General features: G+C 33.6%; 1 protein-coding gene across 1 annotated transcript; it reads right to left on the minus strand.

Annotated features, from left to right (window-relative positions):
* Positions 1 to 10,626: 10,626 nt before the first annotated feature.
* Positions 10,627 to 118,680, minus strand: LOC148955977 (protein eva-1 homolog C-like). The gene is made up of 3 exons (XM_089088713.1): positions 118,490 to 118,680; positions 67,886 to 68,100; positions 10,627 to 10,791 (listed from the first exon to the last, which is right to left on the minus strand). The coding sequence occupies exons 1-3, from the start codon at positions 118,593 to 118,595 to the stop codon at positions 10,627 to 10,629; spliced, it is 486 nt and encodes a 161-aa protein (XP_088944839.1). The 5' UTR covers positions 118,596 to 118,680.
* Positions 118,681 to 144,179: the final 25,499 nt, after the last annotated feature.

The following is a 144,179-nucleotide window of genomic DNA, read 5'->3' on the forward strand; positions in this document are numbered from 1 at the left end:
TATAAATCGATGTAGCCAAAGTTTCCAACTCATCAATATTCAATGCTCTATCTATGGTGGCTTGAGACTATATGATAATTTAACCTCAACGCTTATAAACAAAATCTCAAGGGTGAATTGTGATGTAAAGAAACCTTACGTAGCTTTCCTGATTGGCTTAGAAAGAAACACGTGATCTTGTCCCGTTAGAATCGATAATTACCCGCCAATTATGTAAATCAATTTCTCAGAAATCTAGTTCCCCTCTAGTGAATCAATACATTGCCCTGTTAGAATTCAATGCGCATGTGCAAACTTCGTCCTGGAGTCAATACACTTAGAAACAACAAATAAATTGACCTTGAAAAAGGTGTCATTGACCCGTTAGTTGATCAATAATCCCTGAATAAATTATGTACGTCCAGCGTTAGACTTGATTATAGATGGCAGCACATGTGTTTGTCTCGGATTCAAAAGGGCCTCCCTACTGTGGTCCATTCATTAAGACCACAGTTTTCACTTGCACATTAAGGTGAACCAGAGTTTGTAATTTAGAAGTATGAAAGAAAGTCTACACCCAGCGATGGTGAAAGTGATGATGACTCAGTAAACAGATGGTTGTATATTAAAATTAAGCACATTTTCAGGCTCAGCCTAGTCGATTTAGCCATGAAAGATACCTTAAGCGCATCTACTACCTCAGTATACAGAAAATAATACGACCCGCAATGATGAAAATGACGATAACTCGGAAACTACCGATCTGATTTCAAAAGTGGGCACATCAGCAGACTAGAATCAACCAGAAACGAACCTTCAAACGTCCAAAATCTTCAATATCAAAAATACATGATTTTCCGCGCAGAAAAACATGGTAAAACGCGGAAAACGCGCTCAGAAAATTTGGTTCTGCCCCCTGTCAGATTCTCTGTATTTTTCTACATATGTGTGCCAATTTTCGTGCTTTTACCATAAAATGCACAAACTTTATGGAAATTGGCGCTTATATACCTAAGATTTTCCACCACAGGTTCGGAAAAACACAGATTCTTCCTTAAAGTTGTTATCTATTTAGTTAATTTTTGTGGCCAGAAATGCCAATATGCCGGTTAAAAAAAAAAAAAAAAAAAAAAAAAAAAAAAAAAAAACTATGTAGCTAATTTCAAAGCAGCACCCGGACATAGCTGTTCGGCAGGCGTGTATATATTGATTCTCGATATCAGTTGTCTTCTAACCGCAGAGGCAATGTGAGTCTTTTCTTGATGTCTTGGAATCACCGAAGGGTCGACATAACCACCCTGGTAAAAATATGAACACTTCCTTAAAGTTGACCTTTTCAGATCGTTTTTGTAGCCAGAAATATCAATATACCAGTTAAAAAAAAAAAAAAAAAAAAAAAAAAAAAAAAAAAAAAAAAAAAACTATATAACCAATTTCGGGGCCGGGTCCCGGTACTCGGGCTGCGGCAGTGTTTTACATAGTGAGTCTTGTTGTAAGTAACAACCTCAAAATAAATCAACTTAGTTTGATACTCTTTCCTCGGGAAAATGGAGGGTCCACAGGGAATACATATAACTTTGAAGGGTATGTATATATACTATCTTTATATGTGAGTAATAATGTGTATGCATATATTTAATCTATTTCTCGAAGATGGCTCAATATTTTTTCGGGAAAAGTGGTATCTAGGGATATGTAACAGGTATTTATATAATATAATGTCTGTTGGAAGGCCCAAAATACGAAAATTTGCAGTTGCAGTTCCTATAAATGATGATTCTTTGAAACCAACACCTGAACTAACGTGTCAAAAATGAAAAGGAAAAAAAAGACACATGCGGTTAGAATATATGCAAAAACGACAATTAGAGGATGTTAAAATTGAAAAAGAAGAGCAAAGACACACGCAGTTAGAAGACATATGACAACGAACAAGTGAGGGAGTCAAAAATGAAAATGATGAGCAGTGAGTCAATTAAAATCAACCTGGACAGCGAGAATCAAAACGTGTCAAAATAGAATATGATAACGATGATGATTGGGTTATGGATTTTGACACGGATAAGGTCATCAATGCCTACCATACCTTTGATAAAAAAAAAAGTTTCGGCGATATATATTTCGTAATTACGAAAGATAAGCCGAGGTGTAACGAAGCAAACAAATTGATAATGATAGCTGTGATGATTGAGTTTTGGATTTCGACTTGGATAAGGTCATCAATGCCTACCATACCTTTGAAAACCAAAAATATGGACTGGATCAATCGTTTGGAAGAAAAAGAAGTTTTAGTTCTATCACCTGAACAATGAAAACAAACAAAGATCCGGCGATGTGTCTTTCATAATAACAAAAGACAAGCCAAGGCAAAAGAAGAAGTTTTGTCCCACCACCTGAACAATTAAAAGAAATAAATGTTTGGCGATATGTCTTTCATAATAACAAAAGACAAGCCAAGGCGAAAGAAGAAGTTTTTTGTCCCACCACCTGAACAATAAAAAAAAGGTGGTCGTCAATGCCTTCCATACCTTTGTAAATCAAAAACCTGAACTAGATAAGTCGTTGGAACAAATTTTTTTTTCCTACCACCTGAACAATTGAAAGAAACAAAAGTTCGGCGATATGTCTTTCATAATGACAAAAGACAAGCCGAGGCAAAAGTTAAAGGTTCAATAAAAAAAAAATGTAATTATACAAAGGTACCATTTCTAATTTAAGGTCCATCTGGATGTCATGACATCGAGAAAAGGCTTAAATTGTCTGCGTTTAGAAGACAAGCGACAGTGAGAATCTATATATAGAAGCCTGCTGTGTGCTGAGTGCCAGGGCCCAGTGGCAAAGCTGTCGGGCTCGCGGTACTATATATATATATATATATATATATATATATATATATATATATATATATATATATATATATATATATATATATATATATATATATATATATATATATATATATATATATATATAGCCTGCTGGAGGTTTTCGGAGCCTGCTGGAGGTTTTCGTATATTCGGCCATAAATGGGAGAAGCAATCGCTAAAGTTTGCCGAAGAATTAGCACAAGACCGCCCATCATAGGAGACCCTCATTCAGAAATATAGTTCGAATGCCGGATGAGGCGCAAACACCTGGTCCTGTTGCAAATACAAGCATGCAGTGTATAGTTAAACAGTTCGAGGTAAACAACTGTAAGTAAGGAGTGACTGGGCTCAACAGTAACCAAAACTCTAAAAAATAGAGTCTTGATGACAATAGATACGCACATCAAAAGAATCAAATTTTGATGCTTATTTAAAATATGTAAGATTCATCAAAAAATTTCAAATATATAAATTTCATTAAGTTTAGTCTTATCCATCAAAGACTATGAGACTGAGAAAATTTTTCTTATTTTCGAAAAAAGAGGAAAAAAGCCCCTAAAATTCAAGTGATCTCAATAAAAATCACACCACCAGGTTCAGTGTATCATAGAACCCTACTGTATGGATTTCAAGCTCCTATCTGAAAAATGTTGAATTTTGTATTTTTTGCCAGAAGAAAGATCACGGATGCGTGTTTATTTGTTTTTTTTTGGTTTTTTTTTCCAGGGGTGATCGTACCGACGCAGTGGTCATAGAATATCGAGAGAGGGCTCATTCGAGCTAAAATTAAAAGTTCTAGTGCCCTTTTTAAGTGACCAAAAAATTGGAAGGCAACTAGGCCCCCTCCCCCACCCTTTTTCCCCAAAATCGTCTGATTAAAATTTTAAGATAGCCATTTTGTTCATCATAGTTTAAAGGTTCAATAACTATGCCTTTGGGTATAACATTACCCCCAAACAGCCCCAGGGGAAAGGTCTTTAAGTTAAAAGATTTGCCCATTGTTTGCACATAGTAGGCTATGTGTTATTGGGATGTGGGAATACATTTTCGGGTGGGGGACACATTTTCTGCTGGGGAGTTTTCCAGGGGGGAATTTTCCATGGGGAGGGAATTTTCCAGGGAGTGACCTTGTAAGGGGATATCATACACTGGGAGAATTTACCAGAATTCTCCTACAAAATTATTATTATGTGTATTGCTTTCTCTTTTTTGTCTCAATTTTTAATTTTCAGTATTCTTATTATTATTTAAAAATTATTTTTTAGCAAAAATAAATTTTAATTTAGGATGGTCACATATTTGCAGTGACCACAGAGGCATGTGATTTGTAACATAGTAATTTTATGCAATGGGTCTAGTAATTATAATGATCACACATCAGTTGGGTATCCAAAATCAAAAGCAAAGTACGCTATATTTTCTAAAAAGTAATTTCAATTGCAAAGTGGTTTTGACAACAAGTTTAGTGGTTCTCTAGCATGCTGAATTTAACAACAAATTTTTCATCCAGACTTTACTTTTTTAAATTGATTACTTCATTTTTTGAAATAATACGATTTTTTGTGTGCTCATTACTTCTGATAAACATAACAAACCTAAAATGGGAGAGCGATTATGCAAAAAATGGACTTTTGATTTGTGTCATACTGCTACTACTACTAACTAACTGCAGCAACAAGAACCTGAGCTCAACACAGCTACGCAGGCTCCTCTTCCATTCCAATCTATTCAAAGCCTCCCTCTTTACATGCTCCCAAGAAGTTCTTATTTCCCTTAAATCTTTCCTTCTGAGATCTTCCCATACCCATTCAGGACAACCTGCTTTTTATTTGGCTCTAGTTGGTTTGTCGACGAGCTCGATCTTTAGTAATCTTTCATCCTTCATCGGCCGAACGTTTCCTAGCCATCTCGTCTTTCTCACATCATAGCACTAGAAAGCGGGATTGAACTACATTACTACAGTTGTCGTATAGCTTACTGTATGAGATACGGTCGGTCAATCGGGTACCCAAAACGATCTATTGGCAATATCATAGGAGGCGCAATAGCGCTGCCTAAGTAAAGAACGATGTTGGCACAATGTAATTTTTCCAAACCAGGGCACTTTGTATCGAAGGAGTTGTCGTAGAAACTTCGAAAAGGGCTCATTCGATTGGAAATTAGAATGGCTGGAGCCCTTCATAATAGTCAAAAGTGATTGGAAGGCAACTAACACCACTTCCACGTTGTTCAACATAGTTGATTTTCAAATAGAAATTATATTTTTGAGGAGAACACTCCCCCCACAATCCTCAGGGAAAGGGTTGTAAGTTATTCCCCGGGGGCATATAAGGTTTTTATAGAAAGCTTTGTTGTAGAAACTTCAAAAAGGGTTTATTCAATTGGAAATTGAAAGGGCTAGTGTTCTTTTTAATAGTTGAAAGTCATTGGAGGGCAACTAAACCCCCTCTCACGCCCACCTTTTGCCTAAACACATCTAATAAAAAATTATGAGATAGCCATTTTGTTCAACGTATTTGACAGTTCTGAAAATTAGGTCTTTGAGGATGACGACCCCCCATAGCCCCCAGGGCAAGGGTTATAAGTTATACCATGGGGGCAAATAAGGTTTTTATTGAAACCTTTGTCGTAGAAACTTAAAAAATGACGCATTCGATTGGGAATTGAAAGGGCCAGTGGCCTTTTTAATAATTGAAAGTAATTGGAGGGCAACTAAACCCCCCTCTCAAACCCAGCAATTCCCCAAACACGTCCAATCAAAATGTTTGGATAGCCACTTTGTTCAACGTAGTTGAAAGTTTTGGAAATTAGGTCTTTAAGGATGACAACCCCCCCCCCACCCACCACAGCCGTCGGGGCAAGGGTTGTAAGTTATGCCCTGGGGGCATATAAGGTTTTAATAGAAAGTGTTGTCGTATAAACTTCAAAAAGGACTTATTTGATTGGAAATTGAAAGGGCTAGTGTCCTTTTTAATAGTCAAATGTAATTGGAGGCCAACTAACCACCCTTTCACATTTCCCCAAACATATAAAATCAATATTTTGAGATATCCATATTTTTCAACGTAGTTGAAAGTTCTTGAAATTAGTTCTTTGAGGATGACAACCCCCCAGAATCCTCAGGGCAAGAGTTGTAAGTTATGCCCTGGGGACATATAAGGTTTTTATAGATAGCGTTGTCGTAGAAACTTCAAAAAGGGCTCGTTCGATTGTAAATTGATAGAACTAGTGCTCTTTTTAATAGTCGAAAGCTATTGAAGGGCAACAAACCCCCTCCCATGCCCACCATTTCCCCAAACACATCCAATCAAAATTTTGAGATAACCATTTTGTTCAACGCAGTTTAAAGTTCTGAAAATTAGTTCTTTGAGGATGATACCCCCTACCCTCACACCCCTCAGGGCAAGGGTTGTAAGTTATGTCCTGGGGGCATATAAGGATTTTATAGAAAGTGTTGTCGTAGAAACTTCAAAAACGGCTCATTCGATTGGAAATTGAGAGGACTAGTGTCTTTTTTATTAGTCAAAAGTGATCAGAGGGAAAATGCCCTCCCCGATGCCCATAATTTCCACAAACTCTGACATTCAAAATTTTTAGATAGCCATTTTGTTCAGCGTATCAGAAAGATCTAGAAATTATGTTTTCAAGATACAAAATTCTGCCAGCCCTCAGGGCAAGGGTTGTTAGTTATGCCCTGGGGACATATAATGTTTTTATTGAAAGTTTGGTCATATAAACTTAGGAAGGGGTTTATTGGATTGGTAATCAGACGCTCTAGTGCTCTTTTTAAGAGTCAAGAGGATCGTAGGGTAGATACCCCCCCTACACGTTTATTGTCCCGAAATTCAACCAGTAGAAATTTTGAGATAGCCATTCTATTTAAAATAGTCTAAATATCACATAACAAGGTTTTTGGGGTTGAAACAAACCCAAAAATTAGGGGCAAGGGTTGTAAGTTATACCCAGGGGGTATTTAAGGTTTTTATGGAAGGGATGGTTGTTTAACTTTCGAAGATGCTTAGTCTTTTTCCCTGAAAAAGAATATCATAGGCAGTGCGCTAGCGCTGCCTAAGTAAAGAACAATGTGGCCGCAATGTGTTTTTTTTACTTCAATATGCACTTCGTATCGAAAGAGTTGTCGTAGAAACTTCGAAAAGGGCTCATTCAATTGGAAATTGGGGTGGCTAGTGACCCTTTTAATAGTCGAAAGTGATTGGAGGGCAACTAGCCCCCCCCCCCTTCACGCCCATCATTCCCCCAAACACATCCAATAAAAATTTTGATATAGCCATTTTGTTCAGCATAGTTGATTTCCAGATAGAAAATATGTTTTTGAGGAGGACACTCCCCCATGATTCATCGGGGCAATGGTTTTAAGTTATATCCTAAGGGCATATAAGAACATGTTGGCACAATGTACCATATATTATTTTTTTTTACTTTAGAGCAGGGCACTTCATATGGAAGGGGTCGTCGTAGAGACTTCAAAACAGGCTAATTCGATTGGAAATTTGAAGGGCTAGTACCCTTTTAATAGTCGAAAGTGATTAGAGGGTAACTAGCCCCCCCCCCCCCCTTCCTACGCCCATCATTTCCCCAAACACATCCAATCACAATTTTGAGATAGCCATTTTGTTCAGCGTAGTTGATTTTCAGATAGAAAAAATATTTTTGAGGAGAACACTCCCCCACGATTCATCGGGGCAAGGGTTTTAAGTTATGCCCTAAGGGCATATAAGAACATGTTAGCACAATGTACCATATATTATTTTTTTTACTTTAGAGCAGGGCACTTCATATGGAAGGGGTCGTCGTAGAGACTTCAAAACAGGCTAATTCGATTGGAAATTTAAAGGGCTAGTACCCTTTTAAAAGTCGAAATAGATTTGAGGGCAACTAGCCCCCCCCTCCTACGCCCATCATTCCCCCAAACACATCGAATCAAAATTTTGAAATAGCCATTTGGTTCAGCGTAGTTGATTTTCAGATAGAAAAAATATTTTTGAGGAGGAAACTCCCCTAAAACCCCAGGGGCAAGGGTTTTAAGTTATGCCCTGAGGGTATATAAGAACGAAGTTGGCACAATGTACTATTTATTATTTTTTTTTCCTTTAGAGCTGGGCACTTCATATGGAAGTGGTCGTCGTAGAAACTTCAAAAGGGGCTCATTCGATTGGAAATTGAGAGTTCTAGTGCCTTTTTTAATAGTCGAAAGTGATTGGAGGGCAACTAGCCCTCCAACTGCATTACTTATTAATCTTTTCCTTTAGAGCAGGGCACTTCGTATCGAAGAAGTTGTCGTAGAAACTTCGAAAAGCACTCATTCAATTGGAAATTGGAGTGGCTTGAGCCCATATTAATTGTCGAAAGTGATTGGAAGGCGACTAACAACCCTTTCACGCCCACCATTTCCCCAGACACATCCAATCAAAATTTTGAGATAGCCATGTTGTTTAGCGTAGTTGGAAGTTCTGGAAATTCGGTCTTAGAGGATGACAACCACCATAACAGACCTTAGAGTAAGGGTTGTAATTTATTGCCTGGGGGTATATAAGGTGATTATAGAAAGTGTTGTCGTTTCCAAAAGGGCTCATTCGATTGGAAATCAAAAGGCCTAGTGCCCCTTTTAATAGTCGACAGTGATTGGAAGGCTTTACATTTTTATAGTAAAGATCGAAGTGGGTATAATGTATTATATTTTGTTGCTGTTGTTGTTGTTTAGACCAGGGCACTTCGTATCGAAGGAGTTGTCGTTGGAACTTCAAAAAGGGTTCATTCGATTGAAAATAGAAAGGGCTGATGCCCTTTTTAATAGTCAAAAGTGATTTGAGGGCAACTAATCCCCCTATCACTCCCACCCTCCCACGCCAACCCTCCCACGCCAACCCTCCCATTTCTACTCTTAAAATTTAACCAAATCAAAATAAGGCATCTCAGCAGTATCCCAAGAACGACTGAGGGTATTATGTTCAAGCTTTCGGGGCTACTTCTGCTCTTAAAATTTAACCAAATCAAAATAGCGTAAGTATATCCAAGCTATCAAAGAAAGTAAACAGAATTTTTTGCGAATGGAATCAAGTTTTTCATTTCAGGTCAACTAGAAGAGGTATGAAACTAAATTATACAGTACTATTTTTTTCCGTATTTTTAAAAGGGTGTATGTTGTTAAAAATTGCTGAAAATTTTTCTCCAGAATACAAATAGCAGGCCAAACTATAAAGTCTTAAAAACGAAAAGATTTGAAATGTTAATTTCTTTTTCCCTGAAACTGCTATATCGATACTAAGCTGACAGGAATTGATTAAAAAAACTGTTTCCACAAAATAAGTTTTTCAAAGAAAAGCAAAGAACTCCACAAAACAAAAAATGAGAATTATCCTAATCAAATAATCTAGCTTGCGTGAAACTACCGCAAATCAACATCGATAAATAAATGAAACACAAAACGAACAGAAATTACAATAAATAACCGAGTCAAATTCAAAACGAGCAAAAATTAACACAAGTTGGGCGCAAAACCCTTATGCCTTCCAAAGGCCAAAACTAAATTTTCACTTTACTGAAAAAAAAAATACAAATGAATGTGCATTGTCAGTTTAATATACATGTACTGATATTTAGTTATCACAATTTAAAAATTATTTGATTTATTAAAGTTATAAAAGTAAAAACATTTATATTTTTTTCAGTAAGTGCAAATTATGTTCTGTGCAAAAAAATTTGCACTTTACTGAAAAAAATATAAATGTTTTTACTTTTATAAATTTAATAAATCAAATAATATTAACATTTTGATTGCTATATATCAGTATATGTATATTAAACTGACAATGCAAATTCATTTGTATTTTTTCAGTAAAGTGCAAATTTTTGTTCTGGACTTGTGAAGGCATAGGGGTTTTGCGCCCAACTTATGTTAATTTCTGCTCGTTTTGAGTTTGACTCTGTTATTTATTGTAATTTCTGTTCGTCTTGGGTTTCATTTATTTATCGATGCTGATGAGTGGTAGTTTCACGCTTGGTAGATTATTTTATTTTATTTTAGGTCATTTTTTGTTTAATGGAGTTCTTTACTTTTCTTTGAAAAACTCATTTTGTGGAAAAAGTTTTTAAAATTAATGTCAATATAAAACGAACATAAATTAAGTTAAAAAAAAACTTTTCCACAAATTAAGTTTTTCAGAAAAAAGTAAAGAACTCCATTAAACCAAAAATAGAATCAAATAATCTACCAAGTATACAACTACCACAAATCAGTATCAATATATAAATGAAACAAATAGAAATTAAAACAAATAACAGAGTCAAACTCAAAACGAGCAGAAATTAATATGAATAGGATTCTAAACCCCATGCTTTCTAAAAGCCAGAATATAATTTGTACTTTACTGAAAAAATTCTTTCAAATGTTTTCAGTTTTATAACTTTAAGAAATCAAAAATTAATTAAGATTTAAAGGAATAAATATCAGCGTATGTTTATTGAACTGACAATGCACATATCTTTTCAGTAAAGTACAAATTATATTCTGGCTTTTAGAAAGTATGGGGTTTAGAACCCTACTCATATTTTCTTCTGTTTTTCGTGTCTCCCACGCTTCACAACCATATTTGATCACTGTCATCACTGTAGCTTCCATGCTTTTAATCTTGGTTTGCCAACAACAAATTATTCTTGACATGTTTTGATTTTTGACATCCATGGTATCGATTGAAAAATTTAGTGTGTAATAGGTGTAACCATACTAAGTTCCGACAGTAAAAATATTTTTTGTCACAACTTAGTTTGGTAACTTACTTGGTCTGCATTTGTAGGCAATTTCAACAAATTTCGGAACTGTTGGGCACGGATCAGTAACTGACTTTGATAGCGACTCAGCAGCAGTTGGAATTTTGCAGCTTCTTTTCTTCGAGCATGTGTCGACCACCATATGAAGCAGGGCATGCTAAAACAGAAAAAAAATAAGTTCTATGAAAAATAGAAAAATAGAGAAATAGTTGTAAGTTCACAGCACTGGGAAATTCGTTGTAAGAAATCAAAGCATTATGTCTGCGAATTACTTAATTTGTAAGTCTGAAACCTTATTCATAAGGATGCTAAGTATTTGGTACTTTATTTTGCAGTACGGAAAAAGCAAAATCTAAATCCAAGAAAAGCAAAAAAGAGAAAACAAACATTTATGTAGGCCTATTACGTTTTGTAATACTTAACACATGTATTTCACGATTAATATGTATTTCATGGATACATTTTAAGAACTATTTTTGGAAGCAATATGCCTCCTCTTTTCAGTACCAGGTTTGTACTTTACTTTTTACATATAACTTCCTTCGAAACGGACTCACTATCAATTTCAAACAGTTCGCGGTAATGAGCTGTAAGTAAGGAGCGACCCGGCTCAATAAAAGATCTAAAGCCGAACTGCCCACCCATGACAGAAAATACAAGAAATATAAATACGACAAACGGATCTGATGGCCAGTAAATGAAAAAACAGAAAAAACAAAAACGAATATTTGCCCGTATCTAACACGTCTTCAGCGTAGAGAAAAAAAAACTAAAACAAAAAATATACACAAAACGAAAATAAACTCACGTAAAAATATGACATACAACTGCTTAACATTTAGAATTTGAAGCTACCTTCGTGAAACCACCTCACAAAAGTAACTGGATTAAACATTTTAAAATAACATATGAACAAGGAATAAGTTATTCCGAAATAATTTTATGCAAAACTTTTGATGCTGCTATTCGCTTAGGTTTATTATTTGAACTAACCCCTTTGACTTTTTACAATGCTTTATTTTTATTTTAAATATGGGTTTATTTTTAAAAATAATACTATAAATAGGATCAATATTTATATTCCCAGTATCTCTCTTAATTGATAAAACTGCAAAAATATGATTTTTTTGTCTAATGCTTCAAGAGCCCATTGCGTGAAACCTTAATCATTAGAAATGGCTGTTGCCTCCTCGTACTGCACAAAATGGTCCGAATTAAAAAATATATGTTCTGCTAGGGCTGAAGTGAAACTTTCGAGCGATGTAAAATTTCCCGCAACAGTAAGGGATGCTATAAACTCCACTTGACAAAATATTACATGTTATATCTTTTCCAGAATTTAGAAAGTTACTTAATGGTCTGATTGATTTAAAACAAGTTGAAATATTTTGTTTCAGTAAAGTTCTTTTAATTTTCTCACCAAGAATTGGTATGTAAAGTAATGAAATGTATCTATTTGAAACTGTAGGGTCCAAAAGTTGAAAACCTTCGTTTTTATTACCTTTTTCATTCTTAATCAGCCTTTTCTGTATTATTTCATTTACAAATTTTACAGGATACCCGTTGCAAAATTAAATATCTCTGAAATACAATAGTTCGCTATCAATTTGGTTTTCTATAAATTGAAAAAAGTAAACCATTATCACTATTTCATAATAAAATATCCAAAAAGGGTAGCCTATCTTGTTTTTCTAACTGTAGAGTAAATTTAATATTTTTTTCAAACCTTTTTAAATGGTCAAGAAACAAATTTGAGAAATTCAATCCATGTTCGCAAAACCAAAAAACATCGTCCATAAGCCTACCTTAGAAGCAAGTAGACAGGCCAAATCACTAAATAGCGGATATGTTCTAGAATCCAAACCTAAATGAGCCAGAACTAGACTTAGAGGAGAACCCATAGTTAAGTCAAAGACTCGTTGATAAAATTTTCCCCTAAATCCGAAATAAAAGGAATACTTGTTTGCCAACGCAACTAACTTCATAATGATTCTGGCGTCCTTGCTTGCCAAATTTACATCTTGTATCAATTCAAAATTTTTTTGTATTTTATTTCTTAATATGAATTCAAATTTTTTTACATCACAATTTGTGTACATAGATACAACATCAAAACTACAGAGAATTGTATTGTTGTCTATGTGACGATTTCTTAATTTGTTTACAACATCAACTTAATTTTTCAAATAAGATCTTTGAGTCCCCAAAAGCGGACGAAATGCTGTTGACAACAATTTTCCTAATTTAGAAACCGGTGAATGAATAGTTGATACGACAGGGCGAAGAGTATTATGCTTGTGGATCTTAGGCAAACCATAAATGTTCGGTGCTTATAAAATTATAAAATTGAGGGGTTAATTGTAAGTTGTTTCTTCTAATTCATGTCGTGTTTCTTTAGTGTATTTTTCTGTGGGATTAAAATCCAGTTTTTTGTAAGTAATCTCACCACCTTTATCTATTGTGGCGGAATTCAATAGATAATGCTCTAAAATTTACAAAACTTCCAGAAAGTTTCACTTCAGCCTTACCAGAACATATATTTTTTAATTCGGACCATTTTGTGCAGTTCGAGGAGGCAATAGCCATTTCCAATGACAAAGGTTTCGCGCAATGGGCTCTTCAAGCATTAGAAAAAAACAACATATTTTTGCATGTTTATCAATTAATAAAGATACTGGGAATATAAATATTGATCCTATTATGATATTATTTTAAAAAATGAACCCCTATTTTAAAATAAAAATAAAGTATTGCAAAATGTCCCGAAAGTAGGGACCTATCATGAGTTCCGAATGGGACTCCATATATGGGCATAGAATACTGACAGAAGCTTACAACATTGCGGGATAAGAAAGGTACTATTTGGTAATTTAAAGCACCTTTTTCAAGGTCAAGGTCTAAGTGTATTGACTCCGGGGCGAAGTTTGCATATGCGCACTGAATTCTAAAGGGACAATGTATTGATCCAAGAGCGGGGAAGTAGTTTTCTGAGAAACTGATTTACATAATCTGACGGGGAATTCTAATGTAATACAAGGGGAATTAAGAAACAAGGTCCCCTACCCCAAACCCAAAGGGTCCCCATATCCCCGGGCCCCCAAAGGCCCCCTCCCCCCAGGACCTAGAAAGGCCCCCCTCCCCCCGGGGACCCCAAAGAGCCCCCTCCCCCGGATCCTCCAAAAGGGCCCCTTCCCCCTGGGGCCCCCAAAGGGCCCCCGGGGCTCCCGAAGGGCCTCCCTCCCCCAGAACCACCAAAGGGCCCCCTTCCCCTTGGGCCCCCCAAAGAATCTCTGAGGCCCCCGAAGGCCCTCGCTCCCCTCAGGCCCCCGAAAGGGCCCCCTCCCCCCCACCGGGACCCCCAAAGGGCCCACTCCCTCCCTCCCCCCAACCCCCTGGGCCCCTAGTTTAGAATTTTAGGCTAGAGTCTTAGCTTAGTTTTTCGTTGCACTTTTAGTTTAGTTTAGTATTAGTTAAGAGTTTTAGTTTAGAGTTGTAGTTTAGTTTTAGTAAAGTGTTTTTGGACTTGTAGTTTAGTTTTAGCTAAACGTTTTAGTTTAGAGTTTTAGTTAGAGTTCTAGTTTAGTTTAATTTTAGTTAAGAGTTTTAGTTTAGAGTTTAGAGTTTTAGTTTAGAGTTTTAGTTAGAGTTATAGTTTAGTTTATTTTTTGTTATTATTTTTATTTTATAGTTTAATTTTAGTTTTATTTAAGAGTTTTAGCTTAGAGTTTCAGTTTGGTATTAACTTACAGTTTTAGTTAGAGTTATAGTAGATAAGAGTTTAGAGTTTTAGTTTAGAGTCTTAGCTTAGAGTTTTAGTTAACAGTTTGTGTTTAGAGTCTTAGCTTAGAGTTTTAGTTAGAGTTTGGAGTTTTAGTTTAGAGTCTTAGCTTAGAGTTTTAGTTCTATTTATAGTTTACTTTAGTTTTAGTTGTGAATTTAGAGTTTTGGTTTAGAGTCTTAGTTTAGAGTTTTTGTTAGAGTTATAGTTTAGTTTAGTTTTAGTTAGGAGATATAGTTTAGATCTCTAGTTTAGTCTTACTTAAGAGTTTAGTTTAGAATTTATAGTTTTATCTTACAGTTTTACTTTAGAGTTTTAGTTAGAGTTGTAGGTTTAGTTTAGTTCTAGTTACGAGTTTTAGTTTAGATATTGGAATTTTGGTTTTGAGCATAAGCTTAGAACTTTAGTTAGAGTTATAGTTTAGTTCAGTTTTAATTCAGAGTTTTAGTTTGGTCTTAGCCTAGAGTTTTACTTAGAGTTACAGTTTAGTTTAGTTTTAGTTGAGAATTTTAGTTTAGAGGTGTTGTTTAGTTTTAGATAAGAGTTTTAGTTTAGAGTTTAGAGTTTTTGGTGCATTTTTAGTTTAGTTTAGTTTTAGATAAGAGTTTTAGTTTAGAGTTTCAGTTTTGTATTAGCTTACAGTTTTGTTTAGAGTTTAGAGTCTTAGCTTTGAGTTTTAGTTAGAGTTTAGAGTTTATAGTTTTAGTTTACAGTTTTACTATAGAGTTTTAGTTAGAGTTATAGTTTTAGTTTAGTTTTAGTTAAGAGTTTTAGTTTAGATATTGGAGTTTTAGTTTTTAGTCTTAGCTTTGAGTTTTAGTTAGAGTTATAGTTTAGTTTAGTTCTAATTCAGAGTTTTAGTTTAGAGGCTTAGCTTAGAGTTTTACTTAGAGTTACAGTTTAGTTTAGTTTTAGTTAAGAATATTAGGTTAGAGGTGTTGTTTAGTTTTAGAGAAGAGTTTTAGTTTAGTTTTAGTTAAGAATATTTGTTTAGAGGTGTTGTTTAGCTTTAGATAAGAGTTTTAGCTTAGAGTTTTAGTTAGAGTTATAATTTAATTTAATTTTAGTTTGGAGTTTAGAATTGATCTTCATAACGTTAGCTTAAAATCATAGTTAGATTTCTTGTTTACTTTTGTTATCGTTTAGATTTACAGTTTTATTTAGTTTTAGTTATTAGCTATATTATAGATATCTAGCATAGTTTAACTTTAGAGTTTTATTTTCGATTTTATAGTTTTAGTTTACAGTTTTACTTTAGAGTTTTAGTTAGAGTAATAGTTTTAGTTTAGTGTTAGTTAAGAGTTTTAGTTTAGATATTGAAGTTTTAGTTTTGAGTGTTAGCTTAGAGTTTTAGTTAGAGTTATAGTTTAGTTTACTTTTAATTCAGAGTTTTAGTTTAGAGTCTTAGCTTAAAGTTATAGTTAGAGTTAGAGTTTAGTTTAGTTTTAGTTAATAATATGAAATTAGATGTATTCTTTATTCTTAGATAGGAACTTTAGCTTAGGATTGAGAGTTTTATTTAAAGTTATAGCTTATTTTTGTTTTAATTCATAGTCTTAGTTTAGTATTAGCTTACAGTTTTTGTTTAGTGTTTAGAGTCTTAGCTTTGAGTTTTAGTTAGAGTTTAGAGTTTATAGTTTTAGTTTACAGTTTTACTATAGAGTTTTAGTTAGAGTTATAGTTTTAGTTTAGTTTTAGTTAAGAGTTTTAGTTTAGATATTGGAGTTTTAGTTTTGAGTCTTAGCTTAAAGTTTTAGTTAGAGTTATAGTTTAGTTTAGTTCTAATTCAGAGTTTTAGTTTAGAGTCTTAGCTTAGAGTTTTACTTAGAGTTATAGTTTAGTTTAGTTTTAGTTAAGAATATTGGTTTAGAGGTGTTGTTTAGCTTTAGATAAGAGTTCTAGTTGATAGTTTAGAGTTTTAGTTAGAGTTATAGTTTAGTTTAGTTTTAGTTTAAAGTTTTAATCTAGAGTGTTAGCTTAGAGTTTTAGTTAGATTTATAGTTTACTTTAGTTTTAGTTAAGAGTTTTAGTTTAGACATATAGTTTAGTTTTAGTTAAGAGTTTTAGTTTTAGTTAAGAGTTTTAGTTTAGATTTGTTCTTTAGTTTTAGTTAAGAATTTTAGTTTAGAGTTTTAGTTTAGTTTAGTTTTAGTAAAGAGTTTAAGTTTAGAGTTGTTGTTTAGTTTTAGTTTAGAGTTTTAGTTTGATATTAGCTTACAATTTTAGTTAGAATTATAGTTTAGTTTAGTTGTAGTTCTGAGTCTAGAGTTTCAAGTTAAACTCTCAGCACTTAGAGTTTTAGTTAGAGTTATATTTTATTTTAGTTTTAGTTAAGTGTTTATGGACTTGTAGTTTAGTTTTAGCTAAACGTTTTAGTTTAGAGTTTTAGCCAGGAGTCATAGCTTAGAGTTTTTCCTTGTACTTTTAGTTTAGTTTAGTTTTAGATAAGAGCTTTAGTCTAGAGGTTCAGTTTGGTTTTAGATTAGAGATTTATTTTGAGCTACAGTTGTTAAAAGTTTTCCTTTAGAGTTGAGAGTTTTAGTTTAGAATCTTAGCTTAGAGTTTTAGTCAGAGTTTTAGTTTCATTTAGTTTTAATTCAGAGTTTTAGTTTAGAGTCTTAGCTTAGAGTTTTAGTTAGAGTTATAGTTTAGTTTAGTTTTAGTTCAGAATTTTAGTTTAGAGGTGTGGTTTAGCTTTAGATAAGAGTTTTATTTTAGAGTTTTAATTAGAATTATAGTTTAGTTTAATTTTAGTTTAGAGTCTAGAGTTTTAATTTAGAGTGTTAGCTTAGAGTTTTAGTTAGAGTTATAGTTTACTTTAGTTTTAGTTTAGAGTTATAGTTTAGTTTAGTTTTAGTTAGGAGCATTAGTTTAGATCTCTAGTTTAGTTTTATTTAAGAGTTTTAGTTTAGAGTTTATAGTTTTAGTTTACAGTTTTACTTTAGAGTTTTAGTTAGAGTTATATTTTTAGTTTAGTTTTAGCTAAGAGTTTTAGTTTAGATATTGAAGTTATAGCTTAAAATCTTATCTTAGGGATACATTTGGAGTTATAGTTAGTCTGGTTGTGAAACAGAACTCTAGTTTATAATCTTATGTTAGAATTTTTCTTAAAGTTGCTGTATAGTTTAGTTTCATTAAATTATTTTATCTCGGATTCCTTGGTGAGTCTTATAGAAGGGTTTTACTTAAAAGTTTGTAGTTTTAGTTAGAGTTATAGTTTAGTTTAGTTTTAGTTTAAAGTCTGGAGTTATAATTTAGAGTGTTGGCTTAGAGTTCTAGTTAGAGTTATAGTTTACTTTAGTTTTAGTCAAGAGTTTTAGTTTAGACTTATAGTTTAGTTTTAGTTAAGAGTTATAGTTTAGACTAAAACTCTAAACTAAAACTCTTAACTAAAACAAAACTATCACTCTAAACTAAAACTCTTTACTAAAACTATAGTTATAGTTTAGAGTTGTAGTTTAGTTTTAGTAGAGTTTTAGTTTAGAGTTGTAGTTTAGTTTTAGTTAAAAGTTTTAGTTTAGAGTTTAGACTTTTAGCTTAGAGTTGTAGCTCAGAGTTGTGGTTAGAGTAATAGTTTAGTTTAATTGTAGTTAAGAGTTTTAGTTTAGACTTCTGGGTTTAGTTAGTGAGTTTTAGTTAGAGTTATAGCTTAGTTTAATTTTTGTTAAGAGTTTTAGTTTAGAGTTATAGTTTAGTTTAGTTGTAGTGCAGAGTCTAGAGTTTCAAGTTAGACTCTCAGCACTTAGACTTTTAGTTAGAGTTATATTTTATTTTAGTTTTAGTTAAGTGTTTTTTTACTTGTAGTTCAGTTTTAGCTAAACGTTTTAGTTTATAGTTTTAGCCTAGAGTCATAGCTTAGAGTTTTTTCCTTGCACTTTTAGTTTAGTTTAGTTTTAGATAAGAGTTTTAGTTTAGAATTTCAGTTTGATATTAGCTTACAGTTTCATGAGCGCTCATGATAACCTAACCTAACTGAAACGTGGAGAAACATAAATTTTTTATATGTAAACTGTAATAAATATATTGCGAGTCTAGCATTTCAAAGAAAAAATGTATTCAACCCCTAGTTCTTTACGCTAAACTAAAACTCTTAACTAAACTATAACTCCTACCTAAAAATAAAGTAAAACTATAACTCTAACTAAAACTCTAAACTAAAAATCTTAACTAAAACTAAACTACAACTCTAAGCTAAAAGTCCTAACTAAAACTAAACAACAATTCTGAATTTAAACTGTTAATGAAAAGTAAACAAAACTATGGCTCTAAATTAAAACTATACTAAGCTATATCTCTATCTAAAACTCTAAGTTAGTACTCGAAACTAAAACTCCAATCTCTAAACTAAAACTCTTAACTAAAATAAAACTAAAGCTATAACTCTGACTAAAACTCTAAGCTAACACTCTAAATTAAAACTCTTAACTAAAATTAAAACTAAAGTATATTTCTAACTAAAACTCTAAGTTAAGACGCTAAACTAAAACTCTAAACTCGAAACTTAAACTCTTAACTAAACTATACTTCTAAACTAAAACTCTAAACTAAAACTAAACTAAAACTATTGCTCTAACTAAAACTCTAAGCTAAGACTCTAAACTAAAGATCTAAACCCTAAGCTAAAATCCTAAACTAAAATTCTTAACTAGAACTAAAATAAACAATACTTCTAACTAAAACTCTAAGCTAAGACTCTAAACTAAAACTCTAAACTCTAAACTAAAACTATTAACTACTATAACTCTAACTACAACTGTAATCTAATATCAAACTGAAACTCTAAACTAAGACTCTTATCTAAGACTAAACTAAACTAAAAGTGCAGGGAAAAAACTCTAAGCTATGACTCTAGACTGAAACTATAAACTAAAACGTTTAGCTAAAACTGAACTACAAGTCTAAAAACACTTTACTAAAACTAAAATACAACTCCAAACTAAAACTCTTAACTAATACTAAACTAAACTAAAAGTTCAACGAAAAACTCTAAGCTAAGACTCTATACTCTAAGCAAAAACTCTTAACTAAAACTCTAGAATAAGACCCTAAACTAAAACTCTAAACTCTTAACTACTATAACTCTAACTAAAACTGTAATCTAATACAAAACTGAAACTATAAAATAAAACTCTTAAATAAAACTAAAATATAACTATAAAATAAAAATCTTAACAAACATTAAACTAAAGTATAACTCCAACTAAAACTCTAATCTAAAACTCTAAACTCTAAACTAAAATTCTTAGTTAAAATGAAACTAAACTAGGACTCTAGCTAAAACTGTAAGCTAAGACTGAAAACTAAAAGTATAAGCTAAAATGTTTAGCTAAAACTAAACTACAAGTCCAAAAACACTTTACTAAAACTAAACTACAACTCTAAGCTAAAACTCTTAAAAAAAATTAAACTAAACTATAACTCTAACTAAAACTCTAAACTCTAAACTAAAACTCTGAAGTCTAAACTAAAACTCTTAACTAAAATTAAACTAAACTATAACTCTAACTTAAACTCTAAGCTAAGACTCTAAGCTAAAACTCTAAACTCTAAACCAAAACTCTTACCTAGAACTAAACTACAACTCTAAACTAAAACTCTGTACTAAAATTAAACTAAAACTCTAAACTATAATTCTTAACTAAAACTAAACTATAAGTCTAAACTAAAACTCTTAATTACAACTAAAGTAAACTTTAACTCTAACTAAAACTCTAAGCTAACACTCTAAATTCAAACTCTAGACTCTAAACTAAAACTAAATTAAACTATAACTCTAACCAAAACTCTAAACTAAAACTCTTAGCTAAAACTAAACAACCTAAAACTAGGTTATCATGACCGCTCATGAAACTGTAAGCTAATATCAAACTGAAACTCTAAACTAAAACTCTTATCTAAAACTAAACTAAACTAAAAGTTCAAGGAAAAAACTCTAAGCTATGACTCTATGCTAAAACTATAAACCAAAACGTTTAGCTAAAACTGAACTACAAGTCCAAAAACACTTAACTAAAACTAAAATATCATATAACTCTAACTAAAACTCTAAGTGCTGAGAGTCTAACTTGAAACTCTAGACTCTGAACTACAACTAAACTAAACTAGAACTCTAAGCTAAAACTCTTAACAAAAATTAAACTAAACTATAACTCTAACTAAAACTCTAAACTAAAACTCTGAAGTCTAAACTAAAACTCTTAACTAAAATTAAACTAAACTATAACTCTTACTACAACTCTAAGCTAAGACTCTAAGCTAAAACTCTAAACTCTAAATTAAAACTCTTAACTAAAACTAAACTACGACTCTAAACTAAAACGCTTTACTAAAACTAAACTACAACTCTAACACTAACACTCTAAATTAAAACTCTAGACTCTAAACTAAAACTAAACTAAACTATAACTCTAACTAAAACTCTAAACTCTAAACTAAAACTCTTATCTCAATCTAAACAACACCTCTAAACTAAAATTCTTTTCTAAAACTAAACTAAACTATAAATCTAACTAAAACTCTAAGCTAAGAATCTAAACTAAAACTCTGAATTAAAACTAAAATAAATTATAACTCTAACTAAAACTCTAAGGTAAGACTCTAAACTAGAACTCTAAACTCTAAACTAAAACTCTCAACTGCTATAACTCTGAATAAACCTGTAACCTAATACCAAACTGAAACTCTAAACTAAAACTCTTATATAAAACTAAACGAAACTAAAAGTTTAAGGAAAAACTCTTAGCTATGACTCTGAGCTAAAACTCTAAATAAAACAATTAGCTAAAACTAAACTACAAGTCCAAAAACACTCAACTAAAACTAAAATAAAATATAACTCCAACTAAAACTCTCAGTGCTGAGAGTCTAACTTGAAACTCTAGACTCTGAAATACAACTAAATTAAACTATAACTAACTAAAACTTTGAGCTAACATCAAACTTAAACTCTATACTAAAAATATCCACTGCAACTACGACACCCCTCTGACCTGGGACTATGAAAAAAAAAAACTAAAAACTACATTTTTTGCTTAAAACTCGGAAATAAAACTAAATAAAGACTCTGAGAAATTACAGCTAAATATAATGGAGTTAAAATGCGACTCTAATTGATACTCTAAATTCTAAACTAAAACTCTGAAGTTAAACTAAAACTCTTAACTAAAATTAAACTAAACTAAAACCCTAACTAAAACTCTAAGCTAAGACTCTAAGCTAAAACTCTAAACTCCTAACTAAAACTCTTAACTAAAACCAAACTATAACTCTAAACTAAAACTCTTTACTAAAACTAAACTACAACTCTAAACTAAAACTCTTAACTAAAACTAAACTATAAGTCTAAACTAAAACTCTTAACTAAAACTAAACTAAACTAAAACTTTAACTAAAACTCTAAGCTAAGACTCTAAGCTAAAACTCTAAACTCCTAACTAAAACTCCTTACTAAAACTAAACTACAACTCTAAACTAAAACTCTTAACTAAAACTAAACTATAAGTATAAACTAAAACTCTTAACTAAAACTAAACTAAAACTCTAACTAAAACTCTAAGCTAAGACTCTAAACTAAAACTCTAAACTAAAACGCTTAACTAAAACTAAACTACATCTCTAAACTAAAACTCTTATCTAAAACTAAACAACAACTGTAAACTAAAAACTCTTAACTAAAACTAAAGTAAACTATTACTCTAAGTTAACATTCTAAATTAAAACTTTAGACTATAAAATAAAACTAAACTAAACTATAGCTCTAACTAATACTCTGAAATCCAAACTAAAAATATTATCTAAAACTAAACAACAACTCTAAACTAAAATTATTAAATAAAAATAAACTAAACTATAACTCTAACTAAAACTCTAAGCTAAGACTCTAAACTAAAACTTTAAATTAAAACTAAACTAAAGCAAAACTCTAACTAAAACTCTAAGCTAAGACTCTAACCTAAAACTCTAAACTAAAACTCTTAACTAAAACTAAACTACATCTCTAAACTAAAACTCTTATCTAAAACTAAACAACAACTGTAAAATAAAAACTCTTAACTAAAACTAAAGTAAACTATTACTCTAAGTTAACATTCTAAATTAAAACTCTAGACTCTAAACTAAAACTAAACTAAACTATAACTCTAACTAAAACTCTAAACTCTAAACTAAAACTCTTATCTAAAACTAAACAACACCTCTAAACTAAAATACTTAAATAAAAATAAACTAAACTATAACTCGAACTAAAACTCTAAGCTAAGACTCTAAACTAAAACTCTGAATTAAAACTAAACTAAACTTTACCTTTAACTAAAACTCTAAGCTAAGACTCAAAACTAAAACTCCAATATCTAAACTAAACTAAACTATAACTCTAACAAAAACTCTAAGCTAAGACTCTAAACTAAAACTATAAATTCTCAACTAAAACTAAAGTAACTATAAATAGAACTAAAACTCTAAGCTAAGACTTTAAACTAAAACTCTAAACTCTAACTAAAACTCTAAGCTAAGACACTAAACTCTAAACAAAAACTCTTAACTAAAACTAAACTAAACTACAACTCTAACTAAAACTCTAATATATCACTCAAAACTAAAGCTCTAAACTGAACAATTTAACTAATATAACTCTGACTTAACCTGTAAGACAAAACCAAACCAAAAGTCTAAGCTAAAATTCACATCTTAGATTATACTAAACTAAAAGTGCAATGAAAAACTCTAAGCTATGACTCTAGGATAAAACTCTTAACTAAAATGTTTAGCTATAACTAAACTACAAGTTCAAAAACACTTAACTAAAACTAAAATAAAATATAACTCTAACTAAAACTCTAAGTGCTGAGAGTCTAACTTGAAACTCTAGACTCTGAACTACAAGTAAACTAAACTATAACTCTAACTAAAATTTTAAGCTAATATCAAACTAAAACTCTAAACTAAAACTAAACAACAACTCTAAACTTAAACTCTTTACTAAAACTAAACTAAACTACAACTCTAAACTAAAACTCTTAACTAAAACTTACCAACAAATCTAAACTAAAACTCTTATCTAAAACTAAACAACAACTCTAAACTAAAACTCTTAACTAAAACTAAACTAAAATACAACTCTAAACTAAAACTCTGAACTAAAACTAAACAACAACTCTAAACTAAAACTCTTAACTAAAAATAAAACTAAACTACAACTCTAAACTAAAACTCTTAACTAAAACTAAACTATAAGTCTAAACTAAAACTCTTAACTAAAACTAAATTAAACTATAACTCTAACTAAAACTCTAAATTAACACTCTAAACTAAGACTCTGATTTAGAAATAAACTAAATAACTACTCTTACTTAAACTCTAAACTCTATACTAGAACTCTTCTCTAAAGCAAAACAACACCTCTGACCTAATCCTATTAACTAAAACTGAACTAAACTATAAATCAAGGTAAGACTCTGAGCTAAAACTATAAACTAAAACTCTGAATTAAAACTAAACTAAACTATAACTTTAAATAAAACTCTAAGCTACGACTCAAAACTAAAACTCCAATATCTAAACTAAAACTCTTAACTAAAACTAAACTAAATATTTAACTCTGACTAAAACTCTAAATTAAAACTTTAAACTAAAACTATAAACTCTAAACTAAATCTCTTAAGTAAAACTAAACTATAGATCTAAACTAAAGCTACTAACTAAAACTAAACTATAACTCTAACAAAAACTCTAAGCTAAGACTATAAACTAAAACTCTAAACTCTAACTAAAACTCTAAGCTAATACTCTAAACTCTAAACAAAAACTGTAAGCTAATACCAAACTTAAACTCTAAACTAAAACTCTTATCTAAAACTAAACTAAACTAAAAGTGCAACGAAAACTCTAAACTCTAAGCTAAAACTCTTATCTAAAACTAAACAACACCTCTAAACTAAAATTCTTAACTAAAACTAAACTAAACTATAACTCTAACTAAAACTCTAAGCTCAGAATCTAAACTAAAACTCTGAATTAAAACTAAACTAAACTATAACTCTAACTAAAACTCTAAGCTAAGATTCAAAACTAAAACTCCAATATCTAAACTAAAACTTTTAAATAAAACTAAACTAAAACTATAACTCTAACTAAAACTCTAAAGTAAAACTGTAAACTAAAACTATAAACTCTAAACTAAAGTCTTAAGTAAAACTAAACTAGAGATCTAAACTATAGCTCCTAACTAAAACGAAACTAAACTATAACTCTAACAAAAACTCTAAGCTAAGACTCTAAACTAACACTAAAGTCTCAACTAAAACTAAAGTAAACTATAAATAGAACTAAAACTCTAAGCTAAGACTCTAAACTAATACTCTAAACTGTGAATAAAACTCTAAGCTAAGACTCTAAACTCTAAACAAAAACTCTTAACTAAAACTCTAAGCTAAGACTCTAAACTAAGACTCTAAACTCTAAACTCTTAAATACTATAACTCTAACTAAAACTCTAAACTAAAACTCCAAACTCTATGCTAAAACTCTTAAAAAAAATTAAACTAAACTATAACTCTAACTAAAACTCTAAACTCTAAGCTAAAACTCTGAAGTCTAAACTAAAACTCTTAACTAAAATGAAACTAAACTAGAACTCTAACTTAAACTCTAAGCTAAGACTCTAAGCTAAAACTCTAAGCTAAAACGTTTAACTAAAACTAAACTACAACTCTAAACTAAAACTCTTAACTAATACTAAACTAAACTAAAAGTGCAATGAAAAACTCTAAGCTAATACTCTAGGCTAAAATTCTAACCTAGGGGTCCGGGGGAGTAGTGGGCCCTTGGGGGCGGGGAAGGGGGCCCGGGGGAAGGGGGCCTGGGGGAAGGGGGCCCTTTGGGGGCCCGGGGGAGGAAGGCCCTTCGGGGGCCCTGGGGTCCCTTTGGGGGCCTGGTGGGGAGGGGCCCTTTGGGGGACCCGGAGGAGGGGACCCCTTGGGAGCCCCGGGGAGGGAGGGCCCTTTCAGGGTCCTGGGGGAGGGGCCCTTTGGGGGCCCGAGGGTATGGGGGCCCTTTGGATCTGGGATAAGGGACCTTACAACACTGTTCAAATGGAACTTTTGTATTATAATGACCACAGAGTTTCACCCCAAATCATCTTCTAAAATGTCTCAAACTGTTTCACCCAAATAATCCCCTAAAATTAATTTCTTCGTGTTCCTTTGTTTCGGTATCCCTGCACTGTCACATTTGAAATTCCCAAAAACCATTTACCGCGTAAAATATATTCAATCTGTCTTCATCTCTAAGGTGTTCCTAGCTGCACTATTAAGGTTTCGAAAGAATATTAATTCCCGAATTTATCACTAAGCCTAAAGACCAGAGAAGCCATATTTAAAAATAGAATATTAATTTATCTCTGTCACTAAAGACCATTTATCTCTCAGACCTAAAAACCAAAGAAGCCATAGTGTTTCTTAATTCCCCTTGTATTACATTACAATTCCCCGTCAGATTATGTAAATCAATTTCTCAGAAAACTACTTCCCCGCTAGTGGATCAATACATTGTCCCTTTAGAATTCAATGCGCATGTGCAAACTTCACCTTGGAGTTAATACAATTAGAAACAAAAAACAAATCGACCTTGAAAAAGGTGTTTTAAAGTACCAAATGGTACCTTTCTTATCTGGCAATGTTGTATACTTCTGTCAGTATTCTCTGCCCATATATGGAGTCCCGTTCAGAACTCATGCTAGGTCCCTACTCCCGAATAGCAGTATCCCCCGTTTCAAGTGAATAGCAGCATCAAAAGCTTTGCATAAAATTATGTCGCAACAACTTATTCCTTGTTCATTTGTTATTTTAAAATGTCTAATCCAGTTACTTTTGTGAGGTGGTTTCACGAAGATACCTTCAAATTTTAAATGTTAAGCAATTGTATATTATATTTTTAGATGAGTCTATTTTATTTCTATGTATATTTTTTTGTTTTAGTTTGTTTGTTTTTTCTCTATGCTGAAGTCGCCTTGTTAGAAACGGGCAAAATATTCTTTTTTGTTTTTTCTTCGTTTTCATTTACTGGCCATAGACCCGTTTGTCGTATTTAATTTTTTCGTGTTTTATACCCTGGCTCAATAGTAATCGAAACTCTAAAAAGCGGAATTTTAATACCACTAAATATATCAAATGAATTGGCTTTTTTATGCTGATTCCAAATATATAAGTTTCATTTATTTTAATCTTACCCATCAAAGGTTATGAGCCGGAGAATGTTTGCCTTATTTTTGAAAAAAGGAGGAAACACCCCCTAAAAATGACAAAATCTTAATGAAAATCACACCATCAGAATCAGCGTATTGGAGAACTCTACTGTATAGGTTTCGAGCTTCTGTTTATAAAAATATGGAAAATTGTTTGTTTTTTTTGCCAGAAGAAAGATCACAGATGCGTGTTTATTTGTTGTTGTTTTTTTGTTGCCCAGGGTGATCATATCGACCCAGTGGTCCTAAAATATCGTTAGAGGGCTCATTCGAACGTAATTTAAAAGTTCTAGGCCCCTTTTTAATGACAAAAAAGATTGGAGGGTAAAACAAATAAACTTTCAAATGGGGATAAATCTATTTATTTAGACAGTGAAAAAACAGGTACAAAAGTCCAGATATTTCGGTCACATATACAGCAACCGTCTTCAGTGTCTAAATAAATGGATTTATCCCCATTTGAAAGTTTATTTGTTGGTCTTAGAACGTCAGTGTGATCTAAGAAAACAACACCTCATTTAAAGGTGTTATGTCGAAAATTGGAGGGTAACTAGGCCCTCTCCCCCTTTTTCCCAAAAACCGTACGATTAAAATTTTGAGATATCAATTTTGTTCATCATTGTTGAAAGGCCCAATAACTATACTTTCAGATATAACATGACCACCCCCTCCCCCAGAGGCCCAAGGGAAAGTTTCTTTAAGTTATAAAAATCTTCCATTGTTTACGCATATTATTAGTTTCTGGGAAGCATCTGTGCATTTTAGGGATGGAAGATGAATTTTCTGCTTGAGGTTTTTTTTCAAAGGGGAAATTTCCATCGGGAGGGAGGTTTCCAGGGGATGAACTTGTCAGAGGAAATTATACTCTGGGAGAATTTGCCAGAATTCCAATACAAAATTCTTTTTATATTTCTTGCTTTCTCTTTTCTGTCTCAATTTTACGTATGGAGTTGTTAAGGGTAATTGCCTTGCGTAAGTTTTCATCGGGATTCATTAACTTTAGTGTTATGTATCAAAAGCTACCAGCCTGAAAAAATTTGCCTGCGTTCAAAACAGGGATAAACACCCCTAAAAGTCAAAGAATCTTAATGTAAATCAAACCATCAGATTCAGCGTATCCGAGAACCCTAATCTAGAAGTTTCAAGCTTCCATCTTCAAAAATGTGGAATTTTATATTTTTTGCCAGAAAAAATATCACGAATGCGCGTTTATTTGTTAGTTTATTTGTTGTTTTTTTTAAACAGGGGTGAGCGCCCCAAACCAATGGCCCTAGAATATCGAGAAAGGGCTCATTCGAGCGAAAATTAAAAGTTACAAAGCCATTTTTAAGTGACCTTAAATATTGAAGGGCAACTGGCCCCCCTCCCACCCACCTTTTTACCTAAAAGTCATCAGATCAATTCTGAGATAGCCATTTTGTTCTGCATAGTCGAAAAGTCCAGTAAGTATGTCTTTAAGGATAACATAACCCTTGGCAGCCCCTGGGGAAACCTTTGAGGGTAAGGAAATTTGCCCATTGTTCACATTATTTGTTACAGTATTTCTTAGTATTTCATTGTTACAGTATTTCTTACTGGGAAGTATACAGATTTTCCTGGGGGGGGGGAGAATTTTCTCCTGGGGGATTTTCTTGGGAGTCATTTTCCGTGGTGAACTTTCCAAGGGAAATTTTAAACTGGGGGAATTTGCCAAGATTCCTATTCAAAATTCTTTTGATTTGTCTTACTTTCTCTTTGCTAACTCAATTTTAAATGTGGAGATATTGAAGGGAATTGTCCGGAGGAAATATTTATCGATTTGGAATTGTCTACAGTATTTTTCTGTAGGTGGGAGGATTTTCCAAGGGATAAATTCTCTATGGGGGAATTTTCTACAGGATAAATTCTCCAGAGGGAATTTTCTGCGGGAGTACCTTTCTACTAGGGGGTGGAGGGTATTTGTGAGAAGAATTTTCTACGCAGGGGGGATTTCCTGCATGATTTTAAAAACATTCAGAAATTAAAGTCTTTTTCAAATAGAAGTGAACTAAGAAAACATTTTCAGCCGGAATCATCCTCAAACAATTTTCCAGGGGTAATTTTCAGCTAAAATAGAATTGTCTTGGGAGAATTTTCTTAGTGGAGAGGGAGTGTTTTATCAGGGAAGAACATAACATCGAGGGATTTTCTGTGAGGGGAAGGAGTTTTCTATGGAGGGGAGAGCCACAATTCTCGGCATTGTATGAGGGGACAGCTCCCTTATACACATAATAGTAGTGTGCATATATAAAGTGCTGATTACACAAGAATACGCCTGAGGCATGGATATGTGTGCAGTTTCACGATTACACACCTTACCAAGGACAGTCACTTATTACTATGGACGATACATGGGTTACCAGACAGGTTTCTGAGGGAAAGGTTCAAAAGCCAAAACTTGAGATCGTCAAATTGCGTTTTCAAAGGTTTATTGAGCCTTCTGTAAAAAAAATAATGGTTTCAGTTTTAGGGTTAGATAATCATGTTTTTTCGTATGAATAATGTTTTTACTAAAGATACAGCCAAGCCGTGCATGTTTCTGAGTCAAAAATTGTCAAACACTAATAACCTCTATGCTGAAGGTACTTTGCATCTTGTCTAGAATTGATGGCATATGGTGTTAAATCTTTTACCAAAAATAACTCTATTTGCGAAAAAAGGTATAGCATTTGCAAATTAGAATGTATGAATGATTTTAATTGATGATTAAATAATAGGGGTGAGAATGATCTTAATTGGTGATTGGATTGTAAAAAGGTGGTAAAAAAGGGTTAAACTGATTACCAGTTAAGGTATGCCCGAAGGGGTTGTTAACTCATAGGCAATTTAATATAAAGTTTGAATAGTATCAATCTATGGAAATGGTTAACAACGATAAAATGACCTTGTGAGTTGACCTAGCTTTACTTCTCCGATGTGTTCTGTATAATACACAAGTACCATTTCAACAGTGTTGTAATTATAAAAAATGCTATAACATTCTAGTATACTAAAAACTTAATAATAATAGAGATGTAGATGGCAAGAACAGAATTTGAATAAAGAAATTCATAACAATCCTTAGACATCACAGCAGATCAAGTAGTAAGACAATCACGAGTATGAACCACCAAGGGTCGCAAGCACCAAGGACCCTAACCACAAAGGATCTCAACCTTAAAAGGTCCCCTATCCTCAACCTCCAAGGGACATCTCCCCCAACTTTTTTGCCCCCTCCCCTCCCCCCATTTTTTACTTTTTTTTGAAGTTTTTTTTTATTATTTTTTTTAATGCTTTTATTTTCAACTTTTTTTTACACGGCTTAGAGTAACATAAAACATGCTTAAAACATATAAAAACCATATTTAATATTTTCGAAACTCAAAATGAGAATTCTATAGATATTTTAGTCGTGACTATTACTATTAGAAACATAATGTTTGTACTAGTACTTCTTTTTTGTTTGTTTTTTTTACTGAATTTTTTATGCACTGAAATTATTCCACTTTTTTTATGTATCTTAAATTGACATGAAATATACATGTGGCTTTACCAATTGTACTATATGCATGCTCATAGACACGATGCGACTATCCCACTAGTCTTCTATGACGGGTAATCGACAATATCTAGTTTATTGCATGTATTAAATCAGTGTTGTTTACGCAGTGGAACAATAAGCACATAACTAATATCTCTAAAAAGTGAAGATGAAGCATTTTAAGAAAGTGTGTTCAAATGAAAGTGTTATTGTAGCATTGATTGCTGACAAGGAGAAGTATTTAAACTATGAAATAAGTACATATGATAGCACTATCTGAAACGTATGCGTGCATTGTCATGACAGTAAAGAATTAAATTTCTTTGGAGTATCAAAAAAATTCAACTCTTATGATGGTGGATCTGCTAGATTGAGATGTCCGGGGATGATTGCACTCAAACAGAATGCCAACATAAAAATAATAGTTGATGAAGAGGGGCATCTTCTTTCTAGTGTTTGTGGTAACATGTTACCCAGTGTTAAACCATATCATCAGCTTTCGGGTATTAGCATTCAAATGAAAGCAAAGAGGAAAAGAAAGGCCTACTCTTCCACTAATATCATAAACCATATCATGTCTACTTGCCGAAACTGTTACCTGTGTAAAAATAATGTTGTAATAGACAGTGAAATTGCCAGAAAAATTAAAAGGGTATTGGTAGAAAATATCACTAAGGAATATATAGATGAATCGACGAAAAACAAAGTGCAAGCAAACGTTACTACCATTGTTCAAACAGTCAATGAACCAAATAATACCAAAGACGAAACGCATATTGAACCTGTCGGTGACACACAAGTAAAAATTGTGTAGGACTCAAAAATGGAATAATGATTATTCTACTGATTACGAGCTAAGAGAAGAAAATAGCAACAATATCAAGAGAGAACATGGTGAACTATTTTATGGAACAGATTCAAAATGTCCAAAGTTGATCATTGATATTAATAATGTATCATAATATATTTTTGTATTAATATTCTACATGACATTATTTCATTAAAAATATATTATTTATTACATTATTATGTGTTCATTATTTTTAGAGTATGCTAGCATATCAAACGTTTAGAATGTATGTCAAAACATCAGAGATGTAAGAAAAGGAATTTGCATACATCTATTGTCAGACACATGGGATAACATTGACAAAATCTAAGTATCAGAGTGAATAAATTTTTCTAATAACATCTTGGTCAGATACATCGGATAAAATTAACTAAATTTAAGTATCAGATTCAATAAATTCTTTATCAACATCCTCATCTCGGATATGTTGGATAACAATGTCAAAATCTATTTATTGGAGTTGATAAATTCCTTATCAACTTCCTTTTGTCCGATACATCAGATAACATTCACAAAATCTAAGTATCAGAGTGAATAAATTCTTTATCATCGTCCTTTGTATGATGTGTATGATAAAATTGAGAAAATCTAAGTATCTGAGAGAATAAATTCTTTATCAATGTCTTTTTGACAGATACGTTTGATAACACTGACCATATCTAAGTATCATAGAGAATAAATTCTATATCAACTTCTTTGTCGGATACATCAGATAATATTCACAAGATCTAAGCTTCAGAGAGAATAAATTCTTTATCAAAGTCTTTTTGACAAATACGTTTGATAACACTGACCATATCTAAGTATCATAGTGAATAAATTCTATATCAACTTCTTTGTCGGATACATCAGATAACATTCACAAGATCTAAGTATAATAGGGAACTAATTGTTTATCAACGAGATTTGTCAGTTGTAACTTGTACATATGAGGATTTATAAATATTAGAACTAACAAATTCTTTATCGGTGTCTTTTGAAACATACGTTTGAAAGCACTAATATTATATCACCAGAGAACGGAATAACCTTCTTATTAACATTCTGAATCGATATCATTTGTCAGATACGTTGGATAACATTGACAAAATCTATGTATTAGAACGAATAAATTCTTTATCATCATCCGTTGTTGGATATGTCATTATGAAAAAATTGTAAGTAGGTAAGTAAGTAACAAACTCTTTCTTGAATTCACCTCTTGGATACACAATACAGAAATTTCATTCAAAAAATTATGAAAAAATTGTAATTTCCGGGCTTCATTTGCATTCAATAGATACCGAGAGTTCTATGACTCTTCCCAACAATGAATTCTACGGGTTTTATGACTCCTCCCCACAATTAATTCAGATGGTTTTAGGACTCATCCCCCTATTCATAACTCCATTCAACCTTGAGCAAAGGTATAAAAGTTTGATGAAGTACATCTCTACTTAAATACTACATTAATAGCTTCGAAGATGATAGGACTGTATGATACAAAATTTATCGGTTTGAAAAAATTATCTTGTGGTGCTATATTTGAATGTGCATTTTTATTATTGTCTATGCAAGTCGAAGAAATTGACTGTTATCATTGGATAGTGAACTATAATATGTTTGAGTATGATAAAAGCTTGTGTAGTACTACATTACGTTGTATAAACAGACTGGGATTCTACGATAGAGTGATTACACCACCTAATAAAAGTGGTCTGATACTGAAAAATGTTCAGGAGGAAGTCAGTGAAATTTGCAGCTTTTTCGGGGTTAAAGCACTCTACATAAGGGTAATGTACCTACAGATAAAGTTTTAATTCAAAAGTGTGACCCTAGGATTCCACTTTTCAATCTAGAAGAATTTAAGTGTCCTAAATTTGAAGGGGATTATCACCGTCCTGAAGACGAGGTTAGGTTCTTCGCGCAGTGGATACCTAAGGACATATCTCATCGCCATAAGTACATAAGACACGGTAAAAACTATTCTATATCATGGCATCCTCGTTTCCGGATGTGTAACAGTGAACTTTAAGTACTATATTCATGTAAATATGTGGGTTTTTTTCAAAACATCTTTTAATATTGTTAACAATAAATATCTTTAAGCTTAACCCGTCTTTATTCTTTAGAATAGTTCTATTCATTCAAGAAATTATGAAAAAATCGCAAGTATGTAACAAACTCTTTATTGTTTTCACCTCTTGGAAACACGAGGCAGAAATTTCATTCAAGAAATTATGAAAAAATTCTAAGTAAGTAACAATCTCTTTCTTGAAGTCGCCTCTTGGATACACAATACGGATATTTCATTCAAGAAATTATGAAAATAATTGTAAGTAAGTAACAAACTCTATTCATTTCCCCTCTTGGATACACAATACAGATATTTCATTCATGAAATTATGAAAAAATCGCAAGTAAGTAACAAACTCTTTATTGTTTTCACCTCTTGGATACACAATACGGAAATTTCAATCAATAAATTATAAAAAATTGTAAGTAAGTAACAAACTCTTTCTTGAAGTCACCTCTTGGATATACAATGCAAAAACTTCATTTAAAAATTATGCAAAAATTGTAAGTAACAAATTCTTTCTTGAATTCGCCTCCTGGATAAGCAAAAAAGACATTTCATTCAAGAAATTAAGACAAAATTCTAAAGAAGTACAAAAATCTGTTTTCCTTCAAGAAACTATGAAAAAATTCTAAGTAATAATATCTTTCTTGAAGTCCCCTCTTGGATACACAATACGGAAATTTCATTCAAGAAATTATGAAAATATTTTAAGTAAATCACAAACTTTTCATGTATTTCACCTCTTGGATACACAATACAGATATTTTATTCAAGAAATTATGAAAAAATCGCAAGTAGGTAACAAACTCTTTATTGTTTTCACCTCTTGGATACACAAAAAAAGACATTTCATTCAAGAATTTATGACAAAATTCTAAGTAAGTAACAAACTCTTTCTTGAATTTGCCGTTTGGATGCACAATACAGAAATCTAATTCAGGAAATTATGAAAAAAAATTGTAAACAAACTCTTTCTTAAACTCGCTTTCTGGACAGACAATACAGCTATTTCACTCAATAAATTATGAAAAGATTGTAAGTAAGTAACAAACTATTTCTTGAATTCTCCTCCTGGATACACAATACTTGTATTTCATTCAAGAAATTATAAAAAATTTTTAAGAAAGTAGCAAACTCTTTCTTGAATACACCTCTTGGATAAACAATACGGAAATTTCATTCAAGAAATTGTGAAAAAATTGCAGTAAGTAACAAACTTTTTCTTGAATTCTCCTCCTGGATACACAATACAAACATTTCATTAGAGAAATTATAAGAAAACCCTTTCTTGAAGTCACCTCTTGGATACACAATACAGATATTTCATTCAAGAAATTATGAAAAAATCGCAAGTAAGTATTAAACTCTTTATTGTTTTCACCTCTTGGATCTACAATACGGAAATTTCATTCAAGAAATTATGAAAATTTTTTAAGTAAGTAACAAACTCTTTATTAATTTCACCTCTTGGATACACATTACAGATATTTAATTCAAGAAATTATGAAAAACTCGCAAGTAAGTAACAAACTCTTTATTGTTTTCATCTCTTAGATATACAATACGGAAATTTCATTCAAGAAATTATGAAAATATTGAAAGTAAGTAACAAATTCTTTCATGAATTCCCCTCCTGGATACACAATACAGACATTTCATTCAAGAAATTATGACAAAATTCTAAGTAAAGAACAAACTCTTTCTTGAATTCGCCGTTTGGATGCACAATATTCAAGAAATTATGAAAAAATTGCAAGTATGTAAAAAACTCTTTCTTGAATTTACCTCTTGGATACACAATACGGAAATTTCATTCGAGAAATTATGAAAAAATTGTATGTAAGTAACAAACTCTTTATTAATTTCACCTCTTGGATACACATTACAGATATTTAATTCAAGAAATTATGGAAAACTCGCAAGTAAGTAACAAACTCAATTGTTTTCACCTCTTGGATATACAATACGGAAATTTCATTCTAGAAATTATGAAAAAATTGTAAGTAAGTAACAAACTCTTTCTTGAAGTCACCTCTTGGATACACAATGCAGAAATTTCATTCAATAAATTATGATAAAATTGTAAATAAGTAGCGAATCCTTTCTTGAATACGCCTCCTGGATACACAGTACAGAAATTTCATTCAGGAAATTATGTCAAATTCTAATTAAGTAACAAACTATTTCTTGAATTCGCCGTTTGGATGCACAATACAGAAATTTCATTCAGGAAATTATGAAAATTTTTTTAAAAACTTTCTTGAATTCGCTTCCTAGACACACAATACAGCAATTTCACTCAAGAAATCATGAAAAAAATTGTAAGTAAGTAACAAACTCTTTCTTGAATTCTCCTCCTGGATACACAATACAGACATTTCATTCAAGAAATTATAAAAAAAAATTGTAAGTAATTAACAAACTCAAGTAAGTAACACTCTTTCTTGAATACACCTCTTGGATACACAATACGGAAATTTCATTCAATAAACTACGAAAAAATTGCAAGTACGTAACAAACTCTTTCTTGAATTCACCTCTTGGGTAGACAATACGGAAATTTCATTCAAGAAATTATGAGAAAATTGAAAGTGAGTAGGTAGCAAACCTTTTCTTGAATTCATCTCATGGATACACAAAACAGAAATTTAATTCAAGGAATTATGAAAAAATTGCAAGCAAGTAACAAACTCTTTGGATACATCAGATAACGTTGATAAAATCCAAGCTCTATTTATTTTGACTTTATGCATCATTACATTGAATTTAGGTTGGACCGGTCTATGATGGCAGCACACCTGCTCAGACACATAGTCATAGTGAGAGAGACATGCAAAAAAGTATGGTTAATTTAGGCTCACTTAGAGTGGCGCGCCACTCTAAGTGAAGCTAAATTAACCCAACTTTTTTGCTTGTCAATGGCGAATTCAAGAAAGAGTTCGTTACTTACTTAGAATTTTGTCATAATTTCTTGAATGAAATGTCTTTACTGTGAATCCAGGAGGGGTAATTCAAGAAAGAATTTGTTACTTACTTATAATTTTTTCATAATTTCTTGAATGAAATTTCTGCATTGTGTATCCAAGAGGTGACTTCAAGAAACAGTTTTTTGCTTACTTATAATTTTTTCATAATTTCTTGAATGAAATTTCCGTATTGTATATCTAAGAGATGAAAACAATAAAGAGTTTGTTACTTACTTGCGAGTTTTTCATAATTTCTTGAATTAAATATCTGTAATGTGTATCCAAGAGGTGAAATTAATAAAGAGTTTGTTACTTACATACAATTTTTTCATAATTTCTCGAATGAAATTTCCGTATTGTCTATCCAAGAGGTGAATTCAAGAAAGAATTTGTTATTTACTTGCAATTTTTATCATAATTTTTTGAATGAAATTTCCATACTGTGTATCCAAGAGGTGTATTCAAGAAAGAGTTTGTTACTTACTTGAGTTTGTTACTTATTTACAATTTTTTTTGTAATTTCTTGAATGAAATGTTTGTATTGTGTATCCAGGATGAGAGTTCAAGAAAGAGTTTGTTACTTACTTACAATTTTTTCATAATTTCTTGAGTGAAATTGCTGTTTTGTCTGTCCAGAAACCGAATTCAAGAAAGAGTTTGTTTACAATTTTTTCATAATTTCTTGAATGAAATTTCTGTATTGTGTATCCAAAGGGTGAATTCAAGAAAGAGTTTGTTACTTACTTAGAATTTTGTCATAATTTCTTTAATGAAATGTCTGTATTGTGTATCCAGGAGGCGAATTCAAGAAAGAATTTGTTACTTACTTACAATTTTTTCATAATTTCTTGAATGAAATTTCTGAATTGTGTATCCAAGAGGTGACTTCAAGAAAGAGTTTGTTGCTTACTTGCGATTTTTTCATAATTTCTTGAATGAAATTTGTGTATTGCATATCCAAGAGGTGAAAACAATAAAGAGTTTGTGACTTACCTACGATTTTTTCATAATTTCTTTAATGAAATATCTGTAATGTGTATCCAAGAGGTGAAATTAATAAAGAGTTTGTTACTTACATACAATTTTTTCATAATTTCTTGAATGAAATTTCCGTATTGTATATCCAAAAGGTAAAAACAATATAGAGTTTGTTACTTACTTGAGATTTTTTCATTATTTTTTCATAATTTTCAAATGAATGAAATATCTGTATTGTGTATCCAAGAGGTGACTTCAAGAAAGAGTTTTTTAATAATTTCTTGAATGAAATCTTTGTATAGTGTATCCAGGAGGAGAAATCAAGAAAGAGTTTGTTACTTACTTGCATTTTTTTCCTAATTTCTTGAATGAAATTTCTGTATTGTGTATCCAAGAGGTGTATTCAAGAAACAGTTGGTTACTTACTTGCAATTTTTTTATACTTTTTTGAATGAAATATCTGTATTATGTATCCAGGAGGAGAATTCAAGAAAGAGTTTGTTACTTACTTACAATCTTTTCATAATTTCTTGAGTGAAATCGCTGTATTGTCTGTCAAGGAAGCGAGTTCAAGAAAGAATTTGTTTAAAATTTCTTCCAAAATTGCCTGAATTAGATTTCTGTATTGTGCATCCAAACGGCGAATTCAAGAAAGAGTTTGTTACTTACTTAGAATTTTGTCATAATTTCTCGAATGAAATGTCTTTTTTGTATATCCAAGAGGTGAGAACAATGAAGAATTTGATACCTACATGCGATTTTTTCATAATTTCTTGAATAAAATATCTGTATTGTGTATCCAAGAGGTAAAATCAATAAAGAGTTTGTTACTTACTTACAACTATTTTCATAATTTCTTGAATTAAATTTCTGTATTGTCCATCCAAACGGCAAATTCAAGAAAGAGTTTGTTACTTACTAAGAATTTTATCATAATTTCTTGAATGAAATGTCTTTTTTTGTGTATCCAAGAGGTAAAAACAATAAAGAGTTTGTTCTTTACTTACAAATATTTTCATAGTTTCTTGAATAAAATTTCCGTATTGTGCATCCAAGAGGGGACTTCAAGAAGGAGGTTGTTACTTACTTAGAACTTTCCATAATTTCTTGAATGAAATGCCTTTTCTGTTTATCCAGGAGGCGAATTCAAGTAAGAATTTGTTACTTACTTACAATTTTTTCATAATTTCTTAAATGAAGTTTTTGCATTGTGTATCCAAGAGGTGACTTCAAGAAAGAGTTTGTTACTTACTTATAATTTTTCATAATTTCTTGAATGAAATTTCTGAATAGTGTATCAAAGAGGTGAAAACAATAAAGAGTTTGTTACATAATTACGATTTTTTCATAATTTCTTGAATGAATAGAACTATTCTAAAGAATAAAGACGGGTTAAGCTAAAAGATATTTATTGTTTAAACATATTAAATGGTGTTTAAAAAAAACACATATTTACATAAAAATAAACTTAAAGTTCACTGTTACACATCCAGAAACGAGGATGCCATTATATAGAATATTTTTTACCGTCTCTTATGCACTTATGGCGATCAGGTATGTCCTTAGGTATCCACTGCGTGAAGAACCTAACCTCGTCTTCAGGACGGTGATAAGCTCCTTCAAATGTAGGAAACTTAAATTCTTCTAGATTGAAAAGTAGAATCCTAGGGTCACACTTTTGAATTAAAACTATATCTGTAGATACATTACCCTTTATGTAGAGTGCGTTAACCCCGAAATAGCTGCAAATTTTACTGACTTCCTCCTGAACATTTCTCAATTCCTGACCACTTTCATTAAGTGGTTTAATCACTCTATCGTAGAATCCCAGTCTGTTTATACAACGTAATGTAGTACTCCACAAGCTTTTATCATACTCAAACATATTATAGTTCACTATACAATGATAACGGTCTATTTCTTCGAGTTTCATAGACAATAATAAAAATGCCCATTCAAATATAACACCACAAGATGATTTTTTCAAATTATCTTGTTATCAATGTTATCCAACGTATCTGACAAATGATATCGATAAAGAATGTTAATAAGGAATTTGTTCAGTCTCATAATGAAATTCTGTCAGAATTATAAAACGTATCTGTCAAAAGACATTGATAAAGAATTTGTTCACTATAATACTTAGAATTCATCGTTTTTATCAGGCATATCTGACAAAGCTTGTTAATAAAGAATTTATTCACTCTGACACTTAGATCTTGTGAATATTATCTGATGTATCGGACAAAGAAGTTGATATAGAATTTATTCACTATGATACTTAGATATGGTCAGTGTTATCAAACGTATTTGTCAAAAAGACTTTGATAAAGAATTTATTCTCTCTGAAGCTTAGATCTTGTGAATATTATCTGATGTATCCGACAAAGAAGTTGATATAGAATTTATTCACTATGATACTTATATATGGTCAGTGTTATCAAACGTATCTGTCAAAAAGACATTGATAAAGAATTTATTCTCTCTGATACTTAGATCTTATAAATGTTATCTGATGTATCCGACAAAAAAGTTGACTTAGAATTTACATATCGTACAAAGGACTATGATAAAGAACTTATTAACTCTGATACTTAGATTTTGTGAATGTTATCTGATCTATGAGACAAAAGGAAGTTGATAAAGAATTTATCCACTCTAATACATAGATTTTGACAATGTTATCCATCGCATCCGAAAAAGGATGTTGATAAAGAATTTATTTAATCTGATACTTAGATTTAGTCAATTTTATTCCGATCTATTTGACAAAGATGTTGATAGAAAACAATTATTCACTCTGATACTTAGATTTTGTCAATGTTATCCAATATGTCTGACAAAAGATGTATGCAAATTCCTTTTCTTACATCTCCGATGTTTTAATAGACATTCTAAACGTTTGATATGCTAGCATACTCTAAAAATAATGAACACATAACAATGTAATACATAATATATTTCTTATGAAATAATGTCATGTAGAATATTAATACAAAAAATATATTATGATACATTTTTAATATCAATGATCAACTTAGGACATTTTGTATCTATTGTTTTCACCTCTTGGATATACAATATGGAAATTTCATTCTAGAAACTATGAAAAAATTTCAAGTAAGCAACAAACTCTTTCTTGAAGTATCCTCTTGGATATACAAAGCAAAAATTTCATTCAAGAAATTTTGAAAAAATTGTAAGTAAGTAACAAATTCTTTCTTGAATTCCTCTCCTGGATACACAATACAGGAATATCATTCAAGAAATTATGATAAAATTATAAGTAAGTAACAAACTCTTTCTTGAAGTCGCCGTTTGGATGCAAAATACAGAAATTTGATTCAGGAAATTATGAAAAAAATTGTAAGAAAACTTTCTTGAATTCGCTTTCTGGACAGACAATACAGCAATTTCACTCCAAAAATTATGAAAAAATTATAAGTAAGTAACAAACTCTTTCTTGAATTCTCATCCTGGATAAACAATACAGACATTTCACTCAAGAAATTATAAAAAAAATTGTAAGTAACAAACTCAAGTAAGTAACAAAATCTTTCTTGAATACACCTCTTGGATACACAATACGGAAATTTCATTCAAGAAATTACGAAAAAATTGCAAGTAAGCAACAAACTCTTTCTTGAATTCTCTTCCTGGATACACAATACAGACATTTCATTCAAGAAATCCTTAAAAAAATTGTAATTATGTAACAAACTCTTTCTTGAATTCACCTCTTGGGTACACAATACGGAAATTTCATTCAAAAAATTATGACAAAATTGTAAGTGAGTAAGTAGCAAACTCTTTCTTGAATTCACCTCATGGATACACAATACAAAAATTAAATTCAAGGAATTATGAAAAAATTGCAAGTAAGTAACAAACTCTTTGGATACATCAGATAACGTTCATAAAATACAAGCTCTATTTATTTTGACTTTATGCATCATTACATTCAATTTAAGTTAGACCGGTCATAGATGGCAGCACACCTGCTCAGACTCATAGTCATAGTGAGAGAGACATGCAAAAATTCGGTTAATTTAGGTTCACTTAGAGTGGCATGCCACTCTAAGTGAAGCTAAATTAACCCAATTTTTTGCATGTCAACGGCAAATTCAAGAAAGAGTTCGTTACTTACTTAGAATTTTGTCATAATTTCTTGAATGAAATGCTTTTATTTTGAATCCAAGAAGGGAATTCAAGAAAGAATGTGTTACTTACTTATAATTTTTTCATAATTTCTTGAATAAAATTTCTGCATTGTGTATCCAAGAGGTGACTTCAAGAAACAGTTTTTTGCTTACTTATAATTTTTTCATAATTTCTTGAATGAAATTTCCGCATTGTATATCCAAGAGGTGAAAAGAATAAAGAGTTTGTTACTTACTTGCGAGTTTTTCATAATTTCTTGAATGAAATATCTGTAATGTGTATCCAAGAGGTGAAATCAATAGAATCATTATTCCATTTTGAGTCATAAACAATTTTTACTGGTGTGTCACCGACAGGTTCAATATGCGTTTCGTCTTTGGTATTATTTGGTTCATTGACAGGTTAATCGATGCTAGTAATGTGTGCTGGAACTTTGTTTTTTCTCGTTTCATCATGAAATTCCTTAGAGATAGTTTCTACCAATGCTATTTTTATTTTTCCTGCAATATCACTGTCTGTGACAACATGATTTTGACGCAGATAACAGTTTCAGCACGTAGACATGATATGGTTTATGATATTAGTAGAAGAGTTGGTGTTTCTTTTCCTCTTTGCTTTCATTTGAATGCTAATACTCGAAAGCTGACGATATGGTTTAACACTGGGTAACATGTTACCACAAGCACTAGCAAGAAAAGGCCCCTCTTCATCAACTCTTATTTTTATGTTGGCATTCCCTTTGAGTGCAATCATCTCCGGAGATCTCAATTTCGCATATCCACCATCAAAAGAGTTGAATTTTTTGGTACTCCAAAGAAATTTAATTCCTTACTGTCATGACAATGCACGCACACGTTTCCGATAGTGCTACCACTTTTACTTATTTCATAGTTTAAATACTTCTCTTTGTCAGCATTCAATGCTACAATAACACTATCATGTGAACACACTTTCTTAAAATGCTTCATCTTCAATTTTTAGAGATATTAGTTATGTGTTTATCGTTCCACTGCGTAAAAAATACTGATTTAATACATGCAATAAACAAGGTAGTGTCGATAACGCATCGTAGAATACCAGTGGGAAAGCTGCATTGTGTCTATGAGCAAGCATAGAGTACGATCTGTCGAGCCGCAAGCATATTTATGTCATTTTAAGATACATAAAAAAAAGTTGAATAATTTCAGTGAATAAAAAAATTCAGTAAAAAAAAAGTGCTAGTACAAACATTATTTTTCTAATAGTAATAGTTACGACTAAAATATCTATAGAATTCTCATTTTGAGTTTCGAAAATATTAAATGTGGTTTTTATGTTTTAAGTATGTTTTATGTCACTCTAAGTCGTGTAAAAAAAAGTTGAAAATAAAAGCTTTTAAAAAAAATAATAAAAAAAAACTTAAAAAAAAATTAAAAAAAATAAGGGGAGGGGGGGCAAAAAGTTTTGGGGGAGGAGTCCCATGGAGGTTGAGGATAGGGGACCTTTGAAGGTTGAGGTCCTTGGTGGTTAGGGTCATTGGTGCTTACGATCCTTGATGATTCATGCTCATAATTGTCTCACTATTTGATTTGCAAGGATTTCTAAGGATTGTTCTAAATTTCTTTGTTAAAATTCTTTTCTTGCCATCTACATCTCTATTAGTATCAACTTTTTAGTATACTAGAATGTTATAGGATATTTTTTAATGACAACACTGTTCAAATGGTACTCATTTATTATACAGAACACATCGGTGGAGTAAAGTTGGATAAACTTACCAGATCAATTTATCGTTGCTAACTATTTCCATAGATGGATGTTTTTCATACTTTATGTTAAATTTACTACGAGTTAACAACCCCTTCTGGCTTACCTTAACTGGTAATCAGTTTGACCCTTCTTACCACCTTCATACAATCCAATCACCAATTAAGATCATACTCACCCCTATTATTCAATCATCAATTAAGATCAGTCATACGCTTCAATTCGCAAACACTATACTTTTTTTCGCAAATAGAGTACGTTTTTGGTAAAAGATTTAACACCATATGCCATCAATTCTAGACAAGATGCAAGGTACCTTCAGCCAAGAGCCTATTGGTGTTTGACAATTTTTGACTCAGAAGCATGCTAGGCTTGGCTGTATCTTTAGTAAAAACATTCTTCATACGAAAAAATATGATTATCTAACCCATACAACTGAATCCAATATTTTTTTAAAGAAAGCTAAATAAACTTTTTGAATACGTAATTTTACGATCACGACTTTTGTCTATTGAACCTTTGCCTCAGAAACCTGTCTGGTAACCCATGTATCGTTCATAGTAATAGGTCACTGTCCTTGGTAAGGTGTGTGATCGTGAAACTGCACACATATCCATGCCTCAGGCATATTCTTGTGTAATCAGCGCCTTATATATGCACACTACTCATAATAAATAATTTTGGTTTCATGCGTGGGATTTTCATATTGGAAGGGTAGTTTCCGGAGGTGAACTCTCCAGAGGAAATTTTGCACGGCGGGAAAGTTTGACAAAATTCATTTGCAAATTCCATTTTAATTGTTCATGTACGATGAACTGAATTCGAACCAGCATTAGGTGAAAAATGTTCAGAAATTAAATTAAAAAAACAAGTTTTTTAACTTAAAGTAAGGAGCGACCCAAAAAAGCATAAAACGAACAGAAATTATTCTGTATATGAAAGGAGCTGTCTCCTCCTCAACATCCAGTTCTTTATGCTAAAATATTTTATTACTTTAAAAAGTAGAGCTGTGACAAAGAGGCAATCTTTAGCGTGAAGAGCGGGGCGTTGAGGAGAGGGCAGCTCCTTTCATATACGGAATAATTCCTGTTCATTTTTAGCTTTAATGTCACTCCTTACTTTCAGTTAAAAAAAAACTTGCTTTTTTTATTTGTTGATTGCAAGATATTTAATTTTTAGCTATATAAATATGAGAAAAGGCCTTAGAGAGAGCCTGTAACGAAACATGTCTGTTGATCTATTGAATTTTTTACATTTACAGGAGTAGGTGGGAAGTTAGTTCTTGGGACCCAAAGGGAATTACCTTCTCATTGCTCTTTTAGATAGTCTATTAGCGGTTATTATTTCCAATTAACTGATCGCCAATCGACTCGTTAATTGGAAAAAAAACAATTTTCTCACTTCGGTCCTTGGCTACACCAATCCTGGAAACTTTTTTACACGAAGAATAAAATGAAAATGTAAAGTAATAAATACTAGGTATCTAAATATAAAAATGCTCTACATATAATATATTTTTGTTATGATATACTGGATATATATATCGGATATAGTTTTGTCACCATGCTCTTGAATATACAAAATTAACGGGTTTTTTTCTGATTCTCTTGTAAACTAACCAAAATTAGCATTTACAACATGTATGTAGCTGAAAGAGACCCAACAAATAGCGAGCATGGGCTCGTTAACAGACTAAAAACCCAAAAATCGACAGACGTGCAGGGGATATATGATTGATATTAATTTCAAGATTATTTTAATCCCAAAAGTGAATGCTACATGTGTTTGCTCACTCCTTTACACCTTTTGAGTTACCTCATTACTATAACATGTGAATCAAGGGGGTCAAGTGCTTACTCAAAGTTTCATGTCAGGATAAGGAGGGGATCAAAAAATAAATAAAAGCTGCTTAGGAAAATATTAAATAATACCATTTCATGCGCAATAAATATAAAACCTACACATCTTTATTTCATTTGTAAATGACATGGCTATGCAGTCAGAAAAATTAACTATTACCTTTTTTCCTTATTTCTTGTGATTTTTTATTATGTTTCTCTTAAATGAAGGGAGGGGTGTATTTTCCTCAGAGGAACGTTTTTCATGTGCAGTACCGAGGGTAGAGCAACCGTAAATACTTTAATGTTGGAAAAACTTTCGAATTCTCACTATTTTCGTTTTCGGCTGTTAAAACAAAAGGAGAGGAGGGGTGGGGGGCTGATCTATTGCAATGCATACTAAATTATGCTTACTCTTAGTTTTGACTTTGTATCGAACACGAATCTCTTATCCTAAATTTCTGTCCAAAGTGGGATTTTCTATAGGGTTGATAACTTGAATAAAATATGTTGGCCTCTAATTGGAACCATTTTTTATTTTCTTTTTTTTCGGGGGGTTTTCTATCCGTCTATCCCAAGAAAAGATTCGCAAATTTAAATAATATTTTTAGATAGAAATATTCCCTGTAAAAAAAAAATCAGAAGATATAAGTCTGTAAGAAGGGTCATTTTTCATTCTTTTGGCTGATTTTTGATTCCGTCTTTTTCAGAGTTCTTGAATTTTTAAATTTGTTCCTAAGTTTTAAGTTTTTGGCGGGTTTTGAGATTCATAATTTCTAATCTTTTTAGTTTTATCACGGCTAATAATAATAATAGTTAGTATTCATTAGTACTGACAAACTTTATGTCAGAATCATGAAATCCGGCCTTGAAAATATCGTTAAGGCGCATTTGAAGTCGTTACACATTGAAAAGGTTTTTCCGCAAAGCTCCGGCATAGTAATCCCCACAGCCCTTGGCACAGTTTTACCATTCTTGACACACGAAACTGGTGTACGTGATTTCCGAAAGTCGGTGAGCCCTCGACACACTTTCTGTGTGGTCGATATATTTTAAACTAATAATTAACACTCGATAATGCTCGTGCACCATCATGAAGTTCGAAAAATTTCCTCATTTTTCACTTCAACAAGCGGCTTCATGGCTCTTGTATCAGTTTCTTCCCCATCAGAGGCAGTGAATATCATTTTCAGCCGGGATCAGATAGGTTTGGAAAATGGTATTTTGATAGATGTTCCAATTGCAAAAAAAAACGTCTAAAGTTACGCGTCTGAGAAAATTTGGCTGATTTTTGAAAAAAGGGGGAAAGACCCCCTAAAAGCTATTTAACCTTAATGAAATTCAAACTATCATATTCAGCGCATCAGAGAACCCTACTGTAGAGGTTTCAAGCTCCTAACTGCAAAAATGTGGAATTTTGCATTTTTTGCCAGAAGAAAGATCACGGATGTATTTTTTTATTTGTTTTTTTTCCCAGGGGTGATCGTATCGACCCAGTAGTCCTAGAATATAGTGGGTGGGCTCATTGGAACACAAATTAAAAGTTCTAGTGCCCTTTTTAAGTGACCCCAAAAAATGAAGTATAACTAGGCCCCCTCCAACGCACATTTGTTTCCCAAAGTCACCCGATCACAATTTTGAGATAGCCATTTTGTTCAGCATGGTCGAAAATATAAAAACTATGTATTTTAGGATGACTTAATTCCCCGAAGTCCCCAGGGGGAGGGCTGAAAGTTATGAACTTTACCCAATGTTAACATATGGTATTGGTTATTGGGAAGTATAAAGACGTTTTCAGGGGGGATTTCTTCTGGTAGTGGGGGGAGGGGGTTGGTTTTGGGTTAAGTGGGAGGATTTTTCCATGAAGAAAGTTCTCATTGGGGAAGGGAAATTGCTATAAAGAGGGTGCCAGATTTCCCAGCTTTATTTAAAAAAAGACCAGAAATTAAATAGAAAAAAAAATTCAACTGAAAGTAAGGAGCAACACCAAAACTTAAAACGAACAGAAATTATTACGTATATAATTGGGTTCACCCCCTAGTCAATACCTCGCTCTCTAAGCCAAAGATGTTTTAGTACTTTCATAAGAGCTATTTATTCTAATTAACGGCCTTTGTGATTAAGGGTGTTTTTTTTTTTAACGGCACATAAATGGCAGATAGGTTTACAGTTTCACCCCCCCCCCCCCAATGCCCCTACAAAAAGCTTCGAACAAACTCAGTTGATTTAATAATAGCAAAAATTTTGAATCTCTTCCCCATCGTGTTCCGGTTGTTCAACCTACTAAAACTCAAATTACCTAAAATTCCACAAACGGAAATTCAACACTAGCCAGATTTAACCCACGGAAAGTTCAAGCCGTGCAAACATTAATCCACATAAATATTTATTTTAATAAGACCCAAATTCTTTGACCAAAAGCTAGAGCCATGAGTCTGAGCCCAAGAAATTCAACCCATAAAATCACAAACTGTTCAAAATTATTGTCTTCTTCCTCTCCCATATCACCCCAAGTTACACTGAAATGGATTGTTCATTTGATATTCTATTTTCTGCGTCTTCCTGCAACCTTCATTATTAGTTATAACTATATAAAAGAAAAAGAAACTTATCCAACTCTTCAACTGGCTCACCTACCTTCACCTACCTTCACCTACCTTCAAGGGGTGCTACACCCCTTCCTTCTAAAGAATTATGCATGGTATTATGTTGGCCCCCAGCCCCCCATTGCACTTCCTGGCTGAAGGACCACGAAACGGAAATCGGCACCGCCAGTTTGAATCTTGAGGGTCTTGGATCTTGAGGGTCACACTTACTTTACTTACTTTATATTTATCTCAGTTTTGTACTTAGATTCTAAGGTTACTCTTTAGTGAGGTAAAGGTTACGTAAGGTTACTCTTTAGTGACGCAACGCAAATCAAAGCAAATTTGAGTTAGTTACACGGTACTTTCTATGGTTATCTAGGCTATTTTTCCTACTAGTGCCGTTTGAGAAACTAATAGGTATATCCAGGATAGGAATCAATTATGTTATAATTTCAAAATCTTTTCTAAGGAACTCGTATTTTTTTTTTTTTTTTTTTTTTTTTTTTTTTTTATTTTTTTTAAAGAAGTGAGCATATTTCAAACTTTTTAGGAATTTCAAACTTAATTTGGTTCCAATTAATAACCAAAAATACCTTTGAAAAAATTCATAAACGTCGAAAACTTTTCAAAAAAAAATTATCAGCTAAAGAAAAAGACACTTGCGAGCCTAAAGTAGGAACATGAAAAGTGGTAGAGACTTTAGATTCCGGCCCCCTTCACCCCCCAAAATATGTGAGAAGGTTGCAACCGCTCTCGTATTTGGCTCAATTTTCCTCATATTTCGACTATGTTTTGCTGTTTTTTCTCTAGTTTGCGTTCCCCCCTCATTCCTATGGACGTACATAGAACGGTGTGTGGATTCATAATGGCATGAAAATTGAAATTATAGCTAAACTTTAAAGAGATTGGTGGCAGTTTACATTCCATTTTTAGGATTTGATTCGGAGACGTTTGGCATTACACCTACCGAAGTGGAATAGATGTAAACGTCAATGAGTTTTATTTCGCAAATCCAAGAGGGCAGAAAATGAGTTGGTGGTTTATGTCCCGGAAAAATGAAATATTTATCGGGATTTGAGCCATATTAAATCATAAAGAAATATGCTTAAACCAGTAAAACCTTGATTTGAAAATAAGTCCTGGCGCCTGATAGAGTATTAACTATAGCAGGGACAAAAACTTTTAAGGCCTGTGCCTAGGGACATAAAAAAAAGCAAGGGAAAGTAGGTAAATTTACGGCGAAAATTCTGTTTCTTTTGTTTGTTTGTTTTAATTGTGTCAGTCAACCTGTGTCAAGTGACCAATGACGCATTTCAGCCAAGCTATAGGTCGCATAGCGAACGACCCTAATGGACAAAATATAACATTTTTATTTCCTTTCTTTATAAAATTCGAGAGAGCTAACTAAACAAATGTATTATAAATGTAAAAAACTTTACATGTTATTGAAATGTGCACCAGTGGCTAATATTTTGTGTCCAAAACTCATTAAATTCGTTCTTTTCAATTATATTTTTGTTTCAAAAATGGTATTTCATCCAAAATAATGTCATTTCATACAAAAAGTCCATTCTGGTATAATAAATGGTCATAAAAGCCATTCTCATTTTAACTTTCAGTAGTTAATCTATCTAGCTAAAATTAATATTTTGTTTTCGCCATTAAATGCCATATTATAAAAAAAAAATTTCTCAGACAAGACTATTTATTACTTTACCTCAAGGAGTGAAGAGGTAACATGAATGATTAAAGTGTCAAGGACATTGAGGATGAAGTTTTATTGCATCAGTCGATTAATTGGAAATAAAAACAACCATACAAAAGATCAGGAAAAATCATGAATTCAATTTACAAATACCAAGGATAGAAAAACAATTTTTAGCCTTTAGAAATTCTCTTTTTAGGTCTCGATTCATTCCCGAAAACAGCAATTTTCTAAGACTTTTTTTTTTCCAAAGTGAGGAAGTTCTTAGGGCAGTACCACAATTTTCTAAGTGCTTCCACGTTAAACCGTAAAAATAAATAAGCGAAAACAGTTAGTTAAACTTAGAAGCACTTTTTGTCCATAAAAATTAGAAAAATAACAATTTGATGATACCTAAGGACACTACAACTTCAGATAAAAGTTAAAGCTTCTTAACCTTTTTCCCCATATAATTCCTGCTTTTTGGTTGAAGGTTTTTTATCCTCGTTGTCTTTTTTTACACTTTAGCACTCGCTAATACAAAAAACTGCATAGCAGCGTATGAAAATCTTCTTTATTTAAAATCGAATAGTTGAGTTTTCATAATTCAATTATATATTTGGTTGCGTAGGTTCTCACTTAACCAACTAAAATGATCAGATTTTTTTCAACCCTTGTTAAATTCTTGTAAGATCCCTCCAAATGCTGTTCTAGGTGGTAAGAAATAAAAATGTGGGTAAAAAATGAGTCAATTATAAGCTAAAAATGTCTACTACTACTACTAACAACTCGCCGCAGCTCCAAGCTGCCTGAGGCCAACACAGCTACGCAAGCTCCTCCTCCATTCCAATCTATTCAAAACCTCCCTTGTTACACCCACCCAAAGAGTTCCCATTTCCTTTAAATCTATCTTTATGACATCCTCCCGACCCAGACGGGGATTATCTTCTCTCTGTTTAGCCCTTGACGGTTGGACAAAAAGAATAAACTTCGGAACTCTGTGATTCATCATTCGCATACCGTGCCCTACCCATCTCAACCTTTTTTTCATTATAGCTCTAAAGAGCGGTATTGAACCACATTTTTCGTATAACCTATTGTTTGAAATACGGTCAGTCAGCCGGGTAATCAGAACAATCCTTAAGCAATTTTTCTGGAAAACATCTAGCAAATCTTATCCGATTTTCGGAGCGCCCATGCTTCAGAGCCATATTTGACCACTGTCATCGCTGTAGCTTCTAATATTCTAAAGTTGGTTTGCAGACTTATCTTTCTATTCTTCCGAACTTTTTTTAACTGTGAAAAAAAAACACCCTGAGCCTTGGCTATTCTATTTTTAACATCTTCACTGCTCCCACCATCTCTACTAATAATACTACCAAGGTAAGTGAAGCTGCCCACGTGATCATCTTTTCATTACCCATCGTCACCTTTTCATCTTCATATATTCCTAGCCTTAGTGATTTAGTCTTCTTAACATTAATTTTCAAACCTATGCTAGAACCCTGAACTCGCAAAACCTCTAAGAGTTCATTAATTCTACTCACACTTTCATCAAGGATACTAATATCAGCAACATAATCTAAGACAATGAAACTTTTTCCTTCCCATTTGATTCGTGGTCTCCGATTGCCTTTCCTGTGCTCCTTAAGACAAAGTCCATCAAAATCATCTATAAGAAGGGGGATAGAACAAAACCCTGCTTAACTCCTGATTTAATACAAAACCAGCACCTAACCTCACTTCCTAACTAATCACTAATCACTAAGCACTAATTACTTTAATGTATTAATTTAAAAAAAAACTCCGAAAAATAGGTATTTCAAAGAAAAGTAAAGGCCATTTTAAACGTAAGCTCAGCAGATACGAATACCTTTTAAAATTCAAACTCAAAACGACCAGAAATAACTATTAAACAATAAATTAAATCTAAAACGAACAGAAATAAATAAACAATCATAGGAAAAACCATACAACAAGTAATAATATAAATAGAATAAATAGATCTTAAAGCGAGTAATGCTTCGATTGAATATGAAAATCAAGCTTAAAACGAAAAAAAAAATATTTTCCTATTGAAATATAAATGAAACTTAAAACGGACAGAAATTAAATAAACAATCAATGCAAACAAATATACATTAAATACTTATGTAAATGAATAAGTAAATCTTAAAACGAGTGAAACTTAAATTTAATAGGCAAATCAAGCTTGAAACGAACAAAAAACACTACAAACAAGAGTTTGGTTATCGCCTCCTTATCTCACTGTATAAGTCTAAAACCTACTACATCATTGAGACTTTACTGAAAACCAATTTTATTACAAATATTTTCTTTTGTACTTGATGTTGAAAATAAACATTAAAATTATAGTAACACTTTCAACTGATGAGCTTTAAGCAATTAACATCATTATACATCAAATATTTAGATAATTTATTAATTCTTTCTAAAGTTGTTCAAGACGAATATAGTTTCACTACAAACAAGAGTTTAGATACTGCCCCCTTCCTTAACTGTAAATAAAAACCAAAAGCCTACTGCGTCATTGGCGCTTCACTGAAAACGAATTATATTGCAAATATTTTCCTTTCCAGTTCTTACAGCATTGAAAATAAAAATAAAATTATAGTGAAATAAATTCTTTTAACAGATGGATCTTTCAACAACTAATATCATTATGTATCAAATATTCAATTTGATATCATGTATACTTTCCAAGACTGTTCAAGACGCATATAGTTTTCAGTAAGGTGCCAGTGCTGCAGTATGTTTTAGGCTTTTACAGTGAGAGAAGGAGACGATGCCCAATCTTTTGTTTATAGTGATTTGTCTTCGTTTCCAGCTTGATTTGCATATTCAATTTAACTTTTAGTCATTTTATGGTTTATTTATTCACTTACATCAATATCTATTGTATGTTTGTTTGCATTGATTGTTTATTTAATTTCTGTTCGTTTTAAGTTTCATTTATACTTCAATAGAAAAATATTTTTTTTTAGTTTTAAACTTGATTTTCATAATAAATATAAGCATTACTCGCTTTAAGATCTATTTATTCATTTACATTATTACTTGTTGTATGGTTCATATGATTGTTCATATGATTGTTTCATATGATTGTTAATTTAATTTCTTTTCGTTTTGGGTTTCATTTATTCTTTAATAGTAATTTCTCGTCGTTTTTAGTTTTAATTTTAACAGGTATTTGTATCTGCTGAGCTTAAGTTTAAAATGGCCTTTATTTGTCGGAAATTTTTTTTTAATTAATTCTTGTTCTTTTTCTTTTGCAAAAAGTTTCAGGTTTTTAAAAATTCCTTATTTCAAAATCAAACTTTCGAAAAAAGAAAATCAAATCTTCATCAAAGTATCAAAACTGGTATCAAAGTAACAATATCAAAGAGAAAAAAGTTTGCCCCCTTTGAAATGAGCCCCCTTTAAAGTTTATGCGACGACCCCTTCTATATGAATTACGTCTGGGAAAAAAAATGGAGTGTGGGGGGAGGATAGCTGCCCTCCGATCATTTTTTGCTCTTTAAAACGAAATCACAATTTGCAATCTCCTCTATTAAGTTTAGACGAGCATCCATTCCATAAGAGCTACAAATGCCCCCACGGCATAACTTAAAACGCCTACCCCCGGGCCCTGGGGGGGGCTGTGTCGACACCGGATTTTTTTTTATCTGAACTTTGAACTATTTTTAACAAAATATTTCTTTCAAAATTTTTTATCATATTCAATTTAAGTTTCACTCGTTTTAAGATTTATTTATTCAGAAGTTTCAATTTCCAATCAAATCGACCCTCTCCGAAGTTTATACAAGCTTCCCTTCCATAAAATTGATACATGCCCCCAGAGCATTACTTACAACGCCTGCTTCCGGGCCATGAGGGGTTGCGTCGACACAGGAGTTTCCTTATCTGACCTTAAAACAATTTATAATGAAATGGCTGTTTTAAAAATTTTATCGGATGGACTTGGGGAAAAAAGGGTGTGTGGGGGGAGAGGGTTAGTTGCCCTCGGATATCTTGTGACTCTTAAAGAGTGGACTAGAACTTTCAATTTCGAATCAAATGAGCCCTCTCTGAAGTTTATACGAGCATTCCTTTCATAAGAACCATATACGCCCCCAGGTCAGCACTTACAACGCCTACCCCCAGGCCCCAAGGGGGGTTTTGTTGACACCGGAGTTTTTGTTATCTAATTTTTGAACAATTTAAAAAAAAAACTGGCCATCTCAAAATTTGTAGTGGATAGGTTTGGGGAAAAGGGCGTGGGGGAGGGCTAGTTGTCCTTAAATCTCTTGACTCTTAAAAAGGAAACTAGAACTTTCAATTTCCAATCAAATGAGCCCTCTATGAAGTTTATATGAGCATCCCTTTCATATGAACCATACATGTCTTTAGGGCATAACTTAGAAAGCCTTTCCCCGAGCCCTGGGAGGTTGTATGGACACCGGAGTTTTTCTTATCCGACCTTTGAACTATTTCTTTTTAACAAAATGTCTACCTCAAAATTTTCATCAGATGACTTTTTAAAAAGAAGGCGTGGGGGGAGGGGGATTAGTTACCCTCGGATCTCTTTTGACTATTAAAAAGTCAACTCGAATTTTGAATTTCCAATCAAATGAGCCTTCTCTGAAGTTTGTACGATCATTCTTTTCATAAGAACCATATATGCCCAAGGACATAACTTACAACACCTGCCCCCAGGCCCTGGGGGGGGGGTTGTGTCGACGCCTGAGTTTTTTTTTATCTGACTTTTTAACAATTTTTAACTTAATGGCTATCTCAAATTTTGTATCGGATGTATTCGTGAAAAGGGGGTGGGGGAGGGGCTAGTTGCCCTCCAATCTCTTTTGACTCTCAAAAACTGAACTAGAACTTTCAATTTCCAATCAAATTAGCCCTTTCTGAAGTTTTTACGAGCATCTCTTTCATAAGAATCATGTAGACCGCCAGTGCATGACTTACAACGCCTGCCGTAGGGCCCAGGGGGGCTGTGTCGACCCCGGAGTTTTTCAGTATATGGTCTTTGAACTCTTTTAAAATAAATTGCTATCTCAAAGTTCTTGTCAGATGGGCTTGAGAAAAAAGAGTGTGGAGGGGGAGAGAGGCTATTTGCCGTCCAATTTGTTTTCACTGTTAAAAATTGAGCTACGAATTTCAATATACAATCAAATGAGCCCTGTCTAATACTTTTACGAGCATCCCTTCTATAAGAACCAGATATTTCCCCAAGGCATAACTTATAATACCTGCCCTCGAGCCCAGAGGGGGGGCTGTTTCAACCCCGGAGTTTCCTTTATATGGTCTTTGAACTATTTTTTAAAAAATGGCTATCTCAAAGTTCCTATCGGATGGGTTTGAGAAAAGAAGGGCGTGGAGGGGGGGGGGGGCTAGGTGCCCTCAAATATTTTTTTACTCTTAAAAAGTGAACAAGAATTTTCTATTTTTACTCTGACTTTTAAAAGTGAACTTTGAATTATAAAAAGTGAAATGAATTTTGACTCTTAAAATCTGCACTAGAACTTTCGATTTCCAGTCAAATGAGCCCTCTAAAGTTTTTAAGAGTATTCCCTCCTTAAGAAACATACATGCTTCCAGTGTACAGCTTATAACCCGTGCCCTGAAGACTATGGGGGAAGTGTCCTGCTCAAAGATACAATTTCCAGAACTTTCAACTACGGTGAACAAAATGACTATCTCAAAATTATGATTGGATGTGTTTGGAGAAATGGTGGGCGTGGAAGGGGTGTTAGTTGTCTTCCAATCACTTTTGACCATTAAAAAAGGCACTAGCAATATAATTTTTAAAGTGAATGAGCTCTTTTTGAAGTTTCTACGAAAGCACTTTCTATAGAAAAGACCGTATACGCCCCCAGGGCGTAACTTACAACCCTTGCCCTGAGGGCTATGGGGGGGGTCATCCTAAAAACCTAATTCCCTAAATTTTCAACTACGTTGAACAAACAGCTATCTCCAAATTTTGATTGGATTTGTTTGGGAAAAGGTGGGCGTGAGAGGGGGGTCCTTTTTGAAGTTTCTACGACAAAGCTTTCTATAAAAACCTTATATGCTCCCAGGGCGTAACTTACAACCGTTGCCCTGAAGGCTGTGGGGGCGTGTCCTCCTCAAAAACATAATTTCTATCGGGAAATCAACTACGCTGAACAAATGGCTATCTAGAAATTTTGATTGGATACGTTTGGGGACCTGATGGGTGTGGAAGGGGTGTTCGTTGCCTTCCAATCACTTTTGACCCTTAAAAAGGGCACTAGAACTCTCAATTTCCAATCGAATGAGCCCCCTTTGAAGTCATTACAAGGACCCCTTCCATATGAAGGGCCTCTGGGGGAAAAACATTGGAGCCGTATGGCCTTTACTATAGGCAACGCTATAACATTGCCTATATAGCCTCTGATTTGTCTGGTATACCCTACAAGGATAAAACCTTTACTAAAGCTCTTCTATCAACAAAATCGAACGCTTGCTCATAATCTATAAAACTCAGGACCAAAGGTGTTTGGAAACTCAGGCTCTTCTCAATTATTAGCCTAAGAGTGACAATTTGGTCGGAGTTTCCTCATCAAAAACATGATTTCTATCTGGAAATCAACTACGCTGAGCCAAATGGCTATCTCAAAACTTTGATTGGATGGGTTTGGAGAATTGGTGGCCGTGGAAGGGGTGTTAGTTGCTTTCCATTCACTTTTGCCCCTTAAAAAGGGCACTAGAACTCTCAGTTTCCAATAGAATAAGCCCCCTTTGAAGTTTCTACGATGACCCCTTTGATATGAAGTGCCTCTGGAAGAAAAACAACATTGGAGCCGTATGGCCTTACTATATGCAACACTATAGCGTTGCCTCTGATTTGTCTGGTATACCATACAAGGATAATACCTTTACTAAAGCTCTTCTATCAACAGAATCGAACCCTTGCTCATAATCTATAAAACTGAGGACCAAAAATGTTTGAAAACTCAGGATCTTCTCAATTATTAGCCTAAGAGTAACATTTTGGTCAACACATCCTCTACCTTTTCTAAAACCGCACTGTTCTTCTCTTAAAACTTTGTCTACGGCATCTTGCAGTCTAAAAAGTATCATATTACTAAGTAATTTACTACTTACAGAGACCAGACTAATGACTTGATAAATACCACACTCACTTTTATCACCTTTCTTATAAACTGGCTTAATTAAGGTTTTCCTAAAATCGTTAGGTACTTCCCCTTTTTCAAAAATTATATTCATAATCTTCAGTAACTTATTTCTAACCTCAGAGCCACCATATTTAAGATACTCATTTACCACCTTATCAGCACCTGGGGCCTTATTATTCTTTTAACCTTTTAGTACTGTCGCTAATTCCTCCTCACAAAACAAATCTTCCTTCACATTCAAGGTACCACAAACTTTTTCATTTTCCTCTATATCTTTTTCTGCAACTCTATCTCGGTTAAGCAAATTCTTAACATGTTCGGCCCATCTCTCTTAGTTCATATTCTAATGCTTTCTCCACTTTCTTTACATTTCTTTAAAAACGTCTAGCATCAAACATCTTAAGAAGACATAGTATTCTTTGAAAACTGCAGTTGTCTTTAGGTATCACCAGACTGTTATTGTTTGAACTTTTACAGACGAAAAGCTTTGTCAAGTTTAACACATTAATTTTACGTTTTTATTTTTTACTAGTGACAACACTGACCAAATGGCACCGCCTTAAAACTTTGCATTTTCAAACAATCAAACGAAAAACCTTAGGAAATCACGGCTTTCAGGTGTAAATAGGCCTAATACTGGTCCAGGCGCGAAAAATATTTTCATGTCCGCGGTACTTTAAATGATGAAAAACATTCAACCTTGTTTCCAGGTCAAACCTAAAATCAACAGTACATCACTTAATTTGTAGAAACATTTTATAACATTTTAAATATTCAAGCCAGTCCTATTTGGACAAACCTATAAAATTAGTATAATTGGATATTTTGACTTTTGAAAGACAGCAGTTAAACCTTCAAAGTTTCAAGCTTAGCATAAAACGTCACAATTAGAGCGTTTTTTTTTTGTTTTTTTTTTAATGCTCGTTGGAACATTCCAGATTTTTTAAAGCCTCCCTTTAGTTTTAGTATAGGTCTTTAATTTTTTTAAACAAGTTATATTTTGGAACTTTTTTTATAATAATGAGGAGAAATTTTGATTGAGCACCATAAAAAAATGTAAAATAAACAGAAACAACATTTCTGTGTGTTCAGGCATGCAGTAGCTCTTTTTAAACGCGTCATCATTTCTTTTCATTTTTGGAAAGAATTCTTCTTTCATTTATTTTTTTGGAAAGAAATCTCTTAGGGGCAAGCCGTTTCATAAGAAAATAAAACAAAAATGATAAGGGATTTAGTTTAACATCCCTCTCAGCACTCCCTGGAACTTTCAACTTAATACTCGTAGCCGTTCCTGAGACATTGTATATAAACCCATTGACCACCTGGATACACATAATATTTTCTTTTATTTGGTTAAACATTTCCCTTAATATTCCCTGAAAGTTTCATCTTCATACCCTCAGCCTTTTCTTGCAAATATACGGCCCGCAATTCATCTGTTGATGATGCCAGCCAAATATTGCTCCTTGCTGATTTCTCAATATTTTTTTTTTGTAGTCACTTTTATGAGTAAATTTTTGGTCTGTGTAATCACACAGAGTAGCGAAGAAGTAGCATCAATTATTACTGAAAAATTCGACTACGTAAAAGCATTCAACTATGTTTCTATGTCAAGGCTACTCCGAATACGAGGTACATTCTTCATCCATTCAATATTATTTTTTAACACATTATTAAATTTTTCTCATTCAATTTTAGGAGCTCCACTGAATCTATTAAAATGTGAGTTGTCAAATCATGGAACTTCACTCCTTGAGGTCTGCCGACTGAAACAAAACTGTTTCTAACTAGTTTGATGAATTCAAAAGAAGGGACGGGTTAATTAGTCTAGCACTTTAAAATGAATTAAAAACCAGCCCCGTGTCTAGAAGATAATTAAACAATTTGAATGGAATGGCATCGCTTAAATTTAATTTAAGTGTCGAGGCGCTATATTTATCATGATCTACGTAACAGCAGAAAAGGAGGGCTGAACGCCTACTTTTTAATAGGCAAAATTGGACATTTCAGTAATACAAAAGAAATAATTAGGTAGAGGAATATTGCAAAGAGGAACTTGATGGATAAATCACTACATTTATAAAATTGTTATAGATAGTTATCCTCAAAGACATATTTATTAGATTTTCGACTATTCTGACCAAAATGGCTCCCTCAAAATTTTCTCAAAACAAACACATAAACACGCATCCGTGATCTTTCTTCTGGCAAAAAATACAAAATTCCACATTTTTGCAGATAGGAGCCCTCCCACGCTTATTTTTTTCCCAAAGTCACCCGATCAAAATTTTGAGATAGCAATTTTGTTCAGCATGGTCGAAAATATGATAAATATGTCTTTTAGGATGACTTATCCCCCAAAGTCCCCAGGGGGAGGGCTAAAAGTTGTGAAATTTACCCAATGTTAACATATAATATTGGTTATTGGGAAGTATACAAATGTTTTGAGGAGGGTTTTTTTCTGGTAGTGGGGTGGGGGGGGTCTGGGGTTTTGTTGGTGGACCTGTCCACGAAGGAAGTTTTCATGGGGGAAGGGAAATTGCCATGAAGGGGGCTCCGGACTTGCCAGCATTATTTATCGGTTATTGAGAAGTATACTGACATTTTAAGGAAGGATTTTTTTTCTGGAGGGGGGGGGGGGACTAGAGGAGGGGGTTACTCTAAAGAATCTTTCCGTTGAGGATGTTTATTTGGGGTAAGGGATATTTCTATGAAGGAGGCGCCGGATTTCCAAGCATTATTTAAAAGACGATCAGAAATTAAATAAAAAAAACAAGTTTTTTCAACTGAAAGTAAGAAGCAACATTAGAACTTAAAACGAACAGAAATTATTACGTATATGACGGGGTTCTCCCCCAAGTCAATACCTCGCTCTTTACGCTACAGTTTTTTTTAGTGCTTTCAAAAGAGCTATCTATTCTAATTAAACGGCCTTTGTGATTCAGGGTTTTGTGAATAAATTTTTTTTTAACTTTTAACGTGAAATGCGTGTTATTGCCTAAGGGGAGAACCCACTCATATACGTAATAACATATACGTAATAAAAAAACAATCGATTCGGCTCAATAGTAATCGAAACTTTTAAAAACGGAATTTTGATGTCAATAAATGTATCACAAGAATGTGTTTATAATGCTGATTCTAAATATATGAATTTTATTAAGTTTAGTATTACTCATCAAAGGCTATGAGCCTGAGAAAATTTACCCGATTTTTTAAAGAGGCGAGAAACATCCCCTAAAAGTGAAAGAATTTTAATGAAAATCACACCGTCAGATTCAGCGTATCAGAAAACCCTATTACATAGGTTTCAAGCTCATATCCGCAAAAATCTGCAACTTTGTATTTTTTTGCCAGAAGAAAAATATACGAATATAGAAGTTAGTTACGTAAGTTAATTTGTAAATTACGTCATAACCAAATTTAGAGACATCCATTTAGCAAAAGAAAAGTGAAATTTTTATACAAAGTTTGTTTACTTATTCAATGACGGCGAGCAAAAATCAAAAGCTGCAGTAACTAAGAAACGATCAGAAATTAAATAAAAGAAAACAAGTTTTTTTTAACTGAAAGTAAAGCGCGACATTAAAACTTAAAACAAATAGAGATTATTCCGTATATGAAAAGGGCTGTCCCCTCCTCAACGCCTCGCTCTTTACGCTAAAGTTTGACCCTGTCTCACAACTTAATTTTTTAAAACAATAAAAAACTTTAGCGTAAAGAGCGAAGCGTTGAGGAGGGGACAGCCCCTTTCATATACGGAATAATTTCTGTTCGTTTTAAGTTTTAATGTCGCTCCTTACTTTCAGTTTAAAAAACTTGTTTTTTTTATTTAATTGCAGATAGGAGCTTGAAACCTCTACAGTAGGGTTCTCTGATACGCTGAATATGATGGTGTGATTTTCATTAAGATTCTATCACTTTTAGTGAATATTTCCTAAAAATAAGGAAATACGGCAAGCAAAAAAATAAGACAAAATTTTCAGGCTCGTAACTTTTGATGGGTATAGAATAAACTTAAAGACACTTATATATTTGAAATCAGCATAAAAACCCAATTCTTCTGATGTATCTACTGATATCAAAATTTAGGTTTTTGAGTTTTGGTTACTATAGATCGGGGTCGCTCTTTACTTACAGTTCGTTACCACGAACTGTTTGATTCTATCTGTTCAAGATAAATATATCTGATTGTACCAGCTGTCAATCTTTAGGTTAAAAGATATAATGTCATCTCTGTAAAGACGGGGTGTCAATGTATAAGCGGGAGGGGGAAGAAGCCAATGAAACTGATTTGCCTTATAGTTGGTAAAATCATTTACAGTAATGTGTAAGTGCCCATCAGGTGTTATGAGGGACAGCTGAGGGATTCCCGGGGCGGTTCATTTGTAGGCAGAGCGTAGATGCTGAAAAGAGTACAACCTAATGCCCAAGTATCCTAACTCTCGTTGAGCCTTCAGATAAATGTGGGATGAGTTTTGGGAAGGGGGTAGAGAACTGATATCTAATCTCTATTAATTCCCGGGAAAATTTTTAGGCCCCGCCCTTATTATTGCCTAGAAAGGGGAGGGGGTAAGATTGTCCCCCACCTATGGCGACAATCTTTTTCTATGATGCAGAAAATATCAATTTCACATTGCTACCGACATAGGCAGGGAAAAGACGAGAGATAGAGGGAGAGGCATCCTAAGCCTCGCCGGGAGATTTAATGGGGATTGGGTGGGTGCTCATCACCGATCTGGGAGCCGGGTTAGGATAGTGCAATAGAGCTTTGTTTTCAGCTATTTGATATGTAATTTGTTCTTTTCCTATTTAATTATAATGTTTAATGTGTTTCAGTATATGTATGCAGTGTATTTAAACATCAGAGAACCGTATTATGGAGATCGTCATGGCTTCTGTCGCGTAGAAGATCAAATTTCTTGCCAAATTTCCGTACAATAATACCCCTTCTGTCTATCCAAAATTCTGAATCAAAAGTATTATTAAGAGTCTATTCAAAAAACTACTGTCTATCAAAAATTTTAACTAAATAATCAATTTTTGTCAAAAATTGCAGTTACAGTTAAAAATTTTAATACTTAAACAGAAACCTGAAAAAACGAATAAATCTTCTACCCTTCAATCTAGAATTATTGCCTGTTTAACAACAAGAATTCGAGGGTTTATGGGGCCAGTAGCCCACATCATATCTTGGTTAGGCCTTGGCATCTTTAAAAAACGATCATAAATTAAATGAAACAAGTTTTTTACAACTAAAAGTAAGGAGCAACATTTAAACTTAAAAGCTACAGAAAACACACACGACTGAGAAGGACTGCCTCCTCCTAAACTCCCTGCTCTTTATACTAAAGCTGAGCGTCCCAATTCTTTGAGAACAACTGCTTTTACACAAGGGTCATTGAAACAGAATAAGAAGCTTTTTTAAAGTACTCAAAAGCTATAGAATAACGTGTGAGGTGTTGAAGAGAGTTCAGCCCCTCATTTGGTAAATAATATGTGTTGATATTAGGTTTTAATGCTGGTGTTTACTTTAAGTTGAAAAAACTAACTTTTTTATTTTAAATGAAAAATAAATCCGTCTATATCCATAGTTGTTTCTTGCGGGTGCCATGCGGGTGCATTTCTTTGCAGTGCGATGCGAACCGAGTATTTGTAATTAAATTAATGTGGACGGTTTATATCAGATAGTGCGAATGTTAATCTCTATATTAATAAAGGTAAAGGCTTATTTGCAATAAAACCGCCATGATAGTATATTCTTACTGCAGTCTAAGTAAGCCCAATATAGACTCCGCTCAAGTACTAAGAAGGGAGAGAGTCGGGTAAATACTTGAGAATAGCCCAAGAGTGGGCCCTCAGGTGGGCTGAAATCTTTCCCAGAGAGTTTTATTACCAAGTCAAAACTTCAAGAGTTGTCAAATAGCCACTCTTCTACAAGTTTGCCAAATGTTTTGACTAATCCATCGTTGCTGTTATTTGAGTAACATCTGATTACTTCTAAGCATTTGCAAAGGGAAGGGGTCTGGTTCTAAATCCTAATCTCTATATCCTAATCCATATCCTAATCTGTGACTATTGAGATCCCTAATATAGTCCCTTGTATCTTTCCAAATCTTTCCGTTTTTTAATCTAAGTTGTGGCTCCCTCAGCAATGAAAACTCTTGAGTTTGTGCATTATCAACTTTTCAAGTATTTATTCAAAAGTGAATTATTTTTGAAGTTTATCGGATAAGCTAGATACCTTAAATCAACATGAACAAAGACTATTTTTGTTTTATATAGACTAGTCTCACTCGAGTAGGCATCTAATAGGGAGGTGATTCAGGCTCCCAGTAAAACATCAAGATTTTTATCATTTTACATACAGTTTCTTATACTTTCAATATAATTTGTAGATTATCAGAACTTTTTAAAATAGTCCCCCCCCCATCCCCACCCCCCCCCCCACACGAAAAAATTGTTGAGTGTGTATTTGATCAACTCTGACTCTAATTAAATATAATAAACATTGTTTCAGGTAAATTCAAAGATTGCTACTGATACTTAAGAGGGATACGAACTATCTTGTGCATTACGAGTGCTGTTGAACCCTCAACCCTCCGATTTTGTGCTAAAGATTAACTGATTATAGAACTACAATATTTTAGAGTGCAAATAAACGTGGGCAGTTAACAATTGAATGTGTTTAATTACCAATTACCTTTAAAAACTCTTAAACTAAATGTTCAATTTGTAAGCAAATGCTAATCATATTTTTCAATTAATAAATAAATCCTTCCATTCTGTAAGTATTGTGAAAAAACAGATAGGGCCTACATAATATGGTGAAACATTCAAACTTTAAGATATAAAGTGGGGAATGGTTCTAAGGGGTGGCAGTCACCCTCATAAAAGGGGTAATTTTTTCGTTTTAATTTTTAATGATGCTCTCTACTTCCATCTGGAGAACACTTGGTTTTCACTTTTATTTGAAAATCTTTTTTTTGATTCAATATCTCTTCACTTTTAATGTCTCATTTGGTGTAATATGGACATGAGGAGGGTCCCAGCCACCCCAGATGTCCAAGGATTTTATCTTTGGCATAAATCTGCTTCAAAAATAAAATCATCCTTTTACTTTTTTGAATCAAGCATATGATATATTTGTTAGAGATAAAGAGACAAAATCATTGCGAAAATAAAAAAGGATAAAAGAAATAACAATTGACCATATTATCAACATAAATGGATTTGCATACAAAGCGAAATAAATACTTAAATTCCCAATGTGCTACTTACTTATCCGGTGGAGTCTCCCCAACCACCTAATACTGTCAATTAAATTCAATCTTCTATTTTATATTAAAACAACTTCTGCAATAATTGAAAGCCATTCTGTCCTTTGCATCCAAAATGAGGGGACAATAAAGGTTAAATTGCCTCATAGTTATCAGAAGCACCTCTCTCAAAAGTTGAGAAATTTGACAGTAAAAATGAGGTTTCTGGGGTTATGACACCCCTCGTCCACAAAAAAAAATGCCGACCTCCCCCTTTCTCAATAGCTGGTATACAGTAATTCAATACAGTAAAACCGTTGTCATTAATGTATATAAACTCGATGTAGTAGCCCTTCACTTTGAAGGGACGTCTTAAATAATTATGGATCAATGCGGCACTATTTGACAGTGCATTGTCTAAAAATAAAAAGGATATTTATACGACTTTTCGACAATTCTAAGCCAATTAGTAATCTATGTTTTTCTATTGGAACTCGTTCGGGTAGAAGTTTTTGTGCTGCTAAACGAACTGGCAGAAATATGGTTCTTCGCAAAGTTTAGATTTGAATCTTGCTGGCTATACACATCTATATCTTGTCATAATTCTAAATCGGCTGGTAATTCTGAAATTTTAATCGAAAGTAATTGGGTTAGTTCGGGTCCAAGCCTTGATTTGTGGCATAGACAGAAATAGGTACTTTCCAGCGGCACAATATCTTTTGTTGCCAAAAAGGGACACTAAAGTTTTTTTGTTTTTATTTTCATCCGAACAAGCCCTCTCTCCGAACTTTCTACGATCACAATTCGACATGATCATCTTGAAAAAAAGCAAACAAGCAAGTTAATAACCATGCATTTCTTGCCAATTTCTAGAGAAATTATTCTAACTTATTACACACGAAAACTTGAAAAGTTCTACATTCAAGTTCTCAGAGACCCTGAATATGATGAGTAGCCTATCCCGTCCCCGTTTGTAGTGGGTGTCCCCCCCCTTTGCTGAAGTTTTATCAGCCTCAACTTTTTTATGGTAATTTTAAATCTTATTATATTTAAAATCACCATAACAAAGATATTTTTTCCATATATTAATCGATGTCAATTTTTCTTTTTTAGATTAGTGTCGGCGTATCCACTCTTTGTTTGCCGTACGTTACCGTCAACAGCTTGACATTCGCTACCGCGAATTTTTTCATAATTTAAATTCCGCTCTCTTTGAAACAAGTGTAACTTTCTACATTCTATTCACTACCACGACCGGCATTAGAATTATGAGTCTTTTTTGAATTATAAAAGATATCCTCATAACATGCAACATCCTTGCATAATATTCTATCTCGTATTATAAGCCGTTTCCCGACTGTTGAACATTCTACAAGCAGTTTCCTATAATCAATTTGCTTTCAGGTTAATTGGTTATCGCACCTACTTGGAAGGGAGAATTAATCTTTGTAAAACCATTGACATTTAATGACATTTAAAATAGATTGACAGTTAAATTGGTTCGAATTTCATAATATTCAGAAGCCACCTATAAACGGCTCTTGAAGGTGGCTGTGGCTACGCGACTAGGTTGCTATCACGCTTCTTTTAATTATTTTCTAAATATTGTACGTTATGTAGCGTTTATAATAAATTTTCATAACTAATAAACGATTAGGCTTCTTTTTAAATTACATAAAGAACCGTTATAGATATTAATTCTATTTTTGCTATTGGGCCATTTGCATTTGCTTACAAATCAAACATTTAGTTTAAGAGTTTTTAAAGGTAATTGGTATTTGACCAATTACCTTTCACACAAAATCTCTAAGCATGGGAATTTAAAGCAACCCCAGTATAAGGACCATCAAACATTATTAGAGACAAACTATTTAACAGGCGAGGAAGGGGTTACGCATTTCATTATTGTTTTATAAATAATATCACTTAGCTTCTTTTAAATTACCTCAACTATGTTCTAAGAAGTAGAATTGATTGTAGGTATTCTTTGACGTCCGATATTTCCCCGTCAGAAATGAAACGTCATTTCAGAGTGAAACAAATTTGGTTATTCTACTTTTTGCATCTTCAGTGGATCGACCAGCCTTACTAATAATATCACCAAGGTAAGTTGAGCTATTCACTTATCGATGTTCTCGTTGCACAATATTACCTCTCTGCCTTCATCTATCTCTAATCTTTGTAAATTTTTGTTCTTAACACTAATTTTCAAACCTGTTCTTGCATCCATGACTCTCCAAACATTTAAAAACTTACTATTTTTTTCTATTTAAATGACCAGTGGCGAGGGAGAAAGGGCTGAACGTGCATGTAAAAATAGAGGTAGGCCTTCATGACAAGATCGTTCAAAACTTTGTGAATTTTGAGTGCCTTCTCCTTCCACGCTTTGTCTACAGCCCCCGTAACATAAATACTGAGCACACTAACAATGTATTCGCTGTTTCTAACAACCGGCTGCTCTGAAGCTGAGCCATCTCGTGGAAACAACCAACAGCATCCTCGTTGTTACATATCTTGTAACAGCATATTTCTTTGCTTCACTATTGTTTTTGACTCGTTGTAATTCTTACTGCCGCTATTCTATTAACCGCGTATTTCTTTGCTATTCACTTTCGTTTTTGACTCGTTGTAATTGTCATTTTCGAAAGTATTCTAACCACATATTTCTTTGTTCTTCATATTCGTTTATCATTACTTCAGATTTTTTTCAATGCCCTTTGCATTAGCTGGTTGAATTGGAGGTGTCACATTTGATAGTCTTGGTTGTTCATTTTCACCCAGTGTGAATTTACGTTTCTCAGGTCTTCCTCTTGATCTTGTTGTCATTTAATGGTCCAGTTTTTTCATTTCAAGCAATTGTTATTTTACGTTTTCGTCCTCTACGTTTCTATGAAACTGCTGAAAACAACTTTTGTAAATAGACTCATTACACTTGGTAGTTTGTGCTTAGCTATGTTTCTTGTGTAATTTTGAATGTGCTACAGACACTAAAAATAATACAACCCTTCCTGAGGCAGAAATGACGTATTTATGCTCTTATATATGTCTGTATAAAGACTTCAGATATATATATATATATATATATATATATATATATATATATATATATATATATATATATATATATATATATATATATATATATATATATATATATATATATATATATATATATATATATATATATATATATATATATATATATATATATATATATATATATATATATATATATATATATATATATATATATATATATATATATATATATTTGTCTTAGAGGTAATTACTTGGCTAAAAAAAAGGAGAGAGAGATAGGAAGAAAAGAACTGTCATCCTAATCCAGTAATTGAGATAAAATCAGAATTCTTATAAAAAATTATTTTTATATGTCTTGCTTTCTCTTTTCCGTCTCAATTTTACACGTGGAGCGGTTAAGAGTAATTGTACAAGGTAAATTTTCACCGGGATTGAATTGTCTAGAGGGTATTTCCGTGGGAGGGGATTTCTCCGTGGAGGTAGGGCCAGATTTGCTGCCATTGTTTAAAAAAGGATCAGAAATTAGATTAAAAAAACAAGTTTTCCAACTGAAAGTAAGGAGCAACATTAAAACTCCAAACAAACAGAAATTATTACACATATAAAGGGGGTTGTCCCCTCCTCAACACTTCGCTCTTTATGAGCGAACACTTCGCTATTATATTTGCTATATTTGTTAATAGCCAAATATACAGTAAAACATTTCATATCCTTTTAAAGCCATAGATATAATAGAAATGAATTATTTTAAATCAGAGAAAAAAAATATTTAACTAGTTTAAAAATCTTTTTAATTGCAGTTTAGTTGTTCACTCCTGAAAGTTCTTCTCATATTAGCTGCTCGTTTCCCCATATAAGTCCCTCTTCTATTCTTGTATGGTTAATTGACTAATATCTAATTAACTACGTATTAGTTATTCATTCCTCCGAAATTACCCATATTAGTTACATCTCCCCCTCGAAAAAACCAAATCATTTTCTCTCTTGCTACATGGAGGTAGAGGTTACCACGGACATAGGTCTGGGATTTCAGGGCCGAAGTTCCTCGAAATCCTATATTTTCCAGATATTCTGAATTTCTTATGGATATGTTCAACCCCCCTCCCCCCCACCCAAACATATACAGTCCTGCGACGTTCTTAGTAGAAACTAATATTTAAATTTACCTGTTCTTAAAATTAATATTTATAAATAAACATATAAATAAATTACTAAAATAATAAATTTACCTGCTCCTGAAACTAATATTTAAATTTACCTGCGACGTTCCTAGTAGAAACTAATATTTAAATTTACCTAGTAGAAATTAATATTTAAATTTAAATCTTAAATTTAACATTTACGTAAAAAGAATACTTACCTGCATATTAGTTGTTAAGTTACAAACAGGATGTTCCTTCATCGGTGAGGATGCCACTAAGGCCATATGATGATTGCAAATCTCCACGTCATTAGAAGCCCTTCCGTAATGAGCAATTTGTATATTAACTGCAGTTCCTAGTGGACATTGAAGATCTAAGACCTCTCCATCACATGCGGCTTGTTGAAATGTGCGTAATGTTCCATCCAGAAGTGCTGAAATGAGAGCAGAACGTTATTATGACAATGCCATGGGTGTGAAGGTTCGAATATCTTCACAACGTCAATTAACACAAGACCTGTTTTTAAATTCAAAACAGGTATTTCTCACCTGTTTTTCCACAGAGTCGCAAACAAAGAATAAAAGTATTTCCAAACTAAAATGGCGCTAGTAAGATTAAACATATTTTATTTACAGAAACGAAATTACTTTTTTTTTTAACAAGATTAGATGATAGGACAAACCTCAGCCCCCTCTCAGTTATGTATTTGCACAAAAATATTATGAGAAAAACAGTTCATTTAGCGTATTTGCTTTTCGGAATTCGGTGTAATTATCTGAAAAAAAAATCATATCCCAAATACGAAGGGAGCTTTCGCCCACCCAAACCTCATACTGGACGTTCAATTGATTCTATATTTATATTAAATAATAAAAAAACAAGTTGTTTTTTAACTGAAAGTAGGGAGCGACATTAAAACTTAAACAAACAGAAATTATTCCGTATAAGAAACGGGCTGTCCCCTCCTGAACGCCTCGCTCTTTACGCTAAAGTTTTTTATTGTTTAAAAAAATTGAGTTGTGAGAAAAAGTCAAACTTTTGATGGATCTATTGGTATCAAAATTCCGTTTCTTACAGTTTCAGTTACTATTGAGCCGGGTCACTCCTTACTTACGTGGTAACGAACGTGGTAATTGGTAACGTGGTAACCTGAACAAGAAGTAAATATAGTACTTTTACCATTTGTTTGTTAGCGAACTAAGTTCACTATTTAAGTGGCAGCAACTATCGAGAGAAAATTTGTTTCAACTCACAGCGTTTAATAAATTCTTCTTCTATTAGAATTATTTCCATTCTCTATGGGAACATTGGGAAGAACCTTCAGATCGAGCTAAAGCTTTGAGCGATAAGCTCTGCATCTATCTTTTGTACATAATGAACGCTAATTAATGTTGATTCGGTTATATCTGCAAATGAGATTGCCAATTTAGCAAGTTTCAACTATTAGAATAATTCAATAAGCTTATTAAAGCCATTCCAGGGGCGGATCCAGGATTTTTAAAGGGGGAGGGGTAAAATAGGTTGATCCGGAAAAAAAATTTAGAGGGGGGGGGGGGCAAAATAGGTTGATCCGATAAACTTGCGTTAGTAGCAAGTTTGATTAACGCAAACTTGAGTTAATTAAGTAAATTACACTACTTTAGACTACACTAGGGGGCGGGGGGTGCCCCCCACGCCCCCCTTTGGATACGCCCCTGAGCCATTCTTGGTCTGACGAAGGGATTTATCTTGGTTTTGTCCTTAAACGCAAAGAAAAAGATAAATTCTATATTTAAATCAACCAATATGATTTTTTTTTTAACTCGAAGTAGCAAGCAGCATTAAAACTTAAAACAAACGAAAATTATTCAGTAAATGAAGGGGTCTGGTCCTCCGTAACCCTTGCTAATTACGCTAAAGTTTCTGAGTGCTTTAAAAAGGAATTTTTCAGTGTTTATCTCTAGTTTATTCAGCAGAAAGTTGGCTTCTCCAAAATTTACACGGAAGTTAAAGTTAACCAAATTTAACGACTTGTTTTTTGTGTCGAGTTTACGTATTTAAGAACGTCAACTTTCGGATATATTTAGGATAATCCAATTTTCATCTGGAAAAATTAAAAGAAATCAAAAAATATTCGGGAATAATGGAAACACTGGTTACAATTTATGAGCCTTGAAGAGCTGTCGATTAGATGCTGACAGCTTTTTTTCAACAGCAAGTAATTGAATCTCTGGGAACGCTTCTAATCTAACTTTCGAGGCAGAGGGAAACTGCTGGAAAACTATTCTTGTTTTCCAGTATTTTTCTATTCCACTTCAAAAGTACAAATCATCTATAAAAGAAAAAAAAAGAAAGGCGAATGCTGAGTAGGACATTTATCTATAAGTGTTGGTTGTAATCGACCCTATGAAGGGTTTCACTTCTAAATAAATAATAGCTGATAGTTTTACAATGAAATTCGATTTATGAAGAGAGCCAGAAGAAAGCTCATGGATAGGCCAACGTGATTATTTGTTGCTTATTTCATTATTATCCCCAGAAGTGATCGTGTCGAGCGGGTGCTCCTAAAATATCGGGAGAGGACTCATCCGAAGGGCAATGGAAGTTCCAATACCCCCATTAAGTGACGAAAAATATTAGAGGGCACTAGCCCCCTTCCCATACTCCTTTTTTCCGAAGTCATCTGATCAAAATTTGAGAAAGACATCATGTTCAGCATATTTAAAAGGTCAAACAACTATTCCTTTGGGGATGAAATGATTCCCACAGCCACTGCGGAAAGGACAGTGGGTTATGACATTTGCTCATTGTTTACATATAGTATCTGTCATTGGGATGCATGCAAACTTTTTTTTGGGGGGGGATTCTCGGGGGCAAGATTTTTTGTGAAAAGAGAAGTTTCCGGGGGAGAAACTGCTCGGAAAATTTTACAAGGAGGGAATTTTTTGGAATTTCTATACATAATTCTAATTATTTGTCTTATTCTCTGTTTGGCGACTCAATTTTACACATGACGATGTTGGGGAGGGGGTAATTCTCCTGAGAAAATTTACAGCGGGATTGGAATTGTCGTAGAGACTTATAGGTGGGGGGGGGATTTTCAGCGAAAGAAATTCTCCATGGGGGAATTCTTCTCAGGAGAATTTTCTGTGGGGTAAAACTGTCCATTGGAGGAGTGGAATTTCCGGGGAATATTTTCCGTGGAGGAGTAGATTTTCGGTATGATTTAAAAGCAATCAGAAATTGAATAAAAACAGGTCTTTTTTAAGTGAAAGTAGGCCAAAAAGAAGTTTCCAGGCGCAAGTGTCCGCAGGAAATTTTCAGTCAGGTTAGAATTGCCCAGTGGGAATTTTCCATGAAGATTTCGCGCATTAAGAACTTTTTATGGAGGAAATTTTTATCGGGGAGGGATTTTTCCATAGAGGGGGGATATGGATTTCCCAGCATTATTTGAAAAACCATCAAAGATTATATGGGAAAAATCAGCTGAAAGTAAAGAGCAAAATTAATACATATAACGAACAGAACTTATTTCATATATGAGGGGCGACCCCCTCCATAATACCTCACTGTTTACACTAAAATTTGGTTTCTTCCCAATTCCTTAAGAACGACTCCTGAAACAAAAGTGCCGTTTAACTAGAATAAAAAGCTTTTTTTAAAGTTCTAAAGAAATTTAGCGTGAAGAGTGACGAATTAGGGAGGGGCAGTTCTCATATATGGAAAAATTTTCGTTAGTTTTAAGGGTTCTAATGTTGCTCCTTACTTATATTGAAAGAAACATTTTTATTCACTACTTATAATAGAACCAAATTAACGTACAAAGCTAAAAATATACAAATTCTAGATTGAAGTTCTCTAAGCTTTTATATATGTCAACATTTATCTTACAAAGCCCTCTTATATTTTTTGTATTCAACTTGAGTTCGGGAAACCCTCCTTTCCATTGCTAATTTATTCAAATTATCGTTACAACATCCAATTTCAAAGCATTTTTCAAAATAAATATTTCCATTCCTTTTCTGATGTGAGACGCAATTTATTCAAAATAAAATGAATTCAAACATGCAATTTGTTTGGATTTACACAATTCTTCAGAAAGCGATTGAGCCTTTTCAAATCCTTTCTTTTTAAAAGGAGTTTTAAGCCTAATTTAAGTAATTGCCAAACACAAATTTAGAAAAAAATATAAAGATGTTTCTGGGTAAACATATAAGGTTGTTGAAAGGGTGGTCGTATATACTGCAGAGGGAGTTCATTCGATTGTTAATCAGAAATTATAGTGCCCTTTCAGAGTCAAATGAGATGAGAGGGTAACTAGCCCCTACGTCTTCCTTTCCCTAAGATTCATCCGATTAAAATTTTGAGTTAGACCCTTAGTGGTAGTTTGTGGGGGATCTGAGCTAGCCATAAGGCACCATGTGTATACTTTCAATACTACCACTAAAGTTACAGTAACTAATGACGCTAAGGGTATTAAGGTGAAACTCTTAGGGAACGTTCAGAGGGAGTTTCAATTAAATGGAAAAATTATATGAATGCAGGCTTTCAAAAGGGTATATAAGCAATATCATAGGTAGATAATTTCTTAGACTACATTGTTTTTTCATTTACAAAACATTAAGCAAGAAAAAACGGGTTTGAATTTCAACAAAACAGTGAAAAAAAACATTTTAATTAAAAAATATTCCGAATGTTTTGGCCCCACGTCCGGGAGCCTTTCTCAACGGGAAAAAAAAGAACGGCAAAAATATTTAAAAAAAAATAACAAACATGAAAAAACACGACAACTAAACAGACGAAGAATGAAAATATAAATAAATAAATAAATAAGAACAACTCATATTATAAATAAACTTCTTCTTGTTTGTTTATAATGTGAGTTGTTCTTATTTATTTATTTATATTTTTTTCTAATTGTTCTTCGTGTGTTTAGTTGTCGTGTTTTTTTATGTTTGTTAATTTTTTAAAAACATTTTTTCGATCTTTTCGTTTTTTTATGTTGAGAAAGGCTCCCAGACGTGGGGCCCGAAATATTCAGAATATTTTTAAATTAAATTGCTCTTTTGTTTTTATTTATTTTTGTTTTACTGCTTTGTTGAAATTAAAACCCGCTTTTTGTTGCTTAATTTTTCTTATCATAGGTAGCGCAGCGCTGTCATAGAAAGCAATTTTAAAGAAAATTTTAAAGGAGCTCATTCGATTGGACATTAAAAGTTGTAGTGACTATTTTAAGGATCAAAAGCTATTGCAAGGCAAGCCGACCTCATCCAATGTCCATCAATTTTCGAAACACATCCAATAAAAATTTTGAGATAGCCTTTTTATTAAGTATATTTAATATGTCCAGTAACTATATCTCTAAGAAAATTGGGTATATCAACCCCTCACACTGATGCAATTTGTCCATTATGCCTTAAAACTAAGTGTTGCTTTAAAACTAAATCAAAAGGCATTGTGCGTACGCCAGTTGCCAGAGACAGAGTTAGGTTTATTCTCAGGGGGGAGGGGCAAGTGTAGACTTTACCACCCCCTACCGCACCATCAATACTGCACATGTTATAATTTTTGCCCAAAAATATTACAATTTCAGCTTGTTTTGCCGCCCCCGAGCGTGCCACCCGGGTTGCTTGCCCGTCTAGAACCCTTCTAGATCTGACCCTGCTAATTGCTAATAAGATGTCTCAACAATATCCCAAGAACGACTTAGGGTATAGAGTGGAAACTTTCAGGGCTTGTACTATTACTACTTCTGCTCTGACCATTGAACAAAATCAGAAGACTACAAGTGTATCAAGGTTATGAAAGATCATAGATACAATGTTTTGGTAATGGTATTAAGTTTTAACAAACAACAAAAGTACGAAGAACAATAGAGGCATTTTTTTTGCAAGACAGTGGAGATAATTTGAATGAATATTTCGGCCCTATGTCCAAGGGCCGTCCTCAGCAAGACAAAAATATATAAAAGAAAAAAGATTCACAACAGCATGCGACGAATAAAACCAAAAATTTTCAATATTCAATTTGGAATATTTCAACTGTTGCACATATCCATACAGAATATATAACCCCGAGGACGATATCCGATTTTTTAGTACATGGGTTCCTTGACAAATTCCTTCTTGGAATATGTGTATACAAAATTCTTTATTTAAAAAAAGAAAGAAAATAAAATCTTGGAAGAAGAAGAAGGGAACCACTAATAGGCTATAGATTGGGATCAAACCAAGTGGGTAATGAATGGTGATTAGTAGTGGATATTTTTAACTCTCCCATTCCCCATCTCTACTCAACGGACTTTTTAAAGGCCGCCAGTTCTATAAATACTTCCTAGCCCAGGTTTTATGAGCCTTTTTGTGCTCGACAAAAAACCTCACATATCACCTTATGAATCGAAAATTAAATGAAATGAGTAGTATCCTATTGATACGTCCGAACACACCCATTGAACTTATATTGACATTAAGTTGTATGTATTTGTATATCATATATAATCTTTAGTTTAAAAAACACCTCTCTCTAATGGCCATTCTTGAATTTCTTAATTCAGTTCATGAAAAATTTTGAACTTCAACCTTCAGGGGACGGTAAAGAGCAATATGAAAATTAAAAAGCGCATAAAAACTGCCCTCAGGTAGTTTGCGAGTCTAGATCCTGAGGCGAATCTTAATTATTTTTTATTCTGAACATTGGTTTTTACTTAGATGTTTTTTAACTAAAATCTTCACCTTGCATATCTTAGCACATTAAATATACTCGAAACAAAAGGAAATTCACTTGTGATAATTTAAAAGTACAAAATGAGGATAATAAAAATATGTCAGTCTTGATTTTTTCTATTAGAAAAATAATGTTTGTAGGCATTTTTTTCTTTTGTTTTTTTAACTAAATTTTTTCATTTTTTCAGGTCTTAAAATCACATTAAATATACTTATAACCCAGTAGTCACGTGATATTTTAAAAATTAACGATGAAGAAGATTGAAATACGTCATTCGTGATTCATTCTATTAGAAAAATAATGTTTGTAGTGAAATTTTTTTATTTGGAACAGACTATTTTTGGGACAGAATTTTATTTGGGAGCACAGAATTTTTTTAAAGTTAGAAAGATTGAATCAAATTCTGTTTAGAGTTAGATACATGATATTTATCAATATTCAATCAGACACAGACAGTAATACCAGTTTCACAAGTGATGTACTAGAGCCTGGAATAGACGATTAAGGTTTATTTACCATTGTCTGAGAGAGATGAATGGGATTTTTGTTAGAGCTAGAGACATATGAAGTTGGAATTAATCAACATTCAGAGGCAGGCGAGGGGGAAATTATCAAGATTCAGATTCATGTGAGTAGAAGTTTTTCAAAAGTCACATATATAATATTTTCCCAATGAAGAGAAAACTAATCAAAGAAAATGCAAACATAAAAATAATAGTTGATCAGGAGGGGTATCCTTCTTTTTTCTTTTTATCGGTTGAGTGCCAGAAAGATGGTGATAGGATCTATCAACAGGTAACGTGGTACCAGAATCATAAGCCAGAAGTTACCCCTCGTTATCAACTATTAGTTTCAGGCTTGCATTCTCTTTGAAAGCTATCATCTCTGGAAATGTTATTCTCGCATATCCACCATCATAAGTGTTGAATTTTTTTGATACTCCAAAGGCATCTAATCTCTCAAATTCATGACAACGCACGCATAAATTTCCAATAATGTTACCACTCAGACTTGTTTCATAGTTCAAATATTTGTCCTTGGCAACATTCTATGCTACGACAACTTTATCATAAACACACACTTTCTTTAAATATTTCATCTTCAATTTTTTTCAAATAAGATGTAACTGTTTATCCTTCCAATGTAAAAATAATACTGTTCGAAAAATATGATAAACCAAGTACTTTAGATGGCCAGCTAAACAGTACCACAGGGGCAGCTGCAAAGAAAAAAAATCGTGTTCTGGTGAACACGTCAAATGTGCATACATTGCACAAGCTACTTCTCTATCTAGTAATTTCATTGATCCTCATTCCTGAGGATCAAAATACTCTTGAAATACTTGATAAGCTTTTGAAAATATAAGGCATGATTTTAATATCAATACATATTCAAAAAATACCATGAAAACTCATATTTTGATGGCAATATTTTAGGTTTTGGATAATGGAGTTCTTATTTTAATATTCAATATTTATTAGTAAGTAATTTTTTTCTTTTATTTATTTATGTTTTTTATTTAGAATTTTTAATCTTTTATTTAGAATTTTTAACCTTTTCTTTGATCTTTCTTTGATCTTTGATCTTTGATCTTTTCTCTGATCACCATGCCTACGTTGATAAAATCGGTACCGCCATCAATACTAAATGTTATTAATATCATTATAAAACATTTGAATGTTTCGAATCCACTCCAAAAACTGATTCATCATGTTTTATCTTGACACGGCACTTATTTCATTTCGGGGTCATACATGACTTTTAACATGGATGCGCCTACAAGATTATTACGCGTATCATCATTACTATTACTCTGGTCAATGATGGTATTTGTTGGTAAACTACCAATGATAATATTAACGTTCACTGATGTTTTGCTTTTCATTGAATTGCCTTTAGTTTCCTTGGTAATATTATCAGCCAATGTACATTTTGTTTTGCCTATGATTTCATTGTCTTTTACCACATTATTATTACACTGGTAACAGTTCCGGTACGTGGACAAGCTAGGGCTTAGGATATTGGTAGAAGAGTATACTTTTCTTCTTTTTACCTTCCGTTTAATGATAATACCAGAAACTTGATGATACAGGGTTATCAATGGCTAAAGTGCTAAAACGAGCACTATCAAGAAGTTGCCTCTCGTTGTCAACTATTATTTTTATTTTTGAATTCTCTTTGAGTGGTTTTCACTTCTTTGGGAAAGTATTATGAGTGTGACTATTGAAAAATTCCCATTCACCTGCCTCTGACTCCTTATAAATTCCCATTCACCTACCTCTGATTCTTAATAAATTCCTACTTCATGTGTCTCTAACTATAAAAAGAATCCGATTCATCTCTCTCAGACTTTGATAAAAAAAACTTATTCGACTGTTTCAGAATCTAGTACACCATTTTTGAAACTGGTACTAATGTCTGTGTTTGTCTGAATCATGATAAATTTCCCACTTCATGTCTCTAACTCTAAAAAATCCGATTCATTTCTTTATGACGGGAAAAGAATCCGTGTTAAAATAAATGAAAAAAATTCTGTCCCCTAAAAAAATTATGTCCCAAAGAAAAAAATGTTGCTACAAACATTGTTTTTATAATAGAAAAATCAAAAGTGACATATTTATATCATCTTTATTTTGTATTTTTTAAATATCACGTGTTTTTTGTTTACATTTAATTTGATCTTAGGACAAGAAAAAAAGATGAACAAAATTGAAATTAAAAAAAAACTAATTCAAAAAATCACTACAAACATTATTTGTCTAGCAGAAGAAATCAATACTGACATATTTATATCATCTTCATTTTGTATTTTTAAATTATCAAAGGTGATTTTTTTTTGGGTTATAAGCATTTTCTGTGCTTAAAAGAAAGGGGAAAAAAGATGAAAAAATTTCAGTTAAAAAAAATCTGAGCCAGACAAAATATTCAGAATAAAAAAAATTAAGATTTGGCTCAAGGGCTAAGCTCGCAAACTGCCCGAAGGCAGTTTTTATGCACTTTTTTGTTTTCATATTTTTCTTTTCCGTCCCCTGAAGGCCTAAGTTCAAAAACATCTCACGAATTGAATTCAAAGGCTCAAGAATGGCTAGTAGAGAGAGGTGTTTTATAACTGAAAATGATATATGATAAATAAACACATACAACATAGTGTCAACATAGATTCAATGGGTGTGGTCAGACGTATCAATAGGATACATTTGAAAATATCATAGAAACCCAGTCTGTTCATATGGCGTACTGCTGTGCTCCACAAGTCTCTATTGTAAACATGGTTATTATAGTGGACATAACAGTTATAACAGGACACTTCACCATAGTCCGTATTCAGCAATAAAAATGCGCACTCAAAAATTACCCCACATGAGGACTTCTTTAGACCAATGTATTCGCGATCGAAAAGACCAAACATATTTTAACTTTTGTAGTACCTTGATTCAACTGATATATTGTCTGTAGTTACAATATTATATACGGACTTCAAGAAAGATCACAACCAACCAGAAGTAATTAGCTTCTCAGAAAATTCATTAAGCAATTATAGCAAAAACCGCATGCAATCAAAAGTAATTAGCTTCACATCAAAAACCAAAATCAAAACTAAATGCTGCAACCACATATAATCAGACGTAATTAGGTAGTAAGCAGTTCATTGACCCTCAAGAGTACCTTTGGGAATGACCTTGATAGAGTTCATTGATCCTCAAGAGTGCCTTAGGGGATGGAGGGGATGGTATTGACAAGCGAGGGGCTACTTACTTTCTATTAAAGGGGTATACAAGTACCCAAGGTAATACCTAGATCACCACTCATACTTTAATTTGAGAAAGAATTTAATTTCTAATCATTATTCAAATCATGCCGGAAATCCCCGTTTTGTAAGAATTTTTCCCCAGAAAACCCTGCCCACAGTGGGAAGTTCTTTGGTCGATAATTTCCTATGGAAAATTTTTCCAGTGGACAATCCCCCCCCCCCCCCCACAGATGAATCCTCTAAAAATTTCTGATACCACTGAAAATTTCTCGCGAGAGTTCCCCGAGAATGTCTCCACGAGAAAGTAAGAAAAACAAGTAGAATTTCGTATAGGATTTCTGATAAATCCCACCAGCTTAAAGTTTTCCTTGAAAGTTCATCCCCGGAAACAGCCCTCCCCACGGAAATCCTCCCCTCGAAAAATCTCCCCCAAAATATTGGTTGGCCTCCCGTTAACAAATACTATGCTCAAACAATGCGTAAATGTTACAATACCTCTAAAAGCATAGTTATTGGACTTTTCAAGTTTGCTAAGCAAAATGGCTATCACAAAAATTTTAATCGAACCACCTTGGGGAAAAAAGGGATGTGGAGGGGGTTATTTGTCCTCCAGAATTTTTTCGCTTAAAAAGGGCATTAGAACTTTAATTTCCGTTCGAATATGCCCTTTCTCGATCTCCTAGGACCGTTGGTTCGATATGATTATCCCTGGGGAAAAAAACGCATCCGTAACCTTTCTTATGGCAAAAATACTAATTGAGAAGCCTTAGCTTTTTGCGGGTGTTTCTCCCCTTTTTCAAAAATCTCGCAATATTTCTGAGGCTCGTAGCTTTTGATAAGTAACACTAAACTTAAAGAATCTTATATATTTGGAACCAGCACAAGATACCAGTTCTTTTGATGTATCTATCGATATCAAAGTTCTTTTCTTAGGGTTTTGGTTACTATTGAGCTAAGTCGCTCCTTACTTACAGTTTGTTTCCGTGAATTGTTAAAAAAAAACGAAACCAAGTGTAAAGCTACCAGAAATCACCACCAAAAAGCAAGCAAAAATTATAATCAATCGCGTCAACTCCAAACTAGCAGAAATTAACATGAGTAGGGCTGACGGCCTTTATGCCATCTCAAGACCAGAACATAACGTGCACTCTACCGAAAAAGAACCTATGAATGTGGATTGACAATTTGATATATATATATATATATATATATATATATATATATATATATATATATATATATATATATATATATATATATATATATATATATATATATATATATATATATATATATATATATATATATATATATATATATATATATATATATATATATATATATATATATATATATATATATATATATATATATATATATATATATATATATATATATATATATATATATATATATATATATACTGATATTTATTTCTTAAAGTCTTGATAATTTTTGATTTACCAATGTTTAAAAAGTGAAAAAATATAAAATGTATTTTGTTTACAGTAAAGTGTAAATTATGTCCTGGTCTTCAGAAAGCATGGGGGGCGCCAGCCCTACTCATGTTAATTTGTCCTTGTTTTAAGTTCTAGCTCTTTAGTTTTCTAGTAGTATGTACATATGGCATTTGCGTAGGTTATGTTCCTTCCGGTGTATTTCCATCACTTTACATTCCCTGGCACCTTTCCACCAGACTGATTATTGCTATTGTTGTCAATTGAATATGGAATTATACAAAACCTACCAGACAGGTTTCCGGGCCAACCAGACATGTTTCTGGGCCAAGCAGACAAGTTTCTGGGTCAACTATAAGTTTCTGGGTCTTTACATTCCCTGGCACCTTTCCACCAGACTGATTATTGCTATTGTTGTCAATTGAATATGGAATTATACAAAACCTACCAGACAAGTTTCTAGGCCAACCAGACATGTTTCTGGGCCAAGCAGACAAGTTTTTGGGTCAACTATAAGTTTCTGGGCCTTTACATTCCCTGGCAACTTTCCACCAGACTGATTATTGCTATTGTTGTCAATTGAATATGGAATGATACAAAACCTACCAGACAAGTTTCCGCGCCAACCAGACTTGTTTCTGGGCCAAGCAGACAAGTTTCTGGGTCAACTATAAGTTTCTGGGCCTTTACGTTCCATGGCACCTTTCCAGAGCATGTACCTATGGATTTGGGGCCTTTACGTTCCTTCCTGCTATAGCAAGGCTGGTTTGGTGGGTATAATCTGGTTTGGTTGGTATGGTCTGGTTTGGTGAGTATAGTCTGGTTTAGTTTTTCAAAGAGAGTGAGTATTTGACATTTTTGCAAAAAGGGATAAGGAATTCGCAAATTGGACACTATGAACGATATTAATTAATGTTTTGAATAATAGGAGTGTGAATGATTCTAATTAGTGATTGTATGAAGGTAGGGAAAAAAAGGATTAAACTGATTAACAGTTAAGGTAACCCCGAAGGGGTTTTTAACTCAGGTAATTTGTTATAATTTTGAAACAACATCAGTCTATGAAAATGACTAACGACGATAGAATGACATTGTGAGTTGACCTAGCTTTACCTCTCCGATGTTTCAATTTTGGAGGTAAAATCAAAAATGCTCAGAATCTAAAATAAATGGGATCTGCCTCATGGGGAAGGCTCAGAGGCCCTTATTTCCCCCTTTTCTTTGGGCAGTCGAGGGGGGAGGGGGAGGGTCAATTTTGGAAGGAAAACCCAAAATACACAGAATCGAAAATAAAGGGGATCTGCCTCAAGGGCAAGGCTCAGAGGCCCTTCGTTCCCCCCTTTCTGAGGGCAGGGGAGGGGGAGGGTCAATTTTGGAGGGAAAACCAAAAATGCTCAGAATCGAAAATAAATGGGATCTGCCTCAAGGCGCAAGGCTCAGAGGCCCTTCGTTCCCCAATTTCTGGGGGCAGGGGAGGGGGGAGGGTCAATTTCAGAGGGAAAAACAAAAATGCTCAGAAGCGAAAATAAAGGGGATCCGCCTGAAGGGGAAGGCTCAGAGGCCCCTCCTTCCTCCATTTCTGAGGGCACGGAAGCGGGGGAGTCAATTTTGGAGGGAAAACCAAAAATACTCAGAAAGTTCATTTTGAATTTCCTTCATTGAAATGCAAGAGTTAGAATATTTCAGTAGTGTTTTGTTGTGCTTTACCTTGTCATAGTTAAATTCTCTGAATTTTTCAAAGTTCATTTTGAATTTCTTTCGTTGAAATGCAAGAGTTGGAATATTTCAGTGGTGACTTGTTGCGCTTTACCTTGTCAGAGTTACATTCTCATGATTTTTCGAAGTTTATTTTGAATTTCTGTCGTAAAATGCCAGAGTTGGAGCATTTAAGTAGTGACATGTTGCGCTTTATCTTGTCACAGTTACATTCTCTTGATTTTTTGAAGTTCATTTTGAATTTCTCTCGTAAAATGCAAGATTTGGAATATTTCAGTAGTGATTTGTTGTGCTTTACCTTGTCACAGTTACATTCTCTTGATTTTTCGAAGTTCATTTTGAATTTCTCTCGTAAAATGCACGAGTTTGAATATTACAGTAGAGTTTGTTTGTGCTTTAACTTGTCACAGTTACATTATGTTGATTTTCATAGTTCATTTTGAATTTCTTTCATTGAAATGCAAGATTTTGAATATTTCAGTAGTGTTTTGTTGTGCTTTTACCTTGTCAGAATTACATTCTCTTAATTTTTCAAAGTTCATTTTGAATTTCTTTCGCGAAGTGCAAGAATTGGAATATTTCAGTAGTGTCATGTCGTGGTTTACCTTGTCACAGCTACATTCTCATGATTTTTCAAAGTTCATTTTGAATTTCTGTCGTGAAATGCAAGAGTTGGAATATTTCAGTAGTGACTTGTTGTGCTTTACCTTTTCACAGTTACATTCGCTTGATTTTTCAAAGTTCGTTTTGAATTTCTTTCGTGAAATGCAAGAATTGCAATATTTCAGTAGTGTTTTGTATTGGTTTACCTTGCCACAGTTACATTCTATTGATTTTCATAGATCATTTTGACTTTATTTCATTGAAATGCAAGAGTTGGAATATTCCACTAGTGTTGTGTTGTGCTTTACCTTGTAACAGTTACATTCCCTTGATTTTTAACAGTTCATTTTGAATTTCTTTCGTGAAATGCAAGAATTGGAATATTTCAGTAGTGTCTTGTCGTGGTTTACCTTGTCACAGCTACATTCTCATGATTTTTCAAAGTTCATTTTGAATTTCTGTCGTGAAATGCAAGAGTTGGAATATTTCAGTAGTGACTTGTTCTGCTTTACCTTGTCACAGTTACATTCTCTTGATTTTTCGAAGTTCATTTTGAATTTCTGTCGTAAAATGCAAGAGTTGGAATATTTCAGTAGTGACTTGTTGTGCTTTACCTTGTCACAGTTAAATTCTCTTGATTTTTCGAAGTTCATTTTGAATTTCTCTCGTAAAATGCAAGAGTTGGAATATTTCAGTAGTGTTTTGTTGTGCTTTACCTTGTCACAGTTACATTCTGTTGATTTTCATAGTTCATTTTGAATTTCTTTCATTGAAATGCAAGAGTTGGAATATTTCAGTAGTTTTTTGTTGTGCTTTACCTTGTCATAGTTACATTCTCTTAATTTTTCAAAGTTCATTTTGAATTTCTTTCGTGAAATGCAAGAGTTGGAATATTTCAGTAGTGTCTTGTCGTGGTTTACCTTGTCACAGCTACATTCTCTTGTTTATTCAAAGTTCATTTGGAGTTTCTTTCGTTGAAATTCAAGAGATGGAATATTTCATTAGTGGCTTGTTGTGATTTACCTTGTCACAGTTACATTCTCTTAATTTTTTGAAGTTCATTTTGAATTTCTGTCGTGAAATGCAAGAATTGGAATATTTCAGTAGTGTTTTGTTGTGCATTACCTTGTCACAGTTACATTCTGTTGATTTTCATAGTTCATTTTGGATTTCTTTCATTGAAATGCAAGAGTTGGAATATTTCAGTAGTGACTTGTTGTGCTTAGCCTTGTCACAGTTACATTCTCATGATTTTTCGAAGTTCATTTTGAATTTCTTTCAATGAAATGCAAGAGTTGGAATATTTCAGTAGTGTTTCGTTGTGCTTTACCTTATAACAGTTACATTCTTTTAATTTTTCAAATTTCATTTTGAATTTCTGTCGTGAAATGCAACAGTTGGAATATTTCAGTAGTGACTTGTTGTGCTTTACCTTGTCACTGTTACATTCTCTTGATTTTTCGAAGTTCATTTTGAATTTCTGTCATGAAATGCAAGAGTTGGATTCTGGTTCAAATCTGAAACTTTAGTCGTTTTTGGATCGAAAAATAAAACTATTTCTATAAAATCTGAGCTAAAAAAGGGTTTTTGACCGTAAACTCTAGTTTTTTTTGTAAGAAAATTATGGAAAATACAATTCGTTGGCTCAGAGGTGAAAATTAAGTCCAGTAATGGATCGAAAAATAAATAATCTCTATAAAATCTGAGCTAATAGGGTTTTTTTGCAGTAAACTCTAGTTTATTGTTCAAAAATTATGGAATATACAATTCTCTGGTGCAAATCTGAAACTTTAGTCTATTTTTGGATCGAGAAATAAACTATTTCTGTAAAATCTGAGCTAATAGGGGTTTTTGACCGTAAACTCTAGTTTTTTTTGTAAGAAAATTATGGAAAATACAATTCGTTGGCTCATAGGTGAAAATTAAATCGAGTTATGGATCGAAAAATAAACTATTTCTGTAAAATCTGAGCTAATAAGGGTTTTTGCTTGTAAACTATAGTTTTTTGTGAGCAAATTATGGAAAATACAATTCTCTGGCTCAAGTCTGAAACTTAATTCTATTTTTGGATCGAAAAATAAACTACTTCTGTAAAATCTGAGCTAATAATGGTTTTTGACCATAAACTCTAGTTTTTTGTAAGAAAATTATGGAAAATACAATTGTCTGGTTGAAATCAGAAACTCTAGTCTATTTTTGGATCGAAAAATAAACTATTTCTATAAAATCCGAGCTAAAAAGGGTTTTTTGACCGTAAACTCTAGTTTTTTGTAAGAAAATTATGGAAAATACAAATCTCTGGTTCAAATCTGAAACTTAAGTCTATTTTTGGATCGAAAAATAAAGCTATTTCCGTAACATCTGAGCTAAAAAAGGGTTTTTGACAGTAAACTCTAGTTTTATGTAAGAAAATTATAGAAAATACAATTCTCTGGTTCAAATCTGAAACTCAAATTTATTTTTAGATCGAAAAATAAAAAAATTTATATAGAATATAGCTTAAAAGGGTTTTAGACCATAAATTGTAGTTTTTAATAAGAAAATTATGGAAAATACAATTTAATGGCTCATAGGTGAAAATCAAGTCCAGTTAGGGATTGAAAAATAAAGTATTTCTGTAAATTCTGAGCTAATAAGGGTTTTTGGCCATAAAGTCTAGTTTTTTATAAGAATATTATGGAAAATACAATTCCCTGGTTCAAATATGAAACTTAAGTCTATTTTTGGATGGAAAAATAAAACTCTTTCTGTAAAATCTGAGCTAATAAGGGTTTTTGACCGTAAAATCTAGTTTCTTGTAAGAAAATTATGGAAAATACAATTCTCTAGTTCAAATGTGAAACTTAAGTCCAGTTTTAGATACTCATAATGATGAGGACTGATGATCCTAATTCAATATTTTTTCCATAAAAACAGACTTTTTTTTTTAAACTTCGAAATTATTCAACTTTATTTATTTTTTTATCTTTTTTTTTGTACGTATCTTAAAATGACAAAATATGCCTACGGCTCTAACAATTGTACTCTATTATTGGTCAGAGATACGATGTGGCTTTCCCATTGGTATTCTATGATCCGGTTATTGACACTACCTAGTCTATTGCATGTATTAAATCAGTATTTTGTACGCAGTGGAACGATAAACACATAAGTCATATCTTTAAAAGAAAAATTGAAGATGGAGCATTTTAATAAAGTGTTTTCACATAACAAGGTTATTGTAGCATTGAATGCCGACAAGGAGAAGTATTTAAACTGTGAAACAAGTACAAGTGGTAGCAGTATTGGAAAGATATGCATGCATTGTCATGACAGTAAGGAATTAAATTTCTTTGGAATACCGAAAAAATTTAACTCTTATGTTGGTGGATATGCGAGATTGAGATCTCTAGAGATGATTGCACTCAAAGAGAATGCCAACATAAAAATAATCGTTGATGATAGAGGACAACTCCTTGCTACTGTTGCAGGTAAGACATTACCTACTGATACATCCAATCGTCAGCTTTCGGGTATTAGCATTAAACGGAAGGTCAATAAAAGAAAGGCCTACTCATCTAGTAATATCGTAAGCCACATCTTGTCTATGCTCCGAAACTGTTATCTATGTAAAAATAATGTGATAAGGGATAGTGAAATTACCGGAAAAATAAAAAGGTCATTGTCAGAAAATATCACTATGGAAAATAAAGATGAATCGATGAAAAACAAAGCACCAGCAAACGTTACTGCCATTGATCAAACAGTCAATGAACCAAATAATACCAAAGATGAAAATCATATTGAGTCTGTTGATGAGACACCAGTAAAAACTGCGTATGACTCTATATGGAATAGTTATTAATCTACTGATTACGAACTAAGAGAAGACAATAGCTACAATATCAAGAGAGAACATGGTGAACTATTTTACGGAACAGATTCAAAATGTCCAAAGTTAACCATTGATATTAATAATGCATCATAATATATTTTTGTATTAATATTCCACATAGCATTATCTTATTAGAAATATATTATGCATTACCTTGTTATGTGTTCCTTATTTTTAGAGTAAGCTAGCATATCACACATTTATAATGTCTATTAAAATATTGGAGATGTAAGAAAAGGAATTTGCATACATATATTGTCAGACACATGGGATAACATTGACAAAATCCAGCTATCAGAATGAATAAATTCTTTATCAGCATCCGTTGTTGGAAATGTTTTTATGCCATTATGAAAATTTTTTAACTAAGTACGTAATTAAGTAATTAAGTAGGTAAGTAAGTAACAAATTCTTTCTTAAATTCACCTCTTGTATACGCAATACAAAAATTTAAGTCAGAAAATTATTAAAATAAAAAATTGAACAAATTCCTTATTAACATTCTTTATCGATTGAACTCACTTCATAGACATTCAATACAACAATTTCACAAAATCTAAGTATCAGATTGATTAAGTTCTATATCAACATCCATTTCTCGGATACATGGGGATGAAATTGACAAAATCTAAGTGTTAGAGTGAATATATTTTATTTATCAACATCTTTTGTCAGATACATCGAATACAATTGACAGAATCTAAGTGTCAGAGTGAATAATTTATTTTTTATCAACATCTTTTATCAGTTGCAACAATTATAAATAACAAAATCTAAATATCAGAGTGAATAAATGCTTTTTTCAGCATCCTTTGTTGGATATGTTGAATAAAATATGCAAAGTCGACATAGCTTTATTTCATTTTTTAAGGTTAATTTAGGCGAGCTTACGTGCGCGCACGTAAGCTTGCCTAAATTAACCTTAAAAATGAAATAAAGCTATGTCGACTTTGCATATTTTATTCAACATATCCAACAAAGGATACTGAAAAAGCATTTATTCACTCTGATATTTAGATTTTGTTATTTATAATTGTTTTAACTGATAAAAGATGTTGATAAAAATGAATTATTTACTCTGACAATTAGATTCAGTCAATTTTATTCGATGTATCTGACAAAAGATGTTGATAAATAAAATCTATTCACTCTAACACTTAGATTTTGTCAATTTCATCCCCATGTATCCGAGAAATTGATGTTCATATAGAGTTTAATCAATATGATACTTAGTTTTTGTGAAATTGTTGTATTGACTGTCTAGGCAGTGACTTCAATCGATAAAGAATGTTAATAAAAAATTTGTTCAATTTTTTTTTTATGATTTTCTGAATTAAATTTCTGTATTGCGTATCCAAGAGGTGAATTCCAGAAAGATTTTGTTACTTACTTACTTACTTAATTACTTACTTACCTACTTACCTAAAACATTTTCATAATGACATAATGAAATATCCAACAACGGATGTTGATAAGGAATTTATTCATTCTTATAGCTGGATTTTGTCAATGTTATCCCATGTGTCTGATAATAGATGTATGCAAATTCTTTTCTTACATCTCCAATGTTTTAATAGACATTCTAAATGTTTGATATGCTAGCTTACTCTAAAATTAATGAACACATAACAAGGTAATACATAATATATTTTTAATGAGATAATGCTATGTAGAATATTAATACAAAAATATATTATGATGCATTATTAATATCAATGATTAACTTTGGACATTTTGAATCTGTTCCATAAAATAGTTCACCATGTTCTCTCTTGATATTGTAGCTATTGTCTTCTCTTAGTTCGTAATCAGTAGAATAATCACTATTCCATTTAGAGTCATGCACATTTTTTACTGGTGTCTCATCAACAGACTCAATATGATTTTCATCTTTGGTATTATTTGGTTCATTGACTGTTTGATCAATGGCAGTAACGTTTGCTGGTGCTTTGTTTTTCATCGATTCATCTTTATTTTCCATAGTGATATTTTCTGACAATGCCTTTTTTATTTTTCCGGTAATTTCACTGTCCATTGTCGCATTATTTTTACATAGATAACAGTTTCGGAGCATAGACAAGATGTGGCTTACGATATTACTAGATGAGTAGGCCTTTCTTTTATTGACCTTCCGTTTAATGTTAATATCGGAAAGGTGACAATTGGATGTATGAGTAGGTAATTTGTTACTTTCAACAGTAGCAAGTTGTCCTCTATCATCATCCATTAATTTTATGTTGGTATTCTCTTTGAGTACAATCATCTTTGGATATCTCAATCTCGGATATCCACCAACATAAGAGTTGAATTTTTTCGCTATTCCAAAGAAATTTAATTCCTTACTGTCATGACAATGCATGCATACAATTTCAATAGTGCTACCACTTGTACTTGTTTCATAGTTTAAATACTTCTCCTTGTCGGCATTCAATGCTACAATAACCTTGTTATGTGAACACACTTTATTAAAATGCTCCATCTTCATTTTTTTTAAAGATATGACTTATGGGTTTATCGTTCCACTGCGTAAAAAATACTGATTTAAAACATGCAATAGACTAGGTTGTGTCAATAACCGGATCATAGAATACCAATGGGAAAGCCACATCGTATCTCTGACCAATAATAGAGTACAATTGTTAGAGCCGTAGGCATATTTTGTCATTTTAAGATACGTACAAAAAAAGATAATAAATAAATGAAGTTAAACAATTTCGAAGTTTAAAAAAATAATCTGTTCTTATGGAAAAAATATTAAATTAGAATCATCAGTCCTCATCATTATGAGTATCCAAAACTGGACTTAAGTTTAACATTTGAACTTGAGATTTGTATTTTCTATAATTTTCTTTCAAGAAACTAGATTTTACGGTCAAAAACCCTTATTAGCTCAGATTTTAAAGAACGAGTTTTATTTTTCCATCAAAAAATAGACTTAAGTTTCCTATTTGAAGCAGGGAATTGTATTTTCCATAATTTTCTTATAAAAATCTAGAGTTTATGGCCAAAAACCCTTATTAGCTCAAATTTTACAGAAATAGTTTATTTTTCAATCCAAAACTGGACTTGATTTTCACCTAAGAGCAATGGAATTGTATTTTCCATAATTTTCTTATTAAAAACTACAATTTATGATCTAAAACACTTTTAAGTTAGATTTTATAGAAATGTTTTTATTTTTCGATCCAAAAATAGACTTAAGTTTCATATTTGAACCAGAGAATTGTATTTTCCATAATTTTCTTACAGAAAACTAGAGTTTACGGTCAAAAACCCTTTTTTAGCTCAGATTTTACGGAAATAGTTTTATTTTTCGATCCAAAAATAGACTAGAGTTTCTGATTTCAGCCAGACAATTGTATTTTCCATACTTTTCTTACAAAAAACTAGAGTTTACGGTCAAAAAACCCTTTTAGCTCGGATTTTATAGAAATAGTTTTATTTTTCGATCCAAAAATAGACTAGAGTTTCAGATTTAAACCGGACAATTGTATTTTCCATAATTTTCTTAAAAAAAACTAGAGTTTACGGTCAAAAACCATTATTAGCTCCGATTTTACAGAAATAGTTTATTTTTCGATCCAAAAATAGAATTAAGTTTCAAATTTGAGCCAGAGAATTGTATTTTCCATAATTTGCTCATAAAAAACTAGAGTTTACGGGCAAAAACCCTTATTAGCTCAGATTTTACAGAAATAGTTTATTTTTCGATCCATAACTGGACTTAATTTTCACCTATGAGCCAACAAATTGTATTTTCCATAATTTTCTTACAAAAAAAACTAGAGTTTACGGTCAAAAACCCCTATTAGCTCAGATTTTACAGAAATAGTTTATTTTTCGATCCAAAAATAGACTAAAGTTTCATATTTGCACCAGAGAACTGTATTTTCCATAATTTTCGTACAAAAAAACTAGAGTTTACTGCAAAAAACCCCTATTAGATCAAATTTTATAGAGATTGTTTAATTTTCGATCCATAACTGGACTTAATTTTCACCTCTGAGCCAACGAATTGTATTTTCCATAATTTTCTTACAAAAAAAAACTAGAGTTTACGGTCAAAAACCCTTTTTTAGCTCAGATTTTATAGAAATAGTTTTATTTTTCGATCCAAAAAACGACTAAAGTTTCAGATTTGAACCAGAATCCAACTCTTGCATTTCATGACAGAAATTCAAAATGAACTTCGAAAAATCAAGAGAATGTAACTGTGAGAAGGTAAAGCACAACAAGTCACTACTGAAATATTCCAACTCTTGCATTTCACGACAGAAATTCAAAATGAAATTTGAAAAATAAAGAGAATGTAACTGTGATAAGGTAAAGCACAACAAAACACTACTGAAATATTCCAACTCTTGCATTTCAATGAAAGAAATTCAAAATGAACTATGAAAATCAACAGAATGTAACTGTGACAAGGTAAAGCACAACAAAACACTACTTAAATATTCCAACTCTTGCATTTCACGACAGAAATTCAAAATGAAATTATAAAAATAATGAGAATGTAACTGTGACAAGGTAAAGAACAACAAGTCACTACTGAAATATTCCAACTCTTGCATTTCAATGAAAGAAATTCAAATTGAACTATGAAAATCGACAGAATGTAACTTTGACAAGGTAAAGCATAACAAAACACTACTGAAATATTCCAACTCTTGGATTTCGCGACAGAAATTCAAAATGAACTTCAAAAAATCAAGAGAATGTAACTTTGACAAGGTAAAGCACAACAAGTCACTACTGAAATATTCCAACTTTTGCATTTCAACAAAAGAAATCCAAAATGAACTTCGAAAAATCATGAGAATGTAGCTGTGACAAGCTAAACACTACTGAAATATTCCAATTCTTGCATTTCGCGACAGAAATTCAAAATGAACTTTGAAAAATTAAGAGAATGTAACTGTGACAAGGTAAAGCACAACAAAACACTACTGAAATATTCCAACTCTTGCATTTCAATGAAAGAAATTCAAAATGAACTATGAAAATCAACAGAATGTAACTGTGATAAGGTAAAGCACAACAAGTCACTACTGAAATATTCAAACTCGCATTTAAAGGAAGAAATTCAAAATGAAATTCGAAAAATTAACAGAATGGAACTGTGACAAGGTAAATCACCACAACACACTACTGAAATATTCCAACTCTTGCATTTCAAGAAAGAAATTCAAAATGAACTTTGAAAAATAATGAGAATGTAGCTGTGACAAGGTAAACCACAACAAGACACTACTGAAATATTCCAATTCTTGCATTTCACTGAAAGAAATTCAAAATGAACTTTGAAAAATTAAGAGAATGTAACTGTGACAAGGTAAAGCACAACAAAACACGACTGAAATATTCCAACTCTTGCATTTCAATGAAAGAAATTCAAAATGAACTATGAAAATCAAGATAATGTAACTGTGACAAGGTAAAGCACAACAAAACACTACTGAAATATTCCAACTCTTGCATTTCACGACAGAAATTCAAAATGAACTTTGAAAAATCATGAGAATGTAACTCTTACAAGGTAAAGCACAACAATTCACTACTGAAATATTCCAATTCTTGCATTGCGCGAAAGAAATTCAAAATAAACTTTGAAAAATTAAGATAATGTAACTTTGACAGGGTAAAGCACAATAAAACACTACTTAAATATTCCAACTCTTGCATTTCAAAGAAAGAAATTCAAAATGAACTATGAAAATCAACAGAATGTAACTGTGACAAGGTAAACCACGACAAAACACTACTTAAATATTCCAACTCTTGCATTTTACGAGAGAAATTCAAAATGAACTTCGAAAAATCAAGAGAATTTAACTGTGACAAGGTAAAGCACAACAAGTTACTACGGAAATATTCTAACTCTTGCATTTTACGACCGAAATTCAAAATGAACTTCGAAAAATCAAGAGAATGTAACTATGACAAGGTAAAGCACAACAAGTCACTACTGAAATATTCCAACTCTTGCATTTCACGACAGAAATTCAAAATGAACTTTGAAAAATCATGAGAATGTAGCTGTGACAAGGTAAATCACAACAAGTCACTACTGAAATATTCCAACTCTTGCATTTCAACGAAAGAAATTCAATATGAACTTTGAAAAATTAAGAGAATGTAACTATGACAAGGTAAAGCACAACATAACACTACTGAAATATTCAAACTCTTGCATTTCAATGAAGGAAATTCAAAATGAACTTTCTGAGTATTTTTGGTTTTCCCTTCCAAAATTGACCCTCCCCCTCCCCTACCCACAGAAATGGGTGAACCAAGGGCCTCTGAGCCTTCCCCCTGAGGCAGATCCCGTTTATTTTCGATTCTGAGTATTTTTGGTTATTCCTCCAAGATTGACCCCCCCTCCCCCCTGCCCTCAGAAATGGAGGAAGGAGGGGCCTCTGAGAATTCCCCTTGAGGCAGATCCCGTTTATTTTCGATTCTGAGTATTTTTGGTTTTCCCTCGAAATTTGACTCCCCCTCTCCCCGGCCCTCAGAAATGGTGGAAGGATGGACTGCTGAGCCTTCCCCTTGAGGCAGATCCCGTTTATTTTCGATTCTGAGAATTTTTGGTTATACCTCCAAAATTGACCCCCCCTCCCCCTGCCCTCAGAAATGGAGGAAGGAGGGGCCTCTGAGCTTTCCCCTTGAGGCAGATCCCCTTTATTTTCGATTCGGAGAATTTTTGGTTTTCCCTCCGAATTGACCCCCCCCCACCCCAGCCCACACAAATTGGGGAAAGAAGGGCCTCAGAGCCTTGGCAGTTAGGCAGATACCATTTATTTTCGATTCTGAGTATTTTTTTTTTTCCCTCCAAAATTGACCATCCCCCTCCCCTGCCCTCAGAAAGGGGGGAACGAAGGGCCTCTGAGCCTTGGCCTTGAGGCAGATCCCGTTTATTTTCGATTCTGAGTATTTTTGGTTTTCCCTCCAAAATTGACCCTCCCCCTCCCCCCCCCTCCTCTGCCCTCAGAAATGGGGGACGGAAGGGCATCTGAGCCTTCCCCTTGAGGCCGATCCCATTTATTTTCGATTCTGAGCATTTTTTATTTTCCCTCCAAAATTGACACATCGGAGAGGTAAAGCTAGGTCAACTCACAATGTCATTCTATCGTCGTTAGTCATTTTCATAGACTGATGTTGTTTCAAATTTATAACAAATTACCTGAGTTAACAACCCCTTCGGGGTTACCTTAACTGTTAATCAGTGTAATCCTTTTTTTTCCCTATCTTCATACAATCACTAATTAGAATCATTCACACTCCTATTATTCAAAACATTAATTAATATCGTTCATAGTGTCCAATTTGCGAATTCCTTATCCCTTTTTGCAAAAATGTCAAATACTCACTCTCTTTGAAAAACTAAACCAGACTATACCCACCAAACCAGACTATACCCACCAAACCAGATTATACCCACCAAACCAGCCTTGCTATAGCAGAAAGGAACGTAAAGGCCCCAAATCCATAGATAAATGCTCTGGAAAGGTGCCATGGAACGTAAAGGCCCAGAAACTTATAGTTGACCCAGAAACTTGTCTGCTTGGCCCAGAAACAAGTCTGGTTGCCCCGGAAACTTGTGTGGTAGGTTTTGTATAATTCCATATTCAATTGACAACAATAGCAATAATCAGTCTGGTGGAAAGGTGCCAGGGAATGTAAAGTGATGGAAATACACCGGAAGGAACATAACTAACGCAAATTCCATATGTACATACTACTGTTTCTGTCCCAGATCAAAAGTTTTCAATCTTAATTAAAGAAGAAAAAACCTTCATTTACTGTTACAGGCTTATTGTTTTATTTCAGTTAGTTTCCTGTTACAAATCTGTAATTTTTAGTCCGATTATCAGTAAAAAAAAATTCCTCAACAGTTTCACAATATGATAATGCTTTATTTATCCTTCAATTTAAATGTCTTTTTTATATTGAAATCGAGTTTCTATTGCGACGATCTTACAGTTTTCTAATAAATTTCTGAGACTAAATTTCTGAGACTAATAAATTTCTGAGACTAAAAGTGAAAATATTACACAAAGAATTACGAATGATTTTACATAATGGAAGCCTTTTTAATTTCTGCCAGAGACTCGTTTCTCATAAGCCTATTGGAAGAGCTTTTGCTTTATTGTTTTCAAAAATATGAAACTTTTTTTTTAGTTTTTAGTTAATTTCGAAAAGAAAGTTGTAATTCATCACTCATTTTCTTTCCGCCAAAGCTTATCACAAAGTTTTAATTTAAAATGCTGAAATAACTTTTAAAATGTTCCTCAAATTTAATACAGTTCCTAAAGTCGTCAGTTAAGTCTTCTGTTCTTAGGAAATGCTTTACATTGATATTATTAGGGTATTAGGGTGTAATTACTTTTGAAGTAGCACTATAAAGGTATCATTTGAAAATCCCCAGCAAAATAATGGTTTTAAGCATATATAGGCTACAGAGGAGAGGTATTCAGGTCCATAACCACACAAAATTTCGAAATTTATTGCAATTTTCCTCTATTTCTAATATTTCTGGCATATTTTGTTTATTCCCCTTTTCGAATACAATCCTCGGCCTATACACCCCTATTCCAAACTAATGAACAATTTGGAGAAACCCGACGATATCTTGCTCAAAATAGTTATCTTGGTCTCCCATACGTTAAAGGGGTTTCAAACCACATTTCAAAAAATCTAAGAAAAAATAACATTTACAATTATTATTGACCCAGAAAAACTATCAGGTCCCAAATTTATCAAGGTAAAGACCCTATCCCGATAGGTGAAAACTCTGGTGTCTACAGAATTCCTTGTTCGTGTAGTCTTTGGTATATCGGAAGAACTGATCAGCGACTCGCGGATAGATTAACTCAGCACTCTAGTTCAATTAATAATACACTTAAAAAGCAGAAAAAACCCAGAAAATTTTGACTCTGCCCTTGCAGAGCAAATTTTTGAAAAACCAGACCATACTATTTTGTTTAATCAAGCTAGCCTAATTTCGCATGGCAAAGGTATTGTCCAGCACTACAGAAAAGCTGTTGAAATTTATAAATACCAACATTTAGGTCTGGCTTTAAACAGAGATTCCGGTGATTTAAAAATAAACCAGTCATATTTTGGTTGTCCCAAAAGAGAAGACTTTAGTAATCCCTGAAATAAACCTTGAACCACTTTCCCAGTCATATAATCAAACACGTGAACACCCCCTTAGGTCTCAAGGGGTGTCTGCAAGAAATGCAATAATTAAAATCCGAAATCAGATGACATAGTTCAACTTATTTAATTGCTTGTTCGCTTGGTTTTTGAGTGAATGAATTGTTTTCCTTTATTTTATTTCTCAGTTGTTCGCTAGTATCCGTCAATGGCAGTTCATAATTTTTCGGATTTCGTGCAAATCTCGGATATTGGCGAATAACTCGCTTTTATGTTTGTTAGGTATTTGGTTTTAATTCTTATAATTTTTGGCTTTTATTGAGTTTTATTCATCTTTAAGTTTTTGGTTTTTTCGTTCTTTTCACATTGACTTTCCGCGTTTTTTTTTGTTTTTTTTTCTCCGGCACCTTCCTTGGATACATTATTTCGTTTCGCGCTGAAGAAGAGAGGCGTTTGTCTTCTCGAAATATTCGCTTTTTTGTTTATTCACTATTTTCATTTGGCCTTTAAAAACCCCATTTTTGCTCGTTTTTCTTTCTTTATGTTATGTAAGGCCAATGTGGTTTAAGAAATTATCATAGCCTCCTTCTCCCCCCCCCCATATGGGCGCCCATGGCAGGATATCCTCCCATATAGAAATTAAAATAAAAATCAATGTGGAAAATTACCATGTGTTTCTCATTTTGTTTTTGTTATCACCCTATTCTTTTCACTGTCTTGGAAAAGATTTTTTATTGAGTTTTCTTTTTAAATATGTATGTATTTTAATGCTAATTTAAAAATAAATTTTTATTTTATTAATATTTTCAGGTCATGTCTACGTGAGATCTTTTGTTTTGTTTCTTTTTCCTACGCAATAACAATGTACATCAGTTTTTGAGATCTATTCTGTTGCTTTCACATAGCACTGTAGAACCTTCCACACTAGTATGGCTTCATAGTTTAAGTTACGTTCCGTCATCTCACTATCCCTTGATGTTGGACAAATAGCCTCGAGCTAAACAGAATTTTACTACACAGAGTTTAGAAATTTGTGTTTTGTAATGTAGCGCTATGGAATAGTTTACTTATAAATAAAGCGGTATTCCTAGACAAAGATTGTAATACTTTTACGGATTTTCATGATAATCTAATGTAAGAAGACTTTATGTGTGAAAAACTATTTTTAACGTGACATTACTTAACCTCTTACCATAAAAATTACGGCCTAGTTTGAAAACTGCTTTAAATCCAGAAGCCCAAAAATAAATTTGAGTAACCAACTGAAGTTGACGATATCAACTAGAACTCAATTTGACGTTTTTTAGTTGACGATAAGTTAATAACAAATAGAATTCCATTCTGCTAATGATTACCACACATCTTCGCCTGTTTCTTCAGATGGGCGGACTTAAAACCTAAATCTTTTACCACAAGTCAAAACCAATAATTTTAAAGTCAAGTTATTATTAAATAATAAGAATGGGCATAACTATTTTGTGCCATAATTCTTTGCAACGGAATGTTCGTAAATGTTTCGTTCCGCCATTGATTCCTGCTTTGTTTCAACGTTTTGTGACTGAATTGCCATAAATTCTCAACTAATGAGTCGTAAGTGACGCTTCTCCTGTCGCAAAAAGGCTCTTAAATTACTACAAACAGAGAAAGCGTTTGTCAATGCCTCAAGTGTCAAATTTCTTTCCAGAGATATTTCTTGTGTTGGACACTCGTGAGAAATTCTTCCAGCTTTCTTTTTATAGCATCTTTTAAAATTTTATCTGCGAAATGATTGCTTTTAAATGTTCTTTTTTCAGACCACCACATCCAAAATAATTTTCGAACGGATAACTTTCTGATATAAAGACTTTCTGATGTAAACAGCTGTTTGAAATTTTTAAAACAACTGGAGCTTTTCTTATTTCTTGTGCGCAACTATAGCCTGAACCCAGAACATAAAGATGCTTTTTAGAAATCCATAAAAATGTCCTAAGAGCCATGCAAAAGGTGTATGAGCTCACTGGTCTGAATCCCCCCTCCCCCAGAAATTTAAAGAACGTGAAACTACAGACTTCTCTGTTGTACAACAATCAACCTTGGCCACGGTTGACACCTTTGGAGCCTTTCTAAATCAAATCTTTCTAAAAATCTTTGGAATGTTTCTAAATCAGTTCCTTGGGAGACACCTGAATAAATAGCCAGGACCTAGAGTACTGTACAGAGTACCAAGGACATTAAAATAACAACGGTTACTGACCCCTAGACCCATCTTAGGTCTATTCATGCCTAAAAACCACAATTTTCTCAGATTTATTTATTTTAGTACTTCAAACTTATTAGGTTTTAGGGCAATGCCAAATTTTAGTCAGCGTTGCCCCCTTGAACCGTGAACATAAAAAAGCAAAAATGATTATAGTTAAATTTGACAAAACTTTTCGTCAGTTAAAATTAAATTTTAAAACATTATGTAGATCCTGAAAAACCTGAGAAAAAAACTAGGAAATGTGTAAATCCTCAAATCCTTCAACACCTTTCAAAGAAAACTGCACCGTCTTAAGTTGTTTGGGGCCAAATATTGATTTTTTGTTTATTTTTAATCCACGTTCCTTCTTTCGAAATTTGGCGCTCGCTATTACCAAAAATAGCAAAACAGCATACGGAGGTTTTTTTATTACAAACTAACGATTTTTGCTATATATATATATATATATATATATATATATATATATATATATATATATATATATATATATATATATATATATATATATATATATATATATATATATATATATATATATATATATATATATATATATATATATATATATATATATATATATATATATATATATATATATATATATATATATATATATATATATATATATATATATATATATATATATATATATATATATATATATATATATATATATATATATATATATATATATATATATATATACCTATCTTTATAAACGAGCAATATTTGTATATGTATTTATTTATTTATTTTTTCTTGAAAACAACTCCATATTTTTGGGGGGAAATTGGTATCTTGGGGTATTCTCACATAAAAAAAAATAAATAAAAATAAATAAATAAATATGTCAGAAGCCTGAGAAAAATAGTTAAGAGCCTTAATTTTGGTTTTTGCAAATGATGACATGTACTATGTTAGTACATCACATAAGCATTTCTTATGACATCATATCAGCATTTTCTTATATGATATCATGCATAGCATAAATAAGATTGTTGAGTTTCCAAAGCATGAGTTATTTATATAATATAATGTCTGTTGGAAGGCCCAAAAATCCAAAATTTGCACCATCAATTGCGATAACACAAATACGGGCAGCTAAAGCAAAGACCATTGCTATATTGCCCGAACTAATCAAATTCCAAAAACGAGTCGAAAATGAAAATGAAGAGCAAAGACACGAGCGGTTAGAAGATAATCTAAAACGACAATTAAAGAGTGTCAAGAATGAAAATGAAGAGCAAAGACACACGAGGTTAGAAGACATGTGACACCGGGGCATGTGAGCGAGTCAGAAATAAAAATACAAGAGCAAAGACACACACGGTTATAAGAAAAGCGGCGGTGTGTCAAAAATGAAAATGAAGAGCAAACACACACGCGGTTAGAAGACAAACGACACCGAGCATGTGAGCGAGTCAAAAATAAAAATGCAGAGCAAATACACACGCGGTTAGACGAACAGCGGCGGCGTGTCGAAAATGATAATGAAGAGAAAAGACACCCGTGGATAAAAAACCTATGACACCGAGCATGAGAGTGAGTCAGTGAGACTCAACCAGGAGAGCAACAATCAAAACGTGTCAAAATTGAAAATTATAGTGATAATGATTGGGTTTGGGGTTTTGACATGGAAAAGATCATCAATGCCTACCATACTACTACTACTACTACTAACAACTCATCGCAGCATCAAGCCGCCTGAGGCCAACACAGCTACGCACGCTCCTCCGCCACCCCAATCTATTCAAAGCCTCTCTTTTTACGCCCGCCAAGGAAGTTCCCATTTCCTTTAAATCTTTCCTTATGACATCCTCCCACCCCAGACGGGGACGACCTGCTCTCCATTTAGCTCTAGGTGGTTGACCAAAAAGAACAATCTTCGGAAATCTGTTATCCTTCATCCGCACAACGTGCCCTAGCCACCTCAACCTTTCTTTCATTATAGCCCTAGAGAACGGTATTGAACCACATTTTTCGTATAGCCTATTGTTTGAAACACAGTCAGTCAGCCTACCATACCTTTGTTAAAAAAAGCAAAGGTTTGGAAATATGTATTTCATAATGACGAAAGACGAGCCGAGATAAAACGAACCAAACAAATTGAAAATGATAGCGATGCTGATTGGGTTTTGGATTTTGACATGGATAAGGTCATTAATGCCCACCACACCTTGGAAAGTGTTCGGCGACGATGTCTCTCATAATGACAAAAGACAAGCTGAGGCTAAAGAAGAAGTTTTTGTCCCACCACCGGGACAATTAAAAGAAACAAAGGTGGTCACCAATGCATACCATACCTTCGAAAATCAAAAACCTGGACTTGATAAATCGTCGGAAAAAAACTAGTGTTTGTCCAACCACCTGAAAAATTAAAAGAAACAAAGGTTTGGCAATATGTCTTTCATCAAACAGTTCGTGGTAACGAACTGTAAGTATGGAGTGACCCAGCTCAATAGTAACCGAAACTCTAAAAAACGGAATTTTGATACCAGTAAATACATAAAAAGAATCGGATTTTTATGCTGATTTCATATATATATAAGTTTCATCAAGTTAAATGAAAATCAAACCATCAGATTCAGCGTAATAGAAAACCCTACTGTAGATGTTTCAAGCTCATATCTGCAAAAATGTGGAAATTGTATTATTTGCCAGAAGAAAGATCACGGATGCGCTTTTTTTTCAGGGGTGATCGTATCGATACAGTCGTCCTAGAATATCGTTAGAGGGCTCATTCAGACGGAAATTGAAAGTTCGAGTGCCCTCTTTAAGAGACCCAAAAAATTGGAGGGCAATCTGGACCCTTCCCACGCTCACTTTTTTCCCAGTCACCCAATCAAAATTTTGAGATAGCTATTTTGTTCAGAATAGTCAAAAATCTAATCAATATGTCTGCGAGGATGACTTAATCCCCCACAGCTCCCGGGGTAAGGCCTGCAAGTTATGAACTTTGCCCATTGTTTACATATAGCATTGGTTAGTGGGAAATATACAGACGTCTTCAGGAGGGATTTTTTTCTGGTAAGGGGGGGGGGGTCGGAGGAAGGGGTTACGTGGGGGGACCTTTACATGGAGGATGTTTCCTTGAGGGAAGGGACATTTCTATGAAGGGGGTGTCGGATGTCCCAGCATTATTTAAAAAAGATCATATACTAAATAAAAAAACAAGTTTTTTCAACTGAAAGTAAGGAGCAACATTAAAACTTAAAACAAACAGAAATTATTACGTATATGAGGGGGTTCGCGCCCTAGTGAATAACTCGCTCTTTACGCTAAACTTTTTCAGTACTTTCAAAAAAGCTATCTATTCTAATTAAACGGCCTTGCTGATTCAGGGGTTTGTGATTCGAACAAAATTCGAATTATATTTTTTAAAACAATAAAAAAATTTAGCGTCAATAGCGAGGCATTGAGGAGGGGAAAGCCCCTTTCATATGCGGAATAATTTCTCTTTGTTTTAAGTTTTAACGTCGCTCCTTACTTTAATTTAAAAAAAATACTTTTTTTGTATTTAATATACAAAAGAACCAACGTTTTGCTTTGTTTTTAATGACTCAATATTTGACAGAATTTTTACAACAAGTTACTATGCACAGCAGGTTACGGCTTCCAAATATGTGTCACAAAAATAAACCAATGGAATTATAGCACACTTTTTAGCACGGAGGTAATGGACAAAGGTCTCTGATATTGTTTTTTTCTTTTTCTTCTTCTTTATCGAGCTCTGTAAAATCAGGAATCAGATTAAATCCTACAACATTTTGGATCAAATAGCTTGTAGTAAAAGTTCGAAGTTTTTTATTCTTTTAAAAAATAAAGTTGTGAGACAGAGTCAAACTTTAGCGTAAAGAGCGGGGCGTTGAGTGGGGGACAGCCCCTTTCATATAGGCTACAAAATAATTTATGTTCTTTTTAGATTTAATGTCGCTCTTTACTTTTAGTTAAAAAAATTTTTTTTTTTCATTTAATTTCTGAACGTTTTTGAATTTATGCAACTTCGATTTTGACTCACCGTACATGAATAAATAAGACGAAATTTGCATATTATTTTAGCTTTTTTTGGCTAAATGGTTTTCTCGAAATTTTGTTCTAACGTAACTTACGAATGAACTTACGTAACGAACTTCTATATTCGTATATTTTTATTACGTATATTAGGGGGTTGGCCCGCTAGTCAATACCTCGCTCTTTGAGCTAAAGTTCAAATTTTGTTCCAATTCTTTAAGAATGATCCCTTAATCAAAAAGGCTGTTAATTATAATAAATAGCTCTGATGAAATTAAAAAAAAGCTTTAGCGTAAAGAGCGAGGTAATGAATATGGGGTGAACCCAACTATATACATAATAATTTCTGTTCGTTTTAAGTTTTGATGTTGCTCCTTACTTTCAGTTGAAAAATAGTTTTTTTTTGTTTAATATCTGATCGTTTTTAAACAATGCTGGGAAATCTGGTGCCCCCCTTCAAAGCAATGTCCCTTCCCCCATTAAAACTTCCTCCGTATAAATATCCTACAAAGTAACCCCCGACCCCCCCCCCCAACTACCAGAAAAATCCCCATGAAAACTTCTGTATACTTCCCAATAACCAATACAGCCTATATGTAAACATTGGGCAAAGTTCATAACTTGTAGACCTTCCCCCGGGGACTGTGGGGGGATTTAGTCATCCTTAAAGACATAGTTATTGTATTTTTTTATCATGTTGAACAAAATAGCTATCTGAAAAATTTGATCAGGTGACTTTGGGAAAAATGAGCGTGGGAGGGGGCCTAGTTACCCTCCATTTTTCCACTTAAAAAGGGCACTAGAAATTTTAATTTCAGTTCGAATGAGCCCTCCTGTGATAATCTAGGACCACTGGGTCGATACGATCACCCCTGAGAAAAACAACAACAAAAAACAAATAAACACGCATCCGTTCCTTCTGGCAAAAAAAAACAACAAATTTTCACATTGTTTTCAGTTAGGAACTTGAAACTTCTGCATTAGGGTGCTCTGATACGCTGAATCTGAGGGTGCGATTTTCATTAGATTTCTATGACTTTTAGGGGGTGTTTCCCCCTTTTTCAAAAATAAGGCAAATTTTCTCAGGCACGTAAATTTTGATGGGTAGGACTAAACTTAATAAAACTTATATATTTAAAATCAGCATAAAATAAGATTCTTTTGATATATCTAGTGGTACCAAAATTCAGTTTTTTAGCGTTTCGGTTACTATTGAACCGGGTCGCTCCTTACTTACAGTTCGTTACCACGAGCTGTTTGGTTCTGTCTGTTTAAGGTAATTATATCTGGGCAAGACTAAACTTGTTAAAACTTATATATTTTAAATCAGCATAAAAATCTGATTCTTTTTATGTATCTATTGGTATCAAAATTTCTTTTTTAGAGTTTCGGATACTATTGAGCCGGGTCGCTACTTACTTACAGTTCGTGACCACGATCTGTTTGAAAAAAAAGAAAAAAAAGACTATTACACAAAATCATGAACCGATGGTTCTTTTGCCCTAAATGACACCCTTTACCTCAAAAGAAAATATAACTTCACAATAACCTTTTTCTTAACTAAATCCCAGTACCCTTTTTGTGTTCATGTTTTCCAAGGAACTTTGGCTTAAGAATTTTGTTGAATGTTTCCCGTTGTCTCCGAAAACGTTGTCTCCGAAAACTGTCTCCGAAAACGCTTGGACAAAAAAGTGTCAAAGCCTTAAATCCGGCCCTGATAATGAGATAAGAATGTTGCCTTGAAATCGTTTATTCAAGTCCATTCTACAAAATAACAAAAAATCCACACAAGAAGCTGAGCTTGTCCATTGAGTCGAAAACCATTTACGGCTTTTATTGCTTCATGTTATTAATCTTAATACTATCAATAATGACATTTATTGAGTATCATAATGAGTATTACTATTATGATTTTTATTGTTATTAATTGCTATTATTATAGTTTTATTTGTTTTAAACAATAAAATTTCTGGCTCAAATGTTTTGAAAGCCAAAAAAGAAAAGAAAAAGCAGTTGTAATTCCTACTGACTTTTTTGTTCCACCCTAGAATGCTTCTTGTCACTAGTCAGCACACCACAGAGACGACACAAACATAGAGACGACACACACACAGAGACGACACAAACATAGAGACGACTAACACACAGAGACGACACACAGACAGAGACAACGCACACACATAAACGACACACACAGAGAGACGACACGCACACAGACACACAGAGACAACACAAACACAGAGACAGCACACACACAGAGACGACTAACACACAGAGACGACTAACACACAGAGACAGCAAACACACAGAGACGACACACACAAAGAGACGACACACACACAGAGACGACACACACACAGACGACACACATACAGAGAGACGACGTAGTGACCTATTCATCTGTGGATTATATTCCACCAAAAATATCAATTATGAAGAATCACTGTTGTGTAATACAAATGAATGTGCATTGTCAGTTTAATATACACATACTGATATTTAGTAATCAAAATGTTAATATTATTTGATTTATTAAAGTTACAAAAGTAAGAACATCTTTTTTCAGTAAAGTGCATATTATGTTCTGGCCTTGGGAAGGCATAGGGGTTTCGAGCCCAACCTATGCTAATTTCTGCTCGTTTTGAGATTCACTCGGTTATTTATTGTAATTTCTGTTCGTTTTGGGTTTCCTTTATTTATCGATGCTGATTTGCGGTAGTTTCACGCTTCGTAGATTATTTTATTTTATTTTTGCTCATTTTTTGTTTAATGGAGTTCTTTACTTTTCTTTGAAAAACTTATTTTGTGGAAAAAGTTTTTTTAACTAATTGTAGTAAAAAACGGTATTTCTGGATGAACAATTAATAAATTTTGAATAGCCTATATCCTTTGAAATTTTGCTAGAAGGTATTTGAACCCCTTTTTCATCGTATAAGGTCATCATCGGAGCTTGTATCTACGATTCCAGAGCAAATGGGCCAGATTAAGTGCGAAAGGACATACTTAGCCTATTAGCTAGTTAGCCACTTAGCATAGAAAATAATGAACGTAACATGAAAGTCACTATTCAATATCAAATGTACAGCGACTTGTGCATTTCATTTTTCTTTCATCGCCAGGTTTATTTTTATCCTACAACAGTGAGTTTATCCATCCCAAAGAACATAAAGGCCAGGCATTAAGATACTCAACTTATTCACGCTCGTGTAAATATTTAGCCATGTGAAGAAAGAATGGAAGCAGTTGAGTGTGTCTGTTTCTCAGATTACGACTCACTTGTTTGTATCTCTAATGGCCATCTGTATCACCTATTGTAAACTAAAGAATACGCTCAATTCATTTTAGGATTTAAGGTCTGCACATTGAACAAACCGGATAAGAAATTCAATCCATGAATTGCAGAATCGTACAATACATTACGAACTGATCACAAGCATATCTATATTATATGGCATGATCTACATCTATTATATCTATTTATATATTATCTATACCAATGTTATCTATAAGCTTAAAAGCTATTATACATATCTCTTATTAGCTATTAACAATAATTTAGTATGATGTATAAGTGATATGCTCAGTAAAGTTCTTAAATGATATGCACTGCATAATTATTCGGTATGGCGCACAGCAATTATGCTGTTACCAAACAGTTCATGGTAACGAACATTAAGTAAGAGCGATGCGGCTCAATAGTAACCGAAACTCAAAATATAGAGTCTTGATGACAATAGAAGTATCAAAAGAATCAAATTTTGATGCTTATTCAAAATATGTAAGACTCATCAAATTTACTGGTACCCATTGAAATTTCCGAGTCTGAGAAAATTTGCCCAATTTTTCAAAAAGGGGGAAACACCCTTAAACCATCAAGTGATCCTTTTGAAAATCACCCCATCAGATTCAGCATACCAGAGAACCCTGATGTAAAGGTTTCAAACACCTATGTTAAAGAATTTGAAGTTTTGCATTTTTTGCCAGAAGAAAGATCACGGATGCGTGTTTATTTGTTTGTTTGTTTTTATATTACTATTTTTCCAGGGGCGATCGCATCGAACCAGTAATCGTAGATGATATAGAGAGGGCTTATTTTATCGGAAACCAAAAGTTCTAATGCCCTTTTTAAGTAACCAAAATGACTGGAGGGCAACTAGCCCTCCTCCTACGCTCATTTTCCCCCAAAGTCACCCGCTCAAAATTTTGAGAGAGCCATTGTTTTCAGCATAGTCTAAAAATATAATAGCTATTTCTTTGAGGAGGACTTAACCCCCAACTGTCTCTGGGGGAAAGGCTGCTAGTTATGAACTTTGCCCATTGCTTACATATAGTATAGGTTATTGGGAAGTATACATTCGTTTTAGGGGGGAATCTTCTGGTGAAGGGAGGGGGTACGTGGGAGGACCTTTTCATGGGGGAATTTTTCTTGGGAAAAGGTAATTTTCCAACGAGGATGAGCCATATTTCCCAGAATCATTTAGAAAAACGATCAGAGATTAAATGAAAAACAAGCTTTTCAACTGAAAGTAAGGAGCAACATTAAAACGTAAAACGAACAGAAATCATTACGGATATGAGGAGGCCCTCCCCCTCCTTAATAACACACTCTTTACGCTAAAGGTTTTTTTGGGACTTTTAAAAGAGCTTTTAATTCTAATTAAACCGCCTTTGTGATTCATTAGTCATTCTTAAAGAATTGGGACAATATTTGAACTTTAGCGTAAAGAGCGAGGTATTGAGGAGGGGGAGGCCCCCCTTATCAGAAAAAAAAATTAACATTTCGAAAAGGTTAAATTTTAAAAAGAATTTGAACAATGATAACTCGCTGAATTTCAAACGGAATTAAACAAACAAAATACATAGAATATAGTCTCGACACTAAAAAATAAAACGCACTTAAGTAAAAAGGGCTACAAGGGCAACAAAATAAAGTAAAACTTAAGTAAAGTAAACTTCACTTAAGTAAGTAGAGTAAAAACTTAAGGGCTACAAAATAAAGTCTTGGTTTCTAAAATAACCATAACGAACATAAATTATTTTGTATACGAGGGCGGATGTCTCTCCTAGCTCTTTACGCTCTAGTTTGACGTCTCATTCCAATTCAACGACTTGTGCTTGTTCGTTCTTAAGGAATTGGAATAAGAAGTCAAACTTGAGTAAAATGAGTGAGGGGTTGGAGAGAGAGTACATACTCTCGCATACGGAGTAATTTCTGTTCATTATAAGTTATAATGTTACTTTCATCAGAAAAAACTTTTTTTTATTTAATATCTAATCGTTTATCAAATCATGCATAGGCCGAACCAAGATATGATTCAAGTACCGGTCCCCAATAAACCCTGTTTCTTGCTTTTAAAATTTAAGTATTTAATTTGGAAAATGATTGTTAGCGTCCTGATTTTTCAATTTTTCAGCCTAAAAATTAGAATTTTAGACTGTAGATATTTTGAGAAAATTTGAATATTTAGGCTAAATTTTCAATGAACAATAGATTTATAGGTAAGCAAAAGCATCTTATGTGGAGATGCTACGGTCAAAACTTAAAAGATAGTGGCCGTATCAAATAAAAAATGTTTTAGATGGAGTAGGATTATCCTATATTTGAAATGAGGGACTAGAACCCTCAGATCAGGATGAGCGGATCTTAGCTATGATTATAGAAAGAATAAAAGACCAGGAAGTCCAAATGTGGACCCAGGCAGTTAAAATATCTGAGACAATAAAGTTTTATTCCCAAGTAAAAGAGATATTTGGATTTGAATATTATTTTAAACTAGGATTACCCGGGGAGACATTAAGGACTTGGTTTCAGATCCGAGCGAATTGCCTGCCACTAAAAAAATAGAAAAAGATTACATGAAAGAAAAAGGATGGCCCCAGATGCAGATCTGGATTACTCTTGTCCCAGATGTAACCTAGATATTGGGGATGCGGCCCATATTCTCGCCGAGTGCCAGCAGCTTTCTTTATTAAGGGGAAAGTATCTTGAGGGTGGTAACTTGGAGTTCCCGGGGATCCTGAAAACGACTATAAAAAGGACAATCAGGCAGTTATGTAAATATGTAGATGAAATGAGTGAAACTTGATACTTATGCTATTTTCCTGGTGGAGTGTATTTAAGAATACTGTGATGTATGGCCTGTTTTTGGGCTTATAATATATTGTTATTATTATTCTTAGTAATATTTTTAACATGGAATTTTGGGTGGACGGAGAGGGGCATTACTTCTCATACGGATAGAAATTTTGGTGGCTTTTTGATCTGAGCGTGGCTGAAGCCATAGTAACCTCTGGAATATGATTCTCTGATATTCTCTGATGAGAGGCTCTCTGATTTTTAGAAACACATTATTCGAATGGTTAAATAGTTTAGACGTTGCGTATAAACATGAAAGGAGAAATATTTTCAAACAGTTCGTGGTAACGAACTGTAAGTAAGGAGCGACCCAGATCAATAGTAACCGAAACTCTACCAATAGATATATCAAAAGAATCAAATTTTAATGCTGATTTCAAATATATAAGTTTCTTTCAAGTTTGGTCCTACCCATCAAAAGGTATGTGGCTGAGAAAATTTGCCTGATTTTCGAAAAAAGGGGGAAACACCTAAAAAGTATGGAAATTTAATGAAAATCACGCCATCAAATTCAGCGTATCAATGAGACCTACTGTAGAGGTTTCAAGCTCCTATCTGTAAAAATGTGGAATTTTGTATATTTTGCCAGAAGAAAGATCACGGAAGCGCGTTTATTCGTTTTTTTGTTGCTTTTTTTTCAGATTGATCGTATCAACCCAGTGGTCCTAGAATATCGTGGGAGGGCTCATTCGAACGGAAATTAAAAGTTCTAGTGCCCTTTTTAAGTGACCAAAAAAATAGAGGGCAACTAGGGCCCCTCCCATGCTCATTTTTTCCCAAAGTCACCTGATCAAAATTCTGAGATAGCCATTTTGTTAAGCATGGTCGAAAATATAATAAATATGTCTTTTAGGATCACTTAATCCCCCGAAGTCCCCAGGAGGAGCGCTGAAAGTTATGAACTTCACCCAATGTATACATATAGCATTGGTTATTGGGAAGTATACAGACGTTTTCAGAAGGATGATTTCTGGTAGTGGGGGGGGGAGTGGGTCGGGAGTTATGTGAGAGTATCTTTCCATGGAGGAACAGACATATGCTATGTCTAATACCTTTATATTGACTCGGTTTATGATGGTTTTTCGAATAATAAACTTTTCATCAAAACAAGTTATTTAGTCACATAAAACCCTCAGTTAGAATCAATTAAGAATAACAGGCGGACGATTTGCTGCAACAAATGTGAATAAGTGGGTTATTTCCTGAGCGCCTGATTTCCCAGCATTATTTAAAAAAAGATCAGAAATTAAATATAAAAAAACAGTTTTTCAACTGAAAGTAAGGAGCGACATGAAAACTTAAAACGAACAGAAATTATTACGTATATTATTGGTTTCACTCCCTATTCAATACCTCACTTTTTAAGCCAAAGATTTTTTAGTACTTTCGTAAGAGGTATCTATTCTAATTAACGGCCTTTGTGATTAAGGGGTCATTTTTAAAGAATTGGAACAAAACTCGAACTCTAGCGTAAAGAGCGAGTTATTGACCAGAGGGCGAGCCCCCTAATATACGTTTTAAAAATATATGAATGTAGAGGTTCGTTACGTAAGTTAATTCGTAAGCTACGTATATTTATTACTAATTAAAACGTTCGTAAATAAAACTGAACAACATTCGAGAAAGTCATTTAACCAAATAAAAGAAAAATTAATACGTAAATTTTGTACTAATTATTCATGTATGGTAAGCCAAAATCAAAACCTTCATTAATTCAAAAACGATCAAGAATTAAATAAAAAACAAGTTTTTTTTAACTGAAATCAAGGAGCGACATCAAAACTTAAAACGAACAGAAATTATTCCGTACGTGAAAGGGGCTGCCCCCTCCTCAACGCCTCACTCTTGACTCTAAAGTTTGACCCATTCTCACAACTCTTTTTTTTTAAACAATAAAAAACTTTGGCGTAAAGAGCCCCTCCCGCTCCAATAAATGTCCAGGCGAAACTCATGATACTCGCCTCGTCTTTTTCACCTCTGTTGCAATAGAGATGTGAATGCAATATTATTACTATATAGAAAAAGATTGTGGTTGTGGGAGGGGCACTCTTACATAACCAGCAGTGATAATAAAGAATTAGGGCAAAAAAGTTCCCGGAGGGGTTTTATAATTTTATGATACTATATAATTATAATTATGAGTACATAATAAATAAATATATATACATATATATATATATATATATATATATATATATATATATATATATATATATATATATATATATATATATATATATATATATATATATATATATAAATATATATATATATATATATATATATATATATATATATATATATATATATATATATATATATATATATATATATATATATATATATATATATATATATATATATATATATATATATATATATATATATATATATATATATATATATATATATATATATATATATATTCATATATATTCATATATATATATATATATATATATATATATATATATATATATATATATATATATATATATATATATATATATATATATATTCAGTCTTATTCTAAATGAGTGGAGATAAAAGATTACTTCCTCCCCCCACCCTCCACACATCTTCCAATATGTGCCTTGAGGCTCATGGAGACCGCCACTTAAGTGTGGCCGAATCTTTTGGTCGCTTAATGCGGGCACTAAAATTTTTAATTTCTGTTTGAATGAGTCCTCTCTTGATCTCTTAGGACTATCACTCGGTACGATCACACCTCAGGATAAAAAAAAAGAAAAACAATAAAAGCAAATGAATAAACACGCATCCACGATCTCTCTTCTGGGAAAACAAAATATATAATCCCACATCTTCGTAATGAGCTTAAAACCTCTATAAAAAGGATCTCTAAAATACTGAGTCTCGTGATGGGATTTTCATTAAGATTACTTGCCTTTTTGAAAGTTTTTCCCCCTTTTCAAACATCAAGTGTAACCTTACATGTCCTTATAGGGAGGGGGAGGGTAATTTCATTTAACTTTAGGTTTTTTAAGGCTGCTTGTGTTTAACAAGCTCTTTGCGCGTTATTTTTCGATGCCATCAGCAAATGTTTCTTTAAGTGTAGGCCTACCAAGCACGGCAAAACTAGTTGTAATTCTTTACCGAAGTATAGCTAGTGACCTTTATTTTAAACTATTGACCTTCTTTAGCGCCTCCTTGATTGTTCTTGCTAGATGCCTAGGGAGTAAGGGACCATTTACCTGCTTTCGCTTTGCAAAGCCTTTTCTACAATATCTGATACCTATTCAGGTAATGAATCTGTGGGGTTACAAAAATTGAAAGTACAAATTAAAATGAAAATAATGTTTTAAAGTTACCATTTTTTAACGTAAAACTACTGAAAGTTCTTGATAGGGCGTCCCAGCCTGTGTTCATCTACAAAAAAGCCAAGATAACTTAGCTGCCATCTTATAATGAAAACTAGGAAGGAGAAAAGTGAATTAACAGCGAATTAGAGTGAATGATAGGCCACTTATCTTTCAGTTTGCATTTCTCAGAAGATACTTTATAAGCTAATTAAACTGTTTCCCTTGATACGAAGGGTGTCGACAGTCCATAAGACAGGAAAAAGCATTATATAATCCAGTTACTTCACTTTAGAAAATGAACTGCAATTTAGAACAAAACACTTGAAGGCCAGAGACTTGAAATCATTTTAAAACTTTAAAATAAAGATTTGAGCCATGTATTTTTGTTGTTTTTAAATATTAATTATTTTGCTATGACTGCATTCCTTATTGGGAGGGGATTTTGGCATGCCAAGTTAGAGATAGGAAAAAAATTAAGTGCAGAGAATTCCTTTTAAAAAGTATTTTATTTAAAGTCTGGAACATATCGGCATACCTGTCCTTCCCTGACATGCAAAACTCTTAGCATTTTACCACTCAAGTAGTCGAGGGAAGGTTTTAAGAAGTATGGTGGGTTGAGAGCCCCTATTAAATGTAATTATTATATAGAGGTGCCTTTGGACCCACCCTCCAGCCAAAATAGGATGGAAACCTCCCAAAACAGATTCCAGGCTATAGCCTCGGACAGCAAGTATGATATTTTTCTCTGTTTTCTAGTAATTTACTCTGTCAGAGTTTTAATTTAACAGGTCAATTGATTGAAGTAAATAAAAGTCATTACTGTGGAGCAAGCTTGCCACTGAACTATGCCACATTTGCCACAACCATGTGGCAAACTTGCCACATTTCAGAACTATGCTTGCCACTGTCATTCCCTTGGCTTTCAATATCCTAATCTTAATTCAAAAAACCTTCCCGTGCATCTTTCCCTTGTCTCACTTTTCCTGTTTGAAATCAGGATGCATTCCCAACAATGCATTCTTCAAACTGGGAATGTACTATTTTCAGCTGCTGACTGTAGTTTCCCTTTTATTATAAATTAATATGTCCCAAAGTTATTCGTCCCCAGACTTTTCTTGCAACTGCAAGTATATTTATAGCTAAGCTAACTCGCTTTTAATTTTTGATTAAATAAAAAAAACAAGTTTTCTTTAACTGAAAGTAAGGAGCGACATTAAAACTTAAGACGAACAGAAATTATTCCGTATATGAAAGGGGCTGTCCCCTCCTCAGCGCATCGCTCTTTACGCTAAAGTGTTTTATTTTTTAAGAAAAATAGAGTTGTGAGAAAGTCAAACTTTAGCGTAAAGAGCGAGGCGTTGAGGAGGGGACATCCCCTTTCATATACGTAATAATTTCTGTTCGTTTTAACTTTTAATGTCGCTCCTTACTTTCAGTTATAAAAAATCTTTTTTTTTTTCATTTAATTTTTGAGCGTTTTTGAATTAATATAGGTATTGATCTTCGCTCACTGTGTCTGAACGACTAAAGATCAAATTACATATTAATTTAATTTTATTTGATTAAATGGCTTTCTAAAAAGTTGTTTAATTTTATTTACGAACGTTTTTATTTGTAGTAAATATACGTAACTTACGTAACGAACTTCTATATTAATATATTTTCAATACGTATATTAGGAGGTTCACCCCCTATTCAATACCTTGCTCTTTAAGCGAAAGTTCGAATTTTGTTCCAATTCTTTAAAAATGACCGCTTAATCACAAAGGCCGTTAATTAGAATAAATAGCTCTTATGAAAGTACTAAAAAATCTCTGGCTTAAAGAGTGAGGCATTGACTAGGGGCTGAACCCAATCATATATGTAATATTTTCTGTTCGTTTAAAGTTTTGATGTTGCTGCTGTTGCAGTTGAAAAACTTGTTTTTTATATTTAATTTCTGATCTTTTTTTAAATAATGCTGGGAAGTCCGGCGTCTTCTTCATAGCAATCTCCCTTTCCCCATGAAAACTTCCTTCATGGCAAAATCCTCCTAAATAACCCCCGATCCCAGGCACGTACACAGGAATTTGTTTCGGGGGGGCCCAATTTTTTTGGGGGGGGACAAATCCTTCAAACCCATTATTCTGTGAGAAAAATCAGAAAATTATGGGAAAATGAAAAAATCGTGAGATTTAGGGGGGGGGGGGGGGTTGAGCCCCCCCCCCCCGCGAACGTCACCCCCCCCCCTCACTACCAGGAAACATCTCCCCTGAAAACGTCTGTACTGTATACTTCTCAATAACCAATACTATATGTTAACATTGGGTAAACTTCATAACTTTCAGCCCTCCTCCTGGGAACTTCGGGTGATTATGTCATCTTAAAAGACACACTTACAATATTTTCGAACATGCTGAGCAAAATGGCTATCTAAAAATTCTGATCAGCAGACTTTGGGAAAACAATGAGCGTGGGAGGGGGCCGTGATGACTTCCATTTTTTTTGGTCACTTAAAAAGGCCACTAGAAATTTTAATTTCTATTCCAATGAGCCGTCCCACGATACTTTAGGACCACTGGGTCGATATGATCACCCCTGGGGAAAAAAAATAAAATAAACACGCACCCGTGATCTTTCTTCTGGCAAAAAATTCAAAATTCCACAGTTTTGTAGATAGGAGCTTGAAACCTCTACAGTAGGGTTCTCTGATACGCGGAATATGATGGTGTGATTTTCATTCAGGTTCTATAACTTTTAGGGGGTCTTTCCCCTTTTTTCGAAAATCAGCCAAATTTTCTCAGGCACGTAACTTTTGATGAGTAGGATTAAACTTGATGAAACTTATATATTTGAAATCAGCATTAACATCCAATTCTTTTGATGCATCTATTTGTGTCAAAATACCGTTTTCTAGAGTTTTGGTTACCATTGAGCCGGGTCCCAATAACCAATACTATATGTTAACATTGGATAAAGTTCATAGCTTTCAGCCCTCCTCCTGGGGGCTTCGAGGGATTAAGTCATCCTAAAAGACATAATTATAATATTTTCGACCATTCCGAACAAAATAGCAATCTCAAAATTTTGATCAGATGACTTTGGGAAAAAAATGAGCGTGGGAGGGGGCCTAGTTGCCCTCCATTTTTTGGTCACTTAAATAGGGCACTAGAACTATTAATTTCCGTTCCAATGAGCACTCCCACGATATTCTAGAACCACTGGGTCGATACGATCACCCCTGGGGAAAAAAAAAAAATATATATATATACACGCATCCGTGATTTTACTTCTGGCAAGAAATGGAAAATTCCACATTTTTGTAGATAGGAGCTTGAAACCTCAGCAGTAGGGTTCTTTGATACGCTGAATATGATGGGGTGATTTTCATTAAGTTTCTATAACTTTTAAGGGGACTTTCTCCCTTTTTCGAAAATCAGCCAAATTTTCTCAGGCGCTTAACTTTTGAACAGCATGACTAAACTTGATGAGACTTATATATTTGAGATCAGAATTAAAATCTGATTATTTTGATGTATCTATTGGTATCAAAATTCCGTTTTTTAGAGTTTCGGTTACCATTGAGCCAGGTCGCTCCTTACTTACAGCTCGTTACCACGAACTGTTTGATTTTCGTTTTCAGCGTATAAGGGCATAGTGAATTTTAGTTTATTCGGACTCGAGAAAAAAATTGATAATAAGACATCGATCCAAACAATTTGCTTCTTATAATGATTTCAACTGTATGAAACTCACTAAATTCAAAATAACTTATCCACCGGAGAAAATTTGTGGAATTAGGAAAAGGAAGAGAAAAGTCCCAAGATTGTTTTTTTACCATCAAATTCAGCATAGCCGAGAACTCCAGAGCAGTGTTTTCAAGCCTGTCTTCAATAGCTCTGCAAAATATGTGGACAGTTTGAAAACTGAAAACAATTCCTTCTAGGTATGGTCACCAAAATCTGGAAATTTTGTGAACTAAAAAAAAAGAAAAAAAAAGTAAAAAAAAAAAAAAAAAATCCCAGTATAAAGTAAAAGTAAATTTAATGTTTCATTTAAATGTTTTTTCCAAATGTTAAGTGTTTTTTTTTTCAATCACAGATTTTCCAAGTATTAAGTACTATTATTAGGTTAATGTAGTGTTTCATTTAAGTGTTTTATGATGATCGCTGATCAAAGTTTATGTTGTTTGTCCCTTTCATTTATGTTATTTTATTATGTTCATGGCCGTATAGTTTGGCTTTAAAATACACTTCTCTATCTATCTATCTAATATGCGAAATAATTGTACCAAACACATTTTGCATGCAGACCCGCTATACTTTACCCCCTCCTCCTAATATGCAAATCAATAGCCCAAATTTATCTCTAAAGTGACAAAAAAACTAACGAAAAAACTGCTGTGTTCTTGAATTTTAGTACCGAAATTCGTTCCCCCTACGGAAATAAAAACTATAAAACTCAAATAAAATTCTCAAATTTGGAAAGCCTTAATTCCCACCGGGGGAGGGTATGTTCCAGGGGGGGGTATTTTCCGAGGGGGATATTTTACGAGGGGGGGGTGTTTTCCGGGGGTATTTCCGGGGGGGGGGGTAAATCGCCGGAGGGGTAAACGCCTATAACCGTTTCAAGATGGTCGAAGGGGCACCAACTTTCAGAAATCACGTACATCAGGTGGTGTGCACCAAGCGTGTTAAAAATGGGCTGAGCGTGGCAGACACTACGCCATGCATGGTAGAACTGTGTCACGCGTGACTTAATGAGATATACACCAGGTGACAGAAAGTCAGTGCCCCTTCAGAGATGTCTGAATGCGAACGCACGTTCATTTTTCTATTTTATGCTTTGCTTTTTTTCCCCCACGGAAGATAATGTCGAACAAATAGTCTTAGGATATTTCATTTTCGACTTATTGGATTTTTGCTTTCCTTTTGTGTCATTTTTGTTCTATGTCATTTTACTATATGTTGTAAAACAACTTAAGAATGATCAGTACACAACGTGGTTCTAAACTAAGTGGTTCTAATTATGTATATAAAGGAGAAAGGGGAGGGGGACCTCCAGAGTGGGAAAGGGTACCTTTCATTACCTTTTGTTGTTGTTTTTTTGTTTTTTTGTAAATACAACATATTTATGCATATTAGATAAGTTTAATTTCGCACTAGACCCGGTTAGACCGATTCAAAGAGATTAACCATTATCCAAGAATGTGTCTGGGATTTTTGTTCGGAGGGGGAGGGGGTGGAGGGCCACAAAAAAAAACTTTAAAAAACACGGAAAATTTTTTTCACATGTATTTTTGTTACATTTTTAAGAACAATTTCTTCTGGCAGGGGGGGGGGGTGGACCACAAGGTAACATCCCTGCATACAGCCTTGCCATTGTCAACCTCATTGTTCATCTAAACTATCTATTTTGAAAAAAAATTATAATTTTACATATATTTACAGCTAAGGTAACCAAATTTTTGCCTTCGATTCTGTTTTCACTTAAAATGGGCAAAATTTGAAAATTGAAAATTTTCCAGTTATACATGTATGTGCAAAGTACGGAGGGGGAGAGTTGAATTAGTTCATCATATTTTTAAAGCAACTATTTTCCAACTTAATCGTAAAAGTGCTCTGAGATTTTATTGTGTTTAATTAGTTATTATCAGGTTCAAAATTCTCCTTTTTTTTGTCGCGTATTGTCAATACCACCTACCGTCAAAATCGTTTACGATTTTGACTTTTCCGCCGAAAGCGGAGAAATTTTCCGCCGTCGGCGGAAAATCAAATAGAAACCTAAATAGGGAAAATGAGGGCAAGAGTGTAAAACTTTTATAGGATTGAGCAAAAAAACAAAACAGTAAGAATTTTGTCAAAACAATAGCACATTGTACGAGTAGCTACTGATAATAATGGAGTAAAGACACGGTGGGATGCTTAGACGTAGTTAAACAGTTTAACCGGACAATATACCCGTTCTTCTCTTAATATGAGATTTTCTTTATATTTCTTTATTCCTGAAACCGATTTTCGGAGTTGCTTAACGTTTAACGGTGAATATTCGCTGTCCATATTATTGACTTACGAATAAAGTGAACACACCACTCGATGTCTTTTTTTATGCTCTTTCCAAATATAATAGTCACTTTTGCCACAACTGAATTTTACCCCCACCCCTATATATACCAATGTTTTAAGTAGATATTTGCACGATACTGGTTAAGAATGCGGTAAGCGCGCGACAATTGTATTGAAGAAAATCAAAGCTCAGATATCCATTACCCGGTAATTGTATATCTGACATCTGACGCAGTGTAAAAAGAGGTTTCTCCCTCTGGGAACTATATTTAAACTTTAGTTTTTGGGGTTTAGCGGGAAAAAGGTACCTCGGTTAGGTTAGTTTACGTATTTTAATATATGCTATGCTTTACCCCCCCCCCCCCAGCCCTAATGTGCAAATATATAGCCGAAATTTGTCCAAAAACTATTATATTTTCATCCTATTTTGTTTTATTTCATTAGCATTAACGAAACTTTACTTATCGCGCGCTTACCGGATTCTTACCCAGTATCATTTGCACATTAGGGGGGGGTAAATTTTAAACTTACCTCTTATTTGCATCAGAAATAAACTTTACCCCACCCCTCTAATTTACAAATATATATCCGGAATTAGTATATATAGGGGTGGGGATAAAATTCATTTCCGACAAAAATGTTTATTATATTTGGAAAGAACATAAAAAAGGCATCGAGTGGTATGTTCACTTTATTTGTAAGTCAATAATATGGACACCGAAATATTTTCCGTATAGGCTACTTACCAAAAGAACTTTTCTTCAGCGGGGTTGCAATTAGTATGAACAGTACTGTATGTGGTTTACCGACCGTGGATTTTCTCTAACGATCTCACATAATTTTTTTGATATCAGTATACAGTCGGGGCTAGTGAGAATAAAACACTGTAAAATTTTGGATTTTTTAAAATCATAAATATTCAGTTACACAATTCCTTATAGTACTTAACTCTACATTGCCACCATCCACTCTCCTACCTAATGTGCAAATATATGGCCTCAAGTATATATTTTCCATGCATTCCCCTAATGTGCAAATATATACCCTGAATTGGTATATACAGGGGTGGGGGCTAAAATTCATTTTTGACAAAAATGAGCATAAAAAAGGCATCGAGAGGTATATTTACTTTATTCGGAAGTCAATAATATGATTTGGTAAAGTTTCGCCAAGTCTACTTCCCCAATAAAGAGTCGGTAAATTTTTACCAAATCATATTATTGAGTTACAAATAAAATGAATATACCACTCGATGCCTTTTTTATGCTCATTTTTGTCGGAAATGAATTTTAGCCCCCACCCCTGTATATACCAATTCAGGGTAGCCTATATATTTGCACATTAGCGGGGTGGGGGTAAATTTTATTTCTGGTGTAAATGAGAGGTAAGTGTAAACTTTCCCCCACCCCCCTAATGTACAAATATATACCCTGAATTGGTATATATGGGGGTGGGGGTTAAAATTCATTTCCGACAAAAATAATTATTATATTCGTAAAGAGCATAAAAAAAGTCATCGAGTAGTATATTCACTTTATTCGTAACTCAATAATATGATTTTGTAAAAATTTATCAAAGAGTCCCCCCCCAAGCCAAAATTCTGAATATGACCCCATCATAGGTAATGGGACACCATTGCGATGGCAGCAATTATAAAATCTGAAAAGAACATTGAATCATGAATTGAATCGTATATTTCATCTTTCCTCTCAGATCTGTATCCTATAAGTAACTTTAACAGAATTTTCAAGTTAAATTTGGAACTAAAGCTCGTTAAGTAGGCCAATAAAAAATATCACCCATTCTTACTCACCTAAATTATCTGTAGCCAAAATGCTTTTACAGTTGCACATTAACAAGACCAAAAAAGTTTTTACAATATTATATAAGCAAAAGCTCCACTTAAACTGATTTCTCATTTCACAATTATGATAATCATACTTTCTGATCCATCCAAAAAAATAATCTTTATTCCACTTTTCTTTCACGGATTTATACACCTTACTGTCTCTAAGTCCTGAGATGAACTATTTCAAAATTCTATAGACTGACGGATCTGAGATGCTGAAAAATGGAGAGAAACTGCGCGAACTTCCCCCTGCAGATTGTATAAACTTCCACATATTAGGAAACGTACAAAAACTCCCAAAATCAAGCTTTTTCCCCTCTTGAGAATGATCATTACATATTTGTTTGCTACAATTACTGTTTTTGCTCAATTGCAAAGCATTAAAAAAATTCCGTGATCGAAAAAAAATTCCGTGATCAATTGTTCGTATTTTGTGTAAATTTTTTTAATTGAGAAATGGAGAAATAACCACAATACTAAATATACTAATAAAATTGAGTAAGAAGTCTCCTGAAGAATTTTTTGAGGCTTTTTATTATTCATTTAGTTTTTACAGTTACCTTTCAGGCTTAATAACAGATCAAACAGTTCGTGGCAACGAACTGTAAAGCGACCCGGCTCAATGGCAACTGAAACTCTAAAAAACGGAACTTTGATACCAATAGATACATCAAAAGAATCAGATTTCAATGCTGAATTCGAATGTATAATTTCAAGTTTAGTCCTACCGATAAAAAGTTACGCGCCTGAGAAAATTTGGCTGATTTTGGGAAAAAGGCGGAAAGACCCCTTAAAAATTATAGAATCTTAATGAAAATCACACCATCGTATTCAGCGTATCAGATAACCCTACTGTAGAGGTTTCAAGCTCCTATCTACAAAAATATGGAATTTTGCTTTTTTTTTGCCAGAAGAAAGATCACGGATGTGTGTTTATTTGTTTTTTGTTTGTTTTTTTTTTTTTTTTTTTTCCCAGGGGTGATTGTATCGACCCAGTGGTCCTAGAATATCGTGGGAGGACTCATTGGAACGGAAATTAAAAGTTCTAGTGCCCTTTTTAAGTGACCAAAAAAATGGAGGGCAACTAGACCCCTTCCCACGCTCATGTTTTTCCCAAAGTCACCTGATCAAAATTTTGAGATAGCCATTTTGTTCAGCATGGTTGAAAATATGATAACTATGTCCTTTAGGAGGACTGAGTCCCCCGAAGTCCCCGGGGGAAGGGCTGAAAGTTATGAACTTTACCCAGTGTTAACACATAGTATTGGTTATTAGGAAGTATACAGACGTTTTCAGGGGGGATTTTTTCTGGTAGTAGGGGGGTGGCTGGGTCGGGGGGTTATTTGGGAGGATCTTTCCATAAAGTAGGTTTTCTTTGGGGAGGGGACATTGCTATGAAGGGGGCGCCGGATTTCCCAGCATTATTTAAAAAAAAGATCAGAAATTAAATATAAAAAAAAGGTTTTCCAACTGAAAATAAGGAGTAACATTAAAACTTAAAACGAACAGAAAAATATTACGTGTATGATTGGGTTCACCCTCTAGTCAATACCTCGCTCTTTAAGCCAAAGATTTTTTAGTACTCTCATAAGAGCTTTTTATTCTAAATAACGGCCTTTGTGATTAAGGGTCATTTTTAAAGAATTGGAACGAAACTGAAACTTTAGCTTAAAGAGCGAGGTATTGAATAGGGGGCAGGCCCCCTAATATACGTATTAAAAATATATGAATACAGATGATTGTTACGTAAGTTAATTCGTAAGTTATGCATATTTATTACTAATAAAAACGTTCGTAAATAAAATTAAACAAATTTCGAGAAAGCCATTTAACCAGATAAAAGTAAAATTAATATGCAAATTTTGTTTTAATTATTCATGTACGGTGAGACAAAATCAAAACCTGCATTAATTCAAAAACGTTCAAAAATTAAATTAAAGAAACAAGTTTTTTTTAACTGAAAGTAAGGAACGACGTAAATACTTAAAACGAACAGAAATCATTCCGTATATGAAAGGGGCTGTCCCCTCCTCAACGCTTCGCTCTTTACGCTAAAGTTTGACTTTTTCACAACTCGTTATTTTTTTAAACAATAAAAAACTTTAGCGTAAAGAGCGAGGCGTTGAGGAGGGGACAGCCCCTTTCATATACGGAATAATTTTTGTTCGTTTTAAGTATTAATGTCGCTCCTTACTTTCAGTTAAAAAAACTTGTTTTTATTTATTTAATTACTAACAAAGGAGATACTGAGCATTCAGACCCATGCAGTTTATATATATATTTTTAAATATAAATAATCAGAAAAAAACGCCAAGAAACGGGGTTTTCCTATTAATCCAATAAGATTACTTACTTTTTCTTCCGGATTATCATTATTTGCCCATTTTTCCTTTTCCACTTAATTGTGGAATATAGATTATAGAAGCAGTGTAGTCACCACTGTGACCCCTGCAGTTTGTATGAATTTTAACACATTATTAAACAAAATAGAATTCACAAATAAAATTCAAAATATAGGCCACAAAATAGAATTCTCTGTTATGATCAAAAGACACTGTTTGCTTCCTCTTCAGAATTGTCATTATTTGTCTATTTTTGACAATTACCTTTTCCGCTTAATTGTAGAACATGAACTGTAGAAACAGTGTAGTCACCACGGTGAAACCTACATTTTGTAAAAGCTTTAACATATTATTAAACAGAGAAAAGGCCACAAGATAGAACTTTATATTATGATCAAGTGGCATTGTTTGCTTCTTCTTCAGGATTATCAATATTTGCCCATTTCTGCAATTGCTTTTTCCACTTAATTGTGGAATATATATTATACAAGCAGTGTAGTCACCATTGTAACCCGTGTAATTTGAATACACTTCAACATATTATTAAACAGAGAAAAGGCCACAAAATAGAACTTTATATTATGATCAAGTGGCATTGTTTGCTTCCTCTTCAGGATTATCATTATTTCATCCTTTTTGCATTTGTCTTTTCTGCTTAATTGGAAAATATAGAGCAGTGTGGTCACCTCTTTAAAGCTTGTATAAAGCTTTCAAACATTAGGAAACGGAAGAAAAACTACAATATCTAACTGTTTTCTGCCTAAAAATTGTTTAGGCAGAACAATTTTTATTGTTTATAATTTTATTATTATATTGTTTATGGCGAATATTATTTATTTGTTTCCCAATTTTTGTTTTTTTTTGCATAACTGGATAGTACAAAGAAAAGAAAACTACATGATCAGGTGTTTATACTAAATAATTTTTTAAAGAGTTCGTAATAACGCATTTTAAGTAATGAGCGACGCGGCTCAATAGTAACCGAAACTATAAGAAAATGGAATTTTTACATATGAAGCAAAATGAAGTTTAGAAGTGAGAAAAGTAAGCATTAGAGATTAGTTTTCAGAATAAATTTCTCTTATGAAGATCATACGCTAAACCATAAAAGATTACCCATATTAACGTTGCAAACGTATTTATTCTACTATAAGGCTAATTACAGCGTCATTAGCCTCAACTTTTTTGGCAAACAAAATTGCCTTATTTGTTGGTAGCATTACACATGGCACATGTATCAAAAGAATAGGCTCAATATGTTAATTCCAAATATATAAAATTAATTAAGTTTAATGTTACACATTAAAAGCTATGAGCTAAGAAAATTTGCCTGATTTTCGAAAAAGGGGGGAAACGCCCCCTAAGCGTCAAGGAATCTGAATGAAAATCAAGCCATCAGATTCAGTGTATACAAGAACCGTGAAGTAGAAGTTTCAAGCCTCCTTCTGCAAAAATGTAGAATTTTGTATTTTTCAAACGGTTCGTGGTAACGAACTGTAAGTAAGGAGCAACCTGGCTCAAAAGTAACTGATACTCTAAAATACATAATTTTTATACTAACAGATACATAAGGAAAATCGACTTATGCTGATTTCAAAAATATAAATTTCATTAAGTTTATTCTTACTCATCAAAGGTTATGAGCCTGAGAAAATTTTCCTGATTTTAGAAAAAAGGGGGAAAATAGCCCCTTAAATTCAATTAATCTCAATGAAAATAACATCATCAGATTCAGAGTATCAGAAAACCTTACTGTATATGTTTCAAGCTCCTATCTGCAGAAATCTGGAATTTTGTATTTTTCGTCAGAAGAAAGACCACGGATGCGTTTTTATTTTATTTATTTTTTTTCCAGAGGTGATCGTATCGACCCAGTGGTCTTGAAATGTCGAGAGAGGGCTCATTAGAACGGAAACTAAAAGTTCTAATGCCTTTTTCAAGAAACCAAAAAACTGGAGGACAACTAGGCCCCCTCCCCAGCCTCTTTTTGCCCAAAATCGTCCAATGAAAATTTTGAGATAGCCATTTTGTTCATCATAGTTGAAAGGCCCAATAACTATGCCTTTGGGCATAACATGAACCCCCACAGCTCCAGGGGAAAGATCTTTAAGTTATAAAATTTGCCCATTATTGGCGCCCTGGGGGCATACAAGGTTTTTATTGAAAGCGTTGTCGTAGAAACTTCAAAAAAACTTATTCGATTGGAAATTAAAAGGGCTAGTGCATTTTTTAATAGTTGAAAGTTATTGGAGAGCAACTAAAGCCCCTCTCACGCCCCCATTTCCCAAAACACATCCAATCAAAATTTTGAGATAGCCGCTCTGTTTAACGTAATGATAGATCTGGAAATTAGGTTTTTGAGGATGACATCCCCCTCACAGCCCTCAGGGCAAGGGTTGTAATTTATGCCCTGGGGGCATATAAGCTGTTTATAGAAAGCGCTGTCATAGAAACTCAAAAAGGGCTCATTCGATTGGAAATTGAAAAGGCTAATGCCCATTTTAATAGTCGAGAGTGATTGGAAGGCTTGACATTTTTATAAAGATCGATGTGGGTACAATGTATTATTATTTTTTTAGACCAGAACACTTTGTATTGAAGGAGTTGTCGTAGAAACTTCAAAACGGGCTCTTTCGATTGAAAATAGAAAGGGCTAGTGCCCTTTTTAATAGTTGAAAGTGATTGGAGGGCAACTAATCCCCCTCCCGCGTCCACCCTCCCGTTTGACCATTATGTTAAAAAACTAAATGTTGCCTTAAGATTAAATTGTTGCCTAAGATTAAGATTAAATCAAAAAGCACTGTGTTACTGCTAATTCCCAATAAGACATCTCACCAGTATCCCAAAAACGACTGAGGTTAGCATGTTCAAACTTTCGGGGTTACTTCTGCTCTTAAAATTTAACCAAATCGAAATAGCGTATGTGTATCCAAGTTAACAAAGAGAGTAAACAGATTTGTTTACTAATGGTATCAAGTTTTCCATTTCAGGGCAACTAGAGGAGGTAAGAAACTAAATTAAACACTACTATTTGTGTCCAGATTTTTAGAAGGGTGTATGTTGTTAAAAATTGCTGAAAAATTTTTTCTAGCTACAAATAGCAGGCCAAACTATAGAGTCTTAAGAAAAGCAAAAAAATTTGAAGTGTTATTTTCTTTTTCGCGGAAAAGACTATGTCAATATAAAACAAACAGAAATACATTAACAAACTTTTTCCACAAAATAAGTTTTTCGAAGAAAAGTAAAGAGCTCCATTAAACCAAAAATGAGCAAAAATAAAATCAAATAATTTACCAAGCGTGAAACTACCACAAATCAGCATCGATAAATAAAATGAAACCCAAAACAAACCGAAATTACAATAAATAACCAAGTCAAACTCAAAACGAGCAGAAATTAACATGAGTAGGGCTCAAAACCCCTATGCCTTCTCAAGGCTAGAACATAATTATGTATTTTACTGAAAAATATACATATGAATGTGCATTGTCTGTTTAATATACATATACTGACATTTAGTAATCAAAATGTTCATATTATCTTATTTATTAAAGTTACAAAACTAAAAACATTTATATTTTTTCAGTAAACTGCAAATTATGTTCTGGCCTCGGGAAGGCATAGGGGTTTTGAGCAATACTAATTTCTGAAACTAAATTTCTAAAAACTTGAAACTCGTGTTAAGTTGCTGAACTTTGTCACCAGATCCATGCTTGATGCTTCGAAAATTGATTTAATTATCGGAAAAGCTGTATTTTTTTTTATCATGGTACTATTATCAGTGCTAAAGAGTTTTTGTATAAGGAGCTGAATATTCAGAGCCGATGTGTGAAACATGCGAAGGATGAAGATAATGTATTTAACATATGTAAACAGTTAAATCAGGCGGCAAAGGATAATCTGCCTTATTATATTGGTAAGCCACGACTGCCACTGGTATTCGTGTGGTAGGGTACGGGTGTCACCACTTGTTGGTGTAAAAATAGTGCTACACCACTTACTGGAGGGGAAAGCCCCCGGCGACGCCAAATATTATAAACAGACGCCCGCGCTTATCACAGCGGTTTAATAGATATAATGTCTATTAACACTCACTTTCCGATATACCCTGCTCCAGCGTCTGGTAATGGGATTGAAGAGTCAAATGGCCAAACTCTAAGGCCAAGGGTGCACCCAACTCGGGTTACCACTAAAAATCTTTAGCTCTCTCCTTGGAAGGTAAACAACCCCCCCACCCTGTCGATATAATAATGACGGTATCTCGTAACTCTGTTCCTTCTTTGTATGGGTTCCCGGAAAAATAGTTTACATAGCTGTAGATAATAGCTTACTTGTAATATTTCAAAAAGGTCACACACATATAACAACTCTGAAAAAACAGACTCCCAAAACGGGGTCTCAATGTAGACTAACTCAAAAATAATATTCGTTCTGTACAACAAACTTTGCATAGAGGTGGACCTTCGCTTGGTCCTGGCCAATCCTCTAAATCAACGTCCAAAATCCATTCTGCTTTTGCGTAATCTTTTCTTTCAATGGCTCAGACCCGGAAGATCAAAATAGAATTTAACTTCAAAGTTTTCTTATTGCTAAAGAATATAGCTTAGCAACGAGAGTTCAACTTCTGATTAAAATTATCGTGTAGGCAAATATAATTACAGAAAAGAAAATAGGTTATTTGTCTGAAAAGAAAAGAACCAAAGGGTGGAACCCCAACATGCCTTTTCCCACTTTTTTTACATTTTCGCTTTCTGAAACCCCAGCAATCGGGGAGGCAGTTTCGACTACTTTAGTCTTGACAGTTAATGAACTTTCTCGGAATATTGACGGCTTTTTAGAGAATTTGACGCATTCAGGCCCTGTTTGGCCAGCTAGAATTGATACCAACGTAACAATTAACCCTGCGCCAACTCCTACGTTGGCCGTTGTACGAAAGAACTGTCCTGCAAACCCAACCACTCCTAATGCTCGTATAGACTTTGTCGATAAACTTTGCCCTGGGGCCTCAGGTGAAATAACTGAACTTAAAAAATCGGCTTCGGAATGGAAAATTGTTGTTAAGACAAAGCGTGCAGCGAACAAAATTGCCGAGAATGCTAAGAACAGTGCCTCAGTTATCTCGGTGAGTGTGAAATATCCACTGTTTATAGGGATCCTGAAAGGCGTACCGATTGAATACCATGAGAATCAAGTCAAATCTCTTATACCAAACTGCGTGAAAGTTTCACAATGCGGAAAGTCCCGAGTGTTCAAGGTCTACTTTGAGTCAAAACAAAACCTGGATTAGAACTTGAAAGTGTATGTGAAAGTTGGCTACGAAAAGCTTTCTGCACAAGCTTTGTATATCTTCCAAAGCGTTCTTTCTCGTGTCATAAGACTGGGCATCTGGCCTCACAGTGCTCCAGTCGGGCCATCTACTCTCGCCGTGGATCATGCGATCATACCTCTAACAGTACCTCTCGGTGTTCGGGAAAAAGTTTCTGTCTAGAATGTAAAGTCGCCGGTCATACTTGTTATAGTGTAAAGTGTCCCAATAACAGCAGCCAACTAGCAAAGCCCACGGTATAATAGGGATCTGTCTACTTCTATTCAAGCTGTACTTTCGTGGACTATCAAAGGTGGACTTTTAGTCAAACTTCCTGTGATAAAAGGTTTGTCTTCGAACTGTGACGTATTGCGACTGCAAAAACATTTTTTGACGAATCATAGCTTAGGCCTTCTGAAAATTGACAATAATTTTACAAGCTACTCGGTGCCCACTAAACGATATGCTTCCATGACCACCCCTCGGATGGTATTTTGACGCTTGTTAAGACCTCGTGCCGGTCCAGTATTTTTGATTCATGTAATTTTTATCTTGCTGTCCGTGTAGAAGAGTATGTTATTGTAAACGTCTATCTCCCGACAGATTACCACAATTACCAATCGGAATTTTTATTTACTTTTGCATGTTAGAAACTATGGTCTTGCCTTTCAAAGATTTGCCTATTAGATCAGTGTTGTATTACTATAGGAGATTTAAACTGTAATTTAACTGACGCCTCGTTATTGGGTACTTCTATTCTGTCTGGTATTTTTGACGATTGGCTTAGGATCTTGCCGAAAGATTTCGATTACACTTACACACACCATTCAACTCATGTGTCGAACATCGACCATGCAGTTCCTTCTACAAACCTCCAAGTATCACCTGTTCACGTCGTTGCTGACTTTCAACTATCAGACCACCTTCCAATATCTGCATCTATTTACTATCCTTCTGCTTAGTCTACTCTAACCCCACAACCACATCAGCCTCACACCCGATTTTACAGGGATTGGAAAAACATCCAAGGTGATTTTTTCGCAACAGTTACTAATTCTCTCATACACAAAATTCATGTGCCGTTCCAGCTGCTCATGAGAAATCCGCAAGCTAATGCAAATGTAATACGAGTGTTGCTAGATATCTATCTTGCACAAATTTGTCATGCCCTACGATGCACAGAAAAAGCCACTATACCTCTTATACGCATACGTCGTGGTATCACAAAGCATTGGTCCAGTAATCCGCCTAGTTGCAGCTTGGAGAAAATCCAAATTTCGGTTCCATTTATGGCTCCAGTGTGACCGCCCTCACTCTGGCTTCTGACTTTCGTCTTTCAACCAAAAGAAAGTTATCAAGAAAACTATCTATCCACATGAACCAGATAGGTGAAGAGACGTCCAAGCTTCTATGTCCCAACCTTCCTTCTGGAGAAATGTTTCAAGAGATCCTCCTAGCACCCACCTATCTGCTCCAGTTATTCCTGATTCCAAGTGGAATTCATACTTCTCTGCTGGGTTCTCCCCACCAGATGCCGCTCTACAGTCCGAATACGAAGATAAGCTTGATAAATTTCTGTCTAGTTGTCTAGCCGACAATTTTGTTCTTTTGGTTGATTCTGTACTACAAGCTATCCAACGCCTAAAACATAAGAAATCTTCTGGCAACGATAAAATGAGCTCTCTCCACATTCTGCATGGAAGCGAACTGCTGGTGAACCATATTGTTCTTTTGATGCAGATGATTGTTACCCAAGGAGTTGTACCTTCTTCTTTCTCGATTGGAGATCTCACTCCAATTCCAAAGAAAGGTAAACTCGCCACCCAGTGCTCGTCTTTCCGCCCTATAACGGTGGCTACTACCTTCTGTAAGCTTTTTGAACTTCTGTTCATTGACCATACGAACGCGAAATGCTATGTTCCATCTTACCAATTTGGATATTACAAATGAATGTGCATTGTCAGTTTATTATACATATACTGATATTTAGTAATCAAAATCTTAAAATTATTTGATTTATTAAAGTTATAAAAGTAAAAATATTTATATTTTTTTCAGTAAAGTGCAAATTTTGCTCTGGCCTTGGGAAGGCATAGGGGTTTTGCGCCCAACTTTTGTTAATTTCTGCTCGTTTTGAATTTGACTCGGTTATTTATTGTAATTTCTGTTCGTTTTGGGTTTTATTTATTTATCGATGCTGATTTGTGGTAGTTTCGAGCTTGGTAGATTATTTGATTCTATTTTTGCTCATTTTTTGTTTAATGGAGTTCTTTACTTTTCTTTGAAAAACTTATTTTGTGGAAAAAGTTTTTTTAATTAATTTCTGTTCGTTTTATATTGACATAGTTTTTTCAGGGAAAAAGAAAATAATACTTTAAATATTTTTGTTTTTTAAGACTTTATAGTTTGGCCTGCTATTTGTATATTGGAGAAAAATTTTCAGCAATTTTTAACAACATACACCATTTTAAAAATCTGGACACAAATAGTACTGTTTAACTTAGTTTCATACCTCCTCTAGTTGACCTGATATGGAAAGCTTGATACCATTCGCAAAAGAAATCTGTTTACTTTCTTTGATAGCTTGGATACACTTACACTATTTTGAATTGGTTAAATTTTAAGAGCAGAAGTAGCCTCGAAAGTTTGTACATAATACCCTCAGTCGTTCTTGGGATACTGCTTAGATGCCTAACTGGGAATTAGCACTATCACAATGTATTTTGATTTAATCTTAGGGCAACATTTAATTTTTAAACATAATGGGCAAATGGGAGTGGAAGAGGGATTAGTTGCCCTCCAATCACTTTCGACTATTAAAAAGGGCATCAGTCCTTTCTATTTTCAATCGAATGAGCCCCTTTCGAAGTTCCCATGACAACTCCTTTGATACGAAGTGCCCTGGTCTAAAAAACAACAACAACAAAAAATATTAATAATCACTTTCGACAATTAAAAAGGGCACTAGCCCGTTGAATTTCCAATCGAATGAGCTTTTTTTAAAGTTTCTACGAAAAAGCCTTCTATAAAAACCTTATATGCCCCCAGGGCATCACTTAAAATCCTTGCCCTGAGGGTTGTGGGGGGGGGTGTCCTCCTCAAAAACATATTTTCTATCTGGAAATCAACCACGCTGAACAAAATGGCTATCTCAAAATTTTGATTGGATGTGTTTGGGTGAATGATGGACGTGGGGGGGGGCTAGTTGCCCTCCAATTACTTTCATCTATTAAAAATAACACTAGCCCTTTGAAATTCCAATCAAATGAGCCCCTTTTGAAGTTTCTATGACAACGCCTTCTATAAAAACCTTATATACCCCAGGATATAACTTAAAACCCTTGCCCTAAGGGTTGCTGGGGAGAGTCCTCCTCAAAAACGTATTTTCTATCTGCAAATCAACTACGCTGAACAAATTGGCTATCTCAAAATGTTAAATGGACGTATTTGGGGGAATGATGGGTATAGGGGGGGGGCTAGTTGCCCTCCAATCACCTTTGACTATTAAAATGGGTACTAGCCCTTTGAATTTCCAATCAAAAGAGCCTGTTTTGAAGTTTCTACGACAAAGCCTTCTATAAAAAAACCTTATATGACCCCAGGGCATACCTTAAAACCCTTGTCCTGAGGGTTGTGGGGGAGTATCCTCCTCAAAAACATATTTTCTATCTGGAAATCAACTACGCTGAACAAAATAGCTATCTCAAATTTTTATTGAAAGTGTTTAGGGAAATGATAGGCGTGGGGGGGACTAGTTGCCCCCAGTCACTTTTGAATATTAAAAAGGGCACTAACCCTTTGAATTTCCAATCGAGTGAGCCTTTCTTGAAGTTTTTACGACAACGCCTTCTATAAAAACCTTATATGCCCCCAAACCATGACTTAAAACACTTGCCTTGAGGGCTGTGGTGGAGTATCCTCCTCAAAAACATATTTTCTATCTCTAAATCAACTACGCTGAACAAAATTGCTATCTCAACATTTTTATTGGATGTGTTTGGGGGAATTAAGGGCGTGGGGGGGATGGCTAGTTGCCTTCCAATCACTTTCGAATATTAAAAAGAGCACTAGCCCTTTGAATTTCCAATCAAATGAGCTTTTTTTGAAGTTTCTACGACAACGCCTTTTATAAAAACATTATATGCCCCCTGGGCGTAACTTAAAACCCTTGCCCTGAGGGTTGTGGGGGAGTGTCCTCCTCAAAAACATATTTTTATCTGGAAATCGACCACGCTGAACAAAATGGCTATCTCAAAATTTTGAATGGATGTGTTTGGGTGAATGCTGGCCGTGGGGGGGGGCTAGTTGCCCTTCAATCACTTTCAACTATTAAAAAGGGCACTAGCCCATTGAATTTCGAATCAAATGAGCCCCTTTTGAAGTTTATATGACAATGCCTTCTATAAAAACCTTATATACCCCAGGATATAACTTAGAACCCTTTCCCAGAGGGTTGTTGGTGAGTGCCCTCCTCAAAAACATATTTTCTTCCTGGAAATCAACCAAGCTGAACGATATACTCATCTAATAATTTTAATTGGATTTGTTTGGGAGAATATTGGGCTTTTGGAAGTGGCTAGTTCCCTTCCAATCACTTTCGACTATTAAGCATGGAACTAGCCCTTTGAATTTCCTATCAAATGAGCCCCTTTTGAAGTTTCTATGACAACGTCTTCTATAAAAACCTTATATACCCCAGGATATAGCTTAAAATCCTCACCCTGAGGATTGTTGGGCAGTGTCCTCCTCAAAAACGTATTTTCTATCTGGAAATCAACTACGCTGAACAAAATGGCTATCTAAAAATTTTAATTGGATGTATTTGGGGAATGATGGGCTTGGGAGGGGGGCTAGTTGTCCTCCAATCACTTTCGACTATTAAAAAGGGAACTAGCCCTTTGAATTTCCACTCGAATGAGCCTGTTTTGAAGTTTCTACGACAACGCCTTCTATAAAAGCCTTACATGCCCCCAGGGCATAACTTAAAACCTTTGCCCCGAGGGTTGTGGGGGAGTGTTCCCCTCAAAAAGATATTTTCTATTCGGAAATCAACTAAGCTGAACCAAATGGCTATCTCAAAAATTTGATGGGATGTATTTGTGGGAATGAGGGGCCGGGGGGGGGCGCTAGTTGCCTTCCAAACATTGTTGACTTCTTACACGGACACTATCCATTCAAATTTTCCATTGAAGGAACCTATTTTGACGTTTTTAAGACAGCAACTGCAATAAAAAACCTCATAGGCTACAAAGGTAGAACTAAAAACGCTTGCCCTAGGGGCTCGGAGTGAGTGTCCTCCTCAAAAAGATATTTTCTATCCGGAAATCAACTACGCTGAACCAAATGGCTATCTCAAAGTTTTGATTGGATGTGTTTCGGGGAATGATAGGTGTGGGGGGGGGCTAGTTGCCCTCCAATCACTTTCGACTTTTAAAAAGGGTATTAGCCCTTTGAATTTCCAATCGAATGAGCCTTTTTTGAAGTTTCTAAGACAAAGCCTTTATAAAAACCTTATATGCCCCAGGGTATAACTAAAAACCCTTGCCCCGAGGTTTGTGGGGGAGTGTCCTCGTTAAAAAGATATTTTCTATCTGGAAAGCAACTACGCTGAACAAAATGGCTATGTCAAAATTTTAATTGGATGTGTTTGGGGGAATGATGGGCTTGGGGGGGGGGCTAGTTACCCTCCAATCACTTTCGACTATTAAAAAGGGCTCTAGGCCTTTGAATATCCATTCGAATGAGTCTTTTTTGAAGTTTCTACGACAACGTCTTCTATAAAAACCTTATATGCCCCCAGGGCATAATTTAGAAACCCTTGCCCCGAGGGTTTTGGGGGAGTGGTCTCCTCAAAAAGATATTTTCTATCGGGAAGTCAACTACGCTGAACAAAATGGCCATCTCAAATTTTGATTGGATGTGTTTGGGGGAATGATGGGCGTGGGAGGGGGTTTAGTTGCCCTCCAATCACTTTTGACTATTAAAAGGGCACTAGCCACTCCAATTTGCAATCGAATGAGCCCTTTTCGAACTTTCTACGACAACTCCTTCGATACGAAGTGCCCAGGTATGGAGAAAAAAAACAAAAAACAACACATTGTGCCCACATCGTTCTTTACTTAGGCAGCGCTAGCGCGCTGCCTATGACAAGTTACGCCTCTGCTTTCAGAAAGCTTTTAGCTCTGTCGCTCTACCAAATTACATGTACATATTGCCGTTTTGGAAAATGCTCGCAAAATCTGACAAGTCAAAAATTCGTTCAGTTTTCTCCCAGTTCGCAAAATATCTTTTACGTTTTCCCTCTTTGACTCGCAAATCTTTTTTAATTGGAAAATTCAGCATTGCTGACCCCATTATAGCTGTGGAAAAGCAAATTCAGGCTGGCAATTCCCCTTTAACGATGTTGAACACTCCTTCGTCGTCGGTACTGGGCCAGTAGTTAAGATATATTTGTTGTGTTTTTTTAAGTGTTTGTTTTCGTGCTTAATGTAATAGTTGCAGTTTTTAAACTGATTGGTGATTTGGTCTCTTTTCGTACGAGTCCAATTTAAGTGACGCTGGTTGTTCTCAATCGTGGGTTCAATTTTTCTCTGATAATATATTGCGTATATTACTAATAATTTAACTGTTTATGAATTGCCCATTCTTTTAAGCATATTGTTTTAGGTAAAGGTATAAAAAAATCCGTGATTGAATAATTTACTTGTTTCTGATATCGATGTGTACCAGAGTAAAGGAAACATTTATTGGAGTGATCTGATTTCAAGACCAGCGGGCGAAAGTGTCGTTTAATTGTTTTAACGTTTCTTGTCATATTTACACTAGTTCAATTCAATTCAATTCAATTTATTTGATATGATCATCTATTGTATATTTTTAATTCACTGATGATTATTTGGGTCAATTTTTTACCAGTTGCGGCTTGAAGCAATGATATTGATGTTGTTTACGTTTGTACAGTCTTTGGGAACTTAAAAAAAAAACATGTCGCGTACCTGTGTAGTGTATAATCAAACTGCTAAATTTATGTGTATTTCTTTTTTTTCTTTTTTTCGCTTATTGATCCGTCTTTTCCTTTTTTTGTATGACGGATTTTCCACAAAAATAATAATAATAATAATAATAATAAGGTTTTTATAGAAAGCATGGTCATATAAACTTTGGCGGGGGCTCATTGGATTGGACCCCTGGGAAAAACAAAAAAAAGCAAATAAATACGCAGTCGTGATCTTTCTTCTGGTAATAAATATAAAAATTCTACATTTAGCAGATAGGACCTTGAAACCTCTACATTAGGTATTTTTGATACGCTGAATCTCATTGTGTGATTTTCGTTAAGATTCTATCACTTTTAGGGCCTGTTTTCCCCTTTTTCGAAAATAAGGCAATCTTTTCAGGCTCGTAACTTTTTATGGGTAAGACTAAACTTGATGAAACTTATATATTTGAAATTAACATAACAATCCTACTCTTTTGATGTATCTATTGGTATCAAAATTTCATTTTTTAGAGTCTCAATTACTATTGAGAAGGGTTGCTCCTTACTTACAGTTCGTTACCACGAACAGTTTGTTATGGCTACTAAATAAGTTTCCTTTCGCCTTTAACTTGACACCTGAATTCAAGTCATTTCAATTCTGTTTATTATAAAATGATATAACACATAACTTTAATCCAAGTGGCTCCCCAAAGAAAGACATAAAAGCACTTGATACTGGGCGACCACATATATAACAAACACTTAACAAACAAAAATCTTAACAAACGAACAAAACGAACAGAAAATGGAAATAAATAATCCATTTCTCCACTAATTTAACTCTTCCCTTCAAACTAAGTTTAACATCTTCCTCAGGTCTACCGCATTTACCGAATACTAGCACTACGAGTTTATCCACATTAAGTTCTAACTTTTTCCTATTCAAATAATACTTGTTAGGAGCTTGAGAAACTCAAATCTCAGGGGTAGTAAGCGTAATATCAGGTGATATAGAATTTATTTATTCTGGGAGGATTGATAAAGTGCATAGACAGGGAACAGGGCTCATGATAAATAAGAAAATTGCTAAATCCTGCTTAATTTGGGAAGGCATTAATAATAGAATATTTGCTCATTTTTTTACTCAAAAGTTCAAAGTATCAGTCATAGTAGTATATGCCCCGCTACAGCGGACAGCTGGACGTAGTAAGGAACATGATGAATTTTAATTACAGCTTCTGGAATAAATAAAGAGGATCCCAGGTAGAAATATGGTATTTTTATTAGGGAATTTCAAAGCCCATGCTGGTAGAAATATATCCTAGACGATATCCAGATGTTATCCTAGCCTGGGTAAAGTCGGCGGAGGAAGACAAAATAGTAACGGCTGTAGACTGCTGCTATAACATAGGTATGACAACCTACTTATAACCAATACAGTATTTGGTCATAAAATAGCCTATATGATAACATGATGCTCACATGACGCTAAGACGGCTGTCCTTATACGTTATTGTAAACAAATATACTAGGGTATATAGGAGTGTTGTTAGTGACGCTAAGAGAGGTAATCACCATACACTGGTATCTAGGATTAATTTAATCTTGAATTTGGGAAGAATATCTACGATTTGGGAAGCTATGGCGTTGACACACATCAGGATGAGAATTTGAGAGAAAGTTTCCAGGAACAGTGGGGTATTAGACTAGAGAGTTTAAAATTTGACAATGTAAAAGATGGACGAAACTATTTTAAGAAAACAGTTTGTGAAGTGCAAGAATTAATGAAGTATTAAGGAGAAGGAGCAGCCATGAATAAATTTGAACAAGAATTTATCTTGGCATGTTAAAAAACAGAGTGAGAATAGTCAATCTGGACATGTGTCAGCTACAGAAAGGGAAAAGGCAACAATTAGTGAGAAAGTAAGCGTTTAAGAGAGGGGGTCAGATAAAGCTACAAATAAATTTACCGTGATAAAGGTGCAAGAACTGATGCAAAAAAAAAAATTAAATTTAAAAAAGAAAAAAAGAGAGTATGGTAAATCAATTTTTTTTTTAATATGATGGTCGTGGAGTTAGAGATAAATTACTGAAAATTAAGAACATGGTTTTTGAGAAAGGGGAATTACCTTGCAATTTTAGGAAAACTTTAACTAAAAACCTTCTATAAGAAATGAGATAAGAGTTCGTGCGGTAATTATTAAGGCATTACCTTGGTTTTTGGAGTATACTTGTATGTAAAGTATGATAATACTTTTTAGACTTAGAGATACTTTAGATAAAGTTTCAAAGAAGAACTGTGTGGTCTTAAGAAGCGTAGAGGATGTGTCAACCAAAATTTCACTATTAAATTGATAACTGAAGTGTGACTGAGTCAGCAGATTTCTTTATTTCTTAGCTTTATAGATTATGAACAAGAGTTTAATTATGTCGATAAAAGTGCTTAAGCGAAGGTCCTTCTTTGTGTGGCATCGTATTAAATCATGAGTTAGGCAGGGTTGCGTTTTATGTCCATTTATATGGACTATTTCTATGGACTTCGTCCTAAGGAATGTGACAAAGGCTATGGGAGAGCATAGAATAAAATGAGATTCTCCTAGACTTAAGTAGTAGACTTAAGTCTAGTAGACTTAGTAGGTGCTCCTTTTTGGATTTTTTGTGAGGTCGGGGTGCAAGGACAGGCTATTGTTAAGAAGACTATTTCACTTAGACTACGAATAAAATAAGGTGAAGAAGTGATACAGGAATGATCTGCAAATTGAATAGTTGTATTTACTTTTGTATTGATAGGTGCTTGGTTTTAAAAGTCAGACTCTTAAAGCTCACAGTTCTAGGGGCAATTCTATGTTTTTTGCCATCGGAGTAATTAATGCCTGATAATAACGGGCATCGTAGGGCCACAAAATTAATTACCAATTCTCCTTCTTTTTGTCATTTTGTAGAACCTGACTTGGAGAGAGGTTGGACCAGCTCGTGTCTTCTGTCGTATGCATAACTGTTGCCTCCTTTGAGCTTATACATATTAACTAAAAAAAACAAGTTTTTTTAACTGAAAGTAAGGAGCGACATTAAAACTTAAAACGAACAGAAATTATTCCGTATATGATAGGGGCTGTCCCCTCCTAAGCGCCTCGCTCTTTACGCTAAAGTTTTTTATTGATTTAAAAAATAAAGTTGTGAGACAGAGTCAAACTTTATGGGTGAGGTGAGGGCTTTAACCCTTGTAGTAATTTCTAAGGCCCTTAGGAACGCTTACAATAGCTGCATATGCTCAAGCCTTAGGGACACATCGAATCCACAATAAATCCACCTTATGCGTGGATTGAACATCGTAGAAGTAGTTCCACGGAAGTAGATTTATGGATCCACTTTAGGGAAGTTGAGTCAGCCTTAAGAAGCTCAGCAGGGGCATCACCAGGGCCTGGAGGTCCATTATTCTAGCGCAACGAATGATTCTATCTCTATCCTGACTAAGTAATTTGGAATCGCATTCCAGTTTTGGAAGTCCAGATAGTGCAACCGAATTGCAAATAAGGAGTTTCTGTTTGAATTGGCTTTTACGTCTTTGTTCAATAACCAAACAATCATCCAAGGGGCAACCAGCACTGTCCAAACATTAGAAGTGACGGTGTTTTCGAATGGAGAGCTCTTTGACTAGTTCTTAAATCCTATGGAACTCTCCTGATTTTGCGACTGTTCTTAGTACCCAATTTTTCACCACTTGTATCCATGATTGCTTTGTACAGAACCTTTTTATTCAATTCTCTTTGTTGCAATCCATTTATTAATTGGTTAAACAGACTGAAAACTTATCTGTGATCCAGGCCTACTCTGTCATAGGTTTGTGACCCAATTTTTCACCACTTGTATCCATGATTGCTGCCTCCGACTTATGTATTGCAGTATTCAGGTTTCAGTAGACACGGTTGATAGAAGTAACATAAGTGCAAGACTCAGATTTTCTTCTAGTGACTGTAAAAAATCAGAGGTTTTGGTATCATCAACCCCTCGTCTCTCAAATCATTCACGGCTTCTTAAGCTCTGCCCAGCAGATCCATTTGAAGACAAAAGATTATGGTACCTTGTTTTAACTTAGAGTAGCTTTTACCCCAAAATTATTTCAGTCCCTAGTTGATCTGAACAGGATAAATTCCTTTGGATAAGCATGGAACCAAAAATACTCCCCAGTCCCTTTAATATTATTACAATATTATTCGACAAACCAAATTACTGGTTCAAAACCAGGGTGTAGCTCCAGCATTTGAATTGGGAGAAGGGGCAAGAAGAGGTCCCATCCGAATAGTCAAAAGGTATGGCTGTAGAAAAAAATTTGGCTCCAAATTATTGGGTAAAACTGCCCCTCTGGCCCCCTTCAGACAACCCCATTGTGAAAAACGCACATCCATCCAGAAATTCCAGGCAAGCTCTGATTTTTTATTTTTAAGTGCCTTAAAGCTGGACTTTTTTATTAGTTGGTGACACCATCTATCCTAGTTGCCCTCCAGGCAACTAGGAGGACAACATTGCCCTCCTAGGGCAATCCTAGTTGCCCTCCATTTCATTAAGATGGATTTAATTTGCTCCTCTCTTAAAGTCAAGGAAATATTTAAGATACCAACTACTAGGGAAACAACTCTCTTTTGTTGTTTTTATTATTATCATTAGTTTTTACAGTCCCCCCCCTCAGCTTTACCCCATTGGTAGGGAGTTGTCACCTCTATCTCCTTTTGTCTCCCTCTTCAAACTGTAGCACTTTTTCTCAATTAACTATGGTTTAAACACCTTCTTAATAGCTCTGGTCTTTTGGTTTTGGCACAGTGATTAGTGCCAAAGACTGGTCTGAAATTTACAATTTACAGAATATTGATGAAAAATCCCTGTTTTCGATAACAACTAAATTATAGATATTTAATTTCTTTCCCAGAAACACGAATCAAAAGTGCTTCAGTGGTAAGCCCTACATCAATCAACTTATAACGACACTAATCAGAATCAAACTTAAGCTGTTCAGAAACGCCAAATTGAATGACACTAATACACTGCTAATTACCAGAACAAGAAAATCACAAAGCTGCTCGCTCTACTACACAAACAAGGTCGAACAGTTTTTGAAAACAACCCAAAGAACTAGTATTCAGAGGTTAAAAGTTAGGTGGCAGGAGATTTAACCAGCTAAATTTCCACCTACCTGAAATCACTTAGGCTACCCTAAATAGCCTCAAAAGGCTCCTTGCTACCATTTTCCAAGACCGTCTGGCATTGTCTTATCAATTACCAGCTGATGATCTTCTCTGCTCTTTACCTTCATTAATTAAAAAAACTTTCGAAAAAGAAGTTTTTCAAATGCAAGAAATGGACCATGTTAAACTTGACATAGGCAGAAATATTAAGAAAATATTATATTGCTAATTGTTATAAATATTTTGAATTAAATGAAATTTTGAAATTTCTAGCAATGTTAAGGGAGGCATCTAAAATGGAAAGAGGGAGGGGCTGGTTTCCCTCCCATCATTCTTCAGTATCACCCTCAATATGCCTTGAAAGTTTCAATTTAATACCATCGGCTGCTCCTTTAGATATTGCTATTGCAGCCTTTTGACAACCATCCTGCACATAGTATGTTTTGATTTTGTTCGACATTCTCCTCAACATTTTGTTAAATATTTACCTTAGCGTTTTTGTAGACTTAAGATTGAAAATGCCCACCTTTTTCCAATAGCCAACCTTATATACAAACAATGGGCAACTACTTACCATCCGTGCCCCAGGTGCTATGGGAGATCAAGTCATACCTAGAGGTATTTATTTGACCTTCAAATTATTTTGAACATGTTGGCTATTTCAAAATTTGACGTACACTTTTGGGGGAAAGCAGCTGAAAATGGCGAGGGATGGGGACTGGTTCCCCTCCAACTACAATTCAACATCCCCTTCAACATGCCCTGAAGATTTCAATGTAATTCCCTCAGCCATTCAAAAAATATGCAGATATGCCATTTTGATAAATTGTATGTACATAGTGTCGTTTGATTTAGTTTAAAAAAAACTCAAAATTCACCTTTTTGAACACACCCAGGATCAAACATTCCACATTTTCCTAATGATAAATCTTACACGTAAACAATAGGCAAATTTCCTAATCAACAATCCATGCCCAGGGGTGGTGGGGATATGGCGTCTATGGGTGCATAATTATTAGACCTTTTGACTCTTTTGAAAAAATTGTTCGCTAAAATTTTGATTAGTTTTGAGAGGAAGGGGCCTGGTTTTCCCCTGGTCAGTCTTCAAGATCCCCTCAACATACTCTAAAAGTTTCAATATAACACCCTCAGCCATTCGTTAGATGTTGCTGAAACACCCTTTAGACAACCAGCATGCACATATTCGATGAAAATGATTGTGTTTGGTATCCCTTGTGACATTTCCTTAAAGTTTCTCCTTTATACCCTAAGCCTTTTTGGAGACCCAGGATCAAACATGTCCCCTTTGGCCTTCTATGCCCTTGTTTTCTATTCCCCAAATAGTAAACCATTTATGTTAACAATAGACAACTTGTATTACCCACAGCCCTTGTCCTAGGGGCTTTGAGGGTTATTATCACCCCCAAGGCATAGTTATTTGACTTTTAGACTATTTTGAGCGTCTTTACTATCTCAAAATTTTGATCGAATTTATTTTGGAAAACAAGGGAGTGGTAGGGGGCTCGTTGCCAACCAATCACTTGTAACTCTTGAAAAGGGCACTAAAGCTTTCGATTTACAATCGAAAGAGTCCCCTCCGAAACTTAAATTGTTATCCCCACCTTATAAAGTGGCTCTGGGAAAAAAAGTAAATAAATAAAACATTGTAGTCTTACAGTTCCTTACTATTGATACCCTTTGAACGTCCCCTCTGATTTTACCGGTAAAGATTGAAAGGAGAATAGAGATACCTAGAAAAAAACAAGTATATACCCTCTGGACATCTGTTTTCTAATTATTAGTGCCTTCAGTAATTTTGTTTCAACACCCTTGTTTGTCCTTATTAGATTACCAACTCTGGGTAATTTCCACAAATAAAGGGCTTCGTAACTTCTTAAAACAGAAAGATACAATGCCTGATTTTGAAGGCAATTTGGGAACCGCAAATCCACTTCAACTTTTCATTAAATTGTTCATCTTGTGAACAGCTTTTTAGAAATTCCTGAAACACCTAATACTTGGCCAAATTCATTTTCCATTGACCTTCAAAAAGCATTTGATCTTGTTAACTATAATATTATTTGAAGAACTTGACCCTGGATTTAACTTTAATTCTTTCGTGGTGAATTTGGCTAACTTTTTCAAACAGTTCGTGGTAAAGAACTGTTAGTAAGGAGCAACCCGGCTCAAAAGTAACCGAAACTCTAAACAACAGAGTTTTGATACCAATAGATATATCCAAAGAATTGGCTTATTATGCTGATTTTAAATATATAAGTTTCATTAAGTTTAGTCTTACCTATTGAAGGCTACAAGCTGAGAAAATTTGTCTGATTTTCGAAAAAGGAGGAAACACCCCCTAAAAGTATTAGAATCTGAGTAAAAATCACACCATCAGATTCAGCGTATCAGAAAACTGTACTGTAGTAGTTTCAAGCTCTTATCTGAAAAAATGTGGAATTTTGTATTATTTACCAAAAGAAAGATCACGGATGCATTGTTTTTTGTTGTTGTTTTTTTTTTTTTTTTGTTTTTTTTTGTTTATCCCAGAGATGATCGTAATGACCCAGTGGTCTTAGAATATCAGGAGAGGGCTCATTCGAAAGGAAATCAAAAGTTCTAGTGCCCTTTTTAAGTAACCAAAAAGATTGGAGGGCAATCTAGCGCCCTTCTCCACCCCTTTTTTTCCCAAAGTCGTCCTATCAAAATTTCGAGATAGCCATTTTGCTCATCATAGTTGAAAGGCCGAATACCTATGCCTTTCGATATAAAATGCCCCCCCTAAAGCCCCAAGGGAAATGTCTTTAAGTCATAAAATTTGCCCATTTTTCACATACAGTATTTGCCATTGTTAAGTATGTATATATTTTTGGGTGGGGAAGGGGGCGAGTTTTTTGCTATTTTTATTCATGGGGAAATTTTCTATAGGAAGGGAAGTTTCCAGGGGGTGAACTTATCAGGGGAAATTATTCACTGTGGGAGTTTTTCAGAATTCCTATGCAAAATTCTTTTTTAAATGTCTTGCTTTCTCTTTTCGGTCTCAATTTTACACGTGGAATTGTTAAGGGTTAGTTTCCGGGGTAAATTTTCACCGGGATTGAATTGTCTAGAAGATATTTCCATGAGAAGGGGGTTTCTCCTTGGAGGTGGGGCTAGATTTCCTGGAATTACTTAAAAACGATCAGAAATTAAATTAAAAAAAAAATTCACCTGCAAGTAAGGAGCGCCATTAAAATTTAAAACGACCAGAAATTATTACATGTCTAAAGGGGACTGCCATCTCCTCAACACCTCGCTCTTTGCACTAAAGTTTGAATTTGTCCCAATTTTTTTATAACGACTCGTGAAACACAAAGGTCGTTTATTTAGAACAATAAGAAGTTTTTTTTTTAGTACTAAAAAACTTTATCGTAAAGAGCGAGGTGTTGAGAAGGGTGCAATCCACTTCATACATGTAATAATGTCTGGTTGTTTTTAGTTTTAATGTTGCTCCTTACTTTCAGTTGAAAAAACTTGTTTTATTTTTTTAATTTAATCTTAGAGAATAGATCACAAATAGTGAAATTACTGAATTATTTTTCCAGTCATCTCAAGAAAAGCACTGTTCTATGATTCCTTCTTTTCTCAGTCGTGATTAACAGACTGTCTAAAAAAATTGACATTATTGGCTAATGACATAATTGGCATATGGCTAATGAAAATTAGTCGATGACCTAACGGTTGTTGAAACCTGCTATAGAAATCTATTGAGCAACCCCCCGAGCATATTAAAGACATTGCACGAGATGCCTCGAACTTAGAAATGAGAGTAAACCCTTCTAATTCCATGATAACACCAATTTCCTGCCTTATTCACCGCCCCCGTTTTCGTTATCCTATACCTTCAGAATATACGACATAGGTAATATAGAATACAACACTGCCTGTCCATGACAATGAATAGGGATAATTTGAATAGGTATAAATCCTTTTATTAAACAGTGAAAAAAAATATAGAATATGCTGGATGTTTTGATCACATGTACAATGATCAGCAGAAATTAAGTTCAGTTTTATTCTTTCTTAAATATGTTTCATACCGTTTAGTTGGGTCTGTTACGAGTTTTCATAATTCGAGCTATCATTTAGAATTATTTCTATTTTACTATGCTAATCACCGTTTTCTACGATAACTGTTGTTTTATTTTTATCAGCTTCTTTTATTATTAAAGTATCATTTTTTTAAGTCTTTTAAAATTTTATATTTTTATCTTTTGAACTTTCTTGAAGAGTATCAACATTTCGTTAAATGTTTACAATCCCGACCCTTAAATCATCTACATTGTAAATATCTTTTGAGAACTTATGAACCCCCATCTTATTATTGGAAATTATTTGATTATATTCTTTGATTGGTATTTTTCTTGAATTTAGTCCAAATTCATTCACCTTTCTCTAGTATCCCATATGTTTTACTATTAAAACCTAGTTATTTAAATTAATCAAATTAGGACCAAGAAAAGCTTTTAGGTTTATGCAGACATGTTTTTCGTATCTCACCTTCCTTTTATAATAGTATGAACTTGGGGTTTAGTGTTTGTCAAGATAATCTTAAATAATGCTATAAAAAATAATACCTAGCGTAGATTTATACTACTGCTTGTTTACTGTCCAAGAAACATGAAAAAGGTTGTGCTATTGCGAATTCATCATAGCTGCAACATAGTAATGGTAACTAACAATTTACTATATATTATTTGGACAATGTATTTGTTCTCAAAAATTCCCAAAATTTGTTCTCAGCAGATCCTGAAGGCCTATACCTCTTTCATTTACTTTTTTTTATAAGTATATCTGAAATTTCTTTGTTTGTGAGACTGTCAGCTATAATGCTATATAGGCCGCTTCGCTGACGGATCTCTGACGGTTCCTTTGTTTTGGCAACTGTGCACTGACACATTTAAAATTCCCAGGAAACAATTCCCGCGTTAAATAAACTCAATCTCTATTAATCTCATTGTATCTCGTTTGTATTTCTGAAAATTATCTATGATGTTCCAAGTTACACTATTAAGGCTTCGAAATAATAATATTTCCAGAATTTATCTCTCATCCTAAAGAATTTTAAATTACATATCACTTATACACTACAATCTAAAGGCTTCATCTCTTTCCCTAGGTGAAGCCATAATCATTCCCCTCTGTATTTATTACGCTTAGAAGCATCTTAAATCTAGGTTTCAATAATCCTTCCAAGTACAGGTCTGATGTCATTCCCGTTCAAATTGTAGCTCTCTGATTGGCCTAGAAAAAGGGCGTTTGGCTGTGACGTCACTTATCCCAGTATCTACAGGGCCTCCTCTACTATGGTAAATGACAATTAAATATATATAATTTTGACAATGTATTTGTTCTCAACAGATCCCGAAAAATTGTTCTCAACGGATCCTGAAGGCCAATACCTCTTCATTTACTTTTTATTTTAAATATATCAGAAATTTCTTCGTTTGTGAAACTGTATGCTATAAAGCAATATAGGCAGCTTTACTTAGGAATGACTATTAATAATGGATATTAATATTATATTAATGAATATTGATAATATTATGTTATGAATATTAATATTAATAAACATTTTCATTACCTGATTTGTATACAGATAGCATTATAAGTTGTAACCCCAAATTCTCAAACCCCCAAAGCTAAGATTATTACAATTATCTGTTTTAACATTTAGACATATGATAGCAATCCTAACGTTGATTAAGTAAGGTATTGAAAAATAATACAGCAAAGAGAGCGTCTTTTTGTCTACTTTACTTCTCAAGATATATTTTCAAGACTGAAAGTTTTACACTTTTCCAAGGAG

Source organism: Artemia sp. Qi Xiang Cuo, chromosome 1, assembly GCF_049724085.1.
Source record: "Artemia sp. Qi Xiang Cuo chromosome 1, ASM4972408v1, whole genome shotgun sequence".
In the NCBI taxonomy this organism is placed as follows: domain Eukaryota; kingdom Metazoa; phylum Arthropoda; class Branchiopoda; order Anostraca; family Artemiidae; genus Artemia; species Artemia sp. Qi Xiang Cuo.

Coding starts and splice junctions, on each gene's coding strand:
- LOC148955977 (XM_089088713.1), bottom strand. CDS start 118,595: ATGAGAAATCAGTTTAAGTGGAGCTTTTGCTTATATAATATTGTAAAA. Junction 68,101..118,489: donor TTTGGCTACAGATAATTTAG/GTGAGTAAGAAT, acceptor CTCTCATTTCAG/CACTTCTGGATGGAACATTA. Junction 10,792..67,885: donor ACTTAACAACTAATATGCAG/GTAAGTATTCTT, acceptor TTTCTGTTTTAG/CATGCCCTGCTTCATATGGT.